A 144,179-nucleotide genomic window follows, 5' to 3' on the forward strand; every position below is an offset into this window, starting at 1 on the left:
TCATAGACCAGAAAATATCAAAATACAGATTCTATGCTGCAATTCTAACAAGCTAATACCTTATATAAAATTCTATGTAAAACAGTGTAAAACAATATAAAGGGTAGATCTGTAATTAATACTATTCTTTAACATTTCCAGCAACCCTTTTCTTGCTTCAAGCTTTGACCACATCAACACAGAATCTGGCCACTTTGCTTTGAAATAATGGGATTTTCATCATTTAATAACTTTTCCAACCATACCTGCTCTGAGCATTCTGGGAGTTTAGTTAATAAAGGAGAAACAAACTTAGCCCTCAATGCCGTGTAGTAGGGACATCGAAAAAAGACATGTACTATTGTCTCAACCTCACCCATTGGACATAGGCAGAGTCTCCTTAAATATGGAGTTTTTTAAAATATTTGCCTTCAAGTACAGCCAAGAGCATAGCCTCCTACTGGCCAGTGTGAAAGCTCTTCTAGTTTGATGGCCATCAAGTTGCGAGAAATAATGGGCCAGGTCCATGATATACCTGAATTTCATAGGAGACCTAAAATTAGGTGACTTATTGAGATCATGTTGGTGCTGTACATCTTCTGTTTAACTAAGACTTTTGTCTGTTCATAATCTAACTTCAGAAGAGCAGTCGGGAAAAAAACCACTCTCACTAAGATATTCCTAACCACCTGTATCCACTTGAGCTGGAAAGATTCTTGGCCTAACTGCTGAAATAGGCCTCTTCTTTATATTTATCTTAAGCCATTGGTAGACCGATAGAAGAAAAACCCTAGCTTCGATTCACATAATGCCTGTCTCAAGTTGAATTGGGCGTTAGATACTCAAAGAGGCATCTGCAAAATAGCACAAAGGAATTTAGACTATCTTTTGTAAAGGAGCTAAGCAGGAAGTAGAAGGACCTAGGCAGATACCATAGAGCAATTGGGGCAACACTGCTGGCATACTGATTGTGTGTGAAGTCTGTATGGAAACTGTGAGTTAGAGCAGTGGGTCTTCAAACCTTCCAATTAGGATACTTTAGTTGTAGAATTGCTTATCCAAAAGATATGAACTGGATTACTTGATCTGACTTTATTACCTTAGATTCCATGAAAAAGTGTCATGTTCTTACAATTTATTTGTTATAACCTCATTCCTGTTGTCTTGGACAGTGATTACAAGTTAGAGAGATGAATTCTGACCTATTTTGAAACATCTGTCTTGCTTGGGAGCTCTCCCAGGTCCTGTAGAACATGACCTATTCTTGCTCTCTGGATTCAACTACCTGGGACCAAATATATGTAGCATAAAAATACTTTCTGACTGGTGATAAGTAACTGCATCTCCAGATGCATCCAGGCCTCACTTGGTATCTTGTCAACACACAGCCAGGACAGTTCAGGACAGTTTTTTTGTTCCTGAAGGCAAAATAGTTCATCCATTGCAACAAAAAACATTCCCAAAGAATTTAATTTTATGTAAGAGAAGCTTTGAAAGTGTTTTCAGAAATCGAGAGCAAGAGGCTTCTGTAATTATGTATAAATATTAAAATAAATAAACTTCTAATGTTCTAAGTAACAGTTTGCATGTCATTCTCTTAGGTCCCAAAAATGTGCTTTAAAGAAAATGTCAATAATAGAATCTTGCTCAGTGTACTCATGCCAAGCTTTGTTTATGATAGTGGCTTATCAGTATGGCAGCTTCTAGCAAGATGAGTAATTGCCATCTGGATTTTCTTTTGGGGGAAAAACTAGTAGTATCTTGCATAAATTGGCACTCTTCTCAAACCCATAGAAATTCTCAGAATTTATGCATTGTAGAGGGAAATTATGTTCAGCAAAATACTTGGCATTTGTTCTGGGTATTAAGCAGAAAGAAGAGGTCAAAAGGTTGTTGTTCTGTGGTGCTTTTAAATCATTAGGGTCAGCATATGAAGATGCAACAACTTTGATTACTATGTCCTAATTCCAAAGTCTCAAACTTTTGAAATGTTAACCAACAAAACAAAATCACCATAATCTCAGCCAAGTTTTTTGTTTTCTGCGGTACCCTTGCAGTAATAGCCTTTAGCCAATTTTCAGTTTTAAAGGTTAGAATCATAGAGTTGGAAGGGACCACCAGGGTTATCTAATCCAACCCCCTGCACAATGCAGGAAATTAACAACTACCTCCCCCTACATCCCCAGTGACCCCAACCCTCCCCCTGCCATGCAGGATCCCATGGGCACCCTGATCCAGAACATACTTATGGACAAGATCTAGGATACTATTTTACAGATTTTACTTTAAGATTTTGTAACTATGTCTCATATCTATTGATTGTTTGTTGAATGTTGTGAGTTGCCCTGAGCCCTGTGACCCAGGGGAGGGGAGGGGAATAAGTCTAAAATAAATAAATAAATAAATAAAACAGAGTTTAAACATAAGTTGACTGCAAGGTAGTCAATTCCTACTTTTCCTCCATTTTTTTCTCGTGAGGGAAGTGGTGCTCAACATGGCATAAACAGAACATGTGATGAGGGAAGGGATTTGCAGCCTAGAATTGGCATTGGGGTAGTGCACAAACACCTGGTTTCTTTAAATGAAACAAAATCCTCTGGGCCAGATGAATTGCACCCAAGGGTACTCAAAGAACTTGCAGATGTAATTTCGGAACCTCTGTCCATTATTTTTGAAAAGTCTTGGCAAACAGGTGAGGTGCCAGAAGATTGGAGGCGGGCAAATGTTGTCCCCATCTTCAAGAAGGGGAAAAAGGAGCATCCAGGTAACTACCGACCCATCAGCTTAACTTCTATACCAGGAAAAGTGTTCGAACAAATCATCAAACAGTCCATCCTTGAGCATTTAGAAAGGATGGATCTGATCACTAAGAGCCAGCATGGGTTTCTCAAGAATAAGTCATGTCAGACTAATCTTATCTCCTTTTTTGAGAAAGTTACTACCTTGCTGGATCAGGGGCATGCTGTAGACATAGTTTATCTAGATTTCAGTAAGGCTTTTGATAAGGTTCCACATAGTATTCTAGTTGACAAATTGGGAAAATGTGAGTTAGATCCTATTATTGTTAGATGGATCTGCAACTGGTTGACAGATCGTACCCAAAGAGTGCTAGTTAATGGTTCCTCGTCCTCTTGGAGAGAACTGACTAGTGGAGTTTCTCAGGGATCTGTGCTGGGCCCTGTGTTGTTCAACATCTTTATAAATGATTTGGATGAAGGAATAGAGGGGATGCTTATTAAATCTGCAGATGATACTAAATTGGGAGGGGTAGCAAATACGGTAGAAGACAGAGCCAAGAAGACAGCTGGAGAAATGGGCTAGAACTAATAAAATGCAGTTCAACAAAGACAAATGTGAAGTTGGTTCTTGTAGGTTATCCGGGCTGTGTGACCGTGGTCTTGGTATTTTCTTTCCTGACGTTTCGCCAGCAACTGTGGCAGGCATCTTCAGAGGAGTAACACTGAAGGACAGTCTCTGTCCTTCAGTGTTACTCCTCTGAAGATGCCTGCCACAGCTGCTGGCGAAACAGTCTCTGTCCTTCAGTGTTACTCCTCTGAAGATGCCTGCCACAGCTGCTGGTGAAACGTCAGGAAAGAAAATACCAAGACCACGGTCACACAGCCCGGATAACCTACAAGAACCAATGAACTCTGACCGTGAAAGCCTTCGACAATATTACAAATGTGAAGTTCTGCATTTAGGTAAGAAAAATCAAATGCATAATTATAGGATGGGGGAGACTTGTTTGAGCAGTAGTGTGTGTGAAAAGGATCTGAGCATGAGTCAGAAGTGTGATGCTGTAACTAAAAAGGCAAATGAAGTCTTGGGCTGCATCAACAGAAGTATAGTGTCCAGATCATGTGAAGTGATGGTATCACTTTACTCTGCTCTGGTTAGACCTCAACTAGAGTACTGTGTTCAGTTTTGGGCACCACAATTTATGAAAGATGTAGACAAGCTGGAACGTGTCCAGAGAAGGGCAACAAAGATGGTGAGGGCTCTGGAGACCAAGTCCTATGAGGAAAGGTTGAAGGACCCGGGTATGTTTAGCCTGAAGAGGAGAAGACTGAGAGGGGATATGATAGCCATGTTCAAGTACTTGAAAGGCTGTCATATAGAGGAGGGTGACGAGTTGTTTCTGTTGCTCAAGAAGGTCGGACCAGAACCAACGGGTTGAAATTAAATCAAAAGAATTTCCGTCTAGACATTAGGAAGAATTTTCTAACAGTTAGAGCGGTTCCTTAGTGGAATAGGCTTCCTCGGGAGGTGGTAAGCTCTCCTTCCCTGGAGGTTTTTAAGAAGAGGTTAGATGGCCATCTGTCAGCAATGCTGATTCTATGACCTTAGGCAGATGATGAGAGGGAGGGCATCTTGGCCAACCTCTGGGCACTGGGGGTGTGGGGGGGAGGTAGTTGTGAATGTCCTGCATTGTGCAGGGGGCTGGACTTGATGGTCCTGGTGGTCCCTTCCAACTCTATGATTCTATGAAGGTTAAATAAGATTGGGTAAAATTGAGGTAAATAGCTAAAAAAGAAAAAGAAAGAAAAAACTCAAAACTGAGCAATTGCTGCTTTTACTAGAAAATCTAGTAACATAACTCTTTGCTCTAAAGAGAATGGGGGAAACCCCATGAATTGGTCATAAGTGGTTTGTCTTCTGTGGGATCTTTTAGAAAGTATTTATTTTGGCACCCTAGTGCTCACTTGGTAAACTGTATTAGATTGGCGTCTTGTTCCTAGCTTAACTGCTAACAAATTTGCCCTAAAATACATAAGAATATTGACAGCCATCTCCTACTGGGTTGAAGACCAGCAGAGCTCTTTCATATTAGGCGATGGCTGCTTCAGACAAGAGGCCTGGAGTAATGTCAGCTTCCAGTATCTAAGTAACTCCCCTACATAGATAATATGTACTTTCTTAGTAATTTAGCTACAACAAACTCATTAATGACGAGTATGCAATAAGAACTCCCTCCAGAGTTTCCTAGATCAGAACACACAAGACATTAGGTTTAGTTGCAAAGAACATTCAGTCAATTAAACAAAACAAACTAAATGGCTTATGTACTTACCATATCTTATTTGGCTATGAAAGGTCCATATCAACAATGCAGAAGCTTTGAGGCAGAAATTAATCCCCTATGTTAATATAAAACTTGGCTGTGAAACTGACCCAAGAACCTAGCCTGATTTGGGAAAGTTTTCCTGATGTAGGAAATACAGGAAGGCAAATGTGGCTTTGTCCTAGTCCAGTGCAGAAACAGAGGTTGAAGTATGATAGTAACATTCAGTTGTCTAGGTGGACCAATCAGAGACATGTAATTTATATGATTTAGCATGTCATAAAGTCTCTGTGACAACTGGACACCACATTTAGGTTCACAAATAATTAAATGAATCATAGACAAAACCATACAATTTCCCTTATTTGTTCGTCCCATGAAATGCTAAGTAGATTAATTTTATTTCCATATTCTCATACCACTAAGCAAAACTCCCAGGGTTACACCCAATGATTGAATAAAGGAAGTAGAAGTGAGACGAACAATGTTTCTATAAGTTTGGTTGTTTCGTTTGAGCTGAACTGCTGCACGCTTTTCGGGGACTACTTATTGTATTTTATCAAAAGTTTTTCTTCACCTAAGAAAGATCTTTGCTTATGTAGGCACAGTGTATTTCTTATCTACTAACACTACAATCCTAAGAAGAGTTACACCTTTATGAACCCATCAATGGGCTTGGAAGGGTACTACGCTTCAGACTGCACTGTAAGATACCTTGTCAATTAATTTCTTTAATAATAACTCATCTTTCATTTTTGGCCCTACTTTGTTCATTTGACAAGTGCTTGAATATCTCGAGAGCCTTTTCACTCATACAAAACCTATAATCAATAATTCATCCCTTAAATAATTTAAGGTAAATGGTAATGATAAAAAAATTATTCTCCCGCCATTAAAAAAAATCCATATTAGTTTCATCAACTGGCAATTACCGACGTTACCTTACTTAACAGAGGATTGATCTGATTCTGACAGGTTCTTAATATCTCTAAATGATAGTAAATAAATGCTATGCATATTCAGTAGTATGTTGCATCTATAGGAACTAATTTTATTTTAATGAAAGGTATAATTTTGACAATTACGAGAATTGGTTAAAAAATTCCTTTATAGAAAGACATGCACCTTCATTTTAAAGAGTTGGATCTAATTTGCTCAGTCTCATCCCACAATCCCCAGCACAGCTTCTTTGTGATCAAAAGGGGCCCTTTCTCCCTCTTTCACTTGCAAACAGCTGGCAGGAGCCAACCCTTCTGGAGGAGTGGGCATTAAATGGAAAATGAGATTCAGTGTGAGCAAATGTAAAGTGATGCATATTGGGGCATAAAAATCTCAACTTCACATATACACTGATGGGATCTGTGCTGGCAGTAACAGACCAAGAAAAGGATCTTGGGGTGGTAATGTATAGGTCGATAGATGTCAACCCAGTGTGCTGCTGCTGTAAAGAAGGCTAATTCCATGCTAGCCATAATTAGACAAGAATAGAGAATAAAACTGCTGATATCATACTGCCCTGGTACAAATCTATGGTGAGACCACACTTGGATACTGTGTACAGTTCTGGTCACCACACCTAAAAAAGGATATTGCAGAGCTTGAGAAGAAGCAGAAAAGAGCAACCGAAATGATCAGGGGGGTAGAGCAACTGCCCTATGAGGAACAGTTAAAATGCTTAGGGCTGTCTAGCTTAGAAAGATGGCGGTTAAGGGGAGACATGATAGAGGTCTATAAAATTATGCATGGTATGGAGAGAGTGGACAGGGAGAAGCTTTTCTCCCTCTCATAATGTCAGAATGTGGGGCCATCTGCTGAAGCTGGAGGGTGAGAGATTCAAAACAGATAAAATGAAGTATTTCTTCACACAACATATTGTTAAATTGTGGATCTCCCTGCCCCAGGATATGGTGATGGCTGCCAACTTGGAAGTCTTTAAGAGGGGAGTTCATGGAGGATAGGGCTATTCATGACTACTAGTCAAAATGGATACTAGGCATGATGCATACTTTTCTCTCCAGGATCAGAGGAGCATGCCTACTATATTAGGTGCTGTGGAACACAGGCAGGATAATACACAGCAATATGATTCTATGAAAGTAACTTTTAAGAATTAATATTGCCCACCATGAAAGGGATTTGAAATAATACCTTTCTTTTTATGGTAATTGACACTAATTATCATGATTTAGTCTGCTTAAGCCACTTAAGTGGGCATACTGGTCCTTACATCAGTTTAACTACTAGGCATGATAATAAGAATGTTTGTTCTGTGAAGCTTAAATAAACTTCGGCTTAAGTCAGTCTGCAACACCAAAGTATAGTCTGCGCTGATTACAATATACTCTCACTCCCACTCCACCCCCAATGTTCAGCCCAACATGAGCAACATTCACATATAACACAAATATTGAAAAATATAGTTAAAAGCCAACGGTGCAATTTGTAGCTGGCTAAAGTTTACCAGGGGTGGAAATCCTACATATGATGTGGCACAGAAGAGTCCTGTGTCCTTGTTGGTTTTTAAACATGTCCTCTTTGCCTGTGGCACCCTGTATATATGGTGTAAGGGCAGCCACATTAGTCATAGCTGCACTATTAAGGTCCTTTATCGAGAACTCCTCTTTGAGGTATGCACTGGGTTGTTTTGTTTCCAATTTGACACTTGTTCTGTGTACTGGGAGCAATATCTCTGAAATTATTCTTTTTTTTTCTTTCCCAGCAAAGAAAGTGGAAATAAGAGCATGTCAATCCTTTCTGTTTCATTGATGTCATTAAGCTGCTAAGTCCTCAAATACATAGTGAAATAAATAGGTAACTCCTATTTAAAATTCAGTGCATGCCTGTAAAAAATTTCTGCATGGATTTAACAATTTGTTTCTTATTCCAGTGAAGCAGAGAGCATGAATTCCTGCAAACCTGCTGGGGGAAATTGTGCTAAAGTGGGTTAGAAGTGTTCTTTAGGCCCCAAGAATTAAGCAGGCTCTCAGTAGGGCAGCATATACAATCCTACTTGAAGAAATACAATGTTTCTATACAGCAGTGTCTGAAGTGTGAGACTTTGGTATAGTCAGAAGTGATGAACAGTCACTTACAAAACACCTATTGTAGGTACACCATGCAAAGATACTAGTGTTCACATCAATCATGCACACTAGGACAACAGGTGACCTTTTCTAATAAGAACTGAAGCTTCAAAAACAGCCATTAAATTTCACAGTGGCTCTATTTATTGTACATCTTTGGCATTCATCATCTGTAAGCGGAAAACTTCCTGAGACTGCCAACATTTGCCAGTCATCCTCCACTGAGGATTTTTTTTCCTGAATGATAGGTGTTCGTTTGCCTCCCCTTCCTCCAAACTCTGGCAACTTTTATTCCAGTGTACTTTCTTATTTGCCCAGTTATGAACAAAGAACAGCAGCTGTGTAAACAAGTTTGTGAAATCTTGGGAAGCAGAGGCGATAACAATTTAGGGGGTTAAGCTGTCCACAGCCTTGAAGACCGAAAACACAGGGTGTTTAAATGCTCCCCCTGTAGAGGTCAAAAGCCCAATAGATGTTCAAAAAACCCCTTCACTATCTAAGTCTTTATTGCAAAATACCCGTGGTTATTATATCCTTACTATATCTTAAAATAATTACAGTCTATAGCCCACCAATTTTACTCTGGCTCTTCTTGTGCACCATCTTCTTTTCCCTCCACATTTCTTTGGTCTCGTTGGTAGGCAAACAATGACTTCTCTTGCTGCACTACTCTACAGTCTGTTCTGCCCTCCCAACCAACACGTCACCAGTGGCGAACCTACATTTTTGGGACCCTGAAGCTTGAACTGTTATGGGGGCCCCTTCGCAACCAGCAGTGAGGTCTGGGTAACCACTGTTATCTTCTTCAGTGGGGTTGTTCTATGGCAGATGTATTGGTTCATTCTCTAAAAGAGAGGTAGAAGGTCATCAGAGGGGGTTCATTAGGATAAAGAGGTGAAAATCTTATTTTTGGTGTTAAAATGCACAAGCGAGACAAGTGCAGCCTGAATTGAGAATTCAGATGTCTTTTATGGTTCCGATTGGCTAGGGGCTGAGCGATAGAATTATTAAGCCATGCACCAACGAAGAATTCGAGGATCCAGCTGCCAAAATGTAGGCTATGAATAGACAGTGGCAAACTCAGTGAGGCCATACAGCTGGGAGTTCGGGCACTGCAAGCCCCCAATTTTTTTTTGAAATTTGACCAACTACAGGGACATTTTGAGGCCATATGAAATGGGTATAAGATCATATTCTAAGGTCAATATTAAGTACTTCAACCCATTAGCTAGTGATTCTATCACTAAAATGGCCTTATTTTAATAATAAACTTTAAAAAAACTCCATCTATTTTGTTGAAAAATTCACACATTTTTTTAAAAAAGTTGCTTCAGGGCCCCTCCAGGATTAGGGGCCCTGAAGCCTAAGCTTCATTAGTTTCATAGTAGATACACCACTGCATGCCAGACCATATTCTCATATAAGGGTGCAAATTCCCATCGTTTAAGAAATCCAGGATTAAACATTGGAATGGAAAAGGGGTACTATCCTATCCAACGATCCTATCCAACAAGATACACCTTTACCTGTACCGTAATTTCCTGGGAGCTGGAGCAAACATAGTATTTTTTAGATGTCCCCTCTACAAGTCAGTCAGCTTCAATATTATTGACCCTTTGATTAGGGTGAATGGACCAAAAGGTTTCTGCTGGGAGACAGCTCACCAATCACCACCCAGGTCGCAAAATACTGTGCAGTAGCAATGAAGCTACGTCGTCTTAATGTACATCCTTAATCTGTGGAAATGTAAAATTGGGTGATTCCTAATTTTGTTGGCCCTGGTTGTAAACATCTACTCTGTATGGTCAGTTTCTGTTTTACCCGTTTTATCTGGCATACTAGCTACAAATAAAATTTATTTATTTATTTAATGCCATGTTTGGCAAAGAGCAGCTGTGTTGTTTTAGAAGAGAGGGGCACTGGTTCTCCACCTCTTACTGTCTTGTTAGTGCCCCCCCCCCACAGGAAAAACAGTTGTTAAATATGAGGGTATTTTTTGCTTGTGGCCTTTTAAAAAAGCAGATTAATGTCTAAGGTTAATTTTTCAAAAGTGATGAAAAAAGATGGCCTTTTACAACCGCCAATAAAACGTATGTATTTCAAAATGGGAATTTCCTTTCAAAAGAACGGTACTCCTCTTTTGTGTCAAATGGCTTCTTGCTAGAGAAATAAAAGCTCTTTGCAAAATGGATTCATGTGATGGTCATAGCTAGCGCTATGTGGGGAAAGATTTCTAATTTTCTACAGCTCTAGGAGTTGTCATCACCACTAGACAGGTGGGTGGTATTTGTAACAAAACGAAAATTACTTGGGAGGTCACCTCACCACCGGAGTTTAAATGCAAATCAAATACCAAAGGTGAAAAGGTTTCTGCTTTAGATTTTTTTCACCTGATATCATCACTTGCCAGCTTAGCATTTCTCAAATTTTCCAGATGTCTTTGGTATTTATAAGGTACTTATCAGCAGGGTATCAAAGACCTCTTTTTAAAACTTTCTACTGGCAGAAATTACTGTATTTTCAGTTCTAACTCTGTTGGACAGGTGTGACAGAGTTCTGCTCATTATAACTAAAGAATTCAGTCAAGCTTCAAATTAACATATATGTTGTTTAAGAATAATGACATGTAGAAAAGGAGAACTGTGTTCATTTTATTTCCCTGTCTCCCCATCCCCCAGAAACTACATTTGGGGGAAATTTTGGACTGCAGTGGGAGGGGGACAGGGAGATGTCACACTCCACTGACAGAAATTCCCATAAGAGGAGATTTTTGGCGGGATCCAAGCCAGTATCCAGCCATAAGGTGTTAGGAAGGAATTGCTGCCTCAGAAGGAAGAACTGAAACATGGAAGTGATGGCACAAGATCTTCAGGAATCAACAAAGGGTGGAGGGGGAAAGATTCAAGGAACAATGATCTGGTAGGCTGAATAAGGAGTTGCACACTCAGCAGATGTACACTAACCACTCCAGGTGGTGGCTGGTGATCTCCTGGGATTTCAACTGATCTCTAGGTGACAGATCAGTTCACATGGAGAACATGGCCACTTTGGAAGGTGGCATTATGGCATTATATCCCATTAAAGCTTTCCCCCTCCCCAAACACCACCCTCCTCAGGCTCCATCCCCAAAATCTCCTGGTATTTCCCAGTCTAGACCTGGTAACACTACTCAGCAGCCAATCAGTAGACCTACAGAACACAACCTGGATGTAATCTGTCTTTGAGCTGCGGACAAAGCTGCTGATTTAAAACCGTTAACAAAAATGTGAAGGAAAGAGTAGCCAGCAGAGAATTTATAAAGAAAGCACAACAGCAGGCAGGTGTCAGGATTTGAGGACACAGTGGCCCAACCTGGAGTCTGAAGGAAGCTAGACCCCATTTCAGGCTTCAACCCTCTATTGAGACATCAGGAATCAAGGAGCAGAACAGCTGCCTTTAAAAGCAGCTTCATGGAAGACATAGTTCAGAAAATCCAGACAACCCCAGTGAATGCCTCAGGGCACAGGAGAAGATAGTTGGAGGTTTCTTTTTGAGAGGCAGAATTCCAGTGTAAGGGAACATCCTGCCCTGCATCCCCAAAGTATAAATATACTTGTCGTTCTATGGCCAGTGATGAGGTGAGTTCCTATCCTGATATTAATGGAAATTACAGAACAGACTGCCAACACCAAACGTGAAGGCCCTGGCTTTTCCCTTCAGGCTTGTTAATGTTGGACCTGTCACAGCAGGAAGCTGCCTTCAGTAGGTCCATTCTCAACTCCTCAAATTATTTTAAAGACCTAGTCTTTCACAATGGTCTAATATATTCAACATATGGAGGGTAGAAGAGAAGGCAAGTAGAGCCCAAATTGATACAAAATTAGCAGCTTGGCAATAACTCCGTTAGGGCTGCATTGTCTGTGAGGATATCTTACATCAGTATTATTTCTATGAGTACATGGGGGCACATATTTCTGTTTTGCCCTGTGCCATTTTATTTCACACACTCTCTCTCACACACACACACAATGAGTATTTGTTACACAGTGGTACACCTGTGCTTTTCTTGAAAGGAACTGGTCGCCCCCATAGGAACAAAATGTATAAAAAGAACCCACCCTTGTATTTTCTCCCTTTAATTTGATATATTAATTGGCAACATATGTCAAATAACTTTATAAGCGTGTGGGGGCCTCTACTGGTAAACTGGAAACGTTGCATCAATATTTGTCTGCAAGTTTTTAAAACATGAAACTCAAGATCAGACATAACGGTGACTTGTTCTTCTGAGTCCAATAAGTGTTCCATAATAACTTGAGACCTCTCTTCACTTAGAACCAGTTTAATACACTTGCTCTATCCGATTATTTTGTTCCCCAGTTTTCATTTGTGATGATAAATGTTTAGCAAATGCCCAAGAAGTGGTAGGAAGGATGGGAAAAGAGAGGATGGCTTAGGCATAGTTCTCTTTGAAACGATGGGCGTTGTGCCTGGGTTGTACCACTTCATATCACAGGTACTGTTCTCAGGATTGAGCTCTCCTCTAAAAATTCCCTCCACATAGAAAGGTGGATATCATGGAAGAAGGCCATAGCCCATTCTTCCCCCCTCATTTTCTGTGTGTAAGAATGTGTCCGTTTTTTACGAGGGAGCGTTCCATCAAGAAGACCCGCCTGCAGTCTCAGGTGGTACAGGTACAGGGCAGATAAAGGTTTATCCCCTCAGAGAAATATAGGTCCTAGTTTCTATCCTAATGTGTGAGAGGGCTGCACAGAGCAGAGCAGGTTGCTGGATGAAGTCAGGTAGCAGCCAGTATGATTTTGGAACAGATTACAGAGAAGGTCTGAGGGGTGGTCGGTGGCTCAGTGGCAGAGCATCTGCGTTGTATGCAGCAAGTCCCAGGTTAAATCCTGGCATCTCTAGTTAGAAGGATCAGGCAGTAGATGATTTGAAAGATCTCCGCTGAAACCCTGAATAACCAGTGCCAGTCACAGGAGTCAAGAGCGACCTTGATAAACCAATGGCCTGGCTCAGTGAAAGTCAGAAATAGCAAGGCTTGCATATCAGTATCTGAAAAGACAGGATCTAGATTTTGGGCATCTAGATGGAAAGTCCCTGGAAAGTTCCTGACTGATGTCATTCAGGAAACCAGCCTGAACCAGTTTAGGCCAAAGCTGATGCAAGGTCCAGCAATAGGTACAGTGACTCAGCATTGACCTGATTGGTGGTTGGCAGTAAGGAAATGTATATATGTGGATATCTCTGTAACCAAAGTGTGGGAGATATTTGTGGATGGAAGCCGTGTTGGAGATTGCTGTGAATCTAAACACTGTAAATAAATCAAGCACTGTTTTATTAGCGAGGATCGTCTGGTGGTTTTTCCTGGGACTCTGACTAATCCGCTAGCTCCCACGACAGCAGCTTCATGTGTTCATGTGCAAGAAACTATCTTCTGTAGAGTCTAATGGGTTGACCTGCTAAACTGAAGTGCCCCATACAGGAGTAGTGTGACTAGCATCCCAGAGTAGAAATCTTGAAGAGATCATCTTTTTCTCTCTCTGCTCTTTGAGCCAGCCTGAATGGTAAACTCTCAAAATATGAGTGACAGCTCTTTTCAGTCCCACCCAAAGGTGTACAGCCACTGTTATTGGAGTCCATACAAACTGGCTTCCCCACAAGCTCTTTCCTCTCCATTAAGCCAGAGTAGCACAAGTGTTATGCTTCTAGAAATGGTGCAGTGATGGATGAAAATGACGTAAAGCCCTCCACTCGCTGGAAATGATTCTAACTGATGCCTCGAGGAAGGGAAATAGGCACTCTAAACCCATGAACACTCTGTATGGTGTCACACTGAGTACAAATGTGTTAGACAATTGGGAATTGGGGAAGCGGTAAGGTAGGAAATATACTTCTTGGGGACGTGGTTTGTAGCATATCTAGATTGAATGGCCAAATGCAAGCAAAGCACTCTTTGCCTATTTCTACTCAAATCACTAAAGCGCAGTGTCTCCTCTGGGTCCTGATTACATCCTTTTTAGAAATCACTTTCTCAGCTTGAGAACTGCTGTCAGAGCAGCTTTTGTTCTCTCTTTGGCAAGGGAATGGACTTACCAGCACCTGAAAGATCTGCCTTTCCCCTCTTTTCATTTTACACAAAACAAGCTACTTGGAGACCTAGATACATCTGAATTGTATGGCTGCAGGTGCTGATGATGCGGAATCCAATAAAGTGCGAATGAGGATAAAGAAGAGTCTGGAGAGAATAGCACAGCTGCGTCTTCTCATTGCTTCTTTTGTCAGTGTTAATGCCAGGCTCCCTGTTGGTAGGTGCTGTGTGCTGCCCAAGCTCACCTTATGGCTCATTTCCCCACCCTATATGGAGCATTCCTTTCTCCAGGTGTTCAAGCTATTGGGAGGCAATGGTGTGGGAGGTGTGTTTTCCCAGATTACTTCTCCCACTCTCTGTTTCTACTTTTTTTCAGCTATATAAAAAGTGATGTGTAGCATAGTTTCTTAAAATTTATCGCTGTACTGGAAATACCATTAACCTAAATGTTGGGCTGCGTAGCTACAGGGATGCTTTCATGTAGCTTCATGGTGACATTACTTGGAGGGAGGAATGATGCATTCACTTAAGCCTTATAGTTTTCCAAGCATTTTGGATTGCAACAATTAATCAAGGAACTTTGATTTTTTTAAAAATACCATGGTGCTAGAGTTGCCAGCTCCAGGATGGCAAATTCCTGGCAATTTGAGTGTGAAACCCAGGGAGGGAGGGGTTTGGGGAGGGGAGGTACCTCAATGCAGTATTAATGCCATAGAGATCACTCTCCAAAGCAGCCATTTTCCCCAGGGGAACTGATCGCTGTAGTCTGGAGATGTTGTAATTCCGGGAGATCTCCAGGCCCCACCTGGAGGTTGTCAACCTTATAAAGGTGCTATGAGAATAGTGCAACAATGTGCTTTACTATTAAATATTAAAATATTTTAAAGTGTGCAAATTAAAAACAAACACCTTTATCCACCTTGATTTGGCCCTAGTATCTTCTGCAGAGAACTGTAACAAATTGGTCAAAACTGACAGCAGCCTGTCTCTGCTAAATCACGGCACTGCAAATTTATTGATTTTATGAGAATACTTACATGCTGCCTTTCTTCACACATGGTGAAACCAAGGCAGTTGACAGCAAGAAATGCAACTAATCGTAAAAGCTTGTATAAAAACTAGTAGCCTAAAAAGAGAAAAACAGTGCAGCAACTTATTAAATTGAAAGCTGTTTTAAACAGATCCACTTCACATTCGTAAAAGAGGCAGAGTGGGCTTACAGCAGCAACCCATTACATAGCTCTGGAGTGATCCCTGAGCGAGTCCTGGAAAGAGCTACCATAGACTAGGGAGAGCCTCAGAAAGGAGGAGCAGGCGCAAAGGACACAGCTGGCACACAGGCTCATACAGGGAAAGTGCGCTCCTTCGTGTGTGGAAGCCTTTAAATGTTAAAACCAGCAGCTTAAACCAAGCCCAGAGACATAGGCAATCAGTGCAAACACTACAGGACCAGTGCAATAAACTAACAGCATCAGTAGGGTTGCCAGCCTCCAGGTAGTAGCTGGAGATCTCCTGCTATTACAACTGATCTCCAGCCAATAGAGATCAGTTCCCCTGGAGAAAATGGCCGCTTAGGCAATTGAACTCTATGGCATTGAAGTTCCTCCCCTCCTCAAACTCCTCCACCCTCAGGCTCCGCCCCCAAAACCTCCCACTGGTGGCGAACAGGAACCTGGCAACCCTGAGCATCAGGTCTTGTTCAAAAGACAGGCTGTCGCGTTCTGAACTAACGGGAGTTTCCAGATTGACTTTGAGGCAGCCCCATGTACAGCACATTGAAATAATCTAGTCTTGCGATTACAGTGGTATGGGAAATTGTGGCAGGCGTACCTGAATCCAGACAGATAATTAGTCGATGAAACAGGTGTAAGTACAGGGGAAGGGCCATGGCTCCTAGAGTGAGACCTCCTTTGGACACAGAAGGTCCCTACTGAATCCCTGGAACAGGTAATAGCTGATAAGCAAGACCTCTATCTGTGACCCTGTAGAGCTGCTTTCAGTCAAAGTAGACAAAGCTGACTTTGAGAGACTGGTAGTCTGATGCAGTATAAGGTGGCTTCATGTGTATGTTCATGTGAAAGAAAGCACTTCTGGCAAAAGCACTAATCTTTTGCTCCATCAACAGCACCTGCAACAGCACCTCCAGACTTTTTAGTGGTTGCAAAGCCGCCCAAAAGCAGTTACTGAAAACAAAGAAAGAACACATACTACATTTTGCACTAACACCACCTTTTAAAAAATTTAAGGTAAAGGTAGTCCCCTGTGCAAGCACCGGGTCATTATGGACCCATGGGATGATGTCACATCATGACGTTTACTAGGCAGACCGTGTTTATGGGGTGGTTTGCCACTGCCTTCCCCAGTCGTCTACACTTTACCCCCAAGCAAGTTGGGTACTCATTTTACCAACCTTGGAAGGATGGAAGGCTGAGTCAACCTTGAGCCGGCTACCTGAAACCGACTTCCATCAGGATCAAACTCAGGTTGTGAGCAGAGCTTTGACTGCAATACTTCGGCTCACCACTCTGCACCACGGAGCTCATTTTAAAAATTAGCTTTGCTGTATATAGAGGGTTTTTCAGTTTTATTATGAGTCTCCCTTAGTCTCAAGAATCTCTCTAAGCATAACCAAGACAAATCATTATATTCGTTCTTCTATACTTAGGTCTCACATGCCTGAGGAGCAAACCAAAAGGGGGAAAAGGCACAGAATTATATGAACCAACCTTGTTTTAGAAGATAGAAATGAGAACTCAAGGTTCAAATTCCCACTCTGAAATGAAAATCAGTAGATGATCTTGGGTCAGTCACCGTTTCTCAGGACTGTCATGAAGATAAAAGATGGGAGAGGGGAACATGAACTCCTTGAAGCCAGGGCAGGATGAGGATCAAACAGACAATAGAAATAGTCCCATACCTGTAAGATGGCTGGTGGACTGGAAATCCATGTAATACCTTTTATTAGGAACAAGCAAATTCACACAAAACACTGGGAAAGCTCACCAGGACTGTTCGTCAGGCTGGATGTTACAAAGTTTAAAAAGATAGAAAAGTGGGCAGCAGAATTTTTCAGGACATGATGTTAAGGTCCGATCTTGCTCGCATCCTCTGTGAGATACAAGCAGGGAATGAGCTTTAACTTTATTGATGGGGTGTTGAGTTACAGCAGATGCTCTGGAAAGCTGTATTCAAGCCATGTCCTTCGTTTTTCGTTCTCTTACGGGAACACAGAAACCACTCAAGTCCATCCAAAATAATCACAAATACCAAATAATAAACACAGTTCCCTAACTTCCCTTGCAGGCTGAAAGCAATAGCAAACACCTTATGGTCTCTAAATTAACTATGTCTGAGATAAATTTAAGGTGTTGCACAAGGGCATAAAGTCAATTAAAGCCAAATTAGGTCGCATTACCTTGTTTTGAGAACACAGTCTTTACCTAGATCTGCTTTCGCTGCGTTGACAATCACCTCTCTTTCTCGGCTGAAATTAGAAAGAAGAAGAAAACGTTGTACGGCCACATTGGGAAGCTAAACAAACAAACAATCAAAAAAGCATTGAAATTAAACCTGGAGGCCAGGAACTTGGAAGCTGTCTGGGAAAGGTCATACAACCTCTCTCACTGAGCAGAGAGTGAAGGGGTAAGACGAGAGAAGGTTCAGACATTACAGCAAGCTCCGAAAGCAGTGGATTTTCATTTTAAACTTCCCATGTAATATCTGGATTGGCACATCACCACTATGGTGCGATACTTGAGCTGTCTGCACAGTGAGAATTTGTGTGTCAGATCACAGGCAGGATACATTCCTTTCTGTTACAGTGAAAGCACAAAATGGAGTCACACATCTGCTTTCTCTTCATGCTACGACATCTAAACTACATTCTCAGAGCATTTTTCCCCTGGGGGTAAGCCCCCTTGAATTTACCTGCTTTCTCTGCCTCCTGTTCCAATCAAGAAATGTATTAAGGTTATGAAGGAATGGATTCACAAGCCCTTCCCTATTCCCCCTAGTTGGCCCCTGGGCGGTTGTAAGAACTCCATGGTCACCCCAAGTCTCTGCTTAGTGACACACCCCATCCATTTGCTCATGTATCCAAACTGGATAACTGCCACCAATGACTCTGAGAGTATCGCCTGCCAGTGTCATATGTCTAGCACTCTGTACTTGTGTTGCTGTTTAGAGGCCCCGCCGAGCTACCACACCTCCTGCTACACTTCTACGGCTAGTGCCGGGAAATCTATAGCAATTTCACAATTTCGAGCTATCATGCTGCAGGGATGGGGAGCTTTTCTGTTGCTCCTCCCTGCTACCACACTTCAGATAGCAAGACATAATAGGTGTGGTGAGTTTCCAGAGATCAGACAGGCAGCCCATGAAGAGTGGGAGGGCAAAATTCCTTTGGAGCCGTTGTAACCCCACGCCGACATAGATGCCACTTATCACAGAATACGTTGGCACCTACGCTGGCACAGGGGCAAGCACACTGGCATCCGGGCACCACTGGCCCCTGCCGCCAGCGCAGCCATGCCGCCAGAGCTTTCCCAAAAGGGAAAGCCTGTGCCAGCATGGGAAGAGGTGTTCCCGTGGTGTTCCTGGGGGTGGTGCTGCCTTTAGGCAGCTTCCACAGTCCTTTTGCCCTGGGAACACCCCCTTGAGTGGCAGCGGGGTTGCACCATTTTTTTGGGTGGCACAGTTTCACTGTTTTCAATGGGTCCTTCCCCCCTTTTTTCTTTATTTTTAAAAGGAGTTTTCTGTGTCCTCGGCAGGCAGGAAGCCTCTGAAAAGGAGGTGCAGCTCCGTCTCTCCTGACCGCCACAAATCTACCTTCCCCTCTCAGCGTTCAAAACATAAGAAAGTTTAATAAATGGATAAAAAAATACACGTTTTGTTAAGTTTTCAGGCTGAGCAGGGGAGAAAAGGAAAGATAAAAACACAGTAGTTTAGTGTTCATCATTACCTTAGACCTCCTGGTTGGGACTTCTCTCCATTGTACCCTGCTTTGTGGACGAGATGGAGACTCTAGGTGACAGCTTAGTCCATCATGGCTGATGCCCATCCAAAGAGCTGCCCAAATTTGAAGAGTGTCTTCTTCCTTGTCTCTTGAGTTTAAATACCCTATCTTTCCCCCCCCCCTTTTGGGATAACCATGCTGTTCCTTCCTGCAATAAAGAAAGAAGTTTCCTTATTCCCAGATTTATGGCTCTACGTGTGACTTACTAGCAGGAGCCATCAGCATAACTGAGAGCTTGAGTGCTCTGTGCTGGGAGCTTGAAGTCTCCTTTCTCCTATTCTTCTGCCAGCTATCATTCTACATCAGGGCTCCTGTTCATGGACAGAAAGCAGTTCCAGTTGGTGAAATCTTTGGGTGTGTTCTAAGGTGGAGGACATTTCTCCATACATGCCATTTCTGAATTGACTGAAGCAACTGTGAAACTGAGGCATCAAAGAGCCTCTGCAGGAAGTCCCGCCTCAGTACTGTGAGCAGCCTTGTTAATAGGGTTGACAGCTCCGGGTTGGGAAATACCTGGAGATTTTTGGAATGGAGCCTGAGGGCAGGGTTTGGGGAGGGACTTCAATGCCATAGAGTCCAACTGCCAAAGCGGCCATATTCTCCAGGTGAACTGATCTCTATTGGTTGCAGATCAGTTGTAATAGCAGATCTCCAACTAGTAACTGGAGGTTGGCAACCCTACTTGTTAAACATCCTCATCTTGCAACATTGCCAATCTGAACATGTATTTTATTTTGATACTTATAATGTTCATTATTCTGAATAAGACATATGTTAAATACTTTGAATGAGTTAATCATTTGAAAAAAATCAGAGAACAAATAGGACAGCATTTTAAGAACTAGGAGCCCAAATGTTTGCTGATCTGTTATTTTGAGGAAGTCATTCTCTTTCATCCCCAGCTCCTTGTTTGTAAAACAGGGAGAAGGATGACCAACTGACCTCAAAACAAGGTTCTGAGGGCAGACTGTATTACCGATTAAAATGCTCACTGAGACCCCATTAATCAGGTACCCTAGCAGGGGAAACTTGTTCAGTATGGTTTTGTAGTATCCCAGGGGCCTTGAGTGCCAGTAGAAAGACACAGCGTCCAAAGTTTGACTGGTATGAAGCACTCCAAATAAGACTATGACAGCATGATAACCACCCTCCCCAACACCTTCTAGGTCATTTCTAGGGAAAGCTTAGTTCTCTAAGTATTGCAAAACTAAAGCAGTTCCACAGTCATCTGGTAGAACCCAGAACACCAAGGCAGTTAGACAACAGGTCCCTCGGGACCCTCAGCGGTTCCACGAAACCAGAAGTCCTTGGGAAGTTAGGGCTTGAAATCGTGGGCAGGCTTTACCAGGCTCGGAATCTCAAGAGACTCAGGCAACAAGACCTGGAGAACCAGAAGCCATGGCCTGAAAGCAGATCCCAGCTCAGACTGGCATAACAACATTGCTTGGGGACAGGTGAACATGCCGTAATAGCAGGGCTTACTACCTGACCACACAGGCCAGCTTCCTTCTAGATATCTTATGCCTCCTCCCCATCAGAGGTATTACTGTGGTAGGGACAAAGGTATACCCTTAATTTTTCCACACTTCTAATTGCTTAGGCATCCTTGTTCTCTTCACACCTTCTTTTATCCATTGGTCCTTACAGTGTCAGCTGAACTCCTTCATCAACAGCTGGCACTGGATGCTCTTGTTTTTCAGATGTCCCTTTGGCCTCGAAGCCTTTCTTCCGTGGGCTGGATTAACAGACCCGTGAAGAAAGAATCAGTTGATTGATCAGCAGCTCCCTTTGTAATAAATAGTTGGCTGTTTCCCTGGGCACTACTTAGGTTTTTTTAAAAAGCCAATTGCTGGTAAAACAGGAGTATAAGTCAATGGGTTACTTTAATGAAACACTAGTGTGGGCGCTTCACATTTTCATGAGCACCCTTTCAGTATAGAAAGGCACATTTTCAATCCTATGTATTGCTTTCCGCCCACCGACCTTACTTTTATTCCTCTTGTATGTCTCTTGACTTATGTGTGGCATTTCCCTCCCTCTACATCTTTGGTGATATGCAGAGCTTTTCATAATGGAGCACCTTTGGAAATGAATTGGTGATAATGGACTCCTCAAGAAAAACAATACAGCGTCCTCAGTACATTATACAAAGTGTTGCCTTGCTCTCCAGTCACCTTTCATCAGTGCCACTGATTGCTTAAAGCCATCCTCAGTAAATGTTTATATTTAAGCATGCAGGAACATCCTCTCCATTGCCAGGTGTTTTCTCTATGGCTGCAGAAACGTGCTCCCAGTGAAAGGGTGGGTGTTTTGCTTGCATGTGGAAACACTTGATGGTTTGAAGAAAAAAACAAACAACAAACCCTGCTTTGTTCAAGGGCTGCTGCTCGCCTGGCTTGCCATACATCTCCCGTTCACACACAGTACACTCACATCAGGCTGCACAACAGCAGTGCAAGCATAGCAACTACTGGGAAATGTCCACTAGGTGGCAGAAGTGGGTTTTGAGTCAGGGCAGTTCTGTTGTTGCCTCATTTGGCAGAAGTCACAAAGGCCGATCTTAATGATGCTTTTCAAAATAAAATGATTTCATACCAGGAGCTCATCTCTTCCAGGCCTTGATTCCAGGGTTACTAGAAATTCACGAATCCAGCACTACAAAGTGATATAATCCACTACAAAATTGTATACCTTGAGTTGCCATCAACCAAATATAAGTCCCAAATTGCCAGAGACCATTGCCAGACATGTTCTTCTGCCTTCCGTGGCTATGTGGCTGGGAGGTAAAGCAGGTGCAAAGTAGGAGAAGCTGCACCTGGATTTCCCTTTGGTTCCAGGATCTGCAGTCTTAATAGGCAGTGCTGAACCCACACAGTGCTTAATCCCCTTAGGACAATATTCATGTTTGTTTTCATGATGATATATTAATAATGGTGTGTAGGGTTGCCAGGTCCCTTTTTGCCACTGGCAGGAGGTTTTAGGGGCAGAGCCTGAGGAGGGCAGGGTTTGGGGAGGGAAGGGAAGGGACTAAAATGCCATAGAGTCCAATTGCCAAAGCAGCCATTTTCTCCAGGTGAACTGACCTCTATCGGCTGGGGATCAGTTGTAATAGCAGGAGATCTCCATCCACCCCCTGGAGGTTGGCAGCCCAATGGTGTGCAAAAACAGATATATGTTGAAAGCATTCCTTGCTGTTTTTTTAAAAAATATCTTGTGATATGTAACATAATCCAGAATAATATGGAAGATCATTTATCTCTAATAATGTGACCTCCTATATAGTCAGTTTTTATTCCCTTTACAGACTCTGTATGAGACTGATAAGCCCAAACATGTTTGGAAGGGGATTTTGAAAGTTGGATGCTGTTTCTCCTGTTGTACCAACCTCAGATGGGAGCAGGTAAGGCCAGAGACCATCACCCAAGGGGTTGTAGTGAGAGGGCAATTTTGGGAGGGGATATGTTATGTTTGGTATGCTTATTATCAAAATTAAAAAAAATTAATGCAACTAGTAGAATTCTTCCTGCAGGTATGCTGTATTCCTGGCCCTGGGGAGAGGGGTGTATGCCCAGGCAGTCTCCTCTCTTTCAATAACTCTGCAGTCATCTCCTGCCACTAGGGATGCCAGCCAGACCCCCAGAATTACAGTTCATCTTTAGACTACAGAGATCAGTTCCCCTGGACAAAATGTATGCTTTGGAGGGTAGACTCTATAGGTTGGTGCCCCACTGAAGTCCCTGCCCTGCCCAGTCTCCATCCCCAAATCTCCAGGAGTTTCCCAACCTGGATCTGGCAACCCTACCCTCTCTTCCCCCGCCGGTGGCCAGATGGAACCTGGCAACCCTACCATACCTGCCACCTTGATTCATGCAGAACAGGAATGAAGGCAAACCATTCCCTTCCTATTTACACCCACCTGCATGGAGCTGTTCTAGAGCCCTGGTGTTAGCACTGAGCCTGGTGTGTGTTTGTGTTAGGGTTAGGATTTGGTTTAGCCCCAAGGGGGGCAGGGAACTGGTAGTAGAAAGGTGGGGTAACAGCAGAAGAAGACTCCCCATCCCAATAATAATGCAGAATTTTTTGTCAAATGGCTTCTTGCTGTCACAATAGGTTTGAATTTCACACACAGTAATGCAACGTGGGCAGAAATTGCATAATAAACTGTCTTGCCTTACTTGTTCATCCTTACACTATGTGATTTACACATCACAGATGAAGGAATAATGCACTGGTGTTTAGCTAATGCACCATACTTGCAAAAAAACAAAACAAAAATCAGAATATTCCAAAGTGTAAGTTAAGTTTCTCAAAACAATGATAAATTGGGTGTCAAAAGTGATTATTTAAGAAAGGCATTGTTGCATAATATAAGAATAAGTACACTAAATCTTACATTGTTTTAAGCAAAACTGTCCTTTAGGGTTGTTTTAGGGCAACCCCTTCCAGTTTCTTCTCCAGGAATACAAGCAGTAGCTGAGCTATCAGAGTGCTAAAAACTCTGGTGAGGCATGCAACAACTAAACAAAGACATAGTGCTTGGTTCCAGGTATCTCAAACTACCAATTAAAGGCAAGGCTAGGCCAGAATGAAGCAGGGGCAGCTTTGTCTCTAGGGTTGTCAGGTCCCTCTTCGCCACCGACCAGAGGTTTTTGGGGCAGCACCTGAGGAGGGCGGGGTTTGGGGAGGAAAGGGACTTCAATGCCATAGAGTCCAATTGCCAAAGCAGCCATTTTCTCCAGGTGAACTGATCTCTATTGGCTGGAGATCAGTTGTAATAGCAGGAGATCTCTCAACATTTGTCTCAACATAGAGAGTTAAGGCAACAACCAAAGGCGCTTGAGAGCCCTCACACAGTCAGTCAGCATAGCTTTTTTATGACAAAGGGAGATACCTGAGGTCTTCTGCTCACTAGGGTGTTGGTAGTGCTTAAGGAAACATAGGCGCATCTACCTTTTAAATAAATAGTCAGCTGAGACATCCATCCAAGTGAGCACAGATACCTGTGAGGAACTTGGGACAACTCTCAGTTTAGCCAGCTAACCACAAGCCAAAGCTGAAGGAAAGGTAAGGCACACTCAGGGCAATATACACTGCGGTGGGGCGTTGCTTCTCCATTCCTGACCTGTTAGACGCAAGGCCAACTAGCAAATATCATGAAGCAGAGCTAGCGATACCTTTGGAAGATGGATAGTGAATAAAGTGTTGTGTGTCTGTGGGGACAAGTAAACATAGGCTGGTCAAGACCAAATGCAGCTGCTTGAGATGCCATGCTGGCAGGAGTCATTGGCATGCCATGGCATGGGAGAAGACAACTGTCATGGCTGGCTGCACCAGTCACCATCTTTCAGAAGACCTATGAGACTGCCACTTGGGAGACAACAGGCAGCAGAGATGCCGCAGCATCACTTCGGGCCCGCAGAGGCACTATGGGAAGAGGCCAGACCTCTCTCACAGTGACACTTGCTGGCCACCAAAAGAGCTTGCAGCTGCCTCAGAGCACCTGCAAGCAGCACAAGAGGAGACTGACACACACAGTGCTACTGGGCTTAGAGAGTTGGATCTGGGGCATGGCTGTCAACCTCCAGGTACTAGCTGGGGATCTCTGAGTCCTGCTATTACAACTGAACTCCAGCCAATAGAGATCACTTCACCTGGAGGAAATGGCCGCTTTGGCAATTGAACTCAATGGCATTGAAGTCCCTCCCCTCCCCAAACCCCACCTTCCTCAGGCTCCACCCCAAAAACCTCCCACCCTGGCAACCCTATGTGGTACTGCATGGGTGCATGGTGCAGGAAAATGTGTTGAACGATCCTAGAAGTGCAAATGCCATAAAATTCACAGAGTGGTCTTGAATATGTTGTTGTCTCTATGGCCTGAGCTTTCCCAGTTTCTGGCTTTAGTATTGCTAGGAATCTTCTGACTATTGTCTTCTAATGCAACGTCTGGGACCAGAGCACATGACTCCCCTTGGGGATAAGGTCTGAACATGCCAAAAACAGAAGGATCTCACCTTGGATTCATGTGTAGCATCTGAAGAGAAGTTTATAATGGCACACGATGTGCTGTAAGACTTGTGTTTCCCCCTCCACCTATTAGTTCAGCTATAACGTTCTCACAAGCCCTCCTGTGTTAGAGGTATTTATTTCAAGGGTGCTGTCTTTCTCTTACAGTGTCCTAATTCATTTCTGTGGGTTTGCACAGGAGAATTCCCATGTTTCCTTTTATAAGATTGCTACTGCAACAGCATCCTAAATACTATGATAACATGACTACAATTTCTTAATAATTAGGATTTACCACTGAAAATGCCAAACAGTATCAAAGCCTCTGCTTCTGTCATCATGCAGAATTTATCACCTAAATGGGCATTATTCACATTATTTACTAGTCCCAAAAGGATAAACTGAGTTGAGTAAGCTCATTCATATGAGCAGGATTAGTAGATCCCGGGAGAAGTCATGTCGCATTATGACTAAGCTCTTGGTTTTTGTTTTTTTTGTTTTGTTAATGCAGTTGCTGAAGTGTTGAAGTAGCGTATGTGCTGCGTTTATTCCCATTTCATTTCTGGGATGGAATACACAAGGGAGGATTTCAAATCTTAAGGCTTTATTGAAAAGCAAAAGGAGCAGCGTAAACCATGTTATACAGCAGAAGGAAAGTCACTGAAGCTGGTATGAGAAGCAGTATTCTTAGAGGCATGAATGAGTAAATTACAAGTTAATCTATGTGCAGAGGAGTTTTAGTGCTCTCTGTCTGCCTCAAGAAGCTCGGAGTTTTCCTGGACTCCAAGCAATTCTGCACATTTTTAGTTCCTTTCTTAATTTATATATAGAGAGAGAGAAAGAGAGAATGCATGTTAGTAAGCTAATGAGGCCAGCCACCACCAGAAGCGTTCCAGATAAACTAGTCTGATGCCTAAAATACTAATAATCTTTATATCTCTGTTCACTACAAGCACACAACAAACAACCACTCCCTGGTCTGATTCTCTGAATGCTCTCTTTAGTTCTAGGTCATGAACCATACCATCCTGAAACCACATAAGAGTACTCTGGAGTGCTATCAAGGATAATAAAAGAGATCTGTCCTAAACTTTATCTCTCGAAACTTCATCTCTCCATTACAAGCCTGTGATGCTGAACCCCTACTCAGGGGCAGATTTGCCATTATAGCTAGGGTTGCCAGGTCCCTCTTCGCCACCGGCTGGGAGGTTTTTGGGGCAGAGCCTGAAGAGGGCTGGGTTTGGGGAGGGGAGGGACCTCAATGCCATAGAGTCCAATTGCCAAAGCGGCCATTTTCTCCAGGTGAACTGGTCTCTATCGGCTAGAGATCAGTTGTAATAGCAGGAGATCACTATCTGGAGGATGACAAGCCTAATTACAGCCACAGGAAAAAGTCCTTGTGGACTAATGGCTGTGTATATTATCCTGTGTGTATTATCCTCCTTTCATTGCATTGCTTTTAAACTTATGTAACACTATTTTCTGCATTATTTAACATATTATACTAATACCCTATACTTTGTTTCAGATTGCTGGTATCCTAATCCTATTATATTGCTTATCAGATGTTTCATACTATTGATTGTATCGATTTACACTGAGTAATCCACCCAGTTTAGATTCTCGGCCATTGAGAGTTTACAGACATCAGATCTGCAGCTGCATCAGCTTCTAAAGAAGTGAGAGTCTTTCTGGATTTTTAGATTGAACACTTTGATACCTTATGGTACTAGCTGAGTCATTCAGCAGGCTCTGAACATTAAGTTGACACTCTTGGCTGGCTATAGGGTTGCCAGCTCCTGGCTTGGAAATACCTGGCAATTTGGGGAGGGTGGATCCTGGGGAGTACATGAGAACATAAGAAAGGCCTTGCTGGATCAGACCAAGGCCCATCAAGTCCAGCAGTCTGTTCACACAGTGGCCAACCAGGTGTCTCCAGGAAGCCCACAAACAAGACGACTGTAGGAGCACCAGCCTGCCTGTGTTCCACAGCACCTAATATATTAGGCATGCTCCTCTGATACTAGAGAGAATAGGTATGCAGCATGACTAGTATCCATTCTAACTAATAGCCATGAATACCTCTCTCGTCCATGAATATGTCCACTCCCCTATTAAAGCCCTCCAAGCTGGCAGCCATCACCACATCCTGGGGCAGGGAGTTCCACAATTTAACTATGTGTTGTGTGAAAAAAATACTTCCTTTTATCTGTTTTGAATCTCTCGCCCTCCAGCTTTAGCAGATGACCCTGTGTTCTAGTATTATGGGAGAGGGAGAAAAATGTCTCCCTGTCCACTCTCTCCAAACCATGGGTAATTTTATAGACCTCTATCATGTCTCCCCTCAGCCGCCTTCTTTCCAAGCTAAACAGCCCTAAGAGTCTTAACCGCTCGCCATAGGACAGCTGCTCTAGAGTAGGGTTGCTAGCTTCAGGTTGGGAAATACCTGGAGATTTTGGGGGCAGGGCCTGAGGAGGGCGGGGTTGGGAAAAGGGAGGGACTTCAATGCCATAAAGTCTAATGGCCAAAGCGGCCATTTTCTCCAGGTGTACTGATCTCTATTGGCTGGGGATCAGTTATAATAGCAGGAGATCTCCAGCTACTACCTGGAGGTTAAACAAAGTGAAGCACTGAAAGCACACTGTGTATGTACAGAAAATCCTTTTATCTATGTAATAATAATAATAACTAGCAATTCAACCCGACTCTCTGTAACATTTACAGAACATATGCAATTAGCAAGGCGGCTGTAGTGTGGAGGCAGGCAGCTCTCCAGAGCAAACATGAAAATCCGGAGTGGATTTCAAAATGAATGAACTTCTTCAGAATTGAAGTACGTTGTGCCAAGATATATAGTTCATTCACATAAGCCGCATAAGATGATAGGAATTACTTTATCCCGAGATGGGAGACCGGTAAGACCCATTTCGCCGTAGCTTTGTCCATCGGGAAAGTAGAGCATGAGATGGCGCCTATCTCTATAATGTAATACAATATAATTACAAAGGTTGACAATATATACAAATATTCCAAAATTAAACAAGGAAAATAAATATTACATACCATTGCTGAAATGCTTGTAGCATACAGATTGTAGGATGGCTTCTAGCAATCTTACAAAAGCATAGAACTGCCCGTATTTTATGCACAATAATTGGCAACAGGTGCTTATCGCAGAGAACAGTCTTAAAGGGGCAGACAGTTAACTCTTAGCAAGGAATTGCATAACTGTTAGCACTACACAAGCCAGCCAGCAATTACAGTTATAGCTGTGATATTACAAAAAATACAAAAATTACAAAAAACAACTTAAATCTGAAGCAGAATTTAATCCATTTGGAATAATTGTATTAAAAAGAAAAATGAAGCGTGATTCAGCTTGAAAAAGAATTCTATCAATATTTTGCCTAGAGAAAGGTTTGGGTTTATACTGCCAAATGACAAAAAATTGTATGTCATTTTCAGAATGGTGTAGTTCTTGATAATGGGAAACAAGTGGAGCCTCTGCCACGTGATTTTTAATTCGTGATTTATGCTCACCTACTCTAAGTCGAATGGGGCGTCTTGTTTTGCCCACGTATAAAAATCCACAGGGGCACCGGACGAGGTAGATCACGTTTTTACTGGCACAATTAGAAAACTGCTTAAGTTTGAAAACGAAATTAGTATTGGTGTTTCTAAATTCTTTTACTGGCATAGAATATTGGCACATATTGCATTCCCCACATCGAAAATGACCTGAAGGTAAATTAGAAGTGGGTGGTGGTAAAACATCTGTATGGGTAAGATAGTCCCTAAGAGATCTGGTTTTGCGATAACCAAAACGAGGAATCATCTGGCAACCTGGTAAATCGCGTACTAGATGCCAGTGTTTGGCTACTATACTGGGGAGGGTGGAGTTTGGGGAAGGGAGGGACCTCAGCAAGGTATAATGCCACAGAGTTCATGCTCCATAGCAGTTTCCTCTGGAACAACTGATCTCTGTTTCTGTCATCTAGAGATCAGTGGTAATTCCAGGAGATCTCCAGGCCCCATTTAGAGGTTGGCAACCCTAGCTTGCCATTATGAGTGATGATGCAACTTCTCTATAGGTGTGACAATCATCTTTCATGTACTATATCATCATTAAATAGGATTTCTTCACAGAGGCAGTGTATGTTGTTGTTGCTGGGTTTTTTATATGCCGACTTTCTCTACCACTTAGGAAGACTCAAACCAGCTTACAACCACCTTCCCTTCCCTTTCCCACAACAAGTATCCTGTGAAGTAGGTGGGGCTGAGAGAGTTCTGTGACTTGCCCAAGGTCACCCAGCTGGCTTCATGTGTAGGAGTGGGGAAACAAATCCAGTTCACCAGATTAGCCTCCGCCACTCATGTAGAGGAGTGGGGAATCAAACCTGGTTTTCCAGATCAGACTCCACCACTCCAAACCACCACTCTTAACCACTACACTACACTGGCTCTGGGCTTGGACTACGAATTGGACTAGGAATTGGTCTAGGAATTGCACTAGGAATTGGACTAAGCTTGGACTAGGAATTCAAATCCTAGCTGGGCTATGAAGCTCATTGAGTGACCTTGGGCCTGCCCCACAATCTCAGCCAGACCGATCCCAGAGAGCTGTTGTCAGGATAAAATCTGATACCCACTTCAGAAACCATTGCTAAGCATTTATGAGGAATGTATATATTTTTAAACAAATGACTATTCCATACACACTGCCTGGATCCCTTAGATACAAATTGAAGTAATCGTACAAAAATGTTAGCTAATATTTGTTAAAATAAGTGGCAATAAAGGGAAGTCCAATGTGAATAAACCTTAATAGCTTAATAGCTTTTCTAAACCAGTTTTGTGTTTTTTTAATGGTAAGTACCTGCCCATATCTGAATGATGTGGCCCCATTTTGTTTGCCTAAATGCAAAACATCCAAAGCAACTGTTGAATAAATAAATATCCTTCCTTAGACAGACAGAAACCGTTTTAATTGCAGCAATTAATTTGAAGGGTGGCCTAATTAAGTTTCTTTAACTAGCTGATGCTGCCTGCATATATTGAAACCTGCAAAGGCGAATAGAATGAAAAATGATAAAAAGTCCTTGAAAATGGCCTTTGGGAAGCTCCTAAGGTTAAATTGAAGGCCATTAGCAAGGAACAGGAAAATGTGAAGTTTTGATAGAATATGGGTGGCAGCTTGTCAAAAGTGTGCCTGACATGCATTCAATATCTTCTCTGCTAGGAATACGTTCTTCTCGGTTCTTGCCATTTGTCGTTTAAAATAGAACCAGCTTACTTCTACTCAAGGATGCAGGGCTTTTCATTTTATGTTTTCAGCGGGAACAACAGCATGCATTAAACATGGAAATAATCCCAACCATTTGGTTTCTTCCTGCTGGTACGTGTCTGAGATCTTGTTTATCTCCTTTCGAGTCTTTCGAGTCTTCAGGTAAGAATTGGGTCATTGCACAAACACATGCTGAGAATGATGTCCAACTACAATAAAGAGGCAGAATGGTAATGTTCAACATGGCTGGTAGATATGCGCTGCAGCTGCTTTAAAATAAAACTCTCACTATCTAGTATTGGACAGAGCTGACTGCTTAGAGGGTGAACTGGGATTGAGAACCCCCTGACCATTTATTGTACTGAAAATCCCACTTTAATTCTGCTTGTCATTTAAACATGGTTTAAGGCAGTCCCTTTTGTGATCAAACATTTTTCTTCCTGTGCATACCTTTGTGTAGCTCTATTTGTCCACGATTGGTGCACATGAATACTGCTATATCTCCTGTTCTGTGGCCCCAGATATAAAGTTTTAACTGACCTGAAGCACTGCATCAAACCAACTGGAAACTGGAAACTGAACTTCATTTTTAATGCTCTTCAGACCGAAAGAACATATTGTTCGGGGTGGGGATGGGGAATCGTTTTTTTACAGGGCTTGTAAAGGAAATATGCCAGGTGGAAATGGGATCACAGTGGCAGGCTCCACTCACAGCCCAGAAAGGTTCCATTAAAGGGCAAACCTCTGTGGACGTATATGGCCTTCTCTGCAACTGGGAACTATGAAATAGAATTTTCACACGTTTAGCCTCTGTTAGTACCTGCAATTAAATAAGTGTCGATCATGCAGGAGTCAGTGGGTGTGAGTCCAACTACTCTTCTACATGTATACACATACTCTTCTACACATATGCATAGCTGTTCGGAAAACAGCTAGAATCTCAGTTGAATATGGAGTGGAAACTGTGAGTAAGTGTACACACAGAGACATCGAACGGCACATTCCTGACTTGCGCCAGAAGGCTTTTGGAAGCCGGGAACGGCCTACGCCAGCACAAGGGCCCACAGCGCTGGCGTCTGGGCGTAACATGCCAGCGTTTGTGGCCCCAGCGCTGGCGTGCAGTGTCGTACGCTGGTCTCCGGCCACTGGCGTAGCAGCGCCAGGCCCAGACGCTGACGGAGCCTGACGTTGGCAAAGGTCGCAGTGGCGACCCGGGAGACGTTCCCGGGGTGTAACGGCCCCGGCCGAGGGGGCAGGGCCATCATTAGGTGCCCTCCTAAGCCGTTACAGCTTGTGAACACCCCCTTTTATTTTCGCTTTTAGGTGGTGGAGATGAAAATGTGAATTTCCTTTTTTTTTCTTACATTTTCCATCTAAGGGCACTAGCCATTCTTAATACCTCATTGCCTGTAACTATCTATGATTCAGGACCTCTGTGAATGTATCTAAAGTGCACTACATATAGACCAAAACTAGTTTAACAGACATTCCTTGGGACAATGGACGGCAGACGTCTCTAACTGGGACTTTGTATCCCTGCCACATTACATAAAAACATAAGAAAAGCTGTGCTGGATCAGACCAAGGCCCATCAAGTCCAGCAGTCTGGTCACACAGTGGCCAACCAAGTGCCCCTAGGAAGCCCACAAACAAGATGACTGCATTAGAATTATCCTGCCTGTGTTCCACAGCACCTAATATAGTAGGCATGCTCCTCTGATACTGGAGAGAATGGGTATGCATCATGACTACTATCCATTTTTACTAGTAGCCACGAATAGCCCTGTCCTCCATGAACATGTCCACTCCCCTCTTAAAGCCTTCCAAGTTGACAGCCATCACCACATCCTGCGGCAGGGAGTTCCGCAATTTAACTATGCGTTGTGTGAAGAAATACTTCTTTTTATCTGTATGGAATATCTCAACTTCCAGCTTCAGCAGATGACCCCACATTCTAGTTTTATGAGAGAGGGAGAAAAGTGTCTCCCTGTCCACAATTCCCAAGATTCCTTGGAGAAAGGTATGTTATAAAATTCATGCCAAGATAGCTAAGGAGAAGTCATATTTGCTTAGTCTTCAATCTCTGTAGCTGTATCTCTCCCCCACCCTTGTGTCCCTCACCCCAATGCCTCATGTCTCCAGTGTAATCATTTCATAAAACTAGTAGGAATGAGAATGGTTTTCTTCCTCTTTCATTTCATTTGAATGGTACCTTAGTTGCATATGCATGTTTACAAGAAGTAGAAGGACGTGGTGAGCAGAATGACTGCAGGGAAGTGTTTATTAAAGCATGACCAGACTATTGAATATAGTCCAGAAAACATTTTGTGTAGAATGAAAACCAATAGTAAGGAATCGAAAGTCTGCAGGGAACACATCAAAGAACAGGGGAGAAAAACACCGCTGTTTAAAGCACAAAACCAGCGTTGGTTGGAAGACTATTGTCTGAAAAGGAAGGGGCGCACATTTTCATTGCTGTTGGGTTTTTAACCTAACAACACAACATCGTAACGCACACCCCACTTCAAGGATTGCCTAGGACAGGATGGGAAAGAAAAGTTTCTAAAAACCTTGCACGCCTCACAATGAAACAGAAAATAAGGTCAAAAGTATAGTTAGACATGCCTTCTCCAGAAGAAACTGTCATGATTTGTATGAGATGACCTCATACCCAAACAGTTCCAAATATTTGTGTTACACCACAGCCTGCTGTGCTGTAAGCAAATACAATTAAAGGGGAGATTCTATACACTAAGCATATGCCCTGATGAGTGAAGAAGGCCCAACATGCAAAAATGTATCCAGGAAAGCTTTATATGTTGCATTGAGAAAGTGATGGGGGAAGCATCACTTTATTAACGGCTACCGTTTGGGCTGGTGCTAAATGCACAGGGGAAAGTAAAACATTGGCAACCTCCATTTAAAGAGTGGTAAGGTCATAACATGGATTCACTCCAATTAAACATTTTGGCCTTTTCAGGGAAGCGCTGAAAACTAAAAAACTGCTCTTGTTCCTCTTGTGACTACGCTGTGAGTGTTTATGTGTGGCTGTTTCACTCACTGTCATCGGGTCTTTGTTTGGATTATGCATGCCGTTTCCGACCATCAGAGGTTGCTTCACTCTCCCCCTGCCTTTCCTTGAGTTTTGCCTGCGTTTTCATTAGCGCTGCCAGGTGCCTCTTCAGGTTTCCCTGCACCTCTCTCAGATTTAGCAAAAGCACGACAAAGTCACAAGTATTTCACAGGAACTTATGAAAATGCCAGCGTGGTGTAACAGAGAATCAGACTAGGATCTGGAAGCTTGCTGGATGACTTTGGACCAGTCAATTCCTCTCATTCTAACTAACTCATAGGGTTGTTATGAGAAGAAAATGGAGAAAAAGAGAACTATGTCGTAAACAGATTTGAATACCCATTGGGCAGAAAAACAGAGTATAAATATCTACATAAATAAATATGTGGTATCCCACCAGACTGTTGGTTCGTTCAATTAAGGCTGCGGTTCTTGAAGGTCTCTAGCGGAAGTTCTGTAACGGGTTGAAATTAAATCAAAAGAGTTTTCGTCTAGAAATTAGGAAGAATTTTCTAACAGAGTGGTTCCTCAGTGGAGCAGGCTTCCTCGGGAGGTGTTAAGTGCTCCTTCCCTGGAGGTTTTTAAGCAGAGGCTAGATGACAATCTGTCAACTATGCTGATTCTATGACCTTAGGCAGTTCATGAGAGGGAGGGCATCTTGGTCATCTTCTGGGCATGAAATATGGGTCACTGGGGGTGTGGGGGGGAGGTAGTTGTGAATTTCCTGCATTGTGCAGGGGGTTGGACTAGATGACCCTGGTGGTCTCTTCCAACTCTATGATTCTATTCTATGATTCTATGAGATAAAGGACTTTCCCAACTGCTATATCTGAGACTCTTTAGCTGAAAATGGTATCAGACCTGGGACTTTCTGCCTGCAAAGCATGTTCTCTGCTATTAAGCCAATCCCCTCCTTTCATTTTCTTCTATTATATTTCAACAGAGAAGGCAGCTCTCCAACCTTCTGAGAACACTCTTGTGTGTGAAATATACTTTGCTGAGGCCTAGAAGAGCAGAATGATATCCTCAGATTCCTGGCAATAAATGAATGAGAAGCGAAATGAATTTCTCATGGATCAGCCCCTTTTTCTTCCTAGAGGCTTGTCACAATAGATCAGGCCATGCGGTTAGATGCTGCATTAGTTCATGTATGCTACCGAGTACCAGAGCTAATAACTGAATCATAATTTTACTTCAGGACACTAAGTCTACTGTCCTGCTTTGATCTCTTCCCTCTAACAGCAAAGTGGGAAGCATAATAGTAGAACTTTCAAAATGAAAGAGGGCGGGAAGCAAAATTTCTCCTATCCGATATCTGAATTGCCCAACAAAGCTTTCAAAGGAAAGAGATGATTCCCATATGAAAATGATTTTGATATTCTGAGGTGGTAAAAATATTATATTCAAATATATGATAGTTTCTGGATCTCCTTTCTTGAATCAACCCATTCAAAAAAATCCAAAAGTGAATGTTCAAAGCTACAGAGGCAGAAATTAGCAATAGAATGGTGGCAGAATCTGTCTGAATGCAAAGCTCAACTATATCTTCAAACCATCAGGGTATCATGGGTAGAATGGTGGGCCTGGATTCACAGTCACAAGAAAGATGGATTGGCTTACCTAGGAAGCTCCTCAAATTGCCCTAAGCAAGAAACTGGTTTATTCTAGTCTCCCTCACAGGGATATTAGGTGGATAAAAACAGGATAGGCCTTTGTATACCACCTTAAAAGACAGGGTAATAGGGTTGCCAAGTCCTTCTTTGTCATCGCAGGGAGGTTTTGGGGGCAGAGCCTGAGAAGGGCAGGGTTTGGAGAGGGGAGGGGAGGAACTCCAATGCCATAGAGTCCAATTGCCAAAGTGGACATTTTCTCCAGGTGAACTGATCTCTATCGGCTGGAGATCAGTTGTAATAGCAGGAGATCTCCAGCTAGTACCTAGAGGTTGGCAACCCTACTGGGTAGAGTTATGAGAAATAAATACAATAAAGTCTGGGCTTTTTTCTCTTTTTATTAAAATCCATAACAGCTTGAATTCTAATGCTTGGATCTTATATCCTCTTTCCTTTTGTACTCCTCTTCATCCTTTGCTGCGGAGTATCTTCCTCTGGCCCTAGGTTCTTTCACATCATGCAAGACTCACTGCCTTTCAAATAGCCAAAAAGTGCTTAGCGTTAAGAGGAATGCCTCCACGATCGATGAAGAAGAGCGCAAGCAGAAACAAGGTATAGGATCCAAGCCAGAATGTTTTATGAGAACCTAATTGTGTAATTAGAATGGATTTTTTATATAAAATAAGGAAGATATATAAGTGGGTTGGTTCACTGGTTGCTCCTTGTACACTATACTCGATTCATGTCATGGAACAGCCAAGCAAGGCTATAGTCTGCCTTCCTCAAACTGACTATGGATTCAGGTGTTCTAGTTTTAACTCCTAGCTCTGGTATTCATTATATGATTCTGTTATAGCTCAGCTCTGTGAAGTCCAAGTGTTCAGAGGGGATGCAGGCTTATTTACTTTTCCCCTGAATATAAACAGAATTGAATGAGATTCCTCTGTTATCTATATTGCAGATAAATTATGGGATATAGCTCTTTCCCCCCTTTTAAATTCTGTACTTGCTTTCATGTTCCTTAACACTGAGGAGAGCAGCAGTGATTTCAGATTATAGAGTATTTTGCTGTCCAATATTATGGTTGAATAAGCAAAAAAGGAATTGTGTATGTGGCATGCCAGCCTTGAACTAAGCTCCAGAGAGAGAGAGCTATGCAGAAAATCACTATCTATGCAAACTCCGACAAAATTCCTTTATAAGCACCACTACTGCCTACTGGTTTGTTACCCTGACTGAGTAATCTAAGAAAGGCCTACCTGTAATCATCACCGAAGTACTTTTTCATTTAATATAAACTTTCCACAAGGAAGCATTGGCATGATCATAATCTTTGCACCCATCACACAGTACAGATGGTAGTAAAACTGGTACTCCAAAGTGTTGTCAGAGAGCAGTGAAATTCTATCGAATACTCCTTATGAATGTTCATTGTATGGTTTGAAATGTAGTCTTAGCTCCAAATGAGAAGTGCCTTAGAAAAGTATGCATCACTAAAATGGGGTGATGTAAGGAAAATGACCTGCCAAATTGAATAGCTCTTGTTCCCCAAAATTTAAAAGATAACTAAAGAAATAAACTTAACCCAAACTTTAGCATTCAGTGTTCTCTGGAGTGTGATGATTGTAAGTATTATGTGGATTGGAAGGGCAAAGTATTTCTTTCATGCCTTCTCATTACAAGTTTCTGCCGTTTCTAGGCCCCAAACATGTTGACTTGATACCCAACAGACAAAACATTGTAGAGGAGCCAGTCAGCATCCTGTTTCCCTTCTACCTTGCCCATCTTCACCCATAAGTTCCAGTGAGGGGCCAGAATTTAAAACAGGAGAATCGGTAAGGGTATATGAATATAGGTGTTCATTCAGTAAGGAACACAGGCAATGTTTTAACAGCATATATTGTTGAGCTGTATACGAAGCTCTTCTAAAAATGTGTCTGTAAATCTCAAAATATGGCTTCAGCAATTGGGTGATCATTGCATGGAGGCCAAACCATTTTTCAGGGTGTGCAAAATAAACTGTGCACTGAACTTTTTAATGTAAATATGCCAACTCACTCATATATCAAGGAAATGTGTAGATTTCATTACTTGCGTTAATGCGTAATGAACTAAGACAGGTAATCCAATCCCCAAGTCCATGTACACTTCAATGTGTGCCCTGCTAGTGAGAGGTTTTTCATATAATAGGAGGAGTCAAACCATGCACTCATACATAAATACGGAAATGTACATGGATTGCCTACCTCTGCTGAAATGAATGGATACAGCCCTTGCTCAGTGAGGGTTGGATCCAGCCAGCTTTTTTGCTCAGTCTCACCTAAGTCCCCTCCTTACTACAGTCCTTTACTTTTACTTTATTTTAAACTTATACCTGGGTCACAAGGCTTGTGGTGGCTCACAACAGACCAATAAACAATTACTCAAAAACGATAAAACATACAAAATCTTAAAAATACAAGACAGTAAGATAATATCCTAACAAACATCAAATTAAACATCATCAATTTGCAACTGGCAACCTACATCCCAGACTGCTGTCAAAACCAGGTGGCACTGCTAATAAGGTGGAAAATTGGCCTTGACCATACTGAACATAATGCCTGGTGGAACAATTCTGTCTTACAAGCCCTATTACCCTAAGTAGGTAGTCTCCTTGAGAGTTGGAAGGATTAGCTTGGAGACTGAGGGAGAGACTGTGTGAGAGGCGGTAACTGAGATCAAAAGACCAATGTTTACAGGGATTGTTCCAGCAAAACATTCTAAATAAACCAGACTGATGTTCAACTGGGAAAACTTCATTTGAGGAAAAGATGGACGGAGGAACAAACACACATAAATGCATACAAGAGCTAACTAAGGTAATAAGGAAGAGCGGGGATAGCTTTAGGAGATGTGGGGATATTTACCAGTCCTGAAGACGATGTCCACAAAAGCAAAGCTGAAGAAAGAAATGACTCATATTTCTGGAAGTTAGGGGAAGCCCGCAGAACAGAGTGGGTGTGTATATTGTATCCAAGAACACACACATGTAATGGGGCCAAAGGACCTGTTTTATACCCCAAAATAAGCCCTGAGGCGGTATGAGGTATTTTGGCAGAAAAACAAGAAAACAACGAATTGACTGTTTTCCTGGGGTTTTGACAAAATGAAAGGAGAAGCTTAATGGTGTGCTAACCATTCGGCTAATAGGATGTGGTCCCAAGAGAATGTCTGGACCATTCCCTTAAGTGCTGGTTGATTAGAGGGATGGGTGCAGATAGGATAATGGTCCGCTTGGAGCGCTTATTAAATCACCTTAGGGTGACACAATGGAGTCTAGCTGGTCCCATTGTTAAGCCAGGCACACCTTTAGGCTAAGGGGGCAGTCAATTTCTTCCTGCCAATTTCTTCCTGCCCAGGCTTGAAAAAAAATGGTTCCCAATCTCCAAGGGGAATCCATCTTGGGGGAGCAGCGCCCTGCTCTGATGCAAGTCTCAGAGGTCCCCTTGCCTCTAAGAAGAACCCTGATTTGATCAACAAAAGGAAAACAGCATTGCCTATCTTTTTTTCTCACCCTCCTTGAAGTTGGTGTGATAGCATTTATGGCAATTGCCCAATCTTCAGATATTCCTAGTGGCACAATACATTTTGTTTAACCGACAATAAGCTAGAGTAGTCTGAACTTTAAATCAAGCATGCCTTGGTAGCGCAGAGCATTATGTGCTGCTCAGGATGGCCTGAGGGTTGCAAGATCAATTCAGCACTGCTGAGCCGTGTCAGCAATGGCTGCTTTAAGATGCAGACGGGTCTCTGCTTGCTAAGCTGAGGAAGTTTAACTGCTTTGATAAGGTTAAGGGGGGAAGGCATCCAACCAAAAATAGGAAACAAAACAAGCATAATACAGAAGCTTGACTGCACATTCTAGGTTATCCATTCTTACTTAACAATAGAAGAAAAATAAATTGCTGGTTTTTAGGAATACCTTTCCCCAAAAATTAAGAAATCAGATTGTATAGAAAGTTTGGCTAATGTAGCAGAAATTATATAATCTTGGACATTATCTTTACTTTTGACTTGTGCTGTGACTTGCTTTTCTGATAAACCTTTCTGAGAAATTTTCAGAGCCACTTCCTCTGCTGCCGCTAGCAGACACTTGCTCTGTTACCAAAGGACACAATGGTCTAAACCAGTGGTTCCCAACCTTTTTGGTATGGTGACACACAAGTCCATCAGGGTTACCACACTTTGGCTGTTACCACACTAGGTATTCCCAACAATGTATCAAGAGTTTGGAAATGTTATAAAAAATTCTGTTCGCACTTCCAATGTATTCCCACCAATGTATTAAGAGTTTTCTTGCAGTTCCATGTTCGCAGATCAAGCAACAGGGCAGCAACTGCCCTTGCCTACTCTCCATTTCAAAGAAATAAGGATCTTTCCACTGAAGGGAAAGACAGTGCTCCTTGAGGTGAAATGATGCCTCGCTCCACAAATAATTTGAGTAGAATTTACAGCTTCAGAGAACAAACATTTCATTTGCTCTGTGCCTAAGAGATACCCTAAAATAACCCTCTAATTAGACTAAAGGCTGCAAAACCCATTTCCCAGGTTAGATTTTCAATTGGGAAGATCCTAGTCTAGAAGGAGCAATCAATATGGGTAGTAACTGCTGGCCTGGGCCTAAAAAGAGTTTCTTGAAGCAAAGGGCAGCTTGACGCTATCATTCTTGAGAGTAAGAACAAGCTGGAATTTTATGCCAGGTGGAAAGGTTGGGAAGAGGATCTCTGTGCTAGGAAGGAGACACACTGTTGGTAAGAGCAGTCCCCATTCATTATTAGATGACAATTTTAGGTCAGATATGTGATGCGGGTTGCTGGATAAGAACTGCTGGGTAGAGACACCCCAGACTTTAGTCATGAGATGAAATGGTAAGTAGCTTTTAATAATGTTAGAGGAAGTGTTTCAATTTTCCTATCTCTGAGAAGAATTTCAGAAGAAGGATTACTTATATTTATTTGCTCTCGTTGCTCTGTAGTTTTATAGATGAATATTGCTATAAATATAATCTTAAAATACTGTGCTCTGATAAAGTATGTGACTGAGGTGCATGTAGTGAAGACACTTTGTATCACATGAGTTTTGAATGCAACTATGAGGCTAGAAATCTTTTAATTTTTCCTTTGCACCAAAATACAGATTAAGCGGAGAAGACATTACCTCTTTTATTAGAAGATGATAGTAGACCTATCAGTCTTTCAGTTGTGAAATTTATGCCCCTGTGATTGATTTTCACAGATGTTCAGATGTGGTCTAGTTTTTTGTTTTGTTTTTACATTGTAGTAATCTGCTTAAAACTAATAAGTTAAGAAGCAGTATGAGGCAGAGAGCGAGAGTGATTTATTGCTGAATTATAAGGGTTCTTTTAAAAACTTTTGTAACCCAAGTTAAAAAAAAAAGTGACTGTCATTTATTTTTCTAGCCAGATCTTTGTTAGAATTTGTGATGGAGAGAAGCAGGTCGGATTGCTTATAGGGGACTAAAAACTGCCACTCCTCTTACCAACCCTGGTTCAGGACAATTGACATTAACCACACATCCCACTGCTTTAGATAAAGCTAATGTAATATTTGTGCACCACTCTAGATGGAATAATAATAAAAAAAACTTTCTCTCTAGCTGTCTTCTGTAATACTTCTTAAAGCTTTATGAGCTTTAAGTCTTGCCTCAGGTGAATATATCTTTCCATCATAATAATTGCATTTCCTTACGATCGCAGCCTCTGGAAAACAAGATGACCCTCTTGAAACAGGTGCTTAGCTAATTTCACTGACGTCTCATGTCATTCTTTGGACGAAGGCTCCATCACACTGAGCAGATGTATAGACATCAGTGTTATTTTCATCACTGCTCTGAGGAAAGTGTGGCGGAGATGCCAAGTCTCATTTGTAGGCTACCCTTCCAGGCGGCAGTAGAGTTACAAGATGGGACAGGATGCCATGACCTCTTCTGCTATTGTTCTTCAACTCATTCTCCAGCATTTCCTTCTAACACCTCCTTTTCTTTCCTAACCTCTTTTTACAATGCTGAAAAAAGTCCCTTCCTCCAAACTGAATCGTTCAGTTGTTTACTTATTTAACTTTGACATTACAGTTTTCTTTGATATGTTGCCGTTTAATAATGATTAACAATTCAATACGCTGTTAATTAAAACGATAATTTCCCCCCAAGCCTTTTGCTTTCTGGCAGTTTCTTAGGACTCCTGCTGCTGAATTCTTGAGAGGAAAGAACTAGCAACCATGACTACTACAGCGTGGCACAAAAGCTCAGAAATCATGAAGCAAAATAATGGAATCTAACTGTGAAGTGCTAAGCTTAAACTTTCTGCAGTCCCGTGGTTTTGGCAGTGTACCACATTTTTAGGAACATTTATATCAAAAGATGACTATATTGACATAGAAGCTTTGGGATTTAAAAGAAAAATGAAAACAGCACAACTCTATTTACAGGAGAAGAAGCAAAAAAAAATCTCTCAGCTAGTCTTATAGCCCTACCAAGCAAATCGTTCTTTGTCTTGCAAGTTTTCTGCCTATAAATCTGAAAATAATCTATAGCATATGGAAGACTATAATTCTGCCCTCTGCTATTTTTCACCTTTCTCCGGGTCACCATAATTTTCTTTGACTAATAGAGTAGAACAGTGATTTATACAGTCTAAGGCACTAATATACTGTGCTGTCAACTCTTTGGTATGTCTACAAGAGACTGAACTCAGGGTTCTCCTTTGCATTCAAAAGAGGGAAAAACAAAAAATAGCAACTAGATTTTAGTAGGCGGTCCTCTATTTCCCTTTACAATTATAGGGTCCGTACTGTCTGTGATTGAAAAATTGATTTTGAACTTGTGATGAATACTTCAGCATAAATGTTGACTCAGTATTAGGGTTGTGCATATCGATAAACCTGAACCAAAAATAAACCCAAAATTAGTCGTTTCAGCTTTGTTCGGGTTTACCGAACACCGAAACCTGGGAAGCAGCCCGAAGCTGAATAGGCGCTTCCTGAAAACAGTCAAATAGATATTCGGATTTTCGGGTTTCAGCTAGTCACCTTCTGCAGAGTCTTTTGTGGCCCTTCTTATGTTTAAAGGAGAGCTATCTCCTTTCTTCACATTCCTGCCTCCGGTTGGGTTCCAGGTCAGTGGCAGAGAGGGAGCAGGCAACTTGGAGTGGCCAATAGGAAGGAAAGCTCACTGGAGCTTCCCATGTGGTCAATGGCAGCTATGCATTTTGCATGGCTGCAAAGCCAGATGGTGCAGTCTACCTGGATTTTTGCAACAGAGGACAACCTAGAAAGGGGGAGGGAGGAGGGCCAGGAATTCTCAGTGGCCAATAGGTACCCAGGTAAGGAAGAACAGTGTTCTTTGGCCAATCACAGAAGGTGTTTTTTGGTTGGGATTATTTTCAAACTTTTCTGTGTTTTGCCAAAGACTATACAAGCAGGTCTGGTTCCCAAACAAGACCATTCCTCAGAGGTTTGAGGGAGTTTGGTGGCAAAGCTTGGCTTTAGCTCCTGCTGCCCAGTTCTCCCTCTGCATTCCTGGATCCTGGTGCCTTATCCTGACCTGCTAGATTACAGCCTGCTGCTTGGATTCCTTCCTGCCTGCTGCCTGGAGGAGAAGACATCAGAGGGTTTAAGATATTATCGTTTTCCTTTTAAACAAGTTGTTGTATTTGGGGCTTATTTTCTAAATTTTTCTAGAAGACAGCGGGCCTTTGCCTGTTGGTTGGGAGGTTGCTCGTTTGAGGGGGTGATTTGATTATTTTTTTTGGGGGAGGCCCTGCTTCCATTTCTCTACTGCAGTTTCAAAGCTGCACTGTTTGGATTTTGGAGTTTTCTCCGCTTCAGATCTTGCTGGCTTCAGATCTTGCTGCCTGCCTCTGCATAGCGACCTGGGACTTCCTCAGTGGTCTCCCATGCAGGGCTGACCCTGTTTAGCTTCTGAGATGTGATGAGATTTTTGAGGGGCTGTGGCTCAGTGGTAGAGCATCTGCTTGGCATGCAGAAGGTCCCAGGTTCAATCCCCAGCGTCTCCAGTTAAAGGGACTAAGCAGGTAGGTGATGTGAAAGACCTCTGTCTGAGACCCTGGAGAGCCATAGGGAAGGTCCATGGCTCAATGGCAGAGCATCTGCTTAGCATGCAGAAGGTCCCAGGTTCAATCCCTGGCATCTCCAGTTAAAGGGGCTAAGCAGGTAGGTGATGTGAAAGACCTCCGCCTGGGACCCTGGAGAGCTGCTGCCAGTCTGAGTAGACAGTACTGACTTTGATGGACCAAGGGTCTGATTCAGTATAAGGCAGCTTTATGTGTTCTTGTGAAAGGAGAGGGTGATTTGATTCACTGTTTGGGGGGACCTGCTTTGTTAGCTTGTTCCAGGTATGCCCAGGTCCAAGCAACCTTAGTCACCTTTGGAAACTTTCAACTGGTTATTGTAACTTTAGATTGACATTACTATGAGAAATCTTCCCCTTTTGCCCCATCTTGCCATCAGGAATATTCCTCCATGTTGGTCCAAGTACCTGCATTCCCTCCCTTGCAAGGGTAGCAGCATCTTCAGAGGAGCATCTGGGAAAAGCCGTTGGGTAATACAGATCTCCCCAGCAATGTTTCTCTAGTCAAACTCAGGGAGGCTCATTGTACATCAATGGAAGAATGGAAGTACAGTTTGGCCCTGATGTGCTGGAGGAAGACTGTGCTAAGAGTAGAAGGATTTCTCTGTTGTGAATGCCCTTTCCCTGGTGTCTGGATTTTAGTAGGTGGGTCTGTTTTGGCAATTTCTAAGGGAATGTTGTGATTCTTTTAACGTGTTGAAACTTTGTCATAAATGACTTTAAACAGAATGACAAACAGTGTATAAACCCCTAAATAAATAGAGCAGTAAGTTTATTTGAGGTACTTGTTTAGTTTTAGCTCACATCATTCTAGTTAAAGCATAATCTTTCAGAAATCGGCTTTGCTACCGTGTATTAAATGGGACTCTTTTTTCTGTGTGCTTGGTAACCTCCAGTGGGATCATATGGGTGATTGCGAGTTCTGCTAGATAAGGGAAAGGTTTCAAATGTTGTGTGTGACTGGAGTGACCTTGCACTGACACCAATAAAATAGGATACTGCTATATATACACTGCAGTTCCAGACAGAGTGTTGTTAGAAGGGCTTGTTAGAATGCCTCTCCTTAAGTACAGGGTCATTTATCAGCACAGGGGAAACAATTTTTCTGTTCTAATAAGAAGTACTAGCAGGTGTTACAGGTGTCCAAATGCCTAATGTCTTCCTATCTCAAAAACAAGGCACACTCTGCCTGTTAATTTCTAAACAGAGATTTTCTGATTCAAAAGAAACAACGACCCTATGTTCAAACATGGTAGAAAATAGTAAAGCTGTAATAGATCTGTAAGCAGCAATACCCCTTTGGATTAATTCGTGGAGCTTCTCTCTTCAATGGGTTTATATTGTGATTTATGGACCTGCCATCTGAATGAACCGTGAAGCAGAGCTGGGGGCTGCTTCCCTTGTAAAACCCAATTCTTGAATTTTAGCTGGCAAACTTAGTCTAAATAGACAATAGAATAAAATTCTTTACAGACTTGGAAATAGTTACTTTCAGCTATCATGGCAAAATTTCAGGATGCCACATCAAGCTTTCTTACATTTTCTGGTTACACTGGTTCATTGCTAGCAAGGCACTCCATTGGCTAGCAGTGGCTAGGGGACTCTCTCTTGATCTTCTTTGCATTATGGTGGCATTTCTTGATCTTCTTTGGAAAAGGAGGTTGTACTAGATAGTTTTCCAGTTCTCTGTATATCTGAATCAGAGCCAAGGTGTAGCCTGATGCTACAACACTATGAACAATAGTTAATACAAGGACACCCCAGTATCGGAAGAATTCTCTAACCTGGGAGCCAAGACTGCCCTGGCTAATGTGCTGGTAGAAGAATAGTTTGCTATGGCTATGAGATTCTAGCCTTCAAGGAGGCTGCCCAGGGAAGATCCAGCCCCTAGACTGAAGAAGTTGTCCTTAAGACAACTTATCCCCTTAAAGTACCCTATGATATTTCCAGCTATAGTAGGTAAAGGAGCATTTTTTTAGGGCTGTCGATTCGGTTCGGCCCGAACTGAAAAACAGCCGAATTTCCCCTGATTTGGCGGTTTTTAGTTCGGGATGAACTGAACTCAAAAATGGCAGCAAAAAGGGGGGCTGAATTCAGCGAGTTCGGGAGTTCACGAATAAATCCGGCAAATTCGGGGCCGTCAGTAAGCAGCATAACCGTCAGTAAGCAGCATTCTCCTCCCCCGGCCAATCGGTGGCCAAGCTGGGTCTTCTTCTGGCCAATCAGTCAGGATTGAGTACTGGAGGAATCAGCTGATGTGCGGCCCGGCCGGGGAGAGAGAGAGAGAGAGAAATCCTCCTGTGTGTGGGGGGGTGCTTGTGCACATTTGCTCCTTTCCAAGGCTGCAGGGGGTGCATTTTTGGGGGTACAGACCCCAAACTTTCAGCGGAGCTTTAGACAAGCCTTCTTAAGAGACCCCCCGAGTTTTGTAAACATTGGGTCAGGGGGTCCCGAGATATGGTCTCCCCCTTTTCTCTTTCCGTGGCTGCAGGGGGTGCATTTTTGGGGGTACAGACCCCAAAATTTCAGTGGAGCTTTAGACAAGCCTTCTTAAGAGACCCCCAAGTTTTGTAAATATTGGGTCAGGGCCCCCCGAGATATGGACTCCTCCCCTTTTCCCTCCCCCCTTTTCCATTTCTGTGGCTGCAGGGGGCGCTTTTTGGGGGGTGCAGCCCCCAAACTTTCAGGATATCTTCAGACAAGCCTTCTTAAGAGACCCCCCAAGTTTTGTAAAGATGGGTTCAGTGGGGGCAGAAATATCGGCTCCCCCCTTTTCTCTTTCTGTGGCTGCAGGGGGCGCATTTTTTGGGGTACAGACCCCAAACGTTCAGTGGAGCTTCAGACAAGGCTTCTTAAGAGATCCCCCAAGTTTTGTAAACATTGGGTCAGGGCCCCCTGAGATATGGGCTTTCCCCTTTTCCCTTTTCCCTATTGGGATGAATGGATCACCCGATCCTGTATGCATCTCCAGAGCAAAACGTCCCATGCTTAAATGGAATCGTGTTGGATTACCCAGTCCTCCCAGGCCAGCCCCTCCTGATGGAACAGAAGACAGCCACAGTAAGACCCCTTTGGGGGCTTTAATCTATAATTTTTCTCCTGTGTGTGCGTGTGGGGGGGGGAAGCAGAGTCTCTGTGTGTGTGGGGAGGGAGCAGTTTCTGTGGGTGGGGGGGAAGCCAAAGGGGGCTTTCGCCCATTCTGCCTGGGGGGGGTACCCCTCGAGTCTCTCTCTCCCTGGTTTGAGGGGGGCTTCAGTTGTGTATCCTCGGGTTTTCCCTCATTCATAAGATTGGTTAGGTCTGTTTTGATGCTTGCTCAAAACTGATTTTCAAATGGTGACTTAAAGAATGCATTTGCCTGGTCCCGAGTCCGATGCAAAAGGGGAAATTCCACCCCCTCCTGCTCCTTATGCATAGCTAGTTGCCTCTGTCCCTTTCCATGCTTTGCACAGTTGCAAAGGTGTTGCTTTACTTGTTTGTGTTGCTCTGCAGTTGTGTTGCTTTGCAGCTCGGTTGCTTTGCAAACTTATCAGCTGTTTGTCGGGGCTGGGAGCTTTGTGCGTGGGTGGCAAGCTCTGCTCAGAGATGCACATTAAGGGTGGGGGGACCCCTTTCGGGGCCCATATCTCAGCCCCCCCTGACCCAATCTTTACAAAACTTGGGGGGTCTGGCAAGAAGGGTCCTTTGAAGCTCTGCTGAAAGTTTGGGACCTATACCCCAAAAAATGCCCCCCCAGAGCCGCGGAAAGGCGCAGTTGTGTTTTTAATGGCTTTATTCGGCCGAATTTTTCCCCCGAACTTTGAATTCCCGCCGAATTGCACGGACCTGAAGTGGGGGAGTTCGGACTTCGGCATATCCTGAATCTAAACAGGCCAAATTCAGCCGAATCCGAACTATACCGAATTTTTTTTAATTCAACAGCCCTACATTTTTTGAGGATCGCTTAAACATGATAAAGCAGCATTCATTTAGGTAGGTGGCAGGCATTTAGCATGGCCATTTATGATACAACACTTTTCGCCCTTTAACTGAACTACAGCTCAGCTGTTGGATGGGAGGAGGGTTGCCAGGCTACAGGAAGGCCCAGCAATTCCAGTTTTACCATAGAGTTTCTGGCGATTCCTAAAACGACCCTTTGTCACTTCTAGGTAGCTCTAGGAAACACAAGAAACTCTATGGTAAGAACTTTCTATTTGTAGGCAAGGCCGTATTTTTATTATTTTAATTTTCTCCTGAGAGCTGCCCAACAACTCTCCTGCCATTTGCAAGGCAACCCTAGGGGTGAGCCAGTGCTCCAGATGTACCCACTGGCCCAAGTTTGTTATGGCCCTGCTTCTATGGCTTTGCCTGAGCCAGGCTATTTCTTGGCAATGTACTCTGTCTAATCTGTGGAAGTAATTTTGTGGAAATAGTTTATATGAGTAGAAACCTGTCCAGATGTCCATTTGTTACTTAGACATACAAATCCAACTTCTTTTATAAGCTTCAGCTAATATTAATGTCTCATGTGTGTAACATGCCTAAAGTTAGTGGGTTTTTTGCTCAAAGTCAAAGGAGCCCCGTGGTGCAGAGTGGTAAGCTGCAGTACTGCAGTCCAAGCTCTGCTCACGACCTGAGTTCGATCCCGACAGAAGTTGGTTTCAGGTAGCTGGCTTAAGGTTGACTCAGCCTTCCATCCTTTCAAAGTTGGTAAAATGAGTACCCAGTTTGCTGGGGGTAAAGGGAAGATGACTGGGGAAGGCACTGGCAAACCACCCCGTAAACAAAGTCTGCCTAGTAAACGTCGGGATGTGATGTCACCCCATGGGTCAGGAATGACCTGGTGCTTGCACAGGGGACCTTTAATTTACTTACTTAATATTAATGTCTCATGTGTGTAACATGCCTAAAGTTAGTGGGTTTTTTGCTCAAAGTCAAAGAGCCACACCAGCAATTTCAGAGGGGAAATGCAACATTTATTAGGGACGCCAATGAATTGTATACACTTGCTGCTTCAGTTCAGACCCATTTCAGTGCTGGTTTTTCCTAGAGTAAATGGAATCAAAGAGCCTTTCTTGCCACATCATCTTCAGTTTCTCCATGTCAAAATTTTTGAGTAAAATTTTTTCCAGCATTATTTGTGCATCGATAAATCATCTTATTAATTACATTCAAAAGTATAACTGTTGTATACTACACATATAAATGCCATACGAATTGGATTAAAATGTGTAAAAGCAATAAATGGATCATTGGTACCATCAGCAAAACTGAATCACAATGACAACATACAGAAACAAAAAGCAATAAAAGGACAAATTAGTCTATTCCTAGCAATTATACAGCACTTTTAAACTTCTGTTCTGTGTAGTTCCTATCCATCCTCCCCACAAAAGAAATTAAAATTCAGTGGCAATTCTCTTGGCATTGAGGGCAGCCACCTATCCCCCCTCCTTTTATATTATTTTATACTAACTGAGGGGTTAACCTGCCGCCTGTCCCTGGCAACATGAGGGTAATTTAGGCGCCATCTGCAGTTTTAAGTTTTAGTTGAGATTTTATTGTTTTTAAAATGTAGAAATTATAGTTAACTTTCTTTTCGATTATATTGATATATTTTAAATGATGCTACCCACTCTGAGTCTGGCTTCGGCCAAGGAGGATGGGTTACAAATCACAAAATAAATAAAATGAATAAAGCAGAACTCAAATAGTTGGGTCTGTAATGTCCAAACAGTCAATTTGAGTTCTGTCTAGCACATTCCTAAGTGCTGTTCTTACAAAGGCTGCTGACTTCTTGCTGCGCAGCAGTTGGTGACATTTGTGGGACTATACTAGGATCCCAGCCAAATTATGAAATTGCACACGTTCTGACAATCCTCTCCTTCTTGTGCCCCATTGCCCAGGTTTTGTCTTTCAGACCATAATATAAAAGGTGTTTTCTGTATGACTGGTGCACCTGTTCAGACTTTACAGGTACAGTTAAGACAACCTAGGAAAATGTGACACCTCTTCTGGAATAACTATAGCAGATCAAATGTACAGGGCACTGTAACAGCATCCAGCAGTTTCCAGTTCCCAAAATATCCTACTGAAGTATGTAATGCAAGCAATGTAACAGAAGATACTTTCCTTTAAAGAGAAGGGTAATTCTCTGTGTTCCTGTAAGATTTATGGTCATTGAGAACTGGTGCTTGGAGAATTGCCATGGGAGTTCTGTTTTCCATGTTCAGACAAGCTTGTTTCAAACTCCTGTTGTTACAAGCTTGTTTCAAACTGCTGCCTGTTGGACAGACAATCATTTTGACTTAGAAACAAGGCAGGACCATGTGTGGCTTGTTTTCCCCTATAAACACTGATCCCCACAAGCTCAGATCTGAGACGTGACAGCATTTCTTTTAATTCATTTCCCGAAAACCCTTGTTAGCTTTATGTCTGATAGACATTTGCCCTGTTAATCAGGCGCTAAGCGTTGGCTTTTCTTTGACTCCTCCCTCTCCTTTGCTCCATATATTTAATCCATCACTGCATTATGTAGTATTGTGGCACTGATAAAATACATCCCATCTGCACTGCCTGCATAGTAAAAAAATCTGGTGCATGCTCCCGACATCCCTTGCTTTAAGAATCCCATCCTCTATGCCCTTCTGTTGTCATTACGCAGCTCCCTCATCTGTCCTGAACCCCACTCTCCAGTTAATTCACTTCTCTCATCACTTTCAACATCTGATGCCCCTCCTTAATTACCTAGGGCACTTTCACACATGCTAAATAAGGCATTTTTAATCCACCTTCAGTACACTTTAATGATTGTTTGCAAGTGGATTTTGCAAGTTCACATAGTAAAATCCAGCTTCAAAGTGGATTGAAAGCGCATTATTCGGCAGGTGTGAAAGGTCATTTCTGCACGGGCATTTTACCTGAGGTTCGTTGCTCGATGGACTCACACTTTCCTATTGGGAATTTATGCACCGGCAGCCTCCCAGGCTCAAATCAAGTCCCGCCCTTTAAATGCCGCTCTGTAATTGGCTCATTTCGCAGTGCTCATTGTGAAAGATAATCACCCCCCCCCCAAAAAACCAACTGCCGCATAAAAAAGCATTTTAAGAACGAAAAACAAAAAATGGAGCAATCTGAAAGGGGGGGAGAGAAATCCAAGCCTCGTTTTTAAAAAGCCTTTTTTTTTTTTGCTCAGAAAGAGCTCTGAGATAGCAGGAAGCAGGAAGCACTTGAATCCCCGCCTCTTTACATGCTGCTTTATTTATTTGCTCTCGTTGCTCTGTAGTTTTATAGATTAATATTGCTATAAATATAATCTTAAAATACCATACCCTGAGAGTATGTGACTGAGGTGCAGGTAGTGTAGACACTTTGTATCACACGAGTTTTAAATGCCACTATTTTACTGAGGCTAGAAATCTTTTAATTTTTCCTTTGCACCAAAATACAGATTCAGCGGAGACATTACCTCTTTTATTAGAAGATGATAGCAGACCTGTCAGTCTTTCGGTTGTGAAATTTATGCCCCTGTGATTGATTTTCACAGATGTTCAAATGTGGTCTAGTTTTTTTTTTGTTTTTACATTGTAGTAATCTGCTTAAAACTAATAAGTTAAGAAGCAGTATGAGGCAGAGAGCGAGCGAGCGATTTATTGCTTAATTATAAGGGTTCTTTTAAAAACTTTTGTAACCCATGGCTTCAATTACAAGCAAAGATTTGTTTTTCTTTTCTAAGTGTGGCCATTCTGCCCCGCTTAAAGCCTGAATTGGGCACACACATACCAAGCTACAAATAGAAGTACTTCCCTTTATCTGAATTATAAGAAAAGGCTGTATTCTTGAGGATTGCACCTATCTTTTTGGTAAACTAGTGGCCACAAGAAGCCTCCTTTTCTCACTTGGCTGGCCTTGTTAGCCTCTTTACATGCTGCTTCGTGACTGGCTGTTCCTCCTGCTTTCCCTTCTGCACTGAGATTTGAGCCTGGCTGAGCTCACATTAGAGGGAAACTCTCCAAAGTAAACAGAAAAGAACCCAAAGAGAAATATGAAATTAAAAGCCTGACCTATAAGTAAATAAGTGGACTGCCAAAAAAAACAAATCAGTGGGTTATAGATCAAAACAAACATGAACTGCCCCTAGAAGCTAAAATGACTAAACTGAGGCTATCGTATTTTGGTCACGTCATGAGACGACAAGAGTCACTGGAAAAGACTGTCATGCTAGGAAAAGTTGAGGGCAGCAGGAAAAGAGGAAGACCCAACAAGAGGTGGATTGACTCAATAAAGGAAGCCACAGCCTTCAATTTGCAGGATCTGAGCAAGGCTGTCAAAGTTAGGACATTTTGGAGGACTTTCATTCATAGGGTTGCCATGAGTCGGAAGCGACTTGACGGCACTTAACACACACACATAAGTAAATGCAATGCAAAAAGAAAAGAAAAAGATATTAACCAACTGTAACTAAGAAAAAACTACAGCATGTAAAATGGAAATATTCATTACACATGTGGGTTCTTTCGGGGGGTGTACTGAAGACCCACTTTGTAGGGTTGCCAACCTCCAGGTACTAGCTGGAGATCTCCTGCTATTACAACTGATCTCCAGCGGATAGAGATCAATTCACCTGTAGAAAATGGCCACTTTGGCAATTGGACTCTATGGCATTGAAGTCCCTCCACTCCCCAAACCCTACCGTCCTCAGGCTCCACCCCAAAAACCTCCTGCCAGTGGTGAAGAGGGACCTGGCAACCTTACCAGTGTTCAAAGTAGGTAATTTGATAGATACAACATACAGAAAATCCTCCTCCAAAAGGAAGCCCATTTCATCCACCTCCTAAATACTGTAGCACCATCTGGTTTAAATGACTCTTTAGATTTCTCTTCATATTTTTGAGATGGGCCTTTAACAGCCAGGTCCTTTTGTTACTGTGAGTCACACGTATATTAACGCAGCTGCGTTTACAGTTACCTTAATTGGCATTATTACACACTCCTTTGAGGGTATGCTAGAAGTGCCCCTGTTTAATTATATTGTTCAGTCTATGGGTGAGTTATCTCTCTCTTTCTGTTTCTGCAATGGAATGTTTACACAGTTATATTTTGTATAAAATATAAAATATTTTATTTTAGTTGGGGAAGAACTGATGAAGCATTAACCCCGTGTGGGAATGCGAAACAGCTACACTGAGCTAGCCACACTGTTTGCTTTTCTCCAAGCTGTTTCAGCGCTGCCGTCTGACACCTCTCAGCTCTAATTCTTCCAAGTCAGCTAAGGAACAGAAACCTTCACATATTAAGCAACAGGCTGCTACAAACCACAGCCTGCCACGCTTTCTTTTGGCTGCATTGAAGTGCAACTGCTTATTGAGAGTGCATAGCTCTAACAAGTTATTTGGACTCCCTCATTGTTTGTTGTATTGCTTAGGTCAGGGGTGGGGAACCTTTTTTCTGCCAAGGGCCATTTGGATATTTATAACATCATTCGCGGGCCGCGCATTCTGGCCCTGCCCCCTTTAACCCCTCCATTGTCGCCACTTCCGCCCCCAGCCCTCTTGTAGTACAGAGGGAATACATTTCTCCATGGCCCGGGTGGGAAAGGGTTAACACAGTTTCTTGGGTGGTCCTAGCAGCTCCATAGCTAACTCTTCTGCAAGGGGAAAAAAGGTTCCTTTTCTCGGCAAAACAAACTCACATCCTCCTTGAATAGAGGCTATTCCTGTCCGCAGGAGGGGGCAGATCACCAGTCTTAAATCCTTCTGAGCTAGAGATCTGCCAGGACCCACAAAGGGCCAGACCAAATGATTTCGTGGGCTTTATACGGCCCCCAGGCCTGATGTTCCCCACCCCTGGCTTAGGTGGTGCTTTGGTGGGAATGTATATTGGCAAATGAGAGCCAAGTCGTTAAATGAGCTATCGCATTATTGTTTCTTTGCAGCCCTACCAGTGTGCCTTCAACCCACTCAGTTTCAATGTGATCCACAGACCAGAGAGAAACCTGCAGCCCCCAAGTCCATCTCCCCACACTTCCACCAATAGGCTGGCCCCTGGGGGCGAGCTGTAGGAAGCTGATTGAGAGCTGAGCTGATGGCCATACTAGGCCCAACTGGCCAGTCAACCTTGTTCCCCACCCAGGCATAAATGATGCTCCAGTTTAAGGCTGAGAGCTTGGGTTTGAACTGTTCTGCAGCATCTCAGAACCTGATGCTTTTCAACATGGATATGAAAGTTCTCTGTGGGTCTGAGGCAATAAGATTGTCATAAAAACTTATAACTCTGCTGCCATATCTTTCGAAGTGGGAATAAATCCTACACTAGTCTAATAGTCTGTGGATTAATTCTAAACTTTAAACCACTAAAAAGTCTTGTAAAACTGCAGAGAGATTATTGTTAGATTCATCAGTCCTGATAAAATGTTTCTATCCTAATATGCCCTCTATAGAGAAACTGCTGTTTAGATAAATTACTGTTTGCCTGTGGGTTTCCTTTTGATGAAAACTCTTTAGTTCTTTAGTAGCATTTATTGTGGTGATGTATCCATTTTACATTGACTGGAAACATTACAGTGGGCTCTAGTTTTTACTGACCTGTTGATGTATGATTCCTTGAGTGATGTGTTTTGTAACATTTCAACTTTAAAATTGGAACTGGTTTTTTTTCCTCTAAAACGAGCTTTTGGTCAAATGTGATTAGCTCCAAATCTACTGGAAGAATTCTCCTGTCTTGATTTGTACAAATAGTCAAGCACATACACTGTCCTAATAACCTTAAATTTAATATGATTATATGTACAAAATGGTATACTTGAACACAACAGAGACAGGATTTTCATCCAGATAGATTTGTCCACAAGATCATTAAAACATAAGAAGGGTCATTCTGGATCAGACCAAAAGTCCATCTAGCTTCCCACAGTGCCCAAACAGGTATCATAGAAAGCCCACAAGCAGCTCACAGAAACCCAAGCCTCCCATGTTTTACTTCCCACCAGTAACTGGCATTCAGAAGTACACTACTGCCAAACTGTGGTTCAGTTTAGCCATTGTAGCTAGGCATTGATGGCCTATCCTCTAGGAATCTGTTTAATCCCCTTCCAAATTCATCTAAGCCATTGGCCTTAGTTACATCCTACCCAGCATTCACTGCCAAATTAGGAAGGTAAGAATTATTTTGGTGAATCAGACAGAAGTTCCATCTAGGCCAGCACTCCCTGTGTTGTAGCAGCCCAGAAAGGCATACTTGAATCAGAACAGAAGTCTGTGGTGGTGGAAAGTGCCATCAAGTCTCAGCTGACGTATGGCAACCCCATAGGGTTTTCAAGGCAAGAGACGTTCTGAGGTGGTTTGCCATTGCCTGCCTCTGCGTGGGCTGAAAGAGTTCTGAGGGAACAGTGACTGGCCCAGGGTCATCCAGCAGGCTTCATGTGGAGGAGTGGGGAATCGAACCCGGTTCTCCAGATTAGAGTCCCCCGCTCTTAACCACTATACCACTCTGGCTCTAGTGTCATGAAAGCTCATGCTCATAAATGTTGTTAGTCTTTAAGGTGACTTTTGCTTTATTTTGCTGCAATAGACTAAGGTCCAAACTACACAAAACAGTGTCCCTGGGTATGACCCGGCAACAGCAACATCATTTTAAATGCTAACACTAGCCATTTGATAATCGAATGAGGGCCTGATCCTGATCGAGCCCACAGCAGTGCAGGATGGGGTGTTATTGTCCCCCCACAGGCCTTTTCAAGTACAAAAAATGGCTCCCCACCCCTACCCCTATGTGGCTGTTTTGGCACTTGAAAAGGCACCGGGGGACAAGAGTGCCTCATCCCACGTTTGGCTCTAATATGCAGCCACCCCTCTGAAATCATGCTAGATTCAGCCATCCTTGTCTTTGTTCCCTGTAGCTCGTATTTAGAGGTATCCTGGGTCTGAAAATTTATGAATTTATTTATTCAAATACTTTACTGTCATGACTAGTATCATGCTTAGGATTGCCAATGTTGGGTTGGGAAATTCCTGGAGATTTGGGGGTGGATCCTGGAGAAGGTGGGGTTTGGGGTGGGAAGGGACCTTAGCAGGGTAAAATGCTATACAGTCCACCAACATAGCCATTTTCTCCAGGGGAACTAAGGCAGAAGGTCCCAGGTTCAATCCCCGGCATCTCCAGTTAAAGGGATTAGGCAAGTAGGTGATGTGAAAGACCTCTGCCTGAGACCCTGGAGAGCCACTGCCAGTCTGAGTAGACAATACTGACTTTGATGGACCAAGGGTCTGATTCAGTATAAAGCAGCTTCATGTAGAATGGAGACCAGTTGTCATTTTGGGATATCTCCAGGCCCCACCCAGAGGTTGGCAACCTTGGGGCAGGGTCTTCAGCCACATGTAAAGAGCTTATATGTGTGAGCAGCTGTGTGCTTATATAGTTCTGTTTGGGATTTCTGCTAAACACACAGCAGTTTGGGGTAAGGCATTCTGCCATGATTATGTTCCTCTATCCAGGCACTCACTATGTCCCATTCGTTATCTAAGCAGGACTAATGTTTCCACTGCACTCTGAAGCCATAAAGACGTGAAATTGAAATTCTGTTTGTAGCAGCTGTTTGTTTTTAGCAGGGTGACTGCCATTCTTGTAGTTAAATATTCCGTGACCCTATTAGAAATAGGACATTATCTGTAAGTAGCATGTGTCAACAACACAATCATTATTTCCTGCTCTTGCAGAGAAACATCAATATTGACAAGGATAAGAACACCTTGAGAAATTAAGCTTGCATCAGGAAGTCCTTAACTCTTGTAAATTGCTGGGTTCCACATAATAATGCAATTTGCCCAGTGGGTTCCACAGTCATCTAGACCTGCTACTAAGTATGATATACAGGATGATTATAGTGGTTTACTTATCAAATCACAAGCATTTCTTTGAGGAGTTTTCTTCAGCTAAACCTCATTGTAATTATTTTGTTGATATTCATATTCCATGCAGACTACTTAATATCTTGACACCAAAAATATCTTGAATTATACAGAGAGATCTATTTCTCTTTGTAAACAAAGCTGAGATAAGACTACATTCTTTCTTGGTTTTGACTAGAACAATATGGGAATCCATTGAATTAGCAAATTGCACTGAAGCTGTTGAAATTTCACTTGAAAAGAGCTTTGGAAACTGGACAGATCATTCCATGCATTCCCTGAGCACAGAAATGTGTGTACACAGGCACTTGGCTCTGCCTTGTAAACTATAAGGGAAGAAGGGCAGTGAGATACAACTGGAAAGGAATTGCTGCAGTGGGTGATTAGACAGCCTCCTTAGATGGGATGAGGAAGGGAATGCCTTTTGAAACACAAAAGATACATGAAACCCTAACAAGGCAACATAATCCACTGGTATGTGTGCCATTTTCTTTAAATAGAACTGAAGCAATAACTTTCCTGATCAAATTTGCAATTTATGTATGCATGTATGTGCTGTCAATTCACAACCGACTTATGGAGACTACAGCAGGGGCTTTCAAGGCAAGTGAGAAGCAGAGGTGGTTTGCCATTAATTTAGAGTTTACAACCTTTTTAAAAAAAACAACTAATCAATAGGGTTGCCAGCTCAAGGCTGGGAATTACCTGGAGATTTTGGGGGTGGAGCCTGAGGAGGGTGAGATTTGGAGAGGGGAGGGACTTCAATGCCATAGAGTCCAATTGTCAAAGCAGCTATTTTCTCCAGGTGAACGAATCTCTATCGGCTGGAGATCAGTTGTAATGGCAGGAGATCTCCAGCTAGTACCTGGAGGCTGGCAACCCTAGCTTTGTATAACTGTATATGCCTTCAAAAAGTAGGACTTGCAGGCCACGCCCAGCTTTCTGCCATGTCCCAGGGGAACCCCCCCCCTGTTTTTAATGATCAGTCTCCATTCATTTCCTATTTGCTCTCTGGTATTGCACAGCTTGAAAAAAAATGTCAGTGAGTGTGAATATTTGAAGCTTGGAAGGCTGATCAATTATGCCAAGTGTGTACTTCTACGTAATTTATTGTGGATGCTGAATTGTTGTAAAATAGGGACATTTTTTTACTGCTTCACATTATACACAGGCCCGACGTATGGCACAAGACATTACACAAAGGATAATGAGGCCTGAATCAATAAAAATGCTCATCACCCACTGGTGGTTCATCCTCACTTAGTGCTGCTATAAAGGCCTGGTGCCAAGCATCTGCAAATCCGCAGTAAAAACATTTGTGTCATGCTATAGAAACCAGTGGCTAACAGCTGCACATGTTGTCTCCAGTGTTGTAAACCTGTCATCAATGTTGTATTGTTTACATATGGCTACAAGGCCTTGTAGCTTAGAATCCCTTAGCTGTTCAGCAGTAGCAAATACTTGTATGACAGATGTGTCAATTGGAAACAGCACAGTGGGCTTATTTGTTTCCAGCGAAGCTTCAGTAACTGTTCCCTCCCTCCCCTTCTCTTCCTCCCCTCCTGAAAACTGCAAAACTGATTCTTTCATTTTCTTTAATGAGTTTGCCGTTAATAATAGAGTGACCGGCGGCACAGATGCTAGAAAGGAAATGGCTGAGATTTCCACTAACAAGACTCATAATTCTACACGAAATAATGGATTCAACAGCGTTAGGCAGGGCTAGGAAAGCTGCAGTTATAATTCATGACACAGCGTCCTCCAAAAGGAAATCAAAATCTGGAAGACATGCAAAAAGGTACTAATTTTCTACATCAGTGAAATTCATCACGTTCCTAGCGATTAATATGAAAAGTGGCTTGGTTGTTCAATCAGACAGAGCTTTGTTTTGCCTGCTCCAGCTTTTGAAAGACCATTGATTCAAATGTTATTGCAACTTCTGTATTTTCAGAAGGCTGCTAAAATTGTAAATCAATTCTTTCTGAATTGCAAGTGGCAGTTATTAAATGGGCTTTTTTGTTCCCATTTGAGTGCAAGGCCTCTATTTATCAAGATGCATAGCTACAAATATTCATCAGAAACACACTGGCTGTATTTATTTTTCAAGCACACTGCTTTTAATGTTATTATTGTTGTTCCTTTTTAACACTCAGTCCTGAATAAATTTTGATTATGTTATGTTAACTCCAGTAGTCCAAGATGATAGATCACGATGGGTAGCCATGTTAGTATGTCTGTAGTAGTAGAAAAAAGCAAGAGTCCAGTAGGACCTTAAAGAGTAACAACATTTCTGGCAGGATATGAGCTTTCGTGAGCTGTGGCTCATGAAAGTTCATCCCCTGCTAGAAATTTTGTTAGTCTTTAAGGTCCTACTGGACTCTTGCTTTTTTCCAGTAGTACAGCTTGGCTTGGTTAACATCAAAGCATGTCTGCCATGTTACATTAAAAATGCTTGTTGAGAAGAACAAAATAAACTTGTAACAAGGAGTTAAATAGTTTATAATACTTATTGAAAACAATTACTTTTTTATTAAAATGTAGATAAATTGATTTTTCTTCAGAGTCAATAAGTGGTTTAAACTCTCCAAGGGAGAGTACAATGTAGTGAAATATTCTTCCCAAAATTTCACTTATGCACCTCAGTCAAAAGGTTTCACATTCCCAGTTGGAAGTGCCAATGGATAACCTTACTCCCCCTTCCCCCAGAGTCCTCTCATTGGAAGTTTATTGAGGATCATATTAGCTGAGGGTCTGAGAGGCAAGCAACTTTATTAACATACTAGTCATTACTGATGGGCAACTAAAGCCTTTTATGCAGGGCTGTTTTCCCACGGTCACCCCCGCCGACTGCTTTGGGGCTTCCTTTTGATTATGCAGGCCTTTTCCACCCGTCACCTTGCTCTTCCCGTGCATTTTGCCCGCACTTTCCAGATTCTGGCTAAAACAGCATCTGGAAAACACGGGAAAAACACACGGGGAAAGTGAGGTGACCTCTGATGGGCAGAAAAGGCATGCATAATCAAAAGGAAGCCCCAAAGCAGTTGGTGGGGGTGACCGCGGGGAAACACCCCTGCGTAAAAGGCCTAACTCCTTGGCTCAATTCAGAATGCAGCCCAGCAAGCCAAGCTATTTTCCAAGGTATCAGAATATGACTTGCCTTATTCCATACCCAGTTTCAAATCTGGAAAACGGATGGCTTCCAATATCATCAGGAGTGAAATAGAGTTCATATGGCAGCCTTCCCTCTCCCATGAGTCTCCTAGGTACAAAAAGCCCTGGTCCATAGAGCCCTGGAACCAATATTTTGTAAAATACCTGACATACATCATAAGGACTTACTGTACAACCTTTTGCAAATTTGCTCAGCAGTCCCATTATGTTCAATGACCCTTACTTCCAGAAGCCCAATCTTAGGCACCCTGGGAAACATATAGTTCTCTGGCTTCTGGGATACTAGGGTTTAAAGGTCCTTCTTCGCCACGGGCGGGAGGTTTTTGAGGGAGAGCCTGAGGAGGGTGGGGTTTGGGGAGGGGAGGAACTTCAATGCCATAGAGTCCAATTGCCAAAGTGGCCATTTTCTCCAGATAAACTGATCTCTGTCTGCTGGAGATCAGTTGTAATAACAGGCAATCTCCAGCAACCACCTGGAGGTTGGCAACCCTATGGGACACTGTTATTGCAGTGAACATAAGAAGCAGGGCATCATATGTAATTCATAATCAGAGATGTGGGGTGGAAAACTATTTTTTTGCCCATTATTATCCCCAGGAAATGTGTGAGAGAGTGTATGTGTGTTTTATTGTTCTGTAATCACAAGAACATATACTAATCCAATTTTTAAAATGTTATTGTCTGGGGATGGCCCCTCTGCCCCCACAGTTACCCAACAAGTAATGCATGTGATGCCCCTGAGAGTGACAGTGCAACTAGGGTTGCCAACAACCTAGAGAGAGAAAATATCCTGCCCCTTTAATAGAGGTTTAATGGGATATTATTTGCCAGGTGATGTTACTTACTTCCATGCCATGAAAGGCTTCAGCTGCCCATTTCAACAATTTGTTGAATGTTTGATTGTAATGATCACTTGTACACAGACTGAAAACCTAATCAGTGGGTGACTAAGCATCAGGGTAGGGGAAATAGTGTTTTTTTCCTTGTGCATATCATAAGTGAGAGAGTCTGTGAAATAAATCAGTACACAGAAATTCATCAATCTATTTTAATTTAAACATTTGTAACCAGCCTGTTCACAAACGACTCATTGTTTCTAGACACAGAAAGATGGAGAAAAGATAGAATATGTGAGAACGGATAAAATTTGCATTTTTTGAAAAAGACATACTTCCATATTTCCCAAGAAAGATGCTTGAACATTTAATTTGTTGTTTTGAATAGATAAAAATCCAAACATATTTGTTTGTTTGGAAAATTTCTGGGCTGCCTCTACAGGGACCTTTGCACAGGGCGACTTACTAAATAAAACATCATCAAATACATAAAACATTATAAAAAGTTATTAATTAAAACTACCCATTAAAAACCAGCTGAGCATAACACAACATAAAACATGGAGCCACTTAAAATAAGTCTTAAACATTTATGAGGCCAAAATCAGATGATACAATTTTTAAAAAAGTTAATTAAAAACCTAGGTATAAAGAAACATTTTGGTCTCATGCCTAACATACCGTAGTGTAGTATAGTTTTGAACAGACAAAAACCCACACTGATGTTTGCTTAGAGGAAAACCTCTTGGAAATATGATGGAAGAAAAGCCTGACAGTCAAACATGTTTAAAGGGAAGGTGCAGTTTTGTCATTGATCTTAAGATGGATATGTTTATCCACACCGTTTTAAACTTGCCTGGCAGTGTTTGCAGATGGTGTGATGATGCTTTCTTCGGTCAATGTTTGGAAACTGCCATCATTCAATTATATTCGAATTCTTAGAAATCATACCATCTGGAATTAAGTGCTAGTTAACAGATGAAAACTGTTTGCTCCAGCGTTTTCTATTTTGCCGTTTTACAAATCCTGCCATACCCTTCCTACTATTATGCCAGGCCGATTCCTCCATGAACCCTTCCCTTTTCCACTGCTTGCTTCCCATCATTTTCTCTTCCCTATCCACAGTTACCACTCAGGAGCAGGTGGCCCCAGATTCCTTTCCCACCACAGAACTGGCCATGTGCCCAGTTCTGAAAGGATATTTTGCTGACCGTTAATGTCAGTTCACGCTAGTGGGCTTTTTACTGCAAAGTGAAACAGTTTTCTTCCTTTCCTTTTTTCTGCCTACTCCTTTTATGTAAACAAAGTTGATTCCTTGAGCCAGGAATTATCTCCTTCTTCTTCTCAAGAGGCCTTCTAATCTACCAAGCCAAATAAAGCCCAGCAGCTTTATGTTATTGGCTGCCAGATTCTCAACAACTTCCCTGTCATGGCACACATGAACACACATAAACACACATGAAGCTGCCTTATACTGAACCAGACCATTGGTCTATCAAGGTCAGTATTGTCTACACAGACTGGCAGTGGCTCTCCATGGTCTCAGGCAGAGGTCTTACTACCTGGTCCTTTTAACTGGAGATGCCCAGGAATGAAACTGGACGTTCTGTGTGCAAAGGGGATGCTCTACCACTGAGCCACTACCCCTTCCCCACACAGATAGAAAAAAATTCAGGGTGGCCACAATACATGGCTGTTGAGCTGAATTCAGCTTTGTGGGTTACACATCACACACGGATAATCACAAGGCAAGATGTATTAATATTTATTTATCTAGTGTGTTTTTATTCTGCACTTCTTCCAAGGAACTCCGGGCCATGTACATGGTCCTTCCATTTTTGTCCTTACTGATCCAAGATCATCCACCAAGCTTTTTGGCAAATGGGGCTTTGAACCTGAGTCTCCCAAACCCTTGCCCAACATTCTAACCACAACACCCAATTGGCTCTCAATATTTCGAGCATTTCCATATAGGTGTCTGTATCTGGGAGGATACATATAGGCCCACTTTTCAACACTCCTGATGCCTTTCTTGCAACTCAGCAAAGTCACTTTCTCTACTGTGTGTTATTAGTAGAAAAGTGAAGACACCAGAAAAGAATAGGTGGGAGTATCTTCTATTTTCCACTTCTTTTTCCATCTTTTTTTCTTCTTCTTGGTTTGTTACTTTGGGTGTTTCTTCCCTCCCCACCATAGCATAAGGGTCCCTAGACAATACAGTTGTAATGTTACTGTAGAGTTATTACATGCTATTTGTGCGCTGTAAAATAAAGCAATAACAATTTTTTCAATGTGCCATTAATTCAGTTTATTGTGTAGTATAACCATAAAAAATTATGGACTTGGAATACAAGCTCTCTGCTTTTTCAATCCATTTTTCATATTACTGAAACAATGTTTCAGCTAAACTGCATTCCCCTCCCCAGTATGTATCTTACCTCCTGTAAACACATATCAAGTAGAAGAATTGTGACACTGAAGACAGAACTTACATTTTCTTATTGTTGGTAGTGAAACAGTGGTATCTATCTTGTTGCACAGTTACAGAAATAGAAGCAACCTTGGTATCATCTAGTTCACTTCCTCCATGAGCAAGGATATATTTTAGGGTTTTTTGTGGGATTAAAACCCTCTCAAATTCCCCTCCAATTTTCAGATCTACCCAGTTTCCATGTAGCCCACAATGTTGTTGTTTTTAATATGCATCCTAATTCCCCATCTATTGTATGGGATCCCTGTGTGGATTCAGGTTTTTAATGAGGAGGTTGAACAGTTTAATTCAGTTTTCTTAAACCATATACTTGGTATCCTTAATTCAATCGGATACCTTACATTATGTGCCAAGTTGGGATTCCATCTCTTGGAATCTAGAGCATGGGTTTCGGCCATTAGATTTGGTTGCATCTCTATTTTCGAACTCCACCCAATAGCCTTATAGTCTACAGCCTTACAGTCTACTTGCTGACCCTTATACCTCTGAATGGTCGCATGCGATATTACAAAAAATTCACTCTCTAAGTATCGATTTGGAGGACTGCTATCGATAATGGACTGCTATTGTGATGGAAGCCATGCATTTCCCTTACTGCCCATGTCAGAAGTACTGAGACGAAAAATAATAATTCATAATATTTGATCTGGCCTCTTGCTTTAAAGGAAAAAGAGAACAATGGCCCACAAATCTCAAATAATCTGAGATAAGGAATGACAGTGTAGTCATGAGCACAGTTACTCCCTTATAAGTATAACTCTGCTTAGATTTGCACTGACAATCAGGAAACCTGCCCTGGGAGACCTTCCACAGAGAAATTTTCTTAAATCTTTTTGCACCTGTTCTCCATTTCATGGGCCATCCAATGAGAGCCATCTTTGAAACCTCAGAGAAAAAAAATGGGTACTAATAAAACTGCATATCTTTGGCACACACAAAAATTGCTTCCTAAACCCAGTAGGCCTTCATTGAGACACCAGATTAAAAGAATTAATCAAAACTCTTTTATGTTCCCAGCTTATTCTTAAAGCTATTAATTTTTTTTAATTTTTATTGTTTTTTCAAAAATACAGAAAAGAAAAGGGATAATAGGTAAAAGGGAAACATAATATGATATGATAACATTTTGTGTGTGCCCTGTGACCCTGTCATTACTCATTTTTGTAATCAAGTATTTTCTTTATCATTTATGAGTCATTATATCACTATATTTCTTCTGAATAAAAAAATACTTTCCATCTACCATTATATTTCTACACTTAATTCTACACCGTATTTCGATATATGATTCTTATATCAAGTCTTGTTAATTACCAAATTAAAATAAAATCACCTAAATGTAAACAATCTTAACCATTGGTTCTTGTAGGTTATCCGGGCTGTGTAACCGTGGTCTTGGAATTTTCTTTCCTGACGTTTCGCCAGCAACTGTGGCAGGCATCTTCAGAGTAGTAACACTGAAGGACAGTGTCCTTCAGTGTTACTACTCTGAAGATGCCTGCCACAGTTGCTGGCGAAACGTCAGGAAAGAAAATTCCAAGACCACGGTTACACAGCCCGGATAACCTACAAGAACCAATGAACTCTGACCGTGAAAGCCTTCGACAAAATCTTAACCATACTTATTGTAGAAGGGTTGCCATTTCAGTTGATGTTCTTCATGTTGTCTTCCTTGTAACTGATCAGTAAGCTTTGCCATAGTAGCGAATTCCATCATTTTTGTAGTCCATTCTGTCAGACTGGGTATCTCTTTGTTTTTCCAATAACTTGCATAAACAATTCTCACTGCGGTGGTCGCATATTGAAAAAATTATTTTTGTACAGCTTGTAACTGAGCTGGGATCATCCCCAAGAGCATAAATTTAGGATTTAAGTCAAAATTCGTCTGAAGAGTTGTCATGATCTTATTATGTATTTGCTTCCAGTATCTCTGAGCTTTTTTACAATTGATGAAAGAAAGTCCCACCATTGATGAAAGAAAGTCCCTTCTGTCTCTGAGCATTTCCAACAATTTGCTTGGTTAGATTTATACATCTTTTGTAAGTCTTTTGGCGCAAAGTACCATCTGTAAAACATCTTGTACCAATTTTCTCGGACATCCTGGGATCTGGAGAATTTTATTTCAGATTTCCACATTTTCTCCCACTCAGCCATTGGAATCATTTCACCGAAATTTTGCATCCATTTAACCATACATGTTTTCACTTGTTCCTCCACCGTCTCCATGGTTAATAACATCTTGTAGATTTTAGATAATAAGTGATCTTGCGATTTAGTTATTATTTGTTCAAAGTTTGTCAAATTGTCAACTGGGTGATAATCAGATTTTAACCCATGTACCACTTGATGATATGCCAGCCATGATATTTTGATATTTTCTTCTTTTAAGTCCTCAAGAGATTTAATCTGACCATTCTTTTTTATTAAGTCTCCATACCTCAAAAAGTCATTGGATTTCCGACTCTCAAAGTCCATATATGCTTCTGTTGGAGACATTAGTCTAGGAGCTTTCGGGCTAAGAGATGGTTTCAATAAATTCCATGTTTTAATCAAATGGTAAAAAGAAGATTCCCGAGACACGTTCTTTGGTAAATTCTTGATGTCTTTAGACCAGAGCCAGTAATGGAATCCTTTATCCAGGGAGGCTTTCTCCAACCTAATTGTTCTACTTTCAGGTTGGATTATCCAATCTGTCATGGCCAATAGTGCAGCTGCTTGATGGTAAAGAAATAAATTCGGTAGTGAGAGTCCTCACTTGATTAGAAACATACCCCTGATTTCTACTATGTATTATTGGATGCATGGAGTTGACAATTCCAGGTTGGAAAATTCCTGGAGATTTGGGAGTAGAGCCTGGGGAGGGTGGAGTTTAGGGGGACCTCAGCAGGGTATAATGCCAGAGTCCACCTTGATATTATATATTATCCAAGGGAACTGATCCCTGTAGTCTGGAGATTAGTTGTAAATTCTGGGGACCTCTAGGATGCACCTGGAAGTTGGCAATCCTATGCACAGAATAGGCATAGGAGAGCATTCATGGCTATCCACACAGTGCTTTAGGAATAGCTAGTGAGCTGTAACATCCTGGTCTTACGTCATTGGTTTATTTTTAAACTATATGTGCAACCTTTCAGCCCTAATGAGCATTCAGTGGATTCCTCACACTGTACAAACAAATATCTTCGACATATGATGTAGTTTCCTCTCCCCGCCCTACCGCCACTCAGCTGTTTGGTGGTGGTGGTGGCTTTCTTTTTTGCTTTTCCCGGCTTCCCTGGCGCCCCAGGTTTCTCACAAGTATCACTACTCGTGAGTAACACTACTCACGAGTAGGAAAAGGAGGGGCAAGGAAAGCCACACACCGGCACTTCTGGTTACACTGTATGTGATGTCATCGTGTAGATGACACTGGTTGCTGCCCCCAACCCTGCCTCTCTAAATCTTCCGCCGGTTGGGACCTGGCAACCCTAGACACTGGCGGAAGGCCCAGCTGTCGTTCCTGAGCAGTGCCGGGAGACCAGTGTCTGGGCCCACCAGCATTGGGGCCACTCATAGCATCAGTAGTAGCCCAGGCACCGGCGCGGCGGGGGGGCAACACCCACACAGCCCCTTCCTGGCCTCCTGGAGACTTTTGTCCTCGGAAGTCAGGAATGAGCTGTAAGTGGACCACGCTGGTTCAAATGTGCAGGGGAATTGCCTTTAAAGCCCTTTACAGTCAGATGCAGAGGGAAAATTCAAGCAGGAGCAAAAATGGGGGGAGGGGAGACATCAGTGTTCTAAGAATTTTGCAATTTTTTATGGTTTTTACCACAGAGTTCAGAGAATTCCTAGAGCATTGCGATGTCACCTCCAGGTACAGCCGGAAGTGATGTTGTGGCATCACTTCATCCTCCATTTTTGTTCTTGCTGGAGCAAAAATGATGTCTGGTAACCCTATCCTTGCACCTGTTGAACTTCATCCCCCACTATACTCTTGTGTACCAGTGGCACCCTCTTGTGGTGGTACCCTCACCTAGGAAGGGCTGTTTGGCAATAGTTCAGTTCCAGGCATTCTCCATGGAATGGCACTGCAGAGTGGGTGCAGCCAGGCACCTTCATTTGCTCCATTCAGAAGAGCATGTAAGTTTGTCCTGTTCCAGAGGGCATTTGGTGGAAGCTAAATACTCCTTGGCTGTTTTCAATTTTTAACGGCCAGATTTGCTGGCAACTAAAATAAGACAAAATGTGCCTAAGGCTCTGGAATAATCAATCTGTGATTAGAATCTATACTGTTTTATGTGAATTTTGGAGGATTTTATCTTTTTACCCCAGTTTTAATTTCTGCTACATTTTATTATTTATATTATATTATTATTCCCTAATCATGTCTGTATGTATTTAACTTTTATTTGTTTGGAGACTTGATCGTCTATGACTGCGAATAAAGTCTATCATCATCATCATCAATTTTTAACTGCATGCATCATCCTTTAACTATTGTTAATTAAATAACTTGCTGGACACTTACTGATCTCATTAACTTTCTGGACACTTAATGATGTCTGTGTCTTACAGCTTTTGCTGTTTTGTTAGCCTGTTTGAATTTGCAGAGATAACACCGGGTATAAACATTATTAAATATAAAAAAATTAATTCATGAAAACTACAATTTAAACCTCTAAATGAGAAGCCTTGAAACAAGCAAGAACAGTTTACAACTTACTAAAAGCAAATGTTGTCTCTTACATGTTTATAATTACAGTTAATAGTAACTTAAAGTAGCCTAGCATAAATTAAATGAGTTATTATTGATTTTCCCCCCAGCAGGTCGTTTTGAACTGGAGGAGCTCTACTACCTGATTAAACCAGTGGGCTGGGGATAAACAGCCATGCAGCTACACTGTTAAACATTTAGCCTAGAAGTGAAAGATAAGGGAGCAGAGGTTTTGTCTCTAAATCAAATGGGTTGTCAGTCAATGCTATAAAAATACTTCCAAGGAGTTGAGGAACTGGAGGGGAACCCAAGTTCAGGATCCAGAAGGGGAAACACGAGACAAGACAATATGCCAATTAATAGAATTAAACTGAGAAGTTTTAAAAGGGGGTTCCCTCGGGAGAAAATGCAAGAGAAAAGACATGAGTTAATTCAATAAGGACAAAAACATAAATGAGCTTAGTATGAAGGGGGGGGGGAACAGAGTATTTAAAGACGACGGTGTCGGAAGCATTAAGAAGCACAAGCTGGTGATTACTTTGACTTGATTATGCCCCGGCAGCATCTTTCAAATTGCTTCAACCCTGTTCTCAGCACAAATAAGCATATCTCTAAAATCTGCAGCAGAAAAAAAAGGAAAACAAATCCTTTTTTGTAGCAGCTAGACTATGAAACCGATGAAAACCAGCAAGCGTTCAAAAAGTAACGCACACAAAAGGCTACATCCTTCCAGTCTTGTCCATCTGTTGTATCAGACTTTGCAGACATTTTATTTTAAAGCTTATTGTGCTTTATGGTGTTTACTGGCAGTTGCGGCCACGGCTGTTCCTCCAGCCTCTGCTCCAAAGCTAGAAAAGGGGAGATAGCAGAATGAAAAGCAGACTGTGACGGGCACCATCTGACCTCCTCATAGATCCCCAGCATTGGAAGGCCAGTGCTGAAGTCATGCCTTGTACCAGTTTTCATTTCACAACCTTCAGCGAATAATTCGCATACATTTAAAATGATTGAATAAGGAGGGTAAGGACATGGAAAGCTGCAATATTGCTACCAATCCACAGTGCACGTCTTCATTGGGTATGCGGCAGCTTCTGCAGGCCCCAACCTGCAAATGGGCAAAATCAACATCTTGCCATACTTTCTCCATTGTGGCTTCCGCCTTGTGGAATGTCCTGCCCAAGGAGGTCAGAAAAGCTCCCCTCTCCTGGCCTTCCACAAATTCTGCAAAACTGAACTATTCAAGGGGGCTTTTCTGCACAGGTGTTGCACTAAAAAAAATGGTTCACAACCTTACTTGGGTAAATGATTGGGACTGGTCTATACTGCTGTGCATAGCTTATTGTATTATGTAATTTCTCTACCTCTTAATGTGTCATGTTAATACTTATGCTGTGCTTCAGTTCTTTCTGGTGGTTCCAGACTCCTAAAATCCTACGTATTGGTTACGAATGTTCTCATTTTGTCGATTGTACTGACCCACCATGTGTAATCCGCCTCGAGTCCCTGCGAGAAAGACGGACTATAAATAACATTTTAAAATTAAAAAATATACACACTGCAACCAATCCCTTCTGTGCTCTTCACACTTTTTTTGTTTGCTTTAAAAATTATCTTGCTTTTTTCCCACCCTAGGGACACAAAGCTTCTTAAAAAATAAAGTGCGCAAAAAAACAAAATTAAATAAGGTCTTACAACTAGGGTTGCCAACATCTAGGTACTAGCTGGAGATCTCCTGCCATTATAACTAATCTCCAGCCAATAGAGATCAGTTCACCTGGAGAAAATGGCTGCTTTGGCAATTGGACTCTATGGCATCAAAGTCCCTCCCCTACCCAAACCACGCCCTACTCAGGCTCCACCCTCCTGCCAGTGGCAAAGAGGGACCTGGCAACCCTATATACAACCCAACAGATCATCGGTATGCTCTTGAAGCAGTTGATAAGCCACAAGGTAGTCCTGCCCTAGTGATGCTTCCATCAGCACAACTCACAAAGGGCTATGGTTGCAGATGCACATGGGATGGGCACCATAAGAATACACTTTTGATGTGTTCTGACATACAATTACATTGTAATTATTCTGGGTGGTGTTTTCTCAGCGCACTGTAGCAAATATGTGCACTGATAAAACATTGCAAACTAAGAACCTGGATAGGACCATACTATGCTCTCAGCAGTACTTGTGGTTTTTTGGCAGTGTTCACCACATACACATTGGTAACATGAGTAAAGGAGACAAAAATGAACTGTGGGAACTTAGAGCTGCAATAAAACACTCATGCTGCCATGCTGGGGTTCATGTTCGAAATTCTTTCTAGTTAAATAGAAATTAAGCAGTGTAAAGTGCAAACTCAGATTCTGGAACAGAACCAACAGCCATCTGTATGCACACTCCTTATGCATCTGCTCTACAGCATCCCACTGTCATGCTGGCACACTGACGCAGACTGCATAGTGTCACAGACATCCCTTTTGGGGAGGCTAGGCAGGCCAGGATCCCAGCTGCCACCAAGGCTAGCCGACTGCAGTTTTGTTCTTTAATCCACGCCTATTCCTTAATGTGCTGCAATCTTTTATAATTAGGGCTACCAGCTCCGGGTTGGGAAATACCTGGATATATTGGGAGCAGAGCCTGAGGAGGGCAGGATTTGGAGAGGGACTTCAATGGTGTATAATGCCATACAGTACACTTCCCAAAGAGGCCATATTCTCCAGGGGAACTGATCCCTATCACCCGGAGAGCAGTTGTAATCCCAGGAGATCTCCAGCCACCACCTGGAGGTTGGCAAGCCTATTTATAATAAAACCACAAAAAGGATGCATTGTTTCAGGCCCTCTTTATTTTTCTGTTAGGATAATAATCTTATCAATGGATTCTCCCTAGGATTGCCACCTCCTGGTTGGGAAATTCCTGGACATATGGGAGTGGAACTGGAGAAGGGCAGGGTTGGGGAGTGGGGAGCTCAGCAGGGATGTCCACCTTCCAAAGCAGCAATTTGCTCCAGGTGAAATGATCTCTGTAGTCTAGAAATCAGTTGTAATTCCAGAAGACCTCTAGGTCCCACCTAGAGGTTGGCATCCCTAATTCTACCCCTTTTCTTATGGACCAAGATTGGCAAGCACAGGTTGGCTAGCTTGGGTGGCTGCCTTGCTCCTGACTAGGGTGGCTGCCTTGCTCCTGACTAGGGTTGTCAGGTCCCTCTTCGCCACCAGCGGGAGGTTTTTGGGCGAGGTTTAGGGAGGAGAGGGACTTCAATGTCATAGAGTCCAATTGCCAAAGCGGCCATTTTCTCCAGGGGAATGGATTTCTATTGGCTGGAGATCAGTTGTCATAACGGGAGACCTCTAGCTAGTACTTGGAGGTTGTAGGAAATAAGCACCACTGTGTACAACAAAGTTATTGCTGAAGCCTGACACAGCAACTGACCAAAAATGTCTTTCCAAAGTAAATACAGCCTATTTTATAAATCTTGAACACTATAATTATGAATACATATGTGCATAAATCATGAACAATACAATGACAGTGTGACCGACTTGCAACAGAAATGCATGCAGCCACCTAAGTAAGTATCATGACATACATGATGCAAGGTAAGTATCTAAAAAGTATAATTTTCTACAGTCTCTCATGACTTGGTACTTTGATATGAATATGTGATTCTGTATTTCTTTCCACAGGGAGATCAGTAGGTCATCTGACTGGTTTGATGATCCACTTCTTGTTCTGTTCTCTCACAGTCATCAAACTATAGACAGCAAAGAGAGTCAAAGGGTGCAAATTCATATAGTGTTAGGGCTTTGGCCTTGAACTGGTACATCAATATTCACAACTCGTTCATGCCATAATTATGCCAGCTTCACTACCTCTAAGAAAAGAAGAAGAAGAGGAGTAGGAAGAGGACCCATCAGGCTGCCACAGATTTGGGCTAAAGGTCAGTCCGGGGATTTAAGAAGGTTAAAGACTACTACTGTAAAGGGCCAAAAAAATGAAGACTGTTGTAAAAGAAGTCGAAAGAGCCAAAATAGTTAAAGGCACACTCATTTAGAAGGCCAGGCCTCTGCTGTCTACTAATGTATAGGGTTGCCAGCTCCAGGCCGGGAAATACCTGGAGATTTTGGGGCAGAGCCTGAGGAGGGCAGGGTTTGGAGAAGGGAGGGACTTCAATGCCACAGAGTCCAATTGCCAAAGTGGCCATTTTCTCCAGGTGAACTGATCTCTACCGGCTAGATATCGGTTGTAATAGCAGGAGATCTCTAGCCACCTAGGGCTGTTTAAAAAAAAATTCGGTACAGTTTGGCTTTGACAAAATTCGGCCCTTTTAAATTCGGGCCGGGCCGAAGTCCGAACTCCCCCGCTTCGGAACTCTGAAATTCGGGCGAGATCCGGAGTTCAGGGGAAAATTCCCCCCCCCGCGGGCCTTCACAGGGCTTCCATGAAGGCGCGCGGGGGGCTCTTTAAACAGCTGGAAGGCGCAGATCTGTTCAAAGGCCCCCCCGCGAGCCTTCATGGAAGCCCTGTGAAGGCGCGCGGGGGGGGGGGTGGAACAGAGAGCTTGCCTTCCAGAGAGCTCCTTAAAGGTGGGAAAAGGCAGGTTTGGCGGATCCCGAACCTGCCGAATTTTTTCCGCGGACCCCCGAACTTGCCGAGTTTGGGACCGCGGTTTCCCGCCATTTTGCGGTTCGGTTCCATCCAAACCGCAAAACCGCCGAACCAGGGGAAGTTCGACGGTTTTGCAGTTCAGGTGGAACCGAATCGACAGCCCTATAGCCACCACCAGGAGTTTGGCAACCCCAATGATGTATTTAATGGATTTCCTAAAACTTTACCTTTCTTTGGATTAAGAGCTAGGTGGCTTGCAAATTTGAAAATAATTGAGTAGAACATGCTTGAGGCATGATAATAATGTCAGAGGGATAGCTGTGTTTGTCTGTTGTAGCCACAAGACTTCCCATATATTTTAGCAGAAGCAGGCACCCCTGCACATCTATTTTGATTTGCACTTAAATGGCAATATTACTTTTAAAGCCCATAAAGGATATGGAAGAGTTTTATGTGCATTGTCAAGAGATTTGAGTTTGTCTTCTTCTCTAAGAGAGCTCCAGTCTATGGGATGTCAAAGATCCCCATAAGATCTTTATGCCACATGTGCTGTATATGACACTTTATATTACTGCAAGTTTTAGCTGCTTTGTTGCTTCCACTCTCACTCCGAAGCAATTACTTCCAGTTATAAACTAATCATTTGCCAAATTAATTTTGATAAATCAAACCGCTATTGAGTTATATTCACAGAGAGGAAAACCGTTGGCACTCATACATTTTAAAATGAGCACACTGATATTTCTTTAATTTGTTTAAACTAAAATTGTTCCCTAGATGAAATACGGCTTGCCAAGTTCCAGCCTGGAGCAAATGTTTACGGCTGAGTTATAAAATAGGGGTTTGTGACATCTCATAGCGCTGCACGGGAAAAAGCCCTGCTTCTGTCCAATTGCTTTATGTCAGATTAAATACTGCCTGTCTTAGCTGTTAGTGAGTGTTGCAGAAACTCCTAATCTTTCCTATATGTACCAGGTAAGGACATAAAAATTTGGACTAAAGTTGAGAAGAAGATTGAAGATGACTGTTCCAATATATACCATAAGGGTCCAGCAAATGAAGAATGTTGAAGGAGAACCCGAAGAACAAAATAAAGACATGCCTGTTTAGAAGGCCGAGCCTCTTCTGTTTACTGATGTATTCAATATTTTTTTTTAAAAAAAATCTGCCTTTCTTTGGATTACCATCTAGGTGGCTTGTAAATATTTTAAAAACACATAGAACATATCTGAGGCAGAGCCTTCCAAGATAGCACTTTCAGAGAGGCAGCTGTGGTAGTGTATTGCAGCACAAGATTCCTGTATATTTTATCTGCCTCAGCTGCCTACTAGGTGGCATCTGGTCAGAGTGGCATGGGTCTTTCTTTCTCTACTAAAGCTGATGACTCAGAACTCCTAGGAGGGTTGGTAGAGAAAGTGAGAAATTATTATGGCTATACAGTGTGGTATAGTAGCTAGAGGGTCACAGTAGCATCTGGAAGACCCACATTTGAATCCCCACTCTGCCATGAAAACCTACTTCACAGGTAGGGTTGCCATTCTCCAGGTACTAGCTGGAGACCTCCAGCTGACCTTCAGCCGATAGAGATCAGTTCACCTGGAGAAAATGGCCATTTTGGCAATTGAACTCCATGGCATTAGGGTTGCCAGGTCCCTCTTCGCCACCGGTGGGAGATTTTTGGGGTGGAGCCTGAGGAGGGCGGGGTTTGGGGAGGGGAGGGACTTCAATGCCATAGAGTTCAATTGTCTGAGGGGCCATTTTTCTCCAGGTGAACTGATCTCTAAAGGCTGGAGATCAGTTGTATTAGCAGGAAATCTCCTGCTACTACCTGGCAGTTGGCAACCCTATATGGCATTGAAGTCCCTCCCCTCTCCAAACCCCACCCTCCTCAGGCTCCACCCCAAAAACCTCCCACCAGTGGTGAAGGGGGACCTGGCAACCGTATTCACACAATAGTTGTGAGGATAAAACAGAGAGGGGAGAATGATGTGGGCTTCTTTGGGTACCCGTCAGGGAGAAAGGTGGAGTATAAATGGAGGTGAAGAACAATTAAGCATGGGGTAGTAACTTCATTTTTCAGGATTAAGGCCTTAGACAGTGAGGGAGGGATTTATGATACAGTGTTCTCACACATAGAAAAACGTCTGGTTGTAGTTACTTTTCCATTGTGCCAACCTCTTACAGAAGTCTCAGAAATTGGGTGGGTTTGTCCCAAGGACATGTTTTATTGCTTCATTTAAGAGCCCAAATGGAGCTTTGACTTATTGGATGACAGTTCAAATTGCAGATGAATTGTATCTTTCCCACACATCTTTATAGACTGTATTAACTGGAAGGAACACTGTCATTATTATTCATGCCATTCCACGGAAGCATAAAGGATGTAGCTGTCATCAATAATTCATCCTATTTATTCTCCCCCCCTTTTTTTATGATGCCCATGGAGACAAGTGGATGGCAATTGCTCTTCAGGATCCTGTTTCCTAATCATGTGCCATATACCGAATGATTATTATAGCTCATCGCGCCAGCTACTGGTTCCGTGCATTGCAAACGTTTCAGAATGTTAGGGAACAATCTTGGTTTGTTTAAAAACAAGTTTTGCACTGAAATCAGTGCTCCCACCGTTGACACAATAATATGCTATTTTGTTTATGGTGAAGAATTTCAGACACCAAAACATGAGTTTAAATCGATGAAACAGATATAATTCAGTGCTTGGGTGCCGTGTTGCTCTAAACTGGCTGCCTGTCCAGCTTCAGTCAACGAAAACAGCCCTTTGTACTGGCTTAATCAAAGCAGAGTTGTCAACTAGATGACATTTCACAGGCCTTACCAGAATTTTACCCTTTTGGTCAGTTGCCAGAAGGGGGGGTGCAACTGGAGAGACATGCTAACAAAGGGGTTTTTGCATGTATGAACTGACATATATAAGGCACTAAGCTATCACATGGGGTGACTGAAAGTGTAGCATAGTTTGTACATTCTATGAAAACCTTTGCCTTTCAGTTGAGTGAGCCCCCCCCCTTGACCAAGTCTGCCTTTCAGTATCCTACAAGGGGCAGGACACTGCAGTCCACAGTGTGTACCCTTTTCTCTGTGTGTTCTCTTCTGCTGATATTTTTTTATGCTTTTATTGATTTGGTTTACTTTGTGAGCTGCCTGAAACAGATCTATGGAGGGGCAGCGTATAAATATTTTAAACGATAGATAAATAACCATAATCAGGGAGCACTCTCCTCTCAAAAGAAATGTGTATGACATGTGCACAGTCACTTGGTTCTGTTTGGGGGGATGGAAAGTCATTGTCGAGGGCAGGGAAAATAACTGCTCCTATGCTCCTTTGTGTTTGGCCCAAGGTGCATCAGCCCCTGAAATGTGTTTTGAATTCTGATGTTCACCCCTGGACTGTATGAAGTGATTATACAAATCAATCAGCCTCCAAATGTGTGTGATGTATAGCATGGTCCCACAGATCAAGATTTCAAGATCCCCATAGATTCTTGAGGTGCCACTTTGCTTTTTAACAAGATAACTTTTAGCTGTACTTGCTGAACAATTCTCACCCACACAACCAGTAAAGAAAAGAAAGGATTTGGGGGGAGGGGGATGTGATGAGCAACTTCACATCTGGACTCACTCCACACTCCTGTCATATGACAGCAGCTCATTTATAAGAGAGAAAGATGTGCTCAAACAGTCCTTTGTAGTGGATGCAAAGAGTTTTTACTAGCTTGATAAAAATGTGACAATTATTTGCATAATGAGATGTCACAAGTGTAATTGACTAAAAATTGGGATGACTCACCATTATCAGTATAATAGTGAGAATGCAAATGCAAGTTTCTTAATTAAATGCAGTATTTACTTAAATCAAAGACTAGTTTTTTTCACAGGTATGCTAGCAAAAAAGAAAGTGTCCCCTGACATTTGCATACAAGTTATACTTATGTCTGATAATAAAAATATTTTGTGTATAACATTTTTAAAGGGGTTGTCTTACAAACAGAGTTGTCTTCCTTTCAAGTAAATACAGTAACATCAGCCTTTGGAGAATTTTATAACGTATACTGTTCAGAATAAGGCATTTGGCTCACTACAAGGCATGAATAGCCTATTCAGGGCCATTGTGGGTGGAGTAGGCTTGCCAGCCCTCCCACTATGGCAGGAGGCCTCATGCTGGTGAGCTCAGTTGGCCTCCTGTTAGAGAAAAATAAATTAAAACACAGCAACATCGCCAACATCACATACACCTCCATGTCCCTGCCTTCAGCCTTCCCTCTGGTTGCCAGGATGGAAGAATGTAAAGAGATCTATTATTACATGCAAAAGAAAAAGGCATACAAACAATTCAGTCTCTCTGCCCTCAAGGAATAAGATGGAGGATCAGTAAAAAGCTACATCCAGCTAGTTCCTAAAAGGAATTGAAGTTCAGCCCTCTCCTGCTGGTGAAGACCTAGATCAGGAAATAATCCATTGTGATGGGTTCACAACAGAACAGAATCAGAGCCTTCCCATATGTCCTGGCTCCTTCAGCCTTTCATATCTTTCCTGCAAACTGTAGGAAAGAAAAAAAGGCAGAGAGGAAGTGTGGTAATACCAAAATCCTCAGCAAGATCTTGTGCCACATGTCCTAGTTGTATAGACATAACCAATGGCAAGTAAACTTTCCTTTTACAAGTTATGGCAGGTCCACACAAATGGCTCACCAGGATACAGCTATTGTTTGATCATATTTTAACTGGCCACCCCAAACAGCAGATATCTCTGTGGGTCAGCTCCTACGAGGCCTGAAACCTGAGAACATGAACATCCTATTCTTGATTAAAGAAAAACATGGACGGAAACTCTTGCACACACACTATTATTGTCACTTGCTTTGTTAGCATCCAACACCAATTAACAGAAAGACTGTTGGTGTTGAGCAAACTCCTTGCCTTAGTTAAAACATTCGCCAAATTGGGAGGAGGGTGAAATTCCATCCTCATTGCACTGATTATGATAGACTGCATAAAAAACTATCTCTACAACTTTTTTACTTTTTTAGGACATTATAACCTGCACATTAATAAAGTTTACCCACTCTTCATTTACAGTTTTCTTTCTGTAAACAAAAAGCACCTAGGGCATAAAACGGCTGGCAGAGAGCTAGTTACGCAGAGAAGCAGCAGACTCACTGATTAAAGGTAAAGTTAAATGTTTATTAGGAAACTATATTTCAGATAGGAAGGCTGATAGACAGAGAGCCTCTAGCTGATTAGCTGGCTAAGGATAGGGAGAGAGAACCTCTAAGAAGAAGGAAATTAGACCTGAGATTATCAGTCTAAGGACAGGCAAAAGGTGACACAAAAGGGTGGAAGGGTCTATAACCGTGTTGGCGAACCTATGGCACGCGTGCCAAGTCCGGCACGCCAAGCCCTCTCTGTGGGCACGCGCGGGGGCTGTGGGGGCTTTGAAGGGAGCGCAGAGCCCTTCAAAGCCTCCCCCCCTTCCCTGGACTCCCCGCCGCCCCCCCTTGCCGAGCTGGGAGGAAACCTCAGTATTCAGGTTAAATTGCCGTGTTGGCACTTTGCGATAAATAAGTGGGTTTTGGGTTGCAGTTTAGGCACTGGGTTTCTAAAAGGTTTGCCATCACTGGTCTATAACCTTACAGGAATATCTAGCTGACCACTTGCCTGCCCCCTGCTGGGTGTTCTTCTCAGTTCCTTTGCATGCTAGACATTGTTACGTCCAACAAAAACAACCCCAGAAAAATGAAATGAATTTGAGATTGTGGTAGTCTCAAACAAGGCAAGGTATTGGTGATACTAGTGTTTTTTAAAACCTCCATGTCCCCCTCCCCCAGAAAACACTCAATTACAGGAATATTGTAAACTGCTCTGGGGAGATACTGCCCCTCCATCTTTTCACAGAAAGATGAACCCACCATGTTCCACAGATCTGGTTTGAATTATTCAACATGTAAAAGGGGAAGGGGAATCTAAACAAAGGAAACATTACACCTCATGCAACATGACTAGCCTTTGAGGTTTGAAACAGGCTCTGAGAGTTCAGAAATATTCTGACTTCTGCCACAAAAACCTTTTCTTTCTTTCTTTCCTTTCTTTTCTTTCTTTCGACTACCCTGAGATACATTGTAATTTGGCTTGGGATAGTGAATACACAAAATCATCATACCAACTCATCAATACCTTGATTCCCCCCCCCCCATCTTGTCTTTGCCATATAAATGTTTGGGAGTTTGTGCTTCCAACTTTATACTGCTGAATGTTTGCTTTGTTTGATTCACTGTTTTCTCGGATTCACTGATCAGCCAGCAAAGCACAAATAGATTGGTGATCTTCTCCACTCCTTTTGTTTAAATAAATCCATTCCAAAAGATCGCAGATGTACCTTTCTTTCACATCTTTTTCAAACCGGTCTCTCCCCAATTTAAGCAATAACAGCATGGAAAGCCTGGTTGCAATTACTGAAACCATGCAGGTGGGTGAAGGCTGCATGGCCCCAATCCAAACTGCAGCTGTTGTGCTGTTTATTTTTAAGACAGTAGCACATATCATTGATCTTAGAATCATAGAATCATAGAGTTGGAAGGGACCACCAGAGTCATCTAGTCCAACCCCCTGCACAGTGCAGGGAATTCACAACTACCTCCCCCCCCACACCCCCAGTGACCCCTACTCCATGCCCAGAAGATGGCCAAGATGCCGACCCTCTCATGATCTGCCTAAGGTCATAGAATCATAGAATCTTAACCATTATTTATTTATTTCAAACATTTCAGTGCAGTCTTTCCACCCAAATAGCGTTCCCAGTGAGGCAAACGTCAAGGTATTAAAACATTAAAATGGCATTTTAAATATATATGTAAAATATTTAACAATGCAATAAAAGCATGTAGATTTAAGAGCACAACACAACCAGGGAGGAAGGCCAATGAGAGTTTACTGGGGGTACTCCAGTCACAGTTCTCTCAGAACTCTCTCAGCCTATGCAGAGGCGGGCTATGACAAACCACTTCCGAAAGTCTCTTGCCTTGAAAACCCTACAGGGCCGCCGTAAGTCAGCTGTGACTAGATGTCACTTTCTACCACCGCCACACCTTCACTCGCTGGTGGAAGTTTAGTGACATAGGGAGAGAGATGAATCTCACTGAGGAGGAAGTTGCAAAGTTTTGGCCCCGCCACCAAAAAAAACACTCTTTTGGTTTGCCACCCCTCTAGCCTCATATGACGGGCACCTGAACCTAGGACTCCGATGATGACCAATGTGGACTGTTTGATTCCTATTATTTACTATTGCAAAAAAAGTGCAAAGTGTTTGCTATATTTCTACAGTAACTGATTTCTGAAATCTGTCTTTGTGTTCTAGTATATTCAGCAGCACTGGCCCAGATCATCCCTGATTTAGGACCATCAAGACTAGAAGAGCTGCATCAAAAATAAAAGTTGACTGTTTGAGTTGAAGGTTAAGAGTTGTGATCCATGAAACATACCATTATAAACCCAGAACATAAAAGCACCTAACTATAGTTTTATGTCTGTATTTTAATTTCCATAATACATGCATACCTTGTTTTATTGCGCTTCTCTTTATTGTGCTTCACAAAACTGAAGGTCTGTGGCAACCCTGTGTCGAGCAAGTCTATTGGCACCATTTTTCCAACTTCATGTCTCTGTATCACATTTTTAGCAACGAAGTATTTTTTAATTAAGGTATATACTTTTTTTAGACATAATACTATTGCACCCTTAATAGTCTACAGTACAGTGTAAACATAATTTTTAGGTGCACTGGGAAGCCAAAAATTTCATGGGACACTATCTCGTAGATATGCCTAGGTGTTGGTTATAGATGCAAGCTGGCTTTGATTGATTTATGCTGCTTACTTGTATTGATGAGTTCATACTTTGGTTTTTTATGTGAAGAAGTCTCTGCCGGTTATTTTCCTCCTCTCTCTTTTACAACTTTAGTGCCTCACCGAACATACTTCTAGGGTTCCTCAGGTCATATTGTGTGCCTTTGATCTTAATTAGAATGGCATGTCTCTTGTTGTAGTCATTAGAGTGCACAAGCAATGTGCCATCTAAACTCTGTATAGAAAAGTTTTTATATACAAAGAGGATGTGGCTTTTTCCTCCTGGAGGAGAGCTTGCAGGGAGTTGAGCTGTTTTCTGACATGCCCCCAGTGCCTTCGTAGGGATTAACTTCACAGAACAGGTTAAGATGATGCATTTTATTGGGCTGAACTTTAGCTGTTTAAAATTACAAGCTATCAAGCCACAGGGAGACTCTTCCTGAGGCAAAGGTGTTTGGAATTAAATTAAATGCACCATTTAATTACACATTCAGGTTTTGCATCTTATCATAAAGTCCCTTCCAGACAAAGGCAATTCTTGAGATGTAGTTAATTGAATTATATTTCAATTAAACAGAAATGGCAAAGAATTGGCTAGTACACTAACTCATCAAATTCATTTTCTGCGGCAAAGTTAGGCAACATATGCCTTGTTGGCCATATATAACCCATCTAAGCCATCTCACCCAAACAAAAGTTTCCTTCCTTTCTTCCCAAGCATCTATCCCTGGGCAAATAACTTCATGCTGACCATATAAGGACTGCATAACAAAAAGAAACTTCAAATCTTTTGATCCCTCTGTCTTTGAAAATAGAGCAAATATGTAAGGCATATTGTTCCCCAGTGGGGTGCCCATCAATACCTTCCCTGGTGCCTGCCAAGCTTTTCAGGAAGTGGATGAGGCCATTGTAAGGCAGGACTAGTTACTGGCTGCCCTCATCAAACAGAGTTGCCAACCTCCAGGTACTAGCTGGAGATCTCCTGCTATTACAACTGATCTCCAGCCAATAGAGATCACCTGGAGAAAATGGCCACTTTGGCCATTAGGCATTGAAGTTCCTCCCCTCCCCAAGCCCTGCCATCCTCAGGCTCCGCCCCAAAAACCTCCCACAGGTGGTGAAGAGGGACCTGGCAACCCTACTCATCAAATGAAAGGGATACTCCATGCCACTGGATGATCAGGAAGGCTGATAAGCATCTATGCTTTCATCAGTCAGTCTGTGTTTCACTTCCCCCTTTCTGCTTTCCTTCTTTTTGTTTGACCTTCTATTCACCCTTCCCTGGCTTTACTTCATTTCTTTTTTATTCTCCAGTCTTTCTCTCTCTCCCTCCTCCCCTTAGGATTTCCTTCTTTTTTTTATTCTCCTTTTGTAATTCTTTTGCAAGGTGAGGAGGGAAGTATTGAGTTTGGCTCCTGTGGCAAACATTTTGGATTATACCCCAACTCCTACAGCAGCTCACTGCTCTCTTTCAAAATTTCAAGGTACTCACAGGCTCAAAAAGATAGGGGGCCCCTTGCTGTGAGTTTAGGACTTGCTTCTTACACACATCAATAGGGTTGCCAACCTCCAGGTAATTACAATAACAATAGAAAACCTGTGCCGTATATAACGTCGTTGTGGAAATTAGCAGCACGAAAGGCTCCAAATAAAATCCAACTGGAATTACATCACAAAACTTATATTGAAATAAAGCATTACATCATGCTAAATGAAACAAAATCAAGCATTACATCATGCAAAAATGAGAAAATTACAAGCATGTGCGGCTCAGACAGTAACACCCAGTGCAACAAGCTAATAAAGTGGGGCGGGGCAAATCCTTCTACTGTCTGGGATGGTACAGTCGCAAGTCCAAGGAGACCAACAGGTGAGAAGGACGGTGAGAGTTCATGAAGAGGAGAGGAGAGGAGAACGTGTGGCTAGTCACTGGTGCGCGTTTCAAAAGACTTTCTTCAGCTCCAATAGAAAGGCAACGTCAGCTTTTAAGTCCATATGGTAATAAGCTGGTTGTCAAAAAGACCGTCAGCTGTGAAGTACAAGGTATGACAATGTCACTTATAAAATACATACAATACTGAAGTCCATGTGGATGCTGTAATTCAAAAGGAAACTTACCAAAATGCGTCTTAATGAAACTCAATAGCGCATTGTACAAGGATCCGCGGTGGGGAGCTGACAGGAAGGGAGTTCTTATATAGCTGCCAGTGTAGCTTCTTAAAGAGACATTACCCCTTATGCAACAAAGCAACCCCAGAATAAAAATGCAATTATACGAAGCATGACAAATCGAACTCATTATTTAAACCCTTAGGAATGAGAGTCTGAAAAGCATAAATTAAGCGAGATTCTTGCTGCAAAAGTATTTTCTTGACATCTTGAATATGAAAAGGTTTGGATTTAAACTGCCAAAGAACAAAAAAGAGTAGGTCTGTATCAGCATGGCGTGCATGTATAAAATGTTGTACAAGTGGTGCCTCCAAATTCCGTGCGCGAATTCGCGCACGGTGCTCACCGATCCTAAGACGGATTGGACGGGATGAGCAACCAATGTACATAAGACGACATGGACACAGAACCGCGTACACAGACATGGGGGTACCACAATTGCTGAATTGGCGAAGAGTGTAAGAAAATTTTGGCGAGGTAGAATGGACCACTTTGATAGGTAAACTGTAGGGACACATACAGCAGTGGCCACATTTATGGTGGCCAATAGTTTGAGATGGTCCTTGGGGTTGGCACACATCTGTTTTTATGAGCATATCACGGATGGACGAAGTCCTTCTCATACCTAAAATGGGTGGTTGAGAACAACCAGGAATGGTGTTCAACAGATGCCAGTGGCGAATCAAGATCTTTTTGATATCCTGGGTCAGATGTGAATATTGTAAGGAAGCTACAACTCTTGAGTCAGGCTTAGGAAGATTATGAGTGGACGGAGTAGACCTGTCTGTGCCCAAAAGAAGAGCACGAGATCTAGAATGTGTTTTATTGAAAGACCGTCGAATAACCTCAGGTGGGTATCCTCTTCTTTGAAATTTCGAAGACATGATGTCTGCAGCAGCAAAAAAATCTTGTTCCCTGGATGCGTTCCTCTTAATGCGTAAAAATTGACTGAAAGGTAGATTTACACGTAAGTGTAAGGGATGAAAGGAAGAAAAATGTAAATTGAAACCTGCATCTGCAGGTTTAGTAAACGGTTTGACCGCTAAGATATTGTCTGGAAGGCGGAAGATGGTGACATCCAAGAAGGGAATCTCGTGTGTGTTGATGCAGCCGGAAAAATCCAAAGCGCTATGTAAGGAATTAACCCAAGAGGAAAAGCTCTGAAAGTGATCACCATTAGAGAGTATGGTACAGACGTCATCGATGTAACACCTGTACCACAAAACTTGAGCGGTAAAAACCTCAGAAGGAAAGAGAAGCGTCTTTTCAAAGTGAGCCATGAAAATGTTGGCAATCGAGGGAGCGCAGGCTGCTCCCATCGAAACGCCACTGATCTGTAAGAAAAAAACCTCCTGGTAACGGAAAAAGTTGTGCTCAAAAAGAATATCAAGAAGACTCATTAAAAAATGAGTAGGTGGTGATGGGTCTGCTCTGGAATCCAAAAGTTCTTCAACAATGCCACGAACTTCATCTAGTGGAATATTAGTATAGAGGGATGCCACATCGAAGGTAGCTAATGCTGCCTCTGAAGGGATCTTCAGACCCTCAATCTCACGAATAAGATGCCTAGTATCTGAAAGAAACGAGGGAGTATCCGTGGCATAAACCTGTAAAAAATGATCAAGATATTTAGAGATGGGTTCTAGAAGGGGCCCAACGAGACTGATGATGGGTCTGCCTGGAGGTGAAGATAAAGATTTGTGGATCTTGGGAAGGGTGTAGAAAATTGGCACGCGGGGATGATCAACAATAAGAAAATCAGCAGTATTTTTGGATATGTAGTTCAGTGCAGATGCTTCAAACAGTGGTCCTGATGATGTTTTGTATGTGTTTAGTTGGATCATGTGGCAGTTTTTTGTAGTGTGCTGTGTTGTTCAATTGTCTCCAGTTCTCCCGATCGTAATCTTCCCGATTCTGAATGACTAAGCCCCCACCTTTGTCAGCGGGATGGAAAATGAGAGAAGAGTCTCGAGATAAGTCATTGATGATTTGTAACTGTGCTGATGAAATATTCCCGGGAGGGGGATGGTGGGCTTTGTGGGTTTCCAATTTTTGCAGATCACGAAGTACGAGAGCCTGGAAGGTAGAGAGAAAGTGGCTGCAATTCTTGGGAATGTAGGTGGATTTGGGTTTGAAAATCGGCTGAGGTTTGGGTATAGAATTCGCTGCGCCAAATTGTTCTTTTAATTTGAGCGTTCTAAAAAATTTATATAGATCCACCCGGCTCTGGAAGCGAGAGTAACGGGGGGTGGGAACAAATCCAAGACCCAGTTCCAACACTTCTTGTTCAGCAGGAGTTAAAATCCGAGAAGACAAGTTGAAAATTAAGTTTTTAACTTCTGGCGTCCCCGGGGTCTGGGATCCTTGGGAAAATCCGAGCGTCCGGACCTTAAAGAATAGGAAGAGCCATACGAGCCAAGACTGGAGGCGCTAGAGCTGTGACGTTCAGCTGAAGAGTCTGATCGTTGTGATTGGGGAACCCGGGCTTGAAACCTCCGTGGGCGTCTGGTACCCTGCCCAACCCAAAAGTAAACGCGATCCTGCGCATAATACTCCTGGTCTCTGGCAATTTTCCTGTTTTTATAGCCATCAATGTTAGCAGAATAGGCAGCCAAGTCTTTTTCTAAGGTAGCAACAAGAGAAGTGAAGGTGTCATCAGACACTGTCGCTTTAAATTCTTCCTGGGCAGCTGTTGCTTGTTCCTGAATGGCGCCTCTAACTGTAAGGGAGTGCTCAATGATGAGGGTCATTAAGTCAATGGAACATTTATTTAGAATAGCAATCCACTTGTCCCCAAATTCTTTATCAGACTGGTAAAGTGCAGGTGCTTTTTGAATCCGTAATCCTCGGGGAATGATGTCTAATTGTATGTATTGAGATAAATTCAATGCGTGGGCTTCACAGCGTAAACTCTTTTTAAAGAGATTAGTAACAACGGAGAAATCCTTAGTATTAGTAACGTTGGTCGGTTTTTTCTTAGATTTAGGCAACAATTTGAAAATTCTGTCTCTATCAGAGGCCGAATAACTAAAGGTAGGTAAAGGTTGAGCCATAGTCAAGTATACTACAATAACAATAGAAAACCTGTGCCGTACATAACGTCGTTGTGGAAATTAGCAGCACGAAAGGCTCCAAATAAAATCCAACTGGAATTACATCACAAAACTTATATTGAAATAAAGCATTACATCATGCTAAATGAAACAAAATCAAGCATTACATCATGCAAAATGAGAAAATTACAAGCATGTGCGGCTCAGACAGTAACACCCAGTGCAACAAGCTAATAAAGTGGGGCGGGGCAAATCCTTCTACTGTCTGGGATGGTACAGTCGCAAGTCCAAGGAGACCAACAGGTGAGAAGGACGGTGAGAGTTCATGAAGAGGAGAGGAGAGGAGAACGCGTGGATAGTCGCTGGTGCGCGTTTCAAAAGGCTTTCTTCAGCTCCAATAGAAAGGCAACGTCAGCTTTTAAGTCCATATGGTAATAAGCTGGTTGTCAAAAAGACCGTCAGCTCCTGTTTTGCTGAAAACCTTTGCTCCGTCTGTCACAGGACAGCAAACTACTTCATCCATGGAACCAAGGGCATGAGGACAAAGTGGATCTTCCTGGCTTCTGCTGCTCCCAAGTTGCCCCATAGGCTAGTTTTCTTAAATATTAGAATGAAAACCTTAAATCTAGGAAAAGACCACCATTCTCAGCTAGTCGCTTCTTGCTCCCAAAGGGTTGCTCAATGCTCTGTCTTAATAATATTGTAATAGCAGGAGATCTCCAGCTAGTACCTGGAGGCTGGCAACCCTATCTCCTGCCATTACAACTGATCTCCAGCCGGTAGAGATCAGTTCACCTGGAGAAAATGGCTGCTTTGGCTATTGAACTCTATGGCATTGAAATCCCTCCCCTCCCCAAGCCCTGCCCTCCTCAGGCTCTGCCCCCAAATCTCCCACTGGTGGCAAAGAGGGACCTGGCAACCCTACACATCAAGATCCTTTTACTGTCCTAGAAGTACACGGAGCAACAGAATTATGTTGTCCAACTTTCGTTTCTGTTAGCCCAGTCTTAGTACATTGATAATTAGATGTCTCATCATATTGATTGTATTGACTTACACTGTGTAATCCGTTCTGAGTCTCAATGAGAAAGGTAGACTATAAATATAGTAAATAAAATAAGAAATACATGACCCATGCCTTTTGTCCTTATAGTAGGTGAGATTCAGGCCTTGAACACACTGTAGGAGTCTATTGCACTGAAGGGGGGAGGGAAGTTGCCCCTCTAACATCAACTGTGTATTAATATACATTTTTAGTAAGAATGCAGTGCTGCATTAAAAGAAATTAATATTGATGTATGTAGAGACAAATTAAGTTCTAATGATTTCCTAATAAAGTAATTTGTTCATAGATCACAAGGGGACTACAAGCAAGAAACTTCTAATGATATGACCAAGGTAATTATTTTTCAGCGTCTAATTATACCTTCGCAACTGATTAGGCTTCCATTTGCACAGTTAAATGGTGATACAGAATGTCCCAATGATGTTCACATTTATCATTAAAAGCAAGTTGCTGGTCTTTGACAATAGGGCAGAGCAGCTCCTGAGAGATAATTTAATATAATTAGGGGGAAATTGTGTTTATTATGTGCACTGTGTGTCTGTTTCAAATTAAATTCAAGTACTAGAGAACTGATAGTATTCCCTAAAATAATCCTGTAATCTAATATAAAACTCAAGGAATTTTACAATATTTCTTTAAAAGCATACATTACACACTATCTCTTTAGCCACTCTCTCCTTTATAGAGTTAGATTTTGACCAAAAAAAGTGTTTCTTAAAATTCAATGTCTACTTATTAACTTTATGGAATTAAACTCGTACAGCTGCAATCCTATGCCCACACATTTCGGAGAAGGCCTTATTGAATTCAGTGGGACTTATTTCCAAATACACCTTCAGAGAATAGACTGTACGTTAAAGCTTATTTTTATTTATTTTTATTTACACTATTTATCGTCCGCCTTTTTCACTAAGACTGAAGGTGGATTACACAGTGATAAATCAATACTGTCAACAGGACAGGATGTCCAATATGTAATGTAATATTATTAAGACCACAGAAATCTGAGACCAAGCAGGAATCTGAGACCAAGCTGAAGCAAAGCATGACATGTTAAACAATGCAGAAATTACACGATAGGATAATATATACAGCAGCAGATAGTACGTACTATATGCAGTGGCATTGTCCACAGTGCCTTTCCCTTCTTTAAAGCATCTCTCTGAACCATTACATTACAGTCTAGCCCTCTTACCAGTATAAGAATGCCTTCCTGAATAATTTAGTTTTGCATCGTTTATGGGATGCTGGAAGAGTGGGACCCTACATCGTGTCATGCAGGCCATTCCATTAGGTGGCGGCTGCAACAGAGAATGCACACGTATGGGTTGTTGATGATCTTGCCCGCGGTTTGAAAACTGCTATAATAATTTTAAGTATAACATATATGATTAACATATTCTGATCATTTATCTTGAAAACAATCTTGTTAGGTGGGTTGGATTGAACAGCCATTCTAAGGATGCCAGGTGAGTGTCATTTCCACAGGATGTCTTTCTAATTTAAGGTAAAGGTCCCCTATGCAAGCACTGGGTCATTCAAGACACATGGGGTGATGTCACATCCCGATGTTTACTAGGCAGACTTTGTTTATGGGGTGGTTTGCCATTGCCTTCCCCAGCCATCTTCCCTTTACCACCAGCAAGCTGGGTGATCATTTTACCAACCTTGGAAGGATGGAAGGTTGAGTCAACCTTGAGCCTGCTACCTGAAACCAACTACCATTGGGATCGGACTCAGGTTGTGAGCAGAGCTTGGACTGCAGTACTGTAGCTCACCACTCTACGCCACGGGGCTCCTCCCTTCTAATTTACAGAATTAATATTCTACATATTATAGTGAATTGGTGTGCCCTTGCTGAACTAGGATATATATTTTAAGTACAAACAAGATTAATCAAAGTAAAAGATTAGGATATAGATTTCTGACAACTTTCCTCCAGTATTTGCGCTTGAAAAAACATACACAGATCCTTCATGTTTCCATCAGTTTAAGCTTCCATAAACAAAGGCAAACATTTTGGGCTGTTAAATGACACAGTTCAAAATCTAGTTTTTCAAGAATTTTTTAAAAATCCAATCACTTATCTAGCTTCATCCACTGAATATGTTGTAGCAAAGATTAAAGGCAGTATTAACTGTCATATATAAAAATAAGGAAAAATATACACCCCATTCAGTGGAAATATAGAACTATTCAGGGCAGTTTTAGCAATGTGAAATATATTACCCCCATAGTGCTATGAAGGTCAGTATCAGAAAAGCTCATTTGCTGCAAAAGTAGCAGCAGTCACATAAATTAAAGATGCCCGGAGGCAACCTACCCTTACACCCAACAGCTCTGAAAAATGATCTCATTTTGATTCCAGTCAGTGTAATTACCTTGTTTGTGATGTAAGTCCTCTTTTTGCCCTGTCTGTCTCTGCAGATTCTCAAGACTATGCTTTAGTGATGTATGAAGACAGACAAATTAAAGATTTTTTTTCAAATGATCCAAAAGAGATACAAAATTATCTGGAAGCACCCTTAAAAGTATTAACGTTAGTGGGCTAAGAGAGAAATTCCAGCAGATCTTCTCAGAATCCTACACTAGTCAATTCAATGGGGCTTACTCCCAGGAAAGTATTCTTAGGATGGCATTGCAACAGGGCAATCCCAAGCAGAAATGAAAGAAGAATACAACTCTGGTGAGGAATGCACTGTAAATTAGGTATATTCCCATAGAAGGGATAACAATTAGAAACTGCATTAACTGGATTTATAAATTTGTCTTTTAAAAATATATTCATTTTAATTCCATTGTCACAGAAAAATATCATCTGTGACCAGATCAAAGGAAAACAATCTTACCACAATAATAGCTCAAGGAGAACACAAACGACTATGGCCCACAGTGGTGCCAATTCATCATCTGGTAGAGGCACATGTGGAATCCCACCTCAATGTACCACAACTATGGAAGGCATGTTACTGTGTTGCAAGCCATTAGTAGCAATTTAAGGCACACAAATGTACCATTCACTTCCCAATCATCATCAGGTACAATTTTGTGGCCTACTGACCTCAAACCCCAGGGCTGATCAGACCCTTGAGGAGGGCTGTAGGCCCATGGGCCTTGTATTCAGCAGTGAACAGAAAGTCCAAAGGAAGGATCCTTTAATCAAATTAAGCTTTATTAAAAATCACTTATTCATTCTAGGCCGACCTCATTCACACTCTACATTCACCCAAGTTTGGCCGCTGCCAGATTTAGTTGCATTAGGGTTGCCAACCTCCAGGTATTAGCTGGAGAGCTCTTGCTATTACAACCGATCTTCAGCCGATAGAGTCAGTTCACCTGGAGAAAATGGCCGCTTTGCCAATTGGACTCTATAGCATTGAAGTCCCTCCCCTCCCCAAACCCCGCCTTCCTCAGGCTCCGTCCCAAAAATCTCCCGCCAGTGGCAAAGAGGGACCTGGAAACCTAGTCAGAGCCTTCCCATATGTTCTGCATGGTCTGTTCAAGCAGGAGAACTCCATTAAGGATGGAACGGAGTACTCTGTCCTGCCCTTCACCCCTCCTTGTAGGGCTGAATATATAACAGTATTGTTCATCCTTTTCTTCACCTCTGTCTGCCCTCCCCCCTCAGCATCCAAGTACAATGTGCCTAATTCTTGCTTAGTACCAGATGTGCCTTGTTGGCAGCCTTATTTGTTCATTCCAGGCTCATTGGGCTCGAATTGTTTCCGCTGTTGCGGGGTCACTTCCCCTTACCTCCTAGTGCTGGTTAGGGGAGGGGGAAAGACTTGATACATGGAGAGGTTAGCTGCATATCTTGTGTCATAATGGAACTGGTCAACCCAGTGTCTCTGCTTCACACACACATATTCACAAGAATTATCTATTACCAAACATGGTTCAGGAAACTAGCAATACTACAATTACTGAATACACATAAAGTTTCAGGGGACAGTTGCAAGTCAGCTGTCTTTCTTTTGCTCTGGATGCTCACACTCATACAAACAGTCACCATTCCTAATTCTAGTATGAACCAGATGGAGATAGACAAAAAATGCACAGATATATCAAAGAAAGTCACAAAACAATAATGGGGATTGTTTGTTTGTTGGCTTCTTTATCTATCTATTTATTTATTCTTTTGAATTATATCCCCTTCCCAGCCCCATGGCGCAGAGTGGTAAGCTGCAGTACTGCAGTCCAAGCTCTGCTCATGACCTGAGTTCGATCCCGACAGAAGTTGGTTTTAAGTAGCCGGCTCAAGGTTGACTCAGCCTTCCATCCTTCTGAGGTTGGTAAAATGAGTACCCAGCTTGCTGGGGGTAAAGAGAAGATGACTGGAAAAGGCAATGGCAAACCACCCCGTAAACAAAATCTGCCTAGTAAACGTCGGGATGTGACATCACCCCATGGGTCAGGAATGACCCGGTGCTTGCACAGGGGACCTTTACCTTTTACCTTTACAGCCACAGCTTATGTAAAGGAAATAGGTTAATATATGAATACCTTATTAAAACATTTTTATATTTGGTTCAGCTATGGACGATAAGCAATGTGTGTGTGTGTAAAGTGCCATGAACTCACAGCTGACTTATGGCAACCTTTCATGGGGTTTTCAAGACAAGAGACTAACAGAGGTGTTTTGCCAGTGCCTTCCTCTGCATAGCAATCTGGTATTCCCTGGTGGTCTCCCATCCAATACTAACTAGGGCTGACCCTGCTTAGCTTCTGAGATCTGACGAGATAGGGCTATACCATGCTGCCTTCCTTCCTATGCTAAGCAATATCACCCACTATATAGATTCAAATGGGGTACCAGAAGATGGGGATAGTGAATATGTGGAGCCAATGTAAATTTCAGTTCTGTTTCTCACACCAGTCATCCAAAGGCCGAGGCATTTCAGTACCAAGTAATGTCTTTTAGCACCAAGCGCAGCTATGACCTGATGTCATACTTGTTACTGCTCAGCCCCCCCATACCATCACAATTACAACTGTCTCTCTGTGCCATGGCCAGTGTGGGAATTGGGTGCAGCTCCACTACTGGAGGAGACTGCCTGGCTTAGCCTCACCTTCACTGTCTGTCCCTGTGGAACAGCATTATTCATAAAATTAATTTGGGACATTGGCATCAGGAATATTGTTTATTTCATACTTTTTAAGCAGGTGAAAGAGAAAAAGATATAGGCTGCATCCACACATCATTGGACATTGTGCTGTTGTTGCAATATAGCAGGGGTCTCAGAACTGCGGCTCCAGAGCCACATGCGGCTCTTTGACCCGTTGAGTGTGGCTCTCCGAACTTGGTTTGGAGCCCCTGCTCTTGTGCCCGCTCGCGCCGGCAGCCGGGCTGCGGAGCCGGCTCGCCTGAGAGAGAGAGAGAGAGAGAGAGAGAGAGAGAGAGAGAGCGGGCGAGCGGGCGCTCTGTCTCCCCCCCCCCCCGCCATGGAGAATGGCCGGGTCCCCCTTGCCCTTGCCCTCAATGGTTGGGAGGCTAAAGCCTCCCCTCCCCTCTAGCCACATGATTGCTGGGTGGGCGGCTCGGTGGTTCCTGCCCCCCGCCTATCAGCTGTTGGGCGGGGCGGGCTTCTTTTGGTAGACCTGGCCTCCGGCTGAGTCCCATTGGGAGGCATGTCTACCCACTGGCTTTCTTGGCGGTAGACCTGGACTCCGAGGAGGGGGAAAGGTCCCCCTTCAGAGGCCAGGTCTACCCATTGGCTTCTAAGGGCCTCCGGAGGCCAAGTCTACTGCCAATAAAGCCAATGGGTAGACCTGGCCTCCCAATGGGACTCAGCCGGAGGCCAGGTCTACCAATAGGCTTTTATGGTAGACCAGGCATCCAGACGAGGACTCTGGATGGGGAGGGGGAAATGGCAGGGACTTACAATTTAATTTTTATCAATAAATAAGATCACTATTCAGTATGATATCAAGTTTTATTCAGTGTACCTATAGTTTAATTAAGACTTAAAACTTTAATTAAAGTTTATTAAGTTAATAAACAGTGTACCTACCTATATAGTTTAAGTTTAAGAAATTTGGCTCTCAAAAGAAATCTCAATCGTTGTACTGTTGATATTTGGCTCTTTTGACTAATGAGTTTGCCGACCCCTGCACTATAGCAATCATTTGCAAATGGATTTTCCTGTGTGGACAGCACAGCTCAAGAGGTGTTTACTATAGTGCAAGTATAGCACACTATTCACTTGACCTATTACACTGCTTGATGTATACACATCCTTAAGAGCCCGGCATGCAACAGAAGGTGAGACATGGAAGCCACATTCTAGTACATAAGAAATAAATAAACATACAAGGAGCTTCACTATACTAGAAGGGCTTTTATACATTTTTTACTGTTCTTTTTGATATAATTATATTATCAGGATGTGTGCTAAATTATAACTATATTACTGACCACTGAGGAAGGCCTTCTTAGGCTGAAATGCGTCTGATCCTTTTTTGGATCCTACTCTAGTCAATATAAGATTGTACATCACAGGTGTTCATGTTTGTATAAATTGAATGTGAAAGTCTTGCCTATGCTAGAGACCTTATGTTTTTAACTTGAATGTGCACCTTATTAAAATTTATATATTTGTAATTTTAGCATTTTTCAGCTCAACCTCTTCAGTTTGGAATCAGTACTCTGGTTGAGTTCCATTTGGTTTCCCCCCCCCCTTTTGTTGTTGTTTTTGTAGCACACTATTCAACCATGTGCTGATGCAGCAGAGTACCAAATTCCCTGTGTCACATTCCCACCCTGGGTCTGTTTGTTCTCACATGCATGTTGCATGTTTGCCTGCATATAAAATCGTGTTTCCTCTTCTTGCTACCACCCCAGATATAAAACCCAACCTCTCAGTAAGCAGGGCCTTGGGTATTTGGTAAGGCTGCCTCTGAGGGCAGAGCTTCCAGTCACTTTAGCTCCCCTCGTGGGTGCATATCCTAAGCGTGTATGAGTGCTCTGAGTGTATGGGTGGGATTTCAGACACAGCCTGCTTTCTCAAACAGGAAAGAAGTTTTATATTAAAGATTAAACTGGAGTACATATATGGAAATAGCCAACATATCAGGAGAATACAGAATCTAAAGAGATAAAAGGAAAACATATATGTGAGTTATTTTTTTTTTAATTATTTTTATTATTTTCTACAATTCAACTAAAATAAACATATCTCAACAATATATTCAGTTGTAACTGCTTGTAACAAAAAAAGTTCATTGCTATTACTGAGAATATGTTATCTATAATATTCTATGCTATCTACTATATGTGACTTCCCCGCATCTTCTTCAGTCACTAATTCTACTGGTTAACACTTTTGCATTTCAAATTAATTTCTAATCCTTATTTTCTCTCATACAGACTTGCTTTAAGCTATCTATACTACTTCTATAAGCAATTTCAAGTCCTACCTAGTTATAATATTATCATCATTGTCTCTATATAACATTCTATTATTCTAAATTAAAGGGATTAGATCAATACATAAACAAATTTTCCCATTAAAAATTCATCAAAGTAAATCCACCGTGGCTCCCTTACACCCCAAAAATAAGCATCATTTTAGCCATTATCTTGTTTTGGGAGGGGATCTGCCAGTCCTTCTTTATTTCCCAATCCCCACCCCCCGTTTTTCAATATAGTAGCTGCAATTCTGGCCTCTGAAGATGTAAAAGAAGATCCCGGTGATTGTATCCATTGGCTTCTTGTTAAAATTTCCAGCATCTTCTTGGTAAAATCCTTCATCATGTCTCCCTCCATCGCTGGCTGCCAGGAAGTGTTTTCTTGGGATAATAATGCTCCTCCTGTCAGCAGTGACTCAGACAAGTAAATTGTAGAGGTATTGAGTTCTCTCATGTTGCTCTCTCTCCTTGCCAGCTGGTCACTTGCAGCTACCTCTTTAAAATCTTGGGTCTTCATATTGTGGATCTCCTCAATAATTGTGTCCAGTTTTCCATTAATTGATTTAAATAGGATATTCATCACCTCAGCTAGTTGAAATGCTTGATGTGAGAGCGCTTGTTGTTTTTCGAAGACTAAATCTTGTTGCACTGCAAACATGTCCATTTGTTTGAGTAACATCTCTTCCAACCTCTTGTTTGACATATCTGCTTGTATTCTTATATAGAAGCAGGCTTTGTAATTTTCAAGATATCCTCAATTATGCTTCAAAGCAGCACAGATAAAGAAAAGAAAGTAGACAGGAAACTGCAGTATCATAGACCCTGCGTCGTCTCCTCTCGGTGGTTAAGTAGTAGGAACGATTTGATGGTTACACCGGGGAGATTCACTTCAAGTCTTCCAATCTGCCCTGTCTTTTCGATGGTAACAAAGCCCTTCTTGTTATCTTCCGGTCTTAAGAGGCGACGTGGCTGGACATTGAATCAAAGAAGCCGGAAGTGGGGGGGGAAGGTTCTCGTCTCCCTCCCTCCCCTCAAAGCATTTAATTGGTAGTTGTAAAGTCATTCAAAAGTCCCTTTTATTGCGTCTACTCACTGATCAAGTTGATAAGGTCTTAGTCAGTTCATTTAATGGCATTTGTTTATTTTAAAAGTCTCGTTACGCTGGGCAGGGAGTCGCCGGTTTTCGTAGGTGTTTTTATCGTCATTCAGGTCTTCTCAATCAAGATAAAGGCAAAAAGTGTCTTTTTACTCACTCTGACTTCCAAAGGTGAGGCTTCTTGTTCTTTTCATAGATTATTTGATGTTAATGTATAGAGGAGGTCAAAGCCTATAATCCAAAGAGTCGTCCGTGGCAATGGTAGCCCCTATGCCGGCGGGGACAACTTCCAACTCAACGGGAGGCTTAAAAAAGCTCTCTCGGAGAATATGGGAGTCCAAACCGCTCTTGAAGGCTGCAGGGGAATTTCCTGCTTCCCGATCCACTATTTAGGACCGAGTTGGAGTGCTTTTTGCACTCCAAATCTAAACGACTCTTGGTGTTTCCTGGGAGCCCCCAGGAAACAATGGCGCTCGGACCAAACGCTCTACAGGAAGTCCATATATGTGAGTTATGTTATGCTAGTTACGTTCAGATGGAGCAAGCCTCCCTCCCCGGTCATGACATTTGGATGAAATGTTTGAACCCAGAACAAAAGAAGAGTTCACCTTTTAATACTTCTGCCTACTTAGGTGAAAACCTCCCTCCCCCCCCAAATCCAGAGTTAGAAATCCTGCCCCTCATGGGAACTGCTCTGCTCTCTGCCGCTAGGTCCTCTTAGATCCCCTTGGAAGGTAGGCCAGATGGCTGAATATCCCGCTGACACAAAGCTTCTGTTTTTCTGACTTTCCCCCTCTTGGGGAAAAAAACCAACAGTGTGACCTGGGTTCAGGAACTCTGATCGTAAGACCCTGCATGTGTTGATTATATGTGCTCTTTTTTATGATATTGTTTTGTTTTGTTTTGTTTTGGCCATCAAGTCATTTATTGGGTATCTAACAAAGGGATCTTTGACTCTCGAAAACTTGAAAAACACCCCCCCCCAATTTGGTTGGTCTCCAAGTGCTACTGGACTCTTCTACTGCAGACCAGCATGTCTACCCTCCGAAAGTATTTGCTATTGTGGATCATCTTAAGACTAGAAGGCCAGGGTTGGTCAAATTAGAAAGAAAGAGTGGGGTTTTGCTAGGATATTGAGGTTATCTTCAGACCGAGCTCTTCACCAGTGCTGTGATAACTGCATTCAAAGCAGCACTGTGGCCAGGCAGGTACCAATGTAGTTTAGAATTCATCAGCATCCAAGCGTTTAGGGCTCTGTTGTAAATTAGCCAAATGCACACCAATGTTGAAGAACATCACTGGTGTCAATTCATTAGTCAATGAAGTGAGAAAGATCAACACATCAGTCAAGAAGATATATGAGGTCTGTTCCTTAATTATGTTAGCTTCTAGGCCAGTGATGGCGAACCTTTTAGAGACCGAGTGCCCAAACTGCAACCCAAAACCCACTTATTTATTGCAAAGTGCCAACACGGCAATTTAACCTGAATACTGAGGTTTTAGTTTAGAAAAAACAACTTCCCTGGACTCCCTGCTGGGCAGCGAGAAGTCCAGGGAAGGGGGCAAGGCCTTTGAACTGCTCCATGCTGCCTGCAAAAACTGCATTAGAACAAAAACTGCATTAGAACAAAAACTGCATTAGACCTAATATAGCTGGGAACCAGACATCCATAGTGGTACCTTCACATTCAGAGGCAGTCTACCAGTTGTGGGAGGGCTGTATTCTCCATTCTTGAGGAAGTCCTGGAGAGACCTAGCAGGCATTTGCTGGAATCAGGAACGTTTTCAGGGAGGGACGGAGGGAGGAAAAGGAAAGGAAGAAAGGAAGGAAGAGCTTTCTGGCCAGGGAAGGAAGGGGGCTTCTGGGCTGGTGAGTAGGGCGGCAGCCACCTCGTGCGCCAAGGAAAGGGGTTTTTGGTGGGGAAGGGGGCTTCTGGGCCAGCATGAGAGGCAGCTGCAGCCTCGCAAGCTGAGGAAAGGGGCTTCTGGCGCGGGGGGGGGGGGGAGAATGAGGCTTCTGGGCCAGCGCGCTGCCACCTTGCGCGCCCAGGAAAAGGATTTTGAAGGGAGAGGGAAAAGGGGGCTGCAGGGCAGCTGCCTTGCGACCCAGGAAAAGGGTTTTTGCCCATGGAAGGCACCGAGGGAGAAAGGGAAGGGAGCTGGAGGGCCGGCTCGCGAGGCTGCAGCCGCCTCGTGCGCTCTTCAAAGGGTTTTTTGGCCGGGGAGGGGGGGAGGGAAAGGGAGAAGGGGGCTGGAGGGCGGCAGCCGCCTCATGCGCCCTGCAAAAGGGGTTTTGGCTGGGAGAGGGAGAGGGAGAAGGGGGCTGGAGGGCGGCAGCCGCCTCGTGCGCCCTGCAAAAGGGGTTTTGGCTGGGAGAGGGAGAAGGGGGCTGGAGGGCGGCAGCCGCCTCGTGTGCCCTGCAAAGGGTTTTTTGGCCGGGGGAGGGAGAGGGAGAAGGGGGCTGGAGGGCGGCAGCTGCCTCTGCGCTCTGCAAAGGGGTTTTTGGCCGGGAAGGAGGGGAGGGAAAGGGAGAAGGGGGCTGGAGGGCGGCAGCCGCCTCGTGCACCCTGCAAACGGGTTTTTGGCCGGGGAGGGGGGGAGGGGAAAGGCTGGGTGGTGGAGAGTGCAGGGAGGGGGTGGGGCCTTTGAACTGCTCCGCGCTGCCTGCAGGCAGCGCAGAGCAGTTCAAAGCTGGCGGCGGGGAGTCCAGGGGCAGGGCCCCGCCGCCCAGCTGAGCCTGCGTGCCAGCAGAGAGGGCGACGCGTGCCGGAGTCGGCACGCGTGCCATAGGTTCGCCAACACGGTTCTAGGCAGATGGTGATGAAACCTTTGTCACCTGATTACTCTGTTTAATAAAAGTAATCCATACACCAATAAATCTGGTACTGGCAACAGGCAGGCTCACTTTGTTCAATGTATGGAAAGTGTCCTGTCAACTGTGGGCAGCGTTAACTTTTCACAGTGTCTCTGCTGAACACAGGCAAGTTCCTTTATTACAAGTGAATTAGAAAGTAATAATTATCTGGTAAAAACAATAAAACTGAGTAACACAGCTTTTCAGTCAAGGCAGTTCCCGCCAGATCCCATTACTTGGCAGTCACATCAGCATCTAAGAGAACTGGGTGCTCCATGTACTGTTACGCTGTAGGAAGGCTGTATCCCCAGTAAGTACCAGAGCTGTGGCTATCTCACATCACTCAATAGCGGGGGGGGGGGGGGGCTAGAAAGGTTAATTTAAAAACTTTCAATTTGTGCCAGAAAGATTAAAAATCTTTTAGCTGGAATAGACTTTGGTAGCTATGTCCTGGAAGGACAAGGGGAATGGAGTGGTTATCAGCTTTGTGTGGTTTTTTGGGGGGGCAGCGCCAGCCTAGCCAGAAAGTTGTGGCTTTTAAAAGCATTGGAAATAGGGTTGTCAACCTCCAGGTAGTAGCTGGATATCTCCTGCTATTACAACTGATCTCCAGCTGATAGAGGTCAGTTCCTAGGGTTGCCAGGTCCCTCTTCGCCATCGGTGGGAGATTTTTGGGGCGGCGCCTGAGGAGGGCAGGGTTTGGGGAGGGGAGGGACTTCAATGCCATAGAGTTCAATTGCCAAAGCGGCCATTTTTCTCCAGGTAATCTGATCTCTATCGGCTGGAGATCAGTTGAATTAGCAGGAGATCTCCTGCTACTACCTGGCAGTTGGCAACCCTATCAGTTCTCCTGGGGAAAATGGCTGCTTTGGCAATTGGACTCTATGGCATTAAAGTCCCTCCCCTCCCCAAACCCCGCCCTCCTCAGGCGCCGCCCCAAAAATCTCCTGCCGGTGGCGAAGAAGGACCTGGCAACCCTAATTGGAAGCGACAACAACCCCTCCTCACTGAGGTTTATGAAAAAAGTTGTCAGGGTGAGCACCAAGTGAGACAGGCAAGTAGCTGAAATTGTTATACTGAATCTCAAGGAAGAGATATAGAACTGTGAATAATGCAACTAAAGTAATTGGAAAGAAGAGACTGAAATGTGTTGAATTGTGTGTGTGTGTGGTGTGGGGTGGCTCTCCCAAATAATTTTTAACCATTCTACTTTACAAAGTACTTTCAATTTCATACCATACTAATCTTCATTTCTAAGATCCAGTAGGACAGATGATTATACACTTGGTACTGGATTTGGAATGAGCAGCATAATTCTAAAAATTAACTTTAGCCTGAAATGGTCTCTGTTAAGAAACCCGCACCCTCTATGTTTTGCTGTTAAGGAAGCTGTACACAGTTTGCGCCTGCTTTCATTTATTCATAACAGCGTATTTTTTATAGCACAGTGCTACTTTTCCTATGCTATCACTGTTGCAATAGCTGTTGCATCTGTACATATCACCCAAAACTCCAGTGAAATCAGGAACATACTTGGAACAAATAGTCCAAATCAGAAATGCTCCAATCACTCCAATATTCCGTGGCCTGCCAATTTGACAGTTACTCTAGCACTTACTTGCCTATTTTCATTTTCCTGGGGGATCAGAGTGCAGGAAGGAATGGAGGGGATATTGTGGTAATTCTGGGACGTTTATCAAGATCTAAGCATCTGATGGGAAATTTATTGAAGGTTCTAAGGAGGGTTGCCCAGTGATGCCCTCCAAACAAAACAGAGCCGTTAAAGTAATCCTTTATTAAAAGCTAGCGCTGAGAAGTTCACCTAGTTTAAGTAACTTAAAGACAAGGGAGTTCTAATGAGCTCATTATGCATACTACTTTTATAGTTTTAATGACATCACAGCGTTACTAAGGAAGAACTGCAAAAGAAGAATTATCCCATCCAATTAGACATAAGCAAGTATTGATGCATTCATGCAGCTTAGAAATTGTATCTAGCTTCTTGTAGCTTCAGGGAAGGTAACTCAAAATTCTACTCTGTGCCATCTTATCAGTGCCCAAGGATGGAGGCCTTTTTTCTTTGACAATAGTCCTTTTAAAATAGCAAAGCAAGCATAAAAACTTGTCAGGGTACAAAGGCCCATTTTCAACCCGAGAAACCTAGCAGACAATAAAGATGGCTCCGCTTATGCCAAGTTAAAATTAACCCACACATCCCAGAAAAGACTTTAAGCATTGTTCTGATAAGCACATTCTACATACCCTGCAGAAATCAGAGACAGAACCAGGAAAAAAATTATGACACTAAAACTCAAACTTGGCAGAGCTGAAACAGTGGATTCCGGGTGCAGAAAATGACTAGTTCTCACTTTATTGTAAAAACAGTCTGACATAAAAACTCGGGAATTCAAGGAGAAAAAGTAAGTTAGCGAAATGTCCTGGGGTTTCAGGTACAGAGATTGGCATGTAAAATGCAAAACACAGGCACAAGGAAGGAAGTGGAAGTATGGATGAAAGAAAGGGTTCAAAAAGTGGAGATCCAGACTTCGTTTAAATTCTAGTCAGTGCGCAACGGATGAAACTGAGAGCGGCATATAGATCAAAGATGCCCACAGAATGAAGGTCACGCACACATCAGGCAGGGGAAATAAATTGGTAACATGAGAGATAGAAAGGCTGAGAGATCAGAACAATAGTTGGCATAAGTGTAAGGTTCAAAGTGTCACTAGCAGGAGAACTGATCAGGAATCAAGCAAGCATTGCCAGAGTTAACGTCTGTAGTACTTTTGGTTGAAGGAGAAGTCGTAACTAGAGCTGTGCTGAACTTTCAAGAGGTTCATTTTTTTGCTGCAAATGTTGCTGTTTGGGGGGCATGTATTCCTTTGTGCATTTTTGGCTTTGTTGGCAGCCATTGTTCTGCAGATCTGCTACTTCTTGCGGCAAGGGAAGGTGGAACTCATCTCCCTTGCTGAGGCAATTGGGCTAATGAGCCCTTGCTTGGAGACACATTCAAATATGCATTCCATTGAAAGTACTGTCATGCAGACTAATTGCATCCTTGTTCAAAGGCAAATATTGTTCTCCTGCAGTATAGTACTTCAGTAGGATGCACATTTGCACTCACGCCCCAGTGCGTTTGGAAAGGGGGATGGACTGGCTTGGCTACATAGTCAATAGGGCAGTGTTCCTTCTTCCTTATAATATCCAGCCCTTGCAAACAATTTTGCACCCTTTCACCAAGGAGTTCAGCAAAACTGCTGAAAAGAGGAAGGTTCATTTCACAGTGAGTGGAACTGTTTACAAAACAGATCTGCACCTCCTCCATTTTGTCTTAGTGCTTTTCTTAACCATTTTATAAAGGTCTGAGGAAGGCACTTAAATAAGGGCCAAATGAGATGTGATTGGGTTGGATTTGGGGGGGGGGACTCTCGCATGGCAGTGCTAGGAAGGGGACTTATTTCCCAAGAGCTGCAGGGATCTGGTTCATGTTTGGAACATTGCTGGGAGCTTCACCCTTCACCCGTGCCATTTCCCTGACCTGAAACAGCATGGGGTGTTATTTGTTCCACTGGTAACTTGCACATGCCCTGTTGGCTTAGGGTTGCCAGTTTTGGCTTGAGAACAGTCCTGGAGGCTAGGGGGCAGTACCTGGGGATTAAGATTTCCAACCTTCAGGTACTACCTGGAGATTTCCTGCTATTACAGCTAATCTCCAGCCAATAGAGATCAGTTCACCTGGAGAAAATAGCTACTTTGGCAATTGGACTCTATGGCATTGAAGTCCCTCTACTCCCCAAACCCTGCCCTCCTCAGGTTCCGCCCCAAAAACCTCCCACCAGTGGTGAAGAGGGACCTGGCAACCCTACTGAGGGTGACAGAGTTTGGGTAGAGGAAGGAGGTCGATGGGGACATGATGCCATAGATTCCACCCTTCAAAGCAGCCACTTTTTTCGAAGGAGCTGATTCCTCTAGTCTAGAGCTCACTTGTTATTCCAGGACAACTCCAGGCCCCATCTGGGAGTTGGCAACCTAATGCTGCATCTAGTTTGGCCCTCAGTGTGTGAGGAAAATATATAATTCAGCTGTATATACTTTCCCTGTGATGATACAATAGAATAGAGGGAAGGGGAATTCAACATTCAGTAATACTGGATTGTTTTGAATTTTTTCTGACAATCTAGGGAAATTGTTAGGAGAAATTACAACATATATTAGACGCTGGGGAGATTAAGTAACAGCTACGTTAAAAAATCTTCCAGTTTCGCTGCAAGAACTGAAAATAAAGGGGCTATAAATATCTCCCCCCCCCAAAAAAAAAAATTGATTGAGAAAATATTCACTCTTTTTTGACTTTGTTTGATATAATTGTTCCCCTGGGCTGCTTTGGAACCCTTTGCCCCAGGTGTTTGCTTCATTTTCTTTCTGGAAGTTGAAATGAGGACTCTGAGAACTATCACTGGGGTTTCCCTTTAGATTTAATGTGTCCATTACTCTATATATGAGTTATTCTCAAACCTATCCAAGTCATAAATCAAGCCAAATAAAAAGTTTTCAGTACTTTACTATGTTTGTAAGGGAGGAGATTACAATGCCACAAAAATTAAATGAGTAGTTACAAAAAAGAAAAGAGTAGCTATAGAACAATGACAAAGAACTTTATGAACAAAATAAATCTTGAAGTAACTTGACAAGAAAAGAAACATAACTAGATAAAACAAGAAATATCAACTTAAATATCAATTTATCATTAATAAATTAAGATTATTGATAGACTAGTTTAACATAACATTAATTTAAAATCCCTAGCTTGATTACAGATTAATTTGAATTCCTATCAGCCTGGCTAAAGTTACCCAATGCATTACATAAATTTATGATACCACAAGGTGGTTATTTTTTCAGTTCATAAGTGATTGCTTCACCATTCCAAGTTTGTTTTTTAAAGAAATTAAAGATTAAGATTCTGAATATGATTTTATCTGACGAGAATAAGGAGTTTTGTGGGATTGGTAGCACCTGCAGCTGAATCCTTACATTTTTCTTCCAGAGTGATTGGATTCTTCAATTCAATTTTGCATCGTTTGCAGAAACCCAGGACAGTGGTAACAAATGCGCAACCTATGGAGCGTCTGCAGAATGGAAGTAATATGCATGGTCCATCTAGCTCCCAATAATCGGCAAGCCATAGCATTTTGCATGAGGTGGGCGGTTGCTGATTTTGCCCTTTGTAAGAGAAAGCAAGAAAGGATGATGTAAATAGGCAGCCATTTTTTCAAGTGATGCTGAAAAATGGTTGAAAATGGATGCTCTTTTTTGATATGGCCTTGTGAACACAGTTAACTCCAATAAGTGCACAATTCAGTAAGAATAAGTGTGGAGATGGTATTATATCAGTATTATATCAATTAATTATAACTGATCCACGATGCATTACTATAGAAACAGCAGCTTCATCATTGCCTGAAAGGATAGAAGGATAGAAGAACACCTTATTATGTAACCTCTTGTCCACACAGTTTTTCTCATCCAGACTTCCACTTGAATGTCTTGTAGAGGGGTCAGATGTAGCTCTGTTGTCTAAGCAGATGATGCTATGCTGCAACACTATTCACATGTGTCTGTCAGCTTGGCCTGTAGGTGCTGCTCATTTCCTTCTTCTGCATCTAGTAGAAGATTTCAAAACTCTGCTATATAAGGCATTTCATCTATATTTGCTTCATACCAAGAATCTCTGTTAGAACGTACAACTGTCTGCTACAACCACATTGACTTATCTATACATGTTAGCTCACTTACTAGAACAGTAGCACTATGTTACTCTTATAATAGTGCACAGAGCATGGGAAGGGGAGAAAGCATAAATATCACCCAAAAGAGATGTGCTCAGTTGTTCTTTAGGGCAATATCATGGATCTATATTGCACAGTGTTTTTGAAGCCCTTGAAACCTATTAATTGAACTGGTATGGTAGAGCTGAATATTAATATGTGGAGCTAGAGTTAGATGGGGGCTCTGACGCCTGTCCTGCAACCATCGCAAAGGTGGGGCAGGAGGGCAGGGCTGCAGCCCTTCAGCAGGGGTGAGAAGGGGGTATGAGTCTTACCTACAACTCTAGAAGCAAGGCCAGTGGTCAGTGTGGATGAAAGCCTGGCTTCCTCAATGTTGTGCAAGCTATCAAGTTATCAAAACAAAACAACACTAGGCTGTAAAGTCTTATGAGATATTCACAATGGATGACAATCAATGTGACAAGAAAGCAAATTACAGATAATATACAGATTATGAGCGCAATAGCGCAAAAACCCAACAGAGGTGAAAACAAACCAGAGAGTTCAACAGGTAAGTCTGTGTTTATGTTGTAAAGGGATAGTCTTCTGTCAAGGGACCAAAAAAGCCAAGAAGGTCACGTACATATAGTCTCCAGAAGACCCCTGGCAAGAGGAAGATCAAGAAGACGGGCTCTCTGGATAAAAGCTGTGTGCCGTTTATGCTGTTAGCTTCATCAGTTGCTTGATCCCCAAATAACAATGTTTTCCATATGTTTTATCTTGGAAACTCCTTAAGAGTCAATTTCTACTGCATCGCTCTCAGTGTAGGCTGCCTCAGGGCTTCCTCAGGGCAGCAGAAGGGAGTGAGGAACTGACCGTGCTGTGGATTCAAGCCCTGGCAGTCCAGAAACCAAAGCCATATCTCTGCAACCCAACAGCAGCCTGATGGGATTAGGCCAGTGAAGAGGCCAGAGCAAAGTCGGCCTTGAGGGGGCTCAGACCATTCCCAAATCTTTTCCAGGGGTGCTTTAAGTAAAGGAACACAGTGAGGTAAAGATTCCCCTCACCTGTATGCACCATTTTCTGTTTAAAAAAAAAACTACCCCCATTTTACATATGAACAGAACAGCACATGAATAAATGCATGTGTGTCATCTTGTAATATCTACTTTGCTCTTAACCATGATTAGGAAGATTTTATACATCAGTGCTGCGATTCTTATTTTTGAACTGACATGGGACAGTTTCTCAATACAGCTATGGGAATCCACATTGCTGCTTCAGTATGGTGAACTGAAGGACTGGGCAATTAATCTTCTACTATAGCCTCTCTCCCCTGTCTCTATACTGCAGGCCTGCAGACAAGGCCTATGTCTAATGTGTAGAGCTCTGTGTGGAAAGCACTTTAGAAATAAAAATTAATGTTGTTGTTGTTGCTATTATTGTCTTCATTTATTATGGTTCTTGGCTATCAGATTGTGGTTCTTCCAGGTTCCCAAGAATTCACACATTCCATAATACCAGTATCTCAAATGTTTATATGTATATAACCTCATAAGGTTTTAAAGGAATATTTATAACGTTTGTTTTGCAAATGGTGTACCCCTCTGAAGACAGATCCACTCATCACCTTTGAAAACAGGATATATGGCTCTGATTTATTATGATTGGTCAGGCAAGAAGATCTGTTCACTTCAGTAGGACTTCAGGCTAGTGATTGAATTGGTTTGCTAAGTGACTGAGGTAATTTTGGAAATGTTACCTAGAGGACTATGTGTCATATGAGACGCTGAGATAAAAAGGGGACCCTGTCCTAGTTTTTACTTTCCAAAGGCAGACTTTAAAGGCACTTGTACAGTGTTAAACTATATAAATTTGCTTCTCTAATTATAAACTTGTAAGTCTTTCCTGCAGCATAAAATGGCATGAATCCTGTCACAGTCTTATTTAATGCCCCTGTCAAACAACAGCTCTTCTAAAGAATAAAAATAGTATCCTCTGATCTGCTGTTTAAGGGGTATTTTTTCTGTCACCTAAAAAAAACAGAGTGAATGCAAGGGATCATACTGAAGGTGCAAAGATTATAAAAGCATTAAAAATGGATAGAAAGCCCATAGATAGTTTGTTTATTTATTTACTTCATTTATATCCCACTTTTCACAACAATCCTGTGAGGTAGGTTAGGCTGAGAGCATATGACTGGTCCAAAGCTTCCATGGCAGAGCAGGGATTTGAACCTGGATCTCCCAGATTCTAGTCTACACTGTTTCATCAGAAATGGATGTTGAGGAGACAGTAAAAGTATGCATTGTTTTCCTTTCCTTTGACATGGATTGGCTTAGAATCATAGAGTTGGAAGGTACCACCAGGGTCATCCAGTCCAACCCCCTGCACAATGCAGGAAATTCACAACTACCTTCCCCCCCCCCACATCCCCAGTGACCCCAACCCTCCCCCCGCCATGCAGGATCCCACAATCAAAGCACTCCCGACAGATGACCATCTAGCCTCTGCTTAAAGACCTCCAAAGACGGGGACTCCACCACCCTCCGAGGCAGCACATTCCACCGTCGAACACCCCTCACCGTCAGAAAGTTCTTCCTAATGTTTAGGTAGAATCGCTTTTCTATTAGTTTAAATCCATTACTCCGAATCCATAGGGTATGAATTCCAGACCTTTGATTATTCTGGTTGCCCTCCTCTGGACACGCTCCAACTTGTCAACATCCTTCTTAAATTGTGGAGCCCAAAACTGGACACAGTATTCCAAGTGAGGTCTGACCAATGCAGAATACAGTGGTAGTATTACTTCCCTTGATCTAGACACAATACTCCTATTGATGCAGCCCAGAATTGCATTGGCCTTCTTAGCCGCCATATCACACTGTTGACTCATGTTCAGTTTGTGGTCCACTAAGACTCACAGATCTTTTTTACATGTACTGCTGTCAAGCCAACTATCTCCCATCTTGTACCTGTGTCTTATGTTGTTTCTGCCTAGGTGAAGTACTTTACACTTCTCCCTATTGAAATCCATTTTATTGCTTATGGCCCAGCTCTCCAGTCTATTGAGGTCATTCTGAACTCTGACCCTAACTTCTGGGGTGTTAACTACCCCTCCTAACTTGGTGTCATCTGCAAATTTTATTAGCATGCTCTCTATTCCATCATCCAAGTCATTTATAAAAATATTAAATAGTACCGGTCCCAGGACAGACCCCTGTGGTACCCCACTGGTCACTCCTCTCCAGGATGAAGTTGTGCCATTAATGAGCACCCTTTGGGTTCGGTTGGTCAACCTATTACCAGTCCACCTAACAGTAGCAGTGTCCAGCCCACATTTTACTAGCTTTGTTTCAAGAAGATCATGGGGGACTTTATCAAAGGCTTTACTGAAATCAAGGTACACTACATCTACAGCATTCCCTTCATCTACCATACTTTTCACTCTTTCAAAAAAAGATATGAGATTAGTTTGGCATGGCCTGTTTTTGAGAAACCCATGTTGACTGTCAGTGAGCACGGCATTTCTTTCTAAGTGCTTACAGACTGTCTGTTTAATTATTTGCTCCAGTATTTTACCTGGTATTGATGTCAGGCTGACTGGGCGATAATTGTTTGGGATTTCTTTCCCCCCCCCCTTTTTAAAGATGGGGACCACATTAGCCCTCCTCCAGTCTGCTGGAACTTCTCCTGTTCTCCATGAATTCTCAAATATTACTTCACTTCAGCCAGTTCTTTTAATGCTCTTGGATGCAGTTTGTCCGGCCCAAGGGACTTGAATTCATTACGAGTAGCCAGGTATTCCTGTACTATCTCAGTGTCTATACTATGCTGTAATCCCCCTATTGCATCCTCTGCCCCATTATTCCCAGATTGAGCACTATTCCCTTTTTGGGAGAAGACTGATACAAAAAAGGAGTTAAGTAATTCTGCCTTTTCTGCCTCCCCTGTTAATAACTCACCATCCTCTCCACGCAATCTTGATCTTCCTTTTGTTAGGGACATAACCAAAAAACCCTTTTTTGTTGTTTCTAACTTCCCTGGCTAGCCGGAGCTCATTCTGCGCTTTAGCCTTCCTGACTTTTTCCCTACATGTGCTGGCTACTTCCTCTTTGTTGATTTCTCCCTTTTTCCATTTCTTGTACATGCCCTTCTTAAATCCTATCTCAACCAAAAGTTCTTTAGTCAACCACCCTGGTTTCTTCAAACCTCTGCCTTTTTTTCTCCTCGTGGGAATTGATTGAAATTGTGCCTTCAATATCACCCTTTTAAGAATTTCCCATCCTTCATGTACTCCCTTCTCATTCAATATTCTCACCCATGGGATCACACCCAGTAGTTCCCTAAATTTACTGAAATCAGCTTTCTTAAAGTCTAGAGTACATGTTTGACTAAAGTATAGAGTACATGTCTTAAATGTGCCCTGATTGAGTTGTCAAGAAGTAGAAACCATAGGCAAAGATTCAACAAACACTAGATAAAGGCTGTTGTCATCATGGCCCCAGCGGAAGCTTAATTTATTTTCCCAACTGTCCTAAAAATTTGCACCGGGTTTCAAATTGGCACGTGAAGCTAATTTAAATTCAGTTCAACTTTAAGAGCCAATTATGGTCTCATTGAAATCAGTCGGCATTTTGGCCATGACTTTGGAATAATCAGATCAATTTGGCCATTGTTCTGTTTCTTTTCTACAGCTATTATTCATTTTAATGAAGCCATCAGGGCATATTGCTACATAAAATATTAAGTAAGAATCATAATTATCTTGTTTGGACAAAGTTACTGTGCAGGGTTGGAATAAACCTCTCAGATTTGTAGGGTGGCGTTAACAAAATTGCCAGCATAAATCAACACAGTCCCACTCTCTCCACCATGACGGAACCGGTACATTTGGTGGTATCTTATATTTTAGAGCAGTCATGCAATTTGGGAGTCAGGGGGGTTGCATTATCGAAGCTTTCCCAAGGATCCACACGTTCTGCAGAAGCCAATATTGATTTTGTTTGCCTAAACAATAATATTTCACTCACCTGGACATTTTGATAAATCCTCTGCAGTCGGCCAAGCAGTCCTTTCCACAATTTACTTTTATCAGCCCATCTTAACACCAAACAGCCAACAATTTTAATTTAATATAAGATCATTTATTAGGGTTGCCAACTTCCAGGTACTAGCTGGAGATCTCCTGCTATTCCAACTGATCTCCAGCTGATAGAGATCAGTTCACCTGGAAAAACTGGCCGCTTTGGCAATTGGACTCTATGGCATTGAAGACCCTCCCTTCCCCAAACCCCTTCCTGGCAACCCTATCATTTATGTAGACTGCAGCTTGGTTGCCTTTGCTAGGATAGTCAATAACTCTTGGAATAATGGAAAGTTCTGGGCAGCTTACTTTAGATGAAGAACAGCACTGAGGATTTTTATTTTTTATTTTTCAAGTGTGCATGTTGAAAGCACAAGGTTCAAATACAGACACACTGACAGCTACAAATACTGTGTTAGTCCTAAAGTGTTAACGAATATAGGCTCCTATTCACCCAGCAGCAAACATGTAATTTTTCAGCTAAATGATAACCTATGAAACTCACGGTATAAAGTATTCAAATAATACATTGTTATAGGAAATGTAATATATCACATAGTGAACACTAATTGGGCAAAAGATTGACTACAATGCGAATGTTTCAGTCATTTGTAAAAAGGTATGTTGTATTATACAGGATATCTGTGTTTGTGTTGTGGGAAAGGACATTTATTAAGTACTACTATAATACAAGATCAGATAGCTCTCCACCTGTACTTAAACATCTTAAGCTATTTTATATTTTAATAGCAAAGTTGGCCAAATCTGAGGATAAACCCAGTGATTGGAGCTGTGAATGGGCAAGACAGAATTTTCTACAAACCTGAAAAATGCCCCGGGATTGCAGAAAAATGTGAAATCTTAACATAAAAATTAATTGGGGTTTTTTAACTCCAAAATTATTTTTAAAAAGCATCCATAGCTTTAACAAACTCAGCTAGGCCTGGTTGTCTGCTACCATTCAACAGCAGCCACCCTATGAAAGTGTGGTGTGATTAGATCTTTAGAGTAGGATCTGGGAGACCCAAATTTGAATCCCCATCTGGCTGTGGAAGCTCACTAGGTGATTTTGGGCCAGTCACATACTTTCAGCCTAACCTACCTCACAGGGTTTTATTTTGTGTGTGTGTGTGTGTGTGTGTGTGTTAAATGCCGTCAAGTTGCTTCCAACTCTATGAGTCAATGTCCTCCAAAAAGTCCTATCTTTAACAGCCTTGCTCAGGTCTTGCAAACTGAGGGCTGTGGCTTCCTTTATAAAGTCAATCTATCTCTTGTTGGGTCTTCCTCTTTTCCTGCTGCCTTCAACTTTTCCTAGCATAATTATCTTTTCCAGTGACTCTTGTCTTCTCATAATTTGACCAAAGTACAATAGCCTCAGTTTAGTAATTTTATCTTCTAGGGTCAGTTCAGGCTTGATTTGATCTATAACCCGCTGATTTGTTTTTTTGTTTGTTTGTTTTGGCAGTCCACGGAATCCGTAACACTCTCCTCCAACACCACATTTCAAAGGAAATCTACTTTCTTCTTATCAGCTTTCTTCATTATCCAGCTTTCACACCCATACATAGTAATAGGGAATATGATGGCATGAATTAAGTTGATCTTGGTTGCAAGTTACACATCCTTATACTTGAGAATCTTTTCTTGCTCATGGCTGCCCTTCCCAGTCTCAATCTCCTTCTGATTTCTTGGCTGCAGTCTCCCTTTTGGTTGATGATGGAGCCAAGGAATAGGAAGTCTTCAACAATTTCAATTTCCTCATTGTCAACCTTAAAGTTGAGTAATTCTCCTGTAGTCATTACTTTTGTCTTCTTGATGTTCAGATGTAGTCCTGCTTTGGCACTTTCTCTTTTAACTTTCAGCACTAGTCATTTCAAGTCTTCACTGTTTTCTGCCAGTAATGTAGTCTCATCAGCATATCTCAAATTGTTAATGTTCCTCTCCCCAATTTTCATTCCACCTTCATCTAAATCTATTGTACGGATAAAAAAAGGAGGAATGGAAAATAATGTAAGCTGCTTTGGTTGCCACTTTGAAGAAAGGCAGGGTATAAGTATATTAAATAAAAATATAGCTGAAGATGGGAGGTAGATAAAAGGTAGGTTGGTGAATGGCTGAGGAGAGCATGAGGCAGAGAAAGGAGAGAGGATATGGGGGGTTGCCAGGAGGAGGGAAAGAGGAAAGAATGTGAAGAGAGGGATACAGGGTAAAGTGAGGTGCCCCCACAAGTCCTTGAGGATTCCTTAGCTTGCAAGTGGCATGGCCCAGTGGCTGGCACAACACAACTGGGCCATAGTTTTCCTAGGCAGAGGCTGTCGGGGTGAGGAGGGAAAGCTTAAGACAAAGGAGCAGATGGTAGGTTGGCTGTTGGGTGGGAAGTTGAGAAGGAAGCAGGAAAGAGGGAGAGGCTATGGGGGCTTTCAGAAAAGGGAAAGAGGAAGTAGTGGGGAAGGCAAATGAGATGCCTCCCACAAGTCCTTGCGAATACCCACTTGTTATAATTTTAATTCTCACGCTGCTACATTGTGCACATATCTCTTACCAGAAATACTATTGACTTGTTTCTTCTTTGATTAATCATTCCTAATTAGCTGCCTACTGTAGGCAAAAAGAAATTGTTTGATTATTTCATTGTTTGGTTATGCAACAACAGCCAACTCCTTCAAGTTTGGGTCAGATCCCCCCCCCCCCGCCGCCAAACTGTTTGAAGACTGAAGGCTGCCCCCAGAACGAAGAATATTACAGCTCTCTATTTTTACAGCAGGTGAGAGATTTTAACAAGCTTTTTAACAACCATGGTATTGACAAATTCAGGGTTCAGATTCTAAGTGCCTATTGGCCAATTCTTCAACTAAAGTATCTGTTCTTGCAGTCTTACATTCTCAGCTGTCCAATTTGATCCATTTTCAGACATGATCATGGGCATGACATTTACTATTTGAATAGCTCCTCTGTTCAGGAATGGATGGTGCTTGTAGGCTTTACTCCAGTGGCAAACTACATCATAAAGAATGGTTTGCATCTTACAGGGCGGAAACCCAAATGTCTCCAATTATTTAGACTATTTTGAACAATGCATTGTATACTTCCTCTTGTTAACTGTCTCCCCTTTGTAAATGTGGTGTCTCTTCAAATGCCTAAATAGCTGTCAAAAATGTGCAGTCCTGCAACAGTGGATCTCACTTATGCATCAGCTCATTCTAGTTTTCCAGGTGAGAGAAGAAAAGATCAATAAAACTTTCTTGAAAAGTATCACAACTAATTTATACGATTTCTTTTCTAGGCTATACTTTAAGCCAGGAGTGTCGAACTCCATTGTTACAGGGGGCGGGTATGATATAAATTTCACTTGGTTGGGCCAGGCCATGCCTCGCCAGCCCAGATCGAGGGGGGGCTGCCTCGGCTATCTCGCGGGCCGGATAAGAGCTCTCAAGGGGCTGGATTTGGCCCCCAGGCCTTATGTTTGACACCCTTACGTAAGCAATACAGATCTCTGGAGTCTGCAATGAAATCACCTTATTAGGAAGATGGGCAACGTGACTCAGACTCCCCATTTGCCACCCTGAATTTAGTTGTGGGTGGAAAGAGTCCTCTCCATTTAAAAAAATCTTCATGAAGCCTCCAGGCTTCAGAATAAACCACTTTTCTTTTGAAGTCTGGAGCTCTGAGGGGTTTCCTATTGTACGTGCTTGGAGATAAAGAAAATAAAGGTCTGCTTTTCATTCTTTGCACAAACAAGAACGTCTGAGATTGTGCCACACATCTGAGAAGACAAGGTGTATTTTGAAAGCATTGTGTTTTCGACCCACTTTTACCTCCAGTTTAGCAAGCTTAGACAATGCACGGTGTTAACTTTGTCCACTATCATTAACAATGCCTTGCAACATTAATTAATACTGCAATAGGTTAAACCGCAGGCTCATTTCCTACCCAGTGGGGATTTTGCAGTATGAGTCTACTGAGGAACATATGTCAGTGAATAGGCTTAAAGAAAAATTAATTAATTAATTAAACTGACATGAACCTCTAAGCTAAAGTTTTGTGGCTAAATGATTAACGTTGCCTCAAGTTTAAGATTTTTTCCCCTAGCCTATTTTATTTAATGATTTTTAGCTATGAATATTGCATGTCCTTCTGCAGTTAATAATTAATGATGATGAAACGTAGCACTTTCTATGCCCTTCTTGGATTCAAATGAACTGTCTAATTGCTGATTTTAGAACAGTTACTGCTTACATAGTTCTTGGTTTTGTTCACTAAGACGCTCGTGATCAAAGCAAGTTAGAGGTTTTTAAATATCAATGTTCTTTACACTTTCTTTCCTTCATTGATTTGTTTATCTGTTTGTTTCTCCTGACCTATTAGCACCTGATTCTAGCAATTAGGGTTGCCAACCTCCAGGTACTAGCTGGAGATCTCCTGCTATTACGACTGATCTCCAGCCAATAGAGATCAGTTCACCTGGAGAAAATGGCTGCTTTGGCCACTGGACTCTATGGCATTGAAGTCCCTCCCCAAACCCCACCCTCCTCAGGCTTCACCCCAAAAACCTCCCACCTATGGCGAAGAGGGACCTGGCAACCCTATCTAGCATTGATACAGAGAAAAAAACACAAGCGACTGAAGATTTGAATGCAGAATAATCACGAATGTTATAAAAAGTAGGATTATTTAAACTTAAAATGGCAGCTATTTATTGGTAAATTATGTGTTTTCTTCTTCTATTGGTACCTATGTTCTTTATTTACTAAATATAAGGGTTCCCTACCATGCAAATGAGCTTGGCCCAGTGGCTGGCACCACATAACTGGGCCACAGTTTTCCTAGGTTTAATGCTGCGGGGGCTGGGGAAGCTGAAGACAGAGGGTTTGAGGAGGGGAGGGTATAATGCCATAGATCCACCCTCCAAAGTAGCCATATCCTCCAGGGTAACTAGGGCTGCCAACCTCCAGGTGCAAACTGGAGATCACCTGGAATTAAAACTGCTCTCCAGATGACAGAGATCAGTTCCCCTGGAGAAAATGGCTGCTTTGGAGGGTGGACTCTATGGCATTCTACCAGGCTGAGGTTGCTTCCCTCCCTGAACCTTAACCTCCCAAAGCTCCATCTCCAAATCTTCAGGAATTTCCCAATCTGGAGCTGGCAGCCATAAAGGGGAACTGATGTTTGTAGCTGGATGATCTGTTGTGATCCCACGAGATTTCCAGGTCCCACCTGGAGGTTAGCAACCCTAGGAGGAGAGACGGAAGCAGAAAAGGGGGATAGGCTATGAGGGCTCTCAGGAAAGGGAAAGAGGAAATAGTAGGGGAGGGGGAAATGAGATGCTTCCTGCAAGTCTTTGCAGGTTCCCATTTGTAACATCCTAAATGGTAGAATTCTGTAAATCAGATTACATCCTGTCATCCTCATTTCCATAGCTTTTATCATTCATTTATGATCTTATTTGTTGGTTGGCTTGTCATTATTTGTCTTTTTTTAGTGCTTGTGATCATTACTTTTATCCAGTTTGTTTTCTTTCATCCTCCTCCAGCTCCCACTGCATCTGTCTCCTATCATTTTGTAATTTTGTTTTCAGTTCCCATGTTTCTTTCTATTAAATGCACATCTTTGTAACTGAGTTTACCTTCATCTTTTTGCCCCGTTTGTTTTTATCTTCATACATTTAGATAATTGTAAGACTTGCTTTTTCATGGTTACACACACAAAGAGAGAGAGAATCACAAAATTCAGACTAGCTTCCACACTTGAGAATTTGTACCCAAATACTCTTGTCAGTTATAAAGGGCAACATTAATAAGGGCATGCCTATATAGTAGGTATCTCCTTAAAATATTTTAAAGTGATGATTTTATCCTTTGTGCAGCCCACCTTTCTCCCACTACTTAAAAGTACAACATTAAGTAGCCTTCAGACATTTCCATAATGTTGAACTATGCAGGCTCTTTGGAGCATGAAAAATTCTTTACTAACATGTGATATTGCGTAGACCAGGGGTGTGAAACATAAGGCCCACAGGCCAGATCCAGCCTCTTAAGAGCTCTTGTGCAGCCTGCAAGCCTGCCAAGGCAGCCACACACACACCCACTCTCGATCTGGGCTGGTGAGGCATGGCCCGGCCTGAGCAAGTGACATTCATGTCATATCTGGCCCTCGTAACGATTGAGTTCGACACCCCTGGCATAGACCATGTAGATTGGCAAGCTATGCAAGCCTTAAACACTCAACTGCTCATTCCTAAGGGGGGGGGGTTTGAATCATAGAATCATACAGTTGGAAGGGACCACCAGGGTCATCTAGTCCAACCCTCTGCACAATGCAGAAAATTCACAACTACCCCCCCCCACCAAATCACACAAGGTTGGAAGAGACCACAAGGGCCATCCACTCCAACCCCCTGCCTTGCAGGATCCCACGATCAAAGCACTCCTGACAGATGGCCATCCAACCTCTGCTTAAAGACCTCCAAAGAACACCACCTTCCGAGGCACCACCACCCTCTGAGGCAGCACATTCCACCGTCGAACAGCCCTCACAGTAAGTTCTTCCTAATGTTTAGGTGGAAATGCTTTTCTCTTAGTTTAAATCCATTACTCCGTGTACCAGTCTCTGGAGCAACAGAGAACAAGCAGTATTTAAACATGGCTATCATGTCACCCCTTAACCGTCTCTTCTCCGAACTAAACAAACCCAGCTCCTTAAGTCTTTCCTCTTAGGGTATGGATTCCAGACCTTTGACCATTCTGGTCACCCTCCTCTGGGCACGCTCCAACTTGTCAACATCCTTCTTAAATTGTGGAGCCCAAAACGACACAGTGTTCCAAGTGGGGTCTGACCAATGCAGAATACTGTGGTAGTATTACTTCCCTTGTTCTAGACACAATACGCCTATTGATGCAGCCCAGAATTGCATTGGCCTTCTTAGCCGCCATATCACACTGTTGACTCATGTTCAGTTTGTGGTCCACTAAGACTTCCAGATCTCTTTCACATGTACTGTTGTCAAGCCAACTATCTCCCATCCTGTATCTGTGCCTTATGTTGTTTCTGCCTAGGTGAAGTACTTTACACTTCTCCCTATTGAAATCCATTTTATTGCTTATGGCCCAGCTCTCCAGTCTATTAAGGTCATTCTGAACTCTGACCCTGTCCTCTGGGGTATTAACTACCCCTCCTAATTTGGTGTCATCTGCAAAATTGATTAACATGTCCTCTATTCCATCATCCAAGTCATTTATAAAAATATTAAATAGTACCAGTCCCAGGACAGGCCCCTGTGGTTCCCAACTGGTCACTCCTCTCCAGGATGAAGTTGTGCCATTGATGAGCACCCTTTGGGTTCGGTTGGTCAACCAATTACCAATCCACCTAACAGTAGATCTGTTACTGCTCCTCAGCAATCACTGAAGTCACTTGTGCTGCCAAGGCTGCCCTGAACTTGAACAATGAATGCCAAAAAACTCCCTATAGCAGATAGCAATAATACCATAAATACATTTTTTAGTTTGAGAGAATTAACAGGAACCCACCTTATTTTACAATTCATTGAATAGGGGATCATTCACTTCTAATAAAGCATGTTATTGAAATAAAATACTTGTAGGAAAAAAAACATTATTTCTATTTAGCTTTAAATACAAACTGCACCCTGGTAAAGTTTTTAATTTAACACTAAATAGAATAAATGCTATTTTCTTGTAAGCATTTCATTTGAATAATATACTTTATATGAACTGATTTAAGGCCTCTTTATCTATTAGTCTCAAAATTGGTAGCCTTTCTTTATGGTAAGAAATGGAATTATAAACATGCTTTCAAAATTCATCCATAGAATTTTACAGCATTATTTCAGTGGTCAGAGAGAGCCTTAAATATTGCTGAGTTCCAATAGGGACATCTTTACAAACATGCATTATCCATTCCCACAGCTCAGCCAGCTGACCCAGCTACCTCACCTTGACTTCTGGTTTTCTAGGCAAAATAATATTGAGACCCAGCTCATAGATTTTGGCTATGATACCAATGATGAAAATTGTGATTATTTAGTTTAATGGTTTGTGTACAGATCTGCTATGTGTCTTTATTATAAATATTAGAACAGAGAGGGATGAGAGAAAGAGATCATATTAGTCATTTTAGGTGGTGAGCCCTTGTGTGCTCACTTAGAAGTAACAGCTGCTAAACGCAGCGTGACTGACCTGAGAGTATAGGAATCTGGTTGTGCTTTACTTTTCGCGGGACAGAAATGGTTATACATTTCAACCCAAATACTTTTGCATATCCAGCTTGTGGATGGAAGGTTGTATAAAGCAGATGGTTTTTCTCCTTAATACAAGGATGTACCTTCTAAGAACTGATTATGCATAGCTAAATCCAAAGGATAACTTTGGATTACGTGAGGACAGCGATGGCATTTGGGAAATGAACAGCATTTCATTTATTTATTCCTAGTAATTTTCCCTCCAACATTTCAATATAATGGCAATGTTTTTGCTGTCCTTGCTCCTAGTTAGAGACTCTCTAGAGCTGGCTACCTGGTTGCAAGGCTTTCACTCCCAGTACGCAGTACTACCCCCCAACCCAATTAACCACTGACCCTGGCATGAGACTGAAGATACAGGAGGCATTAGCTGCATTGAAATGGCCACAACTTTTATCAGTTACAGGAAACAGGCATTGGCATGGCATTGGGGGCATGATCCCACTCATCCGCCAACCTGCCTGTCAGCCAATGCATTTCTCCCAGCCTGCACACTGGGAGCCGTATGAGATGGCAGTTTTGTGGAACCCCCTTGGATATTGTTGAGGTTCTTCAAAGCACCCTTACACTTGCCCTGTTCTGTTAATCCATAAAGAATTTTGCTGCATTTATGCTTCATTTATGCTTCATTCATTATTACTGTGCACTGATTTTGTTCACAGGAAGTGTGTGTGTGTGTGTGTGTGTGTGTGTGTGTGTGTGTGAGAGAGAGAGAGAGAGAGAGAGAGAGAGAGAGAGAGAGAGAGAGAGAGAGAGAGAGAGAGAGAGAGAGAGAGAGTGAATGTGAGGGGAAAACCATACACCTCTTTTGGCCAGTGGAGGTTGGGGCCACCATCTCAGCTCACCCGCCCACAAGGGGCTCATGGGGCTGCTGGCTGCCTCGCCACTGCCTCGGCTCACACACACATAAGTGCCTCGTCAGGCTGCTGGCTGCTTCAGCTTGCCTGCCTACAAGGGGCTCATCAGCCTGCCCACTCTCTTGGGGCTGCCTCGGCTCACCCACCGGCAATGGACGCAGACTTTGTAAATGGCACCCAGTCGCGGTGCTCACATATGTTGTAGGGAATGTACAATGAGGTAGTAAGGCAATGATTGGCTGCTTGTTTCGGCCCTTCTGATTGGCCACGAGGTTTGTTTAGCTTTTGTGTGGTCTAACGCTGGATCGCTGAAATGCTGGCATGCAAATTAAAAAAAAAAAAAAAGAATCACCACCTACCCTGCCCAAAATGATGAGGTGGGGAGAGCGCTGCAAAATGGCACAAGCATTTCAGACTACCAAAAACCCGAAATCAAACTGTTTTCAGGGGGGGGGGAGATTGGGGGAAAACAGGTTTCAGAAAGAGCAGGGGGAAACATAGGAAAACCAGGATAGCAAAGGATTGCCAACAAAGCTGTGTGGAAAGAGCGGGGAGGTATCAGAAACTAGAACATTAAGGCTGTCTGTAAGACACCATTATGTAAACATCGCTTATTCCATTTATTAAAAAAACACTTTTCTTTAGAAAGATCACAAAATATAAGATCTCTTTGACAGGGTTTGGGATGACAATACAATCAAACTGTAATAGTCCTCCTAAGCTTCAGAATAATGTGTGCATGTGTACTAGGGATTTATTTTTAGTGGAAATCAATATCTTTTTATTTTATCTAGAGAATGATAACAGATGCTTGTTATGTTTTTGAAATTCTTAACACTCACTTCACAAAGGAAGTAAAGATTTTTACAGCTGCTGTCAGGAGAATATGTTATTCAATCTTAATGTTTAACTGAATTACCTCACAAAAATTGACTTGCTATCGTTATTGTCATGACTTCTTCCAGGTGATTGTCCAGCTTAAGAAAATATGCAATTCAATTAGTTTAGGAATGCACTGCCACAGAATTATATTTGTTAAATTTATGTCTTCTTAGGTCAAGCACACTAGAGTGAATCATTTGATTTTACTTCCGAAATGAAAGTTGAATTGTACCCTGAAGACTCCTTTACTGCATACAACAGAGTGTGAAAAAACTAATAATAGGAGGAATTCTCTCCCTTAGAAGCAACCTTGACTGTATGTGTTTGCCGGATAATTTCTATAGTTCCCTCCGAATAAAAAATGCCTCCCTTGTCAGTTATAAATATATTGCTCTTGGTGTTCTATATAGACAGCTACCGAGTGCACATATTAGCAGTGGGTAACACAGAGCCCAAGGTTGCATATGACCTCCAGGTGATTTTAGAATTGGGTGTGTGTGCGTGTGTGCTTGAACTGAATTTCTTGTCTTCTTGACTATACTAAGAAACTCTGCATTGTGCCTGAAATTCTCAGAAAGGAATTACATGTTTAACAGTGCGAACCTAATCAGAGTTACACCTTTCTAAATCTGTTGATTTTGATGGACTTAGAATGGTGTAACTCTGCTTGGGATGGCACTATAAATCTGAAGTGGTGAAGTTCTTGTGTGATGACTTTATCACCCCAATCATCAGGGAGACATTTCTAGAAACTATGTAAAAACAGTGTAACAAGCTGTATGAAGCCACTGGACTAAGCAAACCATAAATCTAGAATCCTGGACTTTGAAACTTGCCTGGTCAATTGACCAGAACTGCGCATCAGCACTAGCTCCAGGCAGTAATTGACTGCAAGAACTTTGTTGGATAATTGACTCTCCAGTTATGATTTAATCTATGGTTTAGTCTATACAAAAGAAGTTGTTTACAGCTGTGCTGACCCAAAAACAGAATCCGAAACCAAGACCACATAGTGGTCTTGTAGCACCATGCAGTCCAACCAAATGACACTTAATAGCATGTGAGCTTTCAAGTTCTCCAGTACTCTTCAGCAGGCTGGATGTTACAAGTGTTTTTGTTTTGTTTTTAACATATGAAAAGAGGTGCGGGGAAGGGAGAGAGAATGCCTTAAGACATTATGTTAAGTCTTATTTGAGCCTGCATTATGCATTGAATGCAGAGCAGATTCAAACAGTGCTGGTTTCTAATTACACCTAGGTTTTCTCCAAGCAAGAAGTCATTGTAAGTTTCATGTGATATTTGTCCGTGTATAAGAGTGACCACATGAATTTGGCATGTCGAGTTGGCAGCTTGACAACATTAGGGTGGATTCCATGATGATGTCATCAATCTGTTTGCATTATGCTCCCAGGAGTAAGGCTTTGATTATCTGTTAGCCGTAAAGTTCTGATTCACGAATGGAGATTATCTAGCCATCTGTGTATCTGTGTCCCTTCATTTTAATTATATTTACTTTCTTTAGAACCCACTTTCTCGCTGAAATGCAACATATGCTACAATCAGAAATCTCTGTTGTTTAGGGTTGTATGATTTCCAATTGACAGAGTGGGTTGTGACAGGGAGATATGCAAAAAGAAGGGCAGAATCAGCAGAAATCTCTTCCACCTTGTTTGCTGAAAAACACATGAGATGAGGAGGTTTCTGCTAATTTCCTCTCAAAAGGCAGCCTTCCTTGCATCCCACTGTGTCCCTGAGGGTCCCCAACCCTCAAGAGCAGTTCTGCTAGGAAGGCGGGAAGCTGAAGAGTGGAGGAGGAATGCATTAATATAAGATCCATTCTGTGAAGGGACTCTGGTTCATAGGATTAAACTGTTCAAGTTCAAAATCATGCATGGTATTTGAACAACACATAAAATTGGATGTAGTACACAAGTACAAAAACATCTGCCCTATTCAGCAGCTGAGTAACTACCACATTAAAATATTACTACATTATACTAAACTGTTTCCTATCCTGTGATGAACAAACCCAACAGCTGTGAAGAGATTTCAGAGCCACACATTGCATAACATATTACCCCAATTCTACCAATGACAGCTAAGGATTTGGGGCGGGGAAATGCACAATGGTATGATATCAGATGAGTTGTCAAAATCATTATAGAGAAGATGGAGAATTAAATGAGTGGTTGTTGTTTTTTAGGCAGCAGTCACACATTTCATGATCTGCATGTTGTCGTTCATTTATGTTCATCTGTTTATAATGAATTTTAGTTGACTGTCCAAATGCGCTTAAGGTAATGCACAAACAACGGTAAGTAGAAGATTAAAACAACAGATATAAATGATTAAAAAGAAGCCATACAAATATATAACATCCAAAATATTTACATATTATAACTATACCAAAAAAATTAAAATCCGCTTATAAACATTTGCAAAAGAGGGGAAAGGAATAATTGCATAGAACAGGAATCAACAACAGGGCCCCCAAAAGCATTGTAATAATTTTTAAAAATCTTAGAATTTCTTAAAGAGAGATAAACAAAGACCCAGTCTGCGGTGGGTCGAAGAGTAGTCCCTGTATTCAGACAATCATAAGTTCCAGACACCACAGTAGGCAATGGGATGCTCTGGGAACCTGTCTTTAAAGGCTTTATATACTGGTAGTGATTAATTTCAAAAGTTACTGCAGAGGTCTGTGATCAGGTCATATGGAAGTAAGTAGCTACCACTGCTAATCAACAGCAGCTACCCACACTGGACAGTTCATGGCAGTGAAAGAGACACAACTGTGGCAGTATAATATGAACAGGGCTGATGAATGGCCAACAGTATGTAGTGCAGGTCCTGTTGTTGCGCTGAGTACCACAGGCCATTCCCCAGTGATGTACCTTTTAAGTAGCCACCCCTACCTCTAATGCTGCCAAGTGATGCCTACTGGAAAGGGTGGGTCCCCTTCCCCACTGCTTTCTACTAGTAGTCTGTTACTGTTGTCTACCCCCCCCCCCCCGCTGACAATAATGATTGCCTCAGTAACAACATCTGAGCTACTTTTGATATGGGCCTATGAACTATAAGACTCCAAAGTGGCATCATGATTCACAGGATTTTTCTTTTAGCCATAAAATATTTACAGCACATTACTAGGGTTGCCAACTGCCAGGCAGTTAGCACAGGAGCGAGATGCTTACAAACAAAGTGCAAAAAGTGATTTTATAAACTGCTAAATAACACATAACATACATGTACACAAACAGGTGACTGTACATAGAATGAACCTATGAAACATAGAATGAACCTATAATATAACAACAAATAAAGTGTAGCAGATCTGTTACACTATGGATCTTTACCCCGACAGGGATATGTGATGTACTCTACAAAGCATGGATAACGTTATATAAATGTAAATATTAGAAGACCATTGCTTGAAGGACTGATGAAGAATAATTTATTAAGAATTTGAAACGGCTGTATCCTCAGCAAGACTTTGGCTTCAATAAGACTTCATGAGATTACAAATCAAGAAAATATTATTATACTCTGGATTGAGACAACTTTGAAATTTTCATGCACAATTGTCACTTTATTTGTTGTTATATTATAGGTTCATTCTATGTACAGTCACCTGTTTGTGTACATGTATGTTATGTGTTATTTAGCAGTTTATAAAATCACTTTTTGCACTTTGTTTGTAAGCATCTCGTTCCTGTGCTAACTTCCTAATCTTTTGATACCAGTACAGTGGTGCCTTTTTTCTCCCCAACTGCCAGGTAGTAGCAGGAGATCTCCTGCTAATTCAACTGATCTCCAGCCGATAGAGATCAGATCACCTGGAGAAAAATGGCAGCTTTGGCAATTGAACTCTATGGCATTGAAGTCCCTCCCCTCCCCAAACCCTGCCCTCTTCAGACTCCGCCCACAAAATCTCCTGTCGGTTGAGAAGAGGGACCTGGCAACCCCACGCATTACTGACTTCTGAGGACAAAAGTCCTCAGGAGGCCAGGAAGGCACTGCATTGGCATTGGGGCCCTCTACGCTGGCAACCGGGCTACTTACACCACCATAAGTGCCCCAACACCGGCAGGGAGGCCTGGACGCTGGCCTCCGGGTGCTACTGTGGCAGCGCCACCCTGGGTCACCAGTGGGGCCTTCCACCGGCGTCCCACTGGCGTAAATGCCCATGCCGGCATTCGGGGGGGGACATTGCGGGGGGGGGGAGCTGCTGGTAGGCGGTTTCCTGTCCCCATTCAGCTCCGGATGCCAGTGCTGAGCATAGCATTGCTGCGCCTGCCTTTTTGCAGGCGCAGCCTCACTATTCAGAGTCAGCTATCGTATACCCTTGATCGAAGAACGGTACACTCCTTCTATCTGGGATGGCCGTCCTCCTCCACCAAGCGCGCAGCTTCGGGAGGGACGCACATGGAGTGGTGAGGGAGGTAGGGGACACCCACCTAGCCAGCCACATCAGCCAAATCAACTCTGGCCATCAATGGGGTGACAGATGTCGCAGCCAGATCGCCTCGTTATTCTCTATGGGGCAAAAAAAACCATTTAAAATTTAAAAAGCCACAAAAAGGCTTTTAAAATATTTTCGGCGTGCAGGGAACTACTTAGGAGGCGCCACAGTGGTGCCTCCTCCTTGCCGTCCCCACATGCCACCAGCTCAGGAATGAGCTGTTAGTTCGGTTTTAAATTTAGTTTTCTTAGAGAATGGCAGATGTGCACAGCAATAATTAAACACACCGGACGGTAATTTAAAAAGCAACCATACCCATTTTGTGACCTTCTGTTGCAACTTTGGAAGCAAAAGGCTGCACAGATTTGTGACCGGTTCAGTTCTGTGCCTCGCACCTAGGATGAGAAGGTTGCTCCAGAAGATGGATGGAATGTCATTTTGTCACAAATGTGCTGCAAGCAAAGCCTGAAAAATTCATCTGTTCAACGTTAGTTTTAAAAGTTTCGAGGAAATCAAAACGCTTGTGTTAGAATGACCTTTTCAAACCTCATGGGAATTAAGAAAAAATTGTTGTGTTTCCCATCTATCATCTGATACGTCTGTTTTTTAAACATATTTTCCAAAGTAAGAGAACCTTGTGATCTTTATACTCTTAAAAACATTGCCCGGTATGTCTTCATTTAAATAGTTTCCTAATTTACAAAAACTCTTTTGTAAAAAAAGGCAATAGGATGCAAATAGTTTCCCCAGTTGTTTTAGTAAGTTGGAAAATGGGTCTATAATTATTTATTATTAAACGTCAGGATCTCCATGATGACGTTGCATCTTGTACTAGGGGTTGTGCACTTTCCTTTTCTTTACCATGCTCTGTTTCACTCCCTTTTAGGCACCATAATTAAGGATGTATGAAAAAGAGTCATGACACATTGCATGGTAAGGGTGTGGACTGCAAATGAGTCTATGAATGGTGAGGGTCCTTTGTACTTGTCTTTCAATGTTTAGGAAGATGATTCCTTTTCATTTGAAATCTTTTAATGACATACTGTATTTTCCGGCGTATAAGACAACTTTTTAACCCAGGAAAATCTCCTCAAAAGTCGGGGGCCGTCTTATACGCCGGGTATATAAGGGCGGGTGCTGAATTCCGAGCCGGACTGGAGAATGTCCATGTCCGCCGGAGGAGGGAGGGGAGGGGAGCCCAGCGAGGACGCTCACTGCCCGGCTGGGAGTCGGAGCCAGGCGCCGGGGCGCACGGAGGGAAGCTCTCGGCAGCGCTCCAGCGGCAGCGCAAGGCAGGCAGGCGGCTGGCTGGCTGGCCGGGGCTGGGGCGGCCGCTCTCCCCGCGTCCTTCTCCGCCTCCTGGCAACTGCAGCGGCCCCATGCTCCAGCCTGGCGATCAGCAGACCGTCCCCTGCCACTAAGCCGCTTTGAATGGCGAAGAGGGGCGTTCTGCTTTCTCTCCCTCTCCTCCATTTGCCATGTGCAAGATCCCAAGAGCGGGGGGGGGAGGGGCCGTTAAGCCACGAAGCGCCTCTCCTGAAGGCTCCAGAACTTTTTTAACAGGGGGCCAGTTCACTGCCCCTCAAACACTGTTGGGGGCCGAACTATAGTTTGAAAAAAATATGAACAAATTCCCCGCGTGTGCGGGAGAGGAGGAGGAGGAAGCGGCGCGAGGGGGCTCTCCTGAAAAGCATCCTCCGCCCGAGCCCGGACCTTCCCCCTTTGCTCTGCGGCAGACGCAGCCTCGCCCCTGCCCCAGCCTCCCTTGCCCTCTCCACACGCACGCACAGAGGCGAGTTAATGGGCAATAAAGAGGCTGAAGTCTGCGGCAAGTGCCTGTGCCTTACAAATGTAGTGGTTAAGAGTGGCGGTTTGGAGCGGGGACTCTGATCTAGAGAACCGGGTTTGATTCCCCACTCCTCCACGTGAGAAGCGGAGGTTGGTTTCCCCACCCATACACACGAAGCCAGCTGGCTGACCTTGGGCAACTTACAGCTCTGTTAGAGCTCTCTCAGCCCCACCTGCCTCACAGGGCATCTGTTGTGGGAGGGTATGGGAAGGGGATTGTAAGGCAATCTGAGTCTCCCTTTAGTGGTAGAGAAAGTTGTCATGTAAAAACCAAGGCCATTTATGCACGGGAGGTTTTGCCTTGGATTTGCCGCTCTCCAGATGCACATTTTCCCCATCTGAATTCTCCAAACTCTGCCCGGGGGTGGGGGGAGCTTACTTTTGAGTTCTGAGAATTCGGATGGGGAAAATGTGCATCTGGAGAGCGGCAAATCCAAGGCAAAACCTCCCATGCATCAATGGCCACAAGTCTTTTTCTTCTTCTCCCTGGAGATATGCCCAGAACCCCCCCCCAGGGGCCCTTACAATTACCTCCAGGCCACAAGAATACCCCCGGGAGGAGAGAGAGCCCCGAGCCGTGAGAACGCTGCCCGACTGCAGCCAAAACAGGAATGCCAGGGCCATGTTGGGCTGCATCGTGGAGGGCCCCGAAGGACCAGGCACCTCTGCATGGAGCTCGAGGAGGCCAGGCCCAGCCACAAAGCTAGGCAATGGGAGAAGTCTCCCGGTGGGGCGTGCTGCAGAAGAGAAGGGGGCGACCGGGCCCAGGAAAGGGGATTTCGGGCCTGGGAGGGAGAGGGCGAAGGGGGCGACTGGGCGGTGTGCGAGGCGGCAAGACGTCTCGTGCGCCCAGGAAAGGGGGTTTTGGGCCGGGGAGGGTGGGAGGGAGAGGGTGAAGGAGGCGACTGGGTGGCATGCGAGGCAGCAAGATGCCTCGCTCGCCCAGAAAAGGGGGTTTGGGGCTGGAGAGGGAGCAGGGAAGGGGGCGACTGGGGCGGGAAGGAGGCTTCCGGCTGGGCGCACGCGGCCAGGAAGCCCAGAAAAGCTCTGGGGAGAGGGGCAAGGGGGGACTGGCTTTTTCGGTTCCCGGGCTGGAAAAAAGCCCTTTGAGGACCCCTGCTCCAGAAGCTAGGGAGGAAAAGGAAGGAGAATCCCCCCTCCCCACATGGGCGCCGCAGGAACCCCCCTCCTCCATCCCCGTGACGGCCGCCGCGCCTGTCTTTGTGCCTCTCCCCCCATCCCGGTCCAAGCAGCCGCGCGGGGAGAGCCCTTCCCGTCCCCTCCCACCCACCCCCGTCCTTCCGGGGAGGGGGAAGCGGAGCAGGAGGTTATTTTTAATTTTTATTTGGAGTGCATTGGAAGAGAGGTAGTCTTATACGGCGAGTATATCCCAAACTCTATATTTTAACTGGAAAAGTTGGGGGTCGTCTTATACGCCCAGTCATCTTATACGCCGGAAAATACGGTATTGGCCAGGGAGGGTGGGTTATAAATTGAAATAAATAAATAAACAAACAAACAAATAAATATTCATAGAGGTAAAGAAAATGGGCTTCTATATTAAATAAGAAAATAAATCACGATAGTTGCATAGATTGTTGTTGTTGTCCTTAAGAGTCCCTGGGTTTGAACAAATAAAGTCAACCGTGTGAGTCTACTTTTTTAGTGAGAAATTGCCAGTGCCTAATCCAAGACTAGTTTCCACCCTGTGTGAAATCATGAATGGGATATAATTCAGGGCAGATTTTAGTCAGTGTACTATAAGAAAAAGTATTTCAGTTTCCTTTTGAAGTTAATGGTGAAGTGAATCTTCTGCTATTGACAGAAATGATGAATTACCAGGGGCAAAACTTAAATTATAATACAAAAGATCACCGGAAAGAATTTTTTTAAAATGATGGCACCAAATCATTATCAAGCACTCAACAAAGAAAATGGAAGATTCCACAGAGTTTACTGTATGTTTTTTTTAAGAAGTTGTTAACCATTCCTACAGTATTATATGAAATTAGAAGGACACTTGGTATTCCCTCCCAGCATGTATCTTCTGCACTGCCACAGCAAACATCCCCTGCTTCAATACAGCAGTCTTTCAGAGATGTGGTTTGGCTTGCTGGATACCGGTATTGTAAGGTAGGCTTTATATTACTGTGGAGGTGAGATTTTTTTAAAGATATTCTATTTTCAAACTGATCTGATAATTCAGATACATTGTGCTGTGCTATTATCAAATTTTACCTTTCTGTACGTAGTGGAAAATGCTCTAACAATTCTGACGTGGCCATGAGGGAGAGACAGTTATACCCATGCATCTTCAGGATGCTGATATTTTTGTGGGGTGGCTCTTTATCCAAGGCAGCTTTCACAGACATCTTTGCCATTGATGTTTTCCCTATTATAAGACTTTATAATGCCAGCATGGTGTAATGATTAAGAGCAGTGTTTTGGAGAGGCAGACTCTAATCTGGAGAACTGGGTTTGATTCCCCACTCCTCCACATGAGAGGAGGATGCTAAATCTGTTGAACCGGGTTGGTTTCCCCACTCCTATGCATGAAGCCAGCTGAGTGACCTTGGGCTAGTCACAGCTCTGTTAGAGCTCTCTCAGCCCAACAGGGTGTCTGTTGTGGGGAGGGGAAGGGAAGATGTTTGTAAGCCAGTTTGATTCTTCCTTAAGTGGTTGAGAAAGTCAGCATATAAAAACCAACTCTTCTTCTTATGACTCTGCCTTCTAATTATTAACTTCATGATTTATTAATGCATGGGGCTCCGTTGAATCAGCTCTTTAATTCCAACATTGATGGCAACATACTAAACATAGCCTTTTAGAAGAAAGGCCACATGAACTCCAATCAGTACATTAACCCAAAACCACCGCTATTGTTAAACCACAGTTGTATTTTCTCTGTTCCAACTTGGCAGTTTTCTGGCACATTCTTTGTTTTAGCATGGGTTTGATTTTCATTTTTTTTCTAATTAACTAGAAGTGTCAATTGGGATTAGAACATACCACCTGCCACAAGTGCCATACATTATAGATGTCTTTTGAACCTTTTGATAACTCAGGTTGCAAAACACCCATGAAATATGACTACATTTCTGAGATTTTTGCATAGGGTTAGGAGGGCAGCTTAGAAGAGATATCCTAGAGGACGTTTATAAGAACAAAATAAGATACGAGCAGCAGAAATGTTATGGCTATTGTTGCATGCATAACCCTTTCTAACAAAATTCATGAAAAATGATCTCATGCCACTGGTCTTAGGGCTAGTCAGCTTCGCTTTGATTTCTCTCTTCTGGCAAAACTATACATAATAAAAACACACTCCTCAATTACTCTGGATGATAGGAATGCTTGAGATGGGATACGGTCCTTGTAGCCAAATCCTGTAATATAGAGTTTCAGTTCACTGGGAGCAGATTTATGAACAAAGCACAAACCAGACAATCACAAGCCATATGCCAACTGGGAGATGGGTGTGCTGCTAAAAACTGAAACAAAACATTTTGCTGAATATGTAAAGCCAGTTGTGTTTCCTCCTAATTATGTTCTATGGTCCCATTGGACTCGTGATGATAAACAAGATACGTTTGTATCAAGGTCATGGTGTCCTGTCTATAGAGATGTTTCAACATAAAGCAAACCAGGATAAGAATGTTATGACTGTGTCAACGACAAACACAATTGCTCTAGGAGATCTATGGACTATCTCACAGCTCAGCTAAAAACATTGAAAATATCCTTGAAACAACTCAGCACCTCAGTCAGTTAAAATCAATGGGATAAAATTGTATGAAATCTGAATACTTAGGCCTCACTGGATGGTAGATCAGAGGCACAGAATACTGAAGATGCAATAAATCATTCCTGAAATAGACAGTGTGGACCACTTAAGTATAAGGTTCCCATGTGGAAACTAGCCGTTCAGCAATATATCAGCAGAAGTTATCTTTTCTGCAGACTGTACAACCATTTTTTATTGGGTGCAGAATACATCATGCCTTGAGGGCATTTCATCGAGGGGAAATGCCCAAGGTTCTAACCCTTCTGGTTACAAATTATGAGCAATGTGTAGTGAAATGTTGGAAACCATAGAGTGAAGACTTCTAAATAAAATTTCTGGGTTACAATTATACTGCCCAATATTGCAGGAGTGATTTTCCTCACCAGATTAGAAGAAAGTAAATGATCCAAAATGAAGATATGTGTATTGCTAGCTCATACAATTAACATAATTAATTTTCCTCGCTCACAATTTGGATTATCTTGGTGCAAAATCTCTATTCTTTTTCTACCCATAGTATAAACATGTTTGAATTTAAGGGACAAATCTATTATGCCATATGTAGCAGTACAGTGTAGCATACTAAGGTATAGCCACTCATGGCCATACTATTTCTTACATTAGATTAATTTAGGGGTCCTTTTAAATGCCTCATCTGTTGGCATACCAGGGTTAGAAATAAAATCGGCTTGAAACAAATAGTTCTAGAAGTTAACACTGCACCAAAGTTGAGCTGACAAGCTCCTGAGGGGGATATACTCTGAGAGATCAAGTTACACAGCTGCAACCAGTCAAGGAAGAGGGGAGTCATACTCCTCTTGGAGAGAAGCAAGATTGTACCATTGAGAGAACTCTCTTCCCATCTGCCCAGGGATTCACAGAAACAAGTTCTCAATTAAAGCACAGTTTATTCAGCACTAAACAAGCAAATAGCAAGCCCACTTAGCCTCCCAAAGACAGAGAACAAGGCAACAGATTACCACACACAGAGGGACAAGATATACCTGAAAGTGCACTATGGTGCCACAGTTCAGATGGACTGGACAGCAGGATCTCCTCCAGAGGGGGAGAGATTGACCCGTTGCAGATTTTCGGCTGTCTACATATGCTATGGTCAAAACAACTGCCTATGGTCCCTCAGCATGAACAGGCATAATTACATGTTCTGTACATGTTGCAAGTGTACCTGATGTGATAAGACAGAGTGAACCCTGCTTCAGGCCTTATGTGGACTTCAGAAACTGAATGTTCTCATGGGGTGTGTCTTTGGGGTCCTTGTTCCTTTGTAACAAACAGCTGACCTTCAGAGCTGTTAAACTGGGCCTCTGTGTCTTCAGTCTGTGCAAAAAGACACACCAATTTCTGAGAGACAGGCCAGTTTATGCTTCTTAGAAAGACAGAGAAGCATAAAGGATTCCAAAATGGCTGTGCGTTGGTCAGTAGAAAGATCTAGAAGGGTTGCCAAACTCCAGGTACTAGCTGGAGATCTCCTGCTATTATAACTGATCTCCAGCCGACAGAGATCAGTTGACCTGGAGAAAATGGCCGCTTTGGCGATTGGACTCTATGGCATTGAAGTCCCTCCCCAAACCCTGTCCTCCTCAGGCTCTGCCCCAAAAACCTCCCACTAGTGGCAAAGAGGGACCTAGCAATCCTACCTAACATGAATAGGAAAAGTGGCTCGAAAATGCAGGGTTGGCTTTCATTTCTGTCACAAGCTGTTGAGCGGAACTAGGTATTTACTCGGACAAGTCACTTACGATTTGTTACATTTTGTTGTTCAGTAGTAAAAGATGTGGTGGAAGGCATATTTACTTTAAATATTTCCATTTTAGATTTAATGAGACATCAAATACAGAAAATGCAACTATTGGCTTTCTCAGAATTCAATGTGTAGAAAATGAAAATTATCCAAGAACATTCCTAAATGAATGTTGTTAATTTAAATGATGCTGTTTGTCAGAAAACATTTTATCAGCTGCTATTATTTAAAATTAGTACACTGCACATATCTAGGGAAATTATTTTCTACTTCAAAAACAACAACTACACATTTTAAAATAATGTAGCTGGGCAGATTTTCAAATGCTCACATTTCCCTGCATTTGAAAACCTAATAATCAAACTGAAACCAATTAAAATAGACACTGGGTTATTACGCACGTGTAGTTTTCATTGGTTCCAGCCTCCAACACCATCAGTGTTTTTTTAAAAAATATGTGTTTTCCTCCTTCTAGAGGTCACTTCAGTTTCTAACCTTTTTCCCATTTTGGGGGGAGCACTTTTACACTGAGGTTCCCCCCCCCCAGTCGATTCTGAGTCAACTAAACTCCCTATGCATAATGTTCCCTTCAGGGTTTTTTCCAGACCATTGCCACCCCTCTACACCCACTCCCATGCCTACATTCAGCCTCTCCAGTCTACTCTCCTACCTTTCCCCTCCTCCCCCTTCCTAACCTCCTCTTTTGGTCCTGCGCTACCTCCATTTTGTGTAATTGTTACGGGCTGAGTCTAGCAATAGTACACTAATGGAAATGTATCATGTATCAAGTTCACTAGAGCCTGTCTGACAGCCTTTCCTTCAGATAAATGCTGCCTGTCAAAGGGGTCATAGTCCTCATCAGGCTGGTTGTGCACCACGGTTGGTAAGGGGTCTCAGGACTGTGCCAGGTTATGGCCCTACTCAGATAGTTCATCCACTAACACGTGCCCCTTCTCCTCGCAAATATTATGTAGGATAACATGCTGTGACGATGTAAGTTTGACTTTCCTCAAACACAGTAAGGCTTGCAGAGAGGTAGTGCCACCATGCCTTGAGTCTGCCAAAGGCACACTCCACCACATTGTGCGCCCTACACAAGGCATAGTTAAAGCATATCCTGTGCCTGTCCCAGGGTCTCCCAAAGGGCTTCATAAGCCAGCGCCTCATGGGGCATGCTCTGTCAGCCATCATGATGGCAGGAACAGGCAGCCCTTCAAGATGGAGGGTTCCCTGGGATAAACAGTCCAGTGTCCATGGCTGTGCAGAGCACAGAGTTGGCAAAGACAAAAGCATCATGGGTCCTACCGCTCCACCCCACCTCCGCATCAATGAATCTCCTGGTGTGGTCCACTGTTCCCTGTACCAAAATGGATGAGTTATTTTTATGATTTCCGTACTCATCTACCCTCATTCTTGGTGAGGAAGGGGTCGTGGCTCAGTGGTAGAGCATCTGCTTGGCATGCAGAAGGTCCTAGGTTCAATCCCCGGCATCTCCAGTTAAAGGGAGTAGGCGATGTGAAAGATCTCTGCCAGAGACCCCTGAGAGCTGCTGCCGGTCTGAGTAGACATTACTGACTTCGATGGACCAAGGATCTGATTCAGTATAAGGCAGCTTCATGTGTGAATGAATCAGGCACCAATGCAGTGAGGGAACCAAAGCCGATTGAATCCATCCATAATCTGAAACAAAAATGCACATCACACAGTACACAAACACTGTATCCATTTTTAGTATCCTCCCACCCTCCAGCCACAGAAATGACTCCTGCCATCATTGACCACTGACCATATTAAACTTATTCATATCAACCATATTAACACAGCAACACATTATCACTAATATGAGTTCGCTAAAATAAAAAAGGAAGGATTACCTTTGCTTCCTTGGTGCCCAGGCAGATAGTCTTGCGATACTCTCCGGGGCAAAACAGACTTTGAGGACTATCTCGCCAACCATGGACATCCAATACCAAACTGCTCCACAACCTCCCTGTATTTGCGTGGGCCAGGTACCAGATATCAATCACTGTGTACCTCTCCACTTCAATAGGCTCATGCTGCCACAATTAGCTGGCTCGTGGAAATTGCACAGCCACTGATCATCACCCCAGATTCCAAGCAAAAATTCTCCCACCAGTCCAACCTCCTTGAGTACACCCAATACCGATGGGGCACAGGCATGCTGGCAAGGGCATACCAATTCATCTGGGCCAGGTGCAAGAATCATGGGGTGTTGCGGTACTGAGCGTCTTCTCCTGGCTCTCTGCACCGATAGTGCTCTTTGATTCAGCCACCTGTGATGCAGGCAAACAGAGCAGAGAGAAAGGGAGTTTCTCAGGCAAAGCACCAAAACATGCAGTGCCACCATTAACAACTCCGCAAACTTCATTGCTCCTTTCTTGACTGGCTAACAGTGGAAAGGGAAATGGGGTTATCTGGTTTGGTCTAAAAATGGCTACAGTGCTAAGTGCAAACCAAAGAATCCCACAGCCGCGCTGGTCACAAGTTTTCAAAAACTCTAGACAGTCAATCATGAAGGCATGATTGAAATCCATATGGTGGAAAATAATGCAACCAATCATGTAATTGGGAAGCTACTTCCTCTAATGCACCAGCATGGTATCACTAGTGCGCAGGCATGAAAAAAAGTTGTCATGTGACACTCTCACATTACAAGTCACATTTACACACGAGAGGACAGGGAGGGGTTTTTTTTTGTTTTGTATTTTCAGAACACTATTGCTAGAGTACATGTGCAGAAATAAAAGGGGGGTGGGATGGTGCTGTGACGCCACCGACGACGACATCACTGATGCACAGCAACCTCCCCAGAAACTCCTGATTATTTGGCCATATGCAGAAAAATAAACTGACTGCACACCACAAGCTAGTATGGAGAGAAAGTGGACGTGCAGCACAATCTGGTGAAGCTGAATCCAATGCTTGTGGATCGACAGCTGAGAAAAACAGGAGTAAGCTGAGAATGTATAATAGGCCACTATCTTCTTTAAAAAGTTTGCAGAACTATCCTTTCCATGAGTGGGATAGGAAAATAGTGAATAAAATAACTTTGTGTGGCAGAACACAAAGTGATGCTGGAATGATAAAAGTACACTGGTCTAACAATACTGTTGTGCTGGTGATAAGATGAATTGCCACAACATTTGTAGGAATATCTTGATGGGGGAGGAGAAGAATCCTGTACTCCTTCAGGGTCACTCGTTTAAACGGTCATAATCTCATACTGACAAAATAGCAAAAATAAAAACACTTCCACTTAAATAAATTGAGAGCTCCAGGCACTGCTCCCCATTCTACACACCCTCCATCTCCACATAGCATTTCCAATTAAGTAGCTAACCACCCCCAGGAATATAAAAACTCACAGCATGAGGAAACATGATTGGGCCTCATGTTTAAAAAACGATGAATTTGCAACTGGAAGCATGATCATGGGAAATGTTGATAAAGGGCACTTTGCATACAGAGAACAATCAACAATCAACTGGGATTAGAAGAAGGAAAAGAGTTGGTTTTTATATGCCAACTTTCTCTACCACTTAAGGAAGAATTAAACCGGCTTACTATCACCTTCCCTTCCCCATGACAAATAGGAAAGGGCAGATGAATAGCACTTGCAAAGCACCATGGAGCTCAAACCAGAAGCTCTGCAAGTTAGACACTAGTTTCTTGGCACTTGTTAATGACAAAATGTGTATGTGTGTTGGAGAGATGAAAGCAATTCCAGCAGGAGACTCCCATACAATCCACAGTTGTATGGATTGGTGCTGTTTCTTCTCTCAGACCTACTGGTTTGCTCATTCTGGACAGCCTATTTCTAGAGGAGGCAACTTCAACCTCCCACTGTGTGCATCATCCAGTCAAATAACCAGCCGCCAGTCTCTGACCTGCAGGCAGCCTGCCCACCACCAGCTAGACCTAGGTGTCTGACACTTGTGTCCTCAGAACACTTCTGGATATTCTGCAATACTGCAACCAGACCTGCAAGGATTAGGCACCCCACCCAGGTAATCAAGGGAGGCTCATAAGGAACTGGGGTGTCCAGTTCTCAAAGGGTGTCTGCATTCCCTCCCTCTCTGCCTGGAAAATGGAAAAAAACTGTGTAGTGGCTAAACAAACCTTTCTTACTCCAGTATAAGTGTTTCTCACCTTGAAGGTGCAGAGTGGGATACAATTTGTACAAAGGAGACCCTGCACATTCATGGAGGGAGGAAATGGAAATCAAGCTGAGCCATGTCAACTGGCATAGCACCTAGACAATGACATCTTTTCTCATTTAACCATCCAAAGAGCACAGGTAGTATGTTGCAGTCACTATCCAATGGGCATCAAGATCCCTGTGCTTCTCTTCTCACCACAGAATATTGAGTTATCCAAAATTCACAGAGGCAAGGACTGTCTCCCAATCAGTGTTCCCTGTGAAAGTAACCATCAGTATTGCTATTTTAATTTTTGATTCTTTCAGCAGAAGCAAAGCACTCCAAGTTATATCGTTAGTGTTTTTCTATCATTTGTGAGAGTCTTTCTTCTTGCATTTAGAGAAGAAATGTACTGATTGGTTGATTTACTTCATTTATACCCTGCCTTTCTCCCCAACGGGGATCCAAAGTGGCTTACATTGTTCTCCTTGCCTCCATTTTATCCTCACAACAACCCTGTGAGGGAGATTAGGCCGAATGTGTGACTGGCCAAAGGTCGCCCAAAAAGAGTCCATGTTTTTAAAACACAGACATTATCAGGAGTTCTTCGGTATAGCATGTGAAACTGGTTTTGAACCATTTACAGCAACTGAATAGACTTGAGATGAATTCCTTATTGAAACCATTATCCAACAATGTCTGAATAATCTCAGAAAAGTGATGCACCTGTTTATGAGCCCACTTCAAAGTAACCAATAGGTACATTGCTGAATCTTTCAGCAGCAAGGGAATGTTCTGTCATTATGAAGATCACTGAAGGTACAACTACCTCCATTTGAGAGGGGGACATGAATCTCCAGATCTGCTTTAAAAGGACTTGAGTTTAAAGAACACATTCTATAAATAGTACTACTAATCTTTACTCTCAGCATGGTGTAGTGGTTAAGAGCAGCAGACTCTAATCTGGAGAACCAGGTTTGATTCCCCACTCCTTCAAATGAGCAGTGAGTGGACTCAAATCTAGTGATATCCATATGCATTAAAAATTACGTTCATGGTGTATGTGCACGACCATGCACTTCTGGTGGAGTATGCTCTTCAGAATTTATCATTGACCTGTTCTGTAACCTCACATTTTAGCAATTACTATTGCTGTAACCAGTTCCACTTACTTGTTCATAAATATAAACAGTGGTATATGACTACTGGCATCTGGATATTCTCTATTTTTGATACTGAAACTAGCTATTTTGGTAAGAGAGATATTTCTTGTGAAAATACTTGGGAGCATTCACCTTTTCAACTTTGTTTGGTGTCAGTGGCTCACCTCACTTCTGATTGATGAGCATCATTATCCCTGACTATTGCTGCTTCTTCTAACTTCATTTCTATCTAGATTAGTCACATCTAATCCCCCCACACACTCATTATACTATATAGCTACGATAATCCTGAACCTGACTGACATAGTACTGCCATTTAACATTGACCAAATTCCACTTTGAGAGCCAGCAAAGCTCACAAAACCTGTGCATGTTTAATTTCCTGACTCTGACTCTGTCAGACAATGGAAGCAAGCGTGTATATTCTGCCAAGGCTTGACGTATGTCCACTGAAATGTTAATATGCTCCTTATAAGCAAGTATCACAAAGCGTTACAGGCAATGGTTTATTGTGTCTTTTATACTTGCCTGGCACAACCTTTCCTATGGTCCTAGAGACATGGAATAATGGTCCACTTGGAACATTTTAGGTTTTTCAGATGGTAGGATTAGAATCTTTCTTCTCTTCTCAGTATTTCTGAACCTTGTCTACAGAGCCAGCTTGATCATATCTACTCAGGGATGGCACAGATATTATGAAGTCAGCATCATCTGAGGCTTTGTGAGCTATCGGCACTTCTGGAATTTGTATACTTTGCCCCCGACTTGGTAATTCTAGTCTAGCCAAGCTGCAAAGAAAGGCATTGACTTTCTTCACCACATGAACACATGAAGCTGCCTTACACTGAATCAGACCCTTGGTCCATCAAAGTCAGTATTGTCTACTCAGAGTAGCAGCGGCTCTCCATGTTCTCAGGTAGAGGTCTTTCACATCACTTACTTGCCTAGTCCCTCCTTGAACTGGAGATGCTGGGGATTCCTGGGACCTTCTGCATGCCAAGCAGATGCTCTACCACTGAGCCACAGCCCCTCCCCAAATCACCGCCCCTTCTGCTTGTTTATGGTACTTACATTTCATAAGAACACATGTGCAGAAGCTCGCCAAGCTGTACACATCAGTACCTGGTGAAATGGCTTAGTTACACACCTTCTTGAAAAGCTTCATAAAAGGGAAACCCATAACAAAGACAGTCCCAGTCCTTACAGCAAATCTTCTCTATGTCTTTTTATCTTGGTGAGAGGGCATCAAAGTAGCCCTAGTATGTTGATCATGGCAGGAGTTGCAAAATAATTCTAGCTAGTCAATTATAACATTCTGCAGGCTTGGATTGAGCGGATTTGGTGGTTTGTTTGTTGGGTTGTTTGTTTGGGGGCCTTTGGAGGGGGCTCTGCTATCCACAAGTTTATTAAAGGCAGTATAGCCAATCATATTTGGCTAGAACTTATTGTGTAGATGGGGCTAGAATGACATGGCACCTGTGAATGCATCTAGTTCTCCAAGAAAGTGTCAGAAACAACAGAAATGACTTCAGAAACTGAAGGGATTCTTAAGAGCAGCTTATTATATGGGATAGGGTGTGTGCGTGAGTTTTGCTGTTCAAAGGGAAAACAGTCCCACTGGGCATATATGTCCTTGTGCCTGTTTTATGAAGCCATTTGATTCCTGGACATTATGATGAAAACTCATATGAACAGAGAGGTTGGAATGGTATGAGCATAATAACTCCTTGCTTACGTGGATGTGATTCATACACATCAGAGGCTGAAAACAAAGCTTTGTATTTCCCTAGCATGCTGATGTAAGCAGAGAATGATAAGGATCTGGTATTTGAATAAGCAGAATGCAAATCTGACAGTGGTAAAAAGAATACAAGGTGAATACAAAAGCTTCTCACATTCAGCATCTGTTTGAAGTTTAGCGTTTTGGAGCCCTTTGGAGGTGACCTATTAATTTAAAGAAAAATTGGATTGGTAAATGTTTAAAAAACCCATCTGTGTTTATCTGGCTTTCAAAAGCATATTTGTTCACAACCGAATAACTGAAAATTACAACTTAAATTTCTAATGACATGGTCTACCAGGAATCAAAAGCAGCGGGCCAAACAAACCACAGTGTTCCCCATCCTCCAGTGTTTATTATTTCCAATGCATAAGTAATGAATCTTTAATAGTGGCTGTGCTAGAATTTGTATAGGATGTGCATATAATTTACACAGTATGTGATTGGGTTTATGTTTAAAAAATAGCCCAAATGTATCAAGACAAAAGAGTCAATATTTGTTGGAGTAATTGCAAAGCTGTTTCCACCTGGCATATATTACTCCTGACACTTCAGTTAAAAGTTGGCAGAACAGCAGTTCCGCAAGACATTCTAGCAGGAAAACATCGTGCCATTTGCTTTTCTTAATTAGCTACATATTTTGATTTGTCATATTCTTTATTGATACAAAATTATGTACAACTCAAAAGAGAGCTAATTGTGACTTTCATAAACAAGCAGAGATACATAATCCTTGCTATGTAATTCCTCTAGCTCGAGGTGTGTGGATGAGCTAAGCATCACAGTATTTGCTATCATGAAGGCCAGCTCACACAAGCATGTTCCCCATCCCCAACTATCAAAATCAAGTGATGGCTCGCATGTACACAACCCATTACATTTAAACAACCCAAGCTAGACATTTCATCTCCCATTACATTGCAGCCAGCGTGGCGTAGTGGTTAAGATCGGTGGTTTGGAGCGGTGGGCTCTGATCTGGAGAACGGGGTTTGATTCCCTATTCCTCCACATGAGTGACAGAGGCTAATCTGGAGAACCAAGTTTGATTCCCCACTCCTCCACCTGAGCAGCGGAGGCTAATCTGGAGAACCAAGTTTGATTCCCCACTCCTACACATGAAGCCAGCTGGGTGACTTTGGGCTAGTCACACTCTCTCAGCCTCACCCACCTCACAGGGTGTCTGTTGTGGGGAAGGGAAGGTGATTGTAAGCCAGTTTGAGTCTCCCTTAAGTGGTAAAGAAAGTCGGCATATAAAAACCAACTCTTCTTCTTCTTCGACACAATGTTTTTTAACGGTGTAAGTTCATTCCTTCTACTGTGAATCATCGAATGATAGATACACGTATGAACAGAAGAGAGTGTCGTCTCCTTGTTTGGGGTGGTGGCACCTGGAACAAGAGAGATCTTTCCCAGGTGATAAGGGGAGGGCTTGTCCCACAGGAGGGAGAGGCAGAAAGCAGAGGTGCCCCCTTGGCAAAGCCAAAAGGAGGGTAACTTCCAAAGCTGGTGGCAACATACATAGATTCCAGTTGAACCCTGAGGTGCATCTGCCACACAACACACACATGAAGCTGCCTTATACTGAATCAGACCCTTGGTCCATCAAGGTCAGAAGTCTCTATTTAGACTGGTAATGGCTCTCCAAGGTCCCAGGTAGTCATTTTCCCCCATCACCATTTTAGCCATAGTTGACGGGGATTGCAACTGGACCTTCTACATGCCAAGAAGATGCTCTATCGCTGAACTATAAGAAGAAGAGTTTCTATCGCTGAACTATAAGAAGAAGAAGAGTTGGTATTTATATGCCAACTTTCTTTACCTTTTAAGGAGAATCAAATCGGCTTACAATCGCCTTCCCTTCCTCTCCCCACAACAGACACCTTTTGAGGTAGGTTGGGCTGAGAGAGTTCTGAGAGAACTGTGACTAGCCCAAGGTCACCCAGCTGGCTTCAGGTGTAGGAGTGGGGAAACCAACCCAGTTCACCCGATTAGAGTCCACTGCTCGTGTGGAGGAGTGGAGAATGACACCCAGTTCTACAGATTAGTGTCCACAGCTCTTAACCACCACACTATGCTGGCTCTCATAGCCCCTCCCCAAGGCTTTTTATTTAGTGATAATTTCATGAAGGCAGGAACTACCCACCAATTAGAAGCCGTGTTGGTCAGTGGCCCTGGCTACTTTCTAAGCACTTTTGGCAGGTTCCAGGAATGTGTTGACAGATGCCGGAGTGCCTACAAGCACCATGTTGGGAATTGCTGCTCTAAAGGAACTTTGCAGCAGCAGCATTAAAGGTGGCAATTAGGGGACCCTGCTAGGTTGGAGACTTTGAGGGGGTTTCAATTTATCTAAGGGTATACTTAAACTAGAAGTTCCTGTATGTCTGAGGACCTTTAGCAGTCAACAAGCAATACAAGTATAGCTCCAGAAAAAACAAAGAGCAATATGGTACAAGGCTCTTAGACCAATATTGTACATTACTGACTATATTCATAACCTAGAAATAAACCTAAGCAGTTGTCCTATAAAATGTGTGTGTCTCCTACATAAGCTTCTTCTTTCACTTCTCTGAGACTTTCTTTGAGAGATGGGCCTTTGTGAGAGATATAACATTCACAACTGCCAAGCCATCAGGTAACACAACCTGTTGTGCCTCCTATTGACTTTGTAGTGTGCACAACAAGGCATGAAAATTAATCACCAGCTTTCCTAATATAAGTGCTCGTTTGCTTTTGCTTTGTTTCCATTTTTTTAGGGTCTGTATTCTGAATAGCTCTAGGAACGGTGAAGAACCAGAAGAACCTTTTGTCCCAAAAGGCTTTTGAATAACTAGCACATTACCAAATAGAAAGAGGTACTTGTAATGATTAAGGTAAGTTTATTCCCTAGCTTTTATCTCAGCAAGTACCTTCTTCTATCTTAAGACTGAAGGTAAACATTATGCTCACATTTTCTGGTGATTTTTAAAATTATTCTTGAACATCCAGGCTGAGAAAGGATAATTTTGTAACACTAAATCATACAGGCACATTCATTGTTCATGCAGATTATGCACCTGAAGCTTTGTAAATCCAAGCATAGAACTTCTTTCATGCCTTATCCTTGATTAAACTCTTGTTGATTGCTTTGCAGTTCACATAGTTTCATAACAAACTACTTTTTGGGCATTTACCTGATTCTTTAACATTAACTCCTGACCCTCAATGGATTTTTTGTTGAATGTTGTGAACAGTCTAGTAATACCTGCATGAAGGGAGGAACCACCCACCAATTAGATGACCACCTGCGTAAGTAGCCAGTGAAGACCTTCTATTGGGGGGGGGGAGCACTAGTCATTCAAATGATTGTTTCTTATCAACATTTTATGGATTATTTATTTATTTTAAAATATTTATATTCTACCTTATTTCCTTAGACTCAAGGCGGCTAATAACAAGTTGCAAACACACAAAAATATGAGTCCATTAACAAAATAATAACAATGCACAGATTTAAAACATATAGGTTAAACATGCTGCCAAAACACTTTATCCTCCACCAAATGCCCTCTCTGAAATAGAACTGTCCTGTATGCCTTCCTAAATACAGCAAGTGAAAGTGCTCTTCACACCCTCTCCTGTAGGTCATTTAGGAGGATTGGACATATCAGAGAGCCCATGACTTAGCTGTTGCTGCATGGACAATCCTCGGGGCAGGCATCATAAGCTATGTGGGGAACATAGTTGGCATGTGGGAGAGATGTGTTTGATTTTTGAGGGCCCTAAACAAGAGGTACAAAACCAGTGCTTTAAACTGGAACCTGAAGCAAACAGGTCGCCAATGCAACTGATATAACATTGGAGTTATATTTTACAAGCAGATGACCCTACAGAGGAGTCTCACATTTTGTACCAGGTGAAGCTTCTGCGATGTCTTCAAAGACAGTCCCGAATTAGGTCATGTTACGGTAGTCTAACCTGGAGGTTACAGTAGAATGGATCTGTGAGTCTGCAGAATCTAAATAAGGAGCTAGCATACAGGAAGGAAGCAATTGAAAGAAGGCACCCCAGCAACTCTATTGTACACATCCAGATCAGAAATCCTCTCTTGTTCTTGTTTGAGAAAGGCAGCTGAATTTCCAGGCAGTTCTACACTATGGTTAATGCTATGGAATTTCAGGGCTGGTAAAACCAAACTACAAATCCCAGGGAGCAATGATAATACACACGTGCATGCCACCATCAATGTGCATCCATTAACTTTATGAGCCAGATCAGAACTCTTGGAAAGCTTTTTGGAAGGCTTGCCAAAGAGCTCAAAAATACATAGACAATTCCAAATTGCACTGACGTGAGTCACCCATATGCTGAATGGCAGCTTATATTCATCGTATATTCAGATAGTGCCTATGGCACAAACACACAAAATCTAGATAATCTTTCAGTGGCAAAATTATTTCAGAGACAAAATTATTACACACCAATGGGTTGTGTAAATTGGCTCTTAAAATGAAACAATTCAGCTATATTGGTGTGACATGATTTATTCTTTGTAAAACCTGTATGATGCCTAATAACAACTCATTTTTCTCTCAGCTCTTTTTTGGTATTTTTTAGAAAATATGTTCACCAACGTAGAAGTTCAAGGATTCAAGTCTATCACATCATTTGGAACCTTTTGGCTTTAAAAAATAAATACATGTTAATTTTCTAAATTCAGACAGCACTGTTATGACTCTCAGCCCTAAACACACACATACACACACACACACTCTCTCTCTCTCTCTCTCTCTCTCTCTCTCTCTCTCTCTCTCTCTCTCTCTCTCTATAATGGACACAATAACAGTTTAATGCATTGGCCCTTTATGCTTAAAACTTGTCCAAGTGAATGTGAAAGTTCAGCAAAAAGAATTATACGAGCAAAGAAAACAATATAATCTTTATTGCCTGCAATCTTTTCACAATGAATTTCATTTTATGTTTGATTATAGGGCAGCTGCTGGACTGTCTTGCTGACATATTTCTGCAGTGCGTTTTTGAAAGCAGAGCTGAGTCTGTGCACAGCAGAAGTCTATAGTTTGGCTGCTTGAGGAATAAGTTCACACTCAGGCTTATAACTTTAGAAAAGAAATAGAAGTTCTTTATTGTAGGTGAACTCCATACTGGACAGGAAAGACAGAGTAAAGGCTTCTAACTAACTATCTAAGCCAGTGGTTCCCAACCATTTTTTGACCAGGGACCACTAGGACTTTTTTGTTTGGTGCAGGGACCCCAAGGTTCAAAATAAAATTCTGAGAATTTGAAAATAAACTTTAATCATAACTGTTAGTTAAACATTAAACTTAGAATAATATTTGAATATATATTTTTATAATAGAGAACTTTTAATTGAAAATATTAATTTATTATGGGTTTATAACTTTGTTTTGCGGACCTTAATTTAGTTCTCGTGGACCCCTGGGGGTCCATGGACCCCGGGTTGGGAACCAGTGATCTAAGCTAAGATGGAGAGAGATTGTAGAGCACATGTCCAGGCCTCATGGCGGACAAAAGGGAGAGAGAGAGGAAGGAAGTGGAAGGAAGAGGAAAGCCCTAAGAGTAGCATTCTGGACAACAAAGGGATAGCAGTGGGAGTGGTTAAAAAGAAAAAAGGTCCTATCTACCCCTATACTCTCTACTGCCCTCCCCTGTAGCTCTAAGGCCTGTGCTAGCATTAAGCGACATTGCACAGTCCATTCCTTCCAACAGTTTTATTCCCAGTATTTACAGAGTTTGGGATGCAAGTGGAACACTAATCCAGGCGCCATATATTTAATGGTGCAGCACCTTCCTTCATCACATTGTGAGTCACTTTATCATCAGTCTCTCTACCACATATTGTTTTGTTCCTCCATCTATCTACATAGCTGGCTTGTCTACACATGTAAAATCAGCACCAAACATATTTTGCTTCCAGAGGTATTGGAGTGGTCAAAAGATTTTTTAGACAAGGTCAATTCAAATTACATAATATTAAAAGTTATTATATAGATGTTTACTTTTACGAAACTAGGTTATGCGTGAAAGAATGTGAGGACTTAACCTGGCCCAGTATTAGATTAGGACAACACTTCCTTTGAAGAGCATCACCCGACAAACAACCACACTTGAGGACACCCCCAATCTATCACCAGCCTTGAGGATGATCTGGGTTCAAGGGACTGAAGGAACCAGGATCCCCTAAACTGGACTTGTTCACTTCTGTTTATCCTGATGTTTAGCCCTGGGACACAAATTAGTCTGTAGAGAACCTTGGTCTGGATGACAGAGCATGCATTTAGAACTTCCAAGTGGTCTCCAATCACAGAGGCTAGAGCTAAATTACAGGTTTTGCCAGAATTAGGGCTACACTCAGGACAGAAGAGCTGACTAGACTCACTATAGAACTCCAAAGTTGAAATCTGACCTTTGCTGGTACAATAGATAATCTCTTTCCTATTGACTGGATGATATATTTTCCTGATCTGCTTCCTAGTCTCCAGGTTGTGACCCAATCCCAGCTCACGGATTCTTGGGACACTTCCTGCACCATGTATTGAAGACCAAAAATTAGCACATAGAGATTATATAGTCTGACCAAAAAGTTGGTGATATTCATGTGATACCATGATACTGAAAATCCCATCACTGTTCTGCAGCATATTTCATGGTATCTTCTAAAAGGCAAGTCCAACTCTAGTCTTTTGTTATGGGCTTCTTCATAGATATCCAGTGGTGTCTAAAGGGCTGCCTCTGCTTGATACTCTACTCAAGGAAGGACTCTCCTTGCACCATCTTCTAGTTGCCCAAGACTCTCCAGAAGCTAGTGCAGCCCCCAAAGGCTTCTTGACATAC

This window comes from Euleptes europaea, chromosome 8 (assembly GCF_029931775.1).
Source record: "Euleptes europaea isolate rEulEur1 chromosome 8, rEulEur1.hap1, whole genome shotgun sequence".
Taxonomy (NCBI): Eukaryota; Metazoa; Chordata; class Lepidosauria; order Squamata; family Sphaerodactylidae; genus Euleptes; species Euleptes europaea.